The sequence below is a fragment of the Thermobia domestica genome, chromosome 7 (assembly GCF_964235325.1).
Source record: "Thermobia domestica chromosome 7, izTheDome1.hap1.1, whole genome shotgun sequence".
NCBI classification, from domain to species: domain Eukaryota; kingdom Metazoa; phylum Arthropoda; class Insecta; order Zygentoma; family Lepismatidae; genus Thermobia; species Thermobia domestica.
Window position 1 is genome coordinate 184,792,676 of NC_137460.1, and position 144,179 is coordinate 184,936,854.

At 35.4% G+C, this 144,179-nt stretch overlaps 1 protein-coding gene across 1 annotated transcript; it reads right to left on the bottom strand.

Moving 5' to 3' along the window:
- Positions 1 to 11,952: 11,952 nt before the first annotated feature.
- Positions 11,953 to 119,850, bottom strand: LOC145688980 (uncharacterized). Its single transcript, XM_081763135.1, has 7 exons — positions 119,740 to 119,850; positions 93,211 to 93,282; positions 62,693 to 62,752; positions 52,672 to 52,719; positions 30,343 to 30,405; positions 24,052 to 24,126; positions 11,953 to 12,163 (listed from the first exon to the last, which is right to left on the bottom strand). Exons 1-7 carry the CDS (start codon positions 119,831 to 119,833, stop codon positions 12,153 to 12,155), a joined length of 423 nt encoding a protein of 140 aa, XP_081619261.1. The 5' UTR covers positions 119,834 to 119,850; the 3' UTR covers positions 11,953 to 12,152.
- Positions 119,851 to 144,179: the final 24,329 nt, after the last annotated feature.

Genomic DNA, 144,179 nt, shown 5'->3' on the forward strand with positions numbered 1-144,179 from the left:
TTTTGGAACAGTTGAAGTTGTTCATCGATATAATCGAAAATAAACAAAATGATGGTCGCATAATAAAGAAGAAAAATGAATCATGGAAGTTGGTAACTGACGCGTACAATTCAAGTGGTAATGTTTGTGCCCGCAGCACGAAGCAGTTGAAAAGCGTGTGGAAGGAACTGAAGAGGGCTGCTAGGAAGGATAAAGCAAACTTTTTATGTTCCCGTAATGCAACTGGTGGCGGTGAGCATGTGCCATTACCACATCTCTCCAGCATTGTTCTGAAATTGGTACCAACACTGACAGAAAGCATTTCACATGTCCCTGATGATGATGATGATGAGTACCAACGACAGTCCGATCCAGATGACCCATCTAGTGCTTCGAATTCGTCTTCTCAATGTAAATATACTTTTGTTTACATGGAACTATGCAGGGTACTTACAAGAAAGCAGGTAACATATAGGTAATCTTTTAACTGATAACTTACCGGCCCATGTCTGTAAAAAAAAAAAAAAAACCCTGATCTAACCCACCCTAAAATAACGTAAACAGTTCCAAGAATACCGATTAAGTTATGTTGGGTTAAGTTAAGATATAGTAATAGATATGAGCCAGTAGGTCACTAGTTAGAAAATTACCCATTTATTCAATATATCATTGAATTGTTAGAAATAGAAAACACCTTTCAAAAATGTGCCGTTGTTGATTTTTTCATTGCAATTAATCATTGGAAAATGTTCACAACAAATTTTGTAAAATACTTGTACTTCAAAAACAATTGTTTAAGATCGATTCCTGAAATATATACATTTGAATTTTCCCAAGAAAGAATTTAGTTTTGTACAGCAAGTATAATGTTTTTTATTATTATTAGGTTAGGTTAGCTTAGATTAGGTTAGGTTATGTTTTGTATGGAATTGCGATCTTTAAGCTCTATAGAATAGATAACATCTATTAAAAAAATGTACCATTGTTGATGTCTTTGCTTGATTACTGAGATGAATCAGTCATAAACTTCTTTCAAATACGGGAATGAAATAGTGTAAATACAGGATTTCGAAAACAGTTCCTTGAATTGTTTGTAATGAGCTTATATGGAAAAAGTTTGGTGAGCTCATCTGAAACAAATGTATTTTTAAAATATTGAAGGAAATTTCATTTAGGTTTACGACTTCTTCAAAGCGGATGTTTTAAAAGGTTTGCGAAGAAAGGCCTTGTGAGAAATATTTAATTTGAAAAGTTGCATGTTACATATTGCATATCCTAAATAGATGACATAAAAATGTGTTATTTATTTAGGTCTTCGTGAAGAATGTTTTTAAGAAGTTAGACTCGTACGAGCTCACAAAATTTCTTTCGTATACCTAACTTCATTAGGAACGTTTTCATGACCTTCAGCATGGGACTAACATATTTCAATTCTTTACAGACAGACATAGGGATGCTACACCAGATCCTAGTCAAGACATCAGAAGTCAAAGCAATGACGCAGAGTATGGGGATGTAAGCAATGGAATGCTTTTGCAGCAATCGACTACTATGCCAGACCAACCAAGTATTTGCAAGGAGGGAAGAAAACAACCAACAATGAAAAGACAGGATGAAGCAGCTGCCTCACAGGCAATACATACTGCTGTGTCGCGTGCTGATGATCTTCATGCTGAGCGCATGTCATACCTAAAAAAGGAACATGAAACAAAGATGGATCTCATTCAAAGAGAGAGAGAAATGAAGCACATATGGAACTACACAGGGCTGACAACATGAACATTCTAAATATTCAGTATCTAAATGAATGTAAAGCTGCTGGTCTTGACACAAATTTGCTTCAGTTTCAGGTTGAAACTGAACTACAGAACCTGTTAGAAGTTCCAGTGCAGCAATACCAGCAACTGTAAACTTGTGTGTTATTATCCATTAACGCTAGAGTTTGATGTCACTTCTGTGTTTACATTGTAGTGTTATTTGTTTTTTTTATTTCTAACAAGATCTTGAATCACATTTCTTTCAAGTATAAAATGTTTTGTTGTCATTATATACCATCATTTGTTTTGGTTCTGCTAAGACAATTTTCTCTATATCTTGTACCGGTATTATTTATTTCTTTTGGGAATAAACATATATAAAGTTGTTACATATTTGGCATATATCTCCTGACTTCAGGTTAGGTAAAGTTAGGTTTTTTTGCTTTAAACCTACTTACGATACATAACATTTTGGCATTTGTACTTAAGAAAAATGTCGGATTACGTTATCATACTGGAAGACATAAAGTGGAGTTTTACCGCATATTTTATTACTCTTTAACGTTGTACATGGAAAATGATATACCTAAGTACAAATGTATAAGACACTACAGATTCGACAGTTTGTTTGTTATTGTTGGAAGACGTTTTAAAAGAACAGAAGCAAACGTCACACAGGTTAATAGGTGTAGTATAAGTTACGAAAAATGATTCTGAACTAACGCCCTTCGGAAATTGTTACCAGTCTGGTTGTCTTGAATAATGACATCTACCTCTTCATGGAATACAGGATCAATTTCTTCACCTCCATAATTCTTACCATTCAATAAACCAAAGTTATACAGCACAGCACATGCCACAATCACTGTTGCACACTTTCTTGGACCAAAGCGCATCCCACGTTGCAGTATTTGGAAGCGTTTCTTTAGTACTCCATTTGTTCGTTCTACCACGTTTCTTGCTTTCCTGTGAGCACGGTTATATCTTTCTTCTGCAGCGTTTTGAGGATTTGGAATAGGCGTTAACATGCAGCTTGTACAAGCATAACCACCGTCAGCTATTAATAATCCAGGAAGGTTTCTTTCTTCGGCTATGGCTCTCAGGGAACAGTTCCTCCAAACTGTTGAATCATGAATGGAGCCAAGCCAACGTGCAACGATATTTAATATTTTCATATTAGAATCAAAAATTAGCTGTGTATTGATACTATGTACCCCTTTCCTGTTTCTGTACAACTCTGCAGTTGGACCAGAGGGTGACAGAATTGGAATATGCGTGTAATCAATTGCTCCAATTGCACCAGGGAATTGTGAATCCTCATAGAACTTCAGTTTCACTGCAGGCACTTCTGTTCCTGCAGGCATTTTTATGAACTGGGGCCTTCTTCTAGCTATAATTCCAACTACACTGTGAAATATTTTTCCTGTAGTTGTGCGATGCACATTTACCAAATCACCACCAACTCGTTGAAAAGTGCCTGTGCGGAGAATGCGTAATGTAATCAATACCTGTAAATCTGCGGAGCAGTCATGCTTACGTACCGGTTTGTGTAGATCATCTTCAATCAAATGTATTAATGCTCGGAAAGTTTCTTTGGTATAGCCAAAACGATCTCCAAATTCTTCATTACTGTAGACTGCCAAAGGATCTACTCTGCCACGTATTGTATAATTTCTTGTGTGTGGCTGGTTCTCAATAACATTCCCCACGTAATCGATGTGGTCTATTTCGTCCATGTTGATTACAGGAAATTATTCCGTCTGAAAAAACACTCCTACCAGTAGGATAAATTTCCCCCAGTAAAGTGCTGGGTATTTAAACCTTGGGTTTTTTCACTGTAGACCAAATATCTTCATTTTTAAAAACCCAGAGATATTTAACTCTCCAGACGAAACACCCTGGTGTTTTGCTGGGTTTTTTTTTTTTTTTTTTTTTTTTTTTTTTTTTTTTTTTTTTTTTTTTTTTTTTACCAAAACCAAGGGGGCAAAAACCTCGGGTTTTCTTGACACACACAAGCCAAATCTCTCCAACTTTAGAAACCTCCCCACCCTTAGAGACCATTTAATAATTACAAAATGCTATTAAATAAAACAGGATCAACCAGAATATTCGTTTCCGCAATTTTAAAGATAACGCAGAAATTTGAACGCCTCACAGTTATGGAGTAATAAAGTGCAGTTCATGATGTAGTTACATGTAAGGAACTGGGAACTTGGTAACTCATTTTATACCATTTTGTATTATTATATAGGTGACTTTCTAAATTCTTGATATTCTTAATTATTTATTACAATTAAAAGAAGTGGTAAATACTCTTATTAAAGTTATTTTATATGCAAATGTTAAATAATGCCCATTTCTTTCTCCTTGGTCTCTACTAGGGTATGTGATACACAAGGAAACATTCACTTTATTCTCCTTCAAACATATTTGGTTAAACTTTGATTTTAACGACTTATGTTGTAACTGTAACTGAAACCCGAAGTCTGGTGCGGTGGCTCAGTGGTAGAGCGTTCACCTCCATTGCTTGGGGTCCCTGGTTCGATCCCAGCTCGCGCCGTGTGGACTTTGTGGTGGACAAACACCGTGCTCGTGAGTTTTCTCGGGGTTCTCCTGTTTCCTCTCACTTTCTTCATTCCACCATTTCATTCATTTCTCATAATCACCGTCTCCTTTAGCCTAAACGGCATAACCGTGGGACGTAAAACTGAAAGATTTCATTTCATTTATTTGAAACCCGAAGTATCATTTACTGAGCTGTGTTTCTGGTTCCAATTGACAAACTCTACTGTTCAATGTCATTTCACTTTTTGACTTTTTACATACAAAACACTTGGAAAATCTTCAACATTATCAGCGCTAATTTTGCTAAATAGTTTGTTTAAAGCGCTTAATACAACGAAGGATTTCATAGCAACTGCATTACCGGTGAAAAATTATTTTGTAAGCTGAGGCAATAGAAATTATTTCCTTTCAGGGGCGTCATTTAGGGGGTAAGGGAGGGCAATCGCCCCACTGAGTTTGAGATTTATATAGATTTTATAAATAAAATAGCAGTAAATCAGTGAAAAACGGGAAATTTTCCTTATATCAAGGGGTTTTGTCCCCCCTGTTTCCTTTACCCCATGAGTTGAAAACAATACGTCATGGAAAAGAATGACGAAGTGGTTCGAATATACTTTATTAACTCACAGATATTTTGTGCTCTTAATGTTTGAATAAATTAAATCTAAGGAAGTGAAAACACTCACACCTAGCTAGCCAATGTTAGAACTACGTGCAACAGAAACTTATTATGATTATTAGTTTCAGCTTTCCGTACCTTAGTTTACTAACGAGGGAAGGATATGATGTACACTCAGATATAACTGCACCAAATTTGGTGTAGGAATAGGTAATGGAAATAGAAAAGAACGTGTGGAAGCATCCGTTTCACAGAGGTTCAGAGTGAGAAATACTGGCCCTAGAGTTCGAGAGAAGTATGGCCTGTCAATCACATATTGATGGGACGGAGCCGTTGCTCGCTTTTGCTGCCAATGCATAAGAAGTTAAATGAAGTAGAATGAAAACAGAAAAGATAAGCTGAACAGAAAATACGCCAATGTCTGCCCTGAGTTCCACCACGCGAATACCGGAATAATAAATCTATCAACTGCCTTTGCCATTACCAATTGGGTATGCATCACTAGTTAGCTTAATGAAATTATATTAAGAAAATAAAGAAAATATATACAGAAATTAATCATGGGAGTCGCCAGTAGTTTTCCAGGGAAGGGGCTGAAATCGAGTTGCTGTATTTCTGCACACTATAAAATGCTGTTAGTAAAAAAAATATTAAATATTTGAGCCCACCAATATTAACTGATTTGATTTGTACTGGTTTTTGATACCTACGGAATGGCGCTCACCAAAATTGGAGCATTATGTGTTTGTGAGGCGAATTTAATATATATATATATATATATATATATATATATATATATATATATATATATATATATATATATATATATATATATATATATGTCGGGTTCAGGATGTTTAAAATGGCAGCGACTGAGGACGGCCAAGACAAAAGTAATCGTTTGAATGCATAGTATGTCTGAACTACCCTATTTTCCATTGATATCACTTACACTTTCAATTGCCCATTTGGACACAGATCCGCACAGTATTCCACACCTGCGTATTATGTACGATTGATTCACAGTCGTCGATGACCCAAACCTCTACATTCCCGTCTTTATCTCCTACAGCAGTTGATGTAACCCGGTGTCACATGTTCAGCCCTTGCACGCACCTATTCACTTAAACACCAATACTGTTCTCTAAACTGTTTTGTTTAAAATGCTATAGTTACACAGCACGCGTTCAAAGTCTGACATCACAAACTGTACACAAGTCTGCTCTTCCAGATCTGTTTATGCTTCCTTACCACAAATCAATTAGCGCCTTAATAGCCGACTAAGCCTCAACGTTCCATTGCCAAGTTCAGAAATCCCAAGTCACAGGTTCGAATTTTGTCTTCAACATCGATTTATTTCTGTGTATATATTTTCTTTATTTTCTTGATATAATTTAATTAAGCTAACTAGTGATGCATACGCTATGGGTAATTGATAGTTGATAGATTTAGTAGCAAGGGTAGTTGATAGATTTAGTATCCCGGCATTCCCCTGGTGGGATTGAGGATGAACATTTGTTCATTTTCTGTTAAGTTCGTCTTTTCTGTTTTAATTCTACTTTATTTAACTTCTGCATTGGCCGCAACAGCAAGCAAAGGCTCCGTCCCATCAATATATGATTGACAGGCCATATTCTCCAGAACTCTAGGGCCCATTATTTTTGATTCCGAACGCCTGCGAAACGAATACTTCCACACGTTCTTTTCTATTCCCATTACCTACTCCTACACCAAATTTGGTGCAATTATCTCTGAGTGACATCACACCCTTCCCTCGTAAGAGCAGGTGTCGTGTGTGCGTGTGTGTGTGTGTGTGTGTGATTTTTACTCTTTTGAATTAGTAAAATGGCCTATCAATGTATCTGGCTCTCATGGTCCTAACATTACTAGTTTCAGAGTTATTGCAGTTGTACAAAGGCGGGTGTCCACTAGAAAGTTCACACGTTGATTTCATTTCTTGCTTCTGAAAAACTAGATTTTGTGACTACCGCCCTAAGTGAAATAATTTACATTTACTCGGTTTTAATTTGGACAAAGAGTTCAGATTTTTTCTACAAAATTTAATTTATTCTTAATAGAAATATATTTATTACCTTCTTATCAGGGTTGTTTTGTTTAAAACAAAATGTTTAAAACAAATGATTAAAACTTGTTTTAAACAATTGATTTTGTTTAAAACAAATTATCTATACGTTTTGAACATTTTATTTTAAACACGCGTACATTTTAAGAGTTTTTTAAACATATGTTCATTTTTAATTTATTTTATTTTTGTAAAAAAGTAGACAGAGAAAGAAGATTGTCGAAAAGTGCTCCCCATTCAGAAGACTATTTAATTCCCATGTGAATGTTTTGATTTCTGGTGACTACAGCAGGTCAATGTGGTGATCTACAACTTATTTTGTCTCTTTACTCCAATTATATTTTAACGTATATTGCATTTTTAAATGTTTCTCAGTGAACTTGAGAGAAAGTGCGTAGTCGAAGGTTGGACTACTTGTAGAACTGATATTAAAAAATAAATAAAAGAATTATCATGGAAACAAATTTTTGTGTTGTATTCAAAAACCAAACAAAAGGTTACTTGCTAAATTGAGGTTCTGAAGCTAAAATATCGTTGATACAGTACACGTTGGTTCTCAGTCTCCGTACAACCTGGAATCATTTAACATGAGTTTCATGGGAAGAAAAAAGGACATCATTTGGAGCAAATTTATTAAAGTAACTCAAACACCATCAGATAAGAAAACGACCATAGGAGCGCGTAAAACGTGTAAGAAAGAAATGATTGATTTAGTTCAAAGAATGAAGAATCGTTGTGAAAAATGCAATGCTGTGGCATATCTGCAAATCCAACCAAATGGTAAAAGTGTTGATCTGAAAATTGCTTCTGATGATTCTAACGTCAGTGATGTGGTTGAGATTCAACTGGAAACTTCAGGTAAGAATTAATTTTGTATCAAAACAATATCTTTTTCATTATATTATGAAAATTTTATTTCGTCCCTCTTACCCATCTTAGTTCTAAATTTTCTTAATAACTTTACATCTTGGCATAGCTTGTATGAAGGGACCAGGTGAGAACGCGTAATGTATGGCAGTCAACCTCGTAACTAACCATTGAAGCGTGATACTTATTGTAACATCAGTGCCATACTTCAGTGTCTGGGACAATTTGCTCTCAATTTGTTCGTCTGTGTGTGTATATGCAACACGCTACAGGGCGCAATTTTCGGTTTTTAACATTAAATTTTGAGGGTAAAGGCACGAGACGTCGGAATTTGCTATATAAATTTTGACTGCGATCCGACGTAAAATTTCAAAATTAGTGGTTCGGATCCCACTTTAAACAAAAAGCCCTGTCTCATATAGCCTTGCTACTGATACAGGACTGTAATCAAACTAAACAAACTAATTTTATGTGTTTCGAACAAGTTTGGGTTGGAGGATAAATTTGGTTGTGAGTTTTTATAAAATATTTTTAGATATGGGGTGTTCAGAGCACAAGGGATTCAAGCTTGTTATGTGTAAGAATCTCAAACTTGTTATGTTGGACTTAGCTTATCAAAAGATTTTTAAAACAGCCTTAGTGCTCTCAAAATCTGAAATCCAGAGTAGTGATGCGGGAGGTTGCCCTCCTGTCCCATTGACGCCCCTGTCTAGCGGTTGTTATATGAAACTATCCCACGCCCTTTCGCATGGTTTTAGTTACATTTGTTCTGGACTCTTGGCTAGGGATGGCCACGAGCGAGTTCGAGAGAATTTTCATTGAAACTCGACTCGACTCGAAACAGATATCTTTGAGCTCGACTCGAGAACTCGGCTCGAAAAATTTCCTCCAACTACTCTCGAAACTCGGTTCGAATTTGACTCGAGTTTCGAGTCGAGTCGAGCCATAACGAGTCAAATCGAGCCAAATGCTGTGTGTAGTTTCAAGTACTTTTTTCAAGGATCCTACACAGACAATATAATTATTATCAATGATACTTACTACTACTATTACAACTTATTATTATTATTATTATTATTATTATTATTATTATTATTATTATTATTATTATTATTATTATTATTATTATTATTCGTACAACAACACAGTACATAAACATGAAAGAAAGGCGGTTTGTAACTGAATACGAAACACTAGTTAGCTGCTGACCTCGGTAGTCGTGAAGCCTAGGAGGCAAGAGCATCGTTCACGAGGTTCTGGGTTTGAGTTCCGGAGGAGCAAGTGTTCGGGCTCGAGCCAAAAATTGTTAGGCCTAAAAGTTATAGGGCGCCGGCTAAACGTGCTCAAAACTGCTCGGCCCGTGCTCAGGGTTGTCAACGGTTCGAGTAGCTCGGCTCATTCACTGTCGAGCCATTTCAACAACTCACCCAACCTAGCCAGCTCGAGCTAATGGCTCACCTGAACTGAGTCGGTGGCTCATCCAACCGCGCCGGCTCGAGCTGTTCGCTCAGCTGACCCGGTTGACATCACCACCCAGGTCGGCTTCTACTTGGTCTCAAAACTTTGACCATGCAGGTCTCAGCCTTGATGGTAAGAACTTCAGTATATATTTACATTAGTGCTGACGACATTTGGGAGTGTCTGGTTATAAAATCCATTGTCGTCTCGTTAATCGAGGCGAGACGAGGTGCGAGTAGTGTCCCACTCGTGAGCAACAATAAAAATATTCCACATTACTACTTACATTTCTCGTGGCTTTCGCTTTCCAGTCTAATCGGGCAATGAATTCAAAACGACTTAAAACGAGCTGAACGAGCGAACCATTTCTCAAACTCGACTCGACTCGAAACTCGACCTCAAAACAGTGACTCGGCTCGGAACTCGACTCGAGAAAATTACCTTTGACTCGACTCGAATTCGCTTCGAGCTTCGAGTCGAGTCAAGTTTTAGCTCGACTCGTGCCCATCCCTACTCTTGACTGCGAAGATATTACGTTTTGAAATAGAATTGATTTGCTGAGCAAAACTGAACATTATTGAAAATGGATTTGGATCAATTGTGCTCTGAACGCCCCAACTATTACCTTTCTTCAACAAATTATTGACTCAAGAAACAAGCATTTACATAGGCTTGCACAAAATATTCTAAAGTTAGCTAGTATGCTTCAAACATTACTTTACGAAAATTTATTATTTTGAAGTAATTTTATTGGCATCAGTGTTCTGAAATAGTAATCAAATTTTGCAACAAAAATCTCACCCGCTTCCACGAAACGCGAGCTTAGCACCTAAAAGCATAATTAGAAAACTTTCAGAAGCTGTAACTCCGAAATGACTTGCTTTAGGACTAAAATAATCGCAGAACTGTATTTCTGGTAAAATTCTAGACTTAAAACATGTAACATGACTCCCTTTCCATTTGAAATTTCGAATACCAATCAAAGATGTCCACCATAATGTTTGATAGCACCATCTGATGCGTCTGACTACTTCCAAGTTTCATCATTCTGCCTCAACTCATTCTCAATACACAAGGATGATAAGGACTTTTCTTTTGCCATGTATATTGATAAATTGTGTGAAATCTCTATAGTAAGTAAAAATAAATGAAATAAAATAAACCAGGATAAAATAAATGAAAAGATCGGTTGCGAGAACAAAAAAGTCTCAATAAATACGTTATTACACGCAGGGGCGGATCTAGGACCACTTCTGGGGAGGGGCGGTGGGTTGTCATACTGCTACTTAGAGCTACTTTTAAAAGCTTAAAAGCTTCAAACTCTGGGATGGGTTATATATATATATAAGAAAGGTTCCTCTTCTGGGGGCGATCGGGAAGATCGCCCCCCCTGGATCCGCCACTGATTACACGATTTCAAAATCTGTTTAAAATAATGTTTTAACTGTTCAAAATGTTTAAAACACGTTTTTATGTGTGTTTTAAAACATGTTTAAAACATTTTGAACATCTTTTTCATGTTTTAAACACATGTTTTGTTCTTTTGCAAAAAAAAACTATATTTTTTCCAACCCTGCTTCTTATTAGATTTCTCTTTTCGTATACTGAACCTTTATTGTGAAATGAACATACGAGATCACTATATGAAATCATCATTATACATAAAACTACATGAACTGGCTGACATAAAATAAAGGGGTGCTTCCGGTTGACATAGAAAGTTGAAATTTAGCATGATTGTACCTTTTCGGGACTAACCCACAGAAAATCTGCCAAAAGTAAATATTATTAATTTTTAGGGGGTCTAAAGGGGGATGAAGAAATTCTGTATGATATTTAAATAGACCTTTTTTTAAAAATCTATAATCTCATATTTTAGGTACTTGGAATTGGAATATAAACTTGAAATTCGGTATGCTTGTACGTTTTCGTTAGCGTTACCCAAGTAAATCACCAAAAATAAAAATTTCCAACTTTAGAGTGCTTTTATGGGGACTGAAAAATCTTTAGCATGTTATTTATATGAAACATCTTCTACCCCTCAAATTTATTGGGCACTTCCGGAAGAATTAGTGATGACATTTGGCATGATTATAGCCTTCCGGGACTAACCCACAGGAAAATTGCCAAAAGTGAATAGTTTTAGTTTTTAAGGGGTATAAAGAGGGATGAAAAAATCCCCATGTTATTTAAGAGGCGTTATCTTAGGATACAAAATCTTAACTTTTAGATAGTTGAAATGGAAAAATAAACTTGAAATTCGGTAAAATTGTAGGTTTAAGAGTTGCGAGGCCATAGGCCGGGCAAATGCGGGTATCTGCTGGCGAAGCTTCCACCTGGCCAAATTCAGGAAATATTAAGAGCAAATGCAGGAAATTCAGTGTTGATCCAAATGCTGATAAATAGAGAGATGCGAGGCCGTAGGCCGACCAAATGCGGGGGTAGAGCCGAAGACTAGTCAATATATAAAATGGTCGTACAAGGTATTTCACTAAAACTTAACAAATGTTTCCTCAATAACAATAAAGAGATATAACTCATAAAGTTAGGCTTAAACAATAACAAAGAAATTATTTAAGATAAATAAAAAGAGTGTACTTTTTAAGCTATTTATTAGCTGTTGCATTAATTACATATATAATTTTATCAATATACTAATGTTCAAATATAATGCATGTGGACGAAAAGTAACAAATACATTTTCTAAGTCTTTTCTTGATATGTTCGTGCATAACAAACTCATTTGGTTTAATGGTTTCCATTTCTGCAAATATCCCTGGTATGTTCAGCACAATCCGCCATCATGTTCAATATAGTCTTGATGTCATTGTGTAGCTACAAAGAAAATTGTCATTAATGGTATGCAATTATTTTTTCAAAGAGATATTTCGTACAAAATCAATGATAAAAGAAATAATTACAACTACTGTGTGGATTAGATTCGCTGTATGAATATCTATTTTAACACACTGAGTTTATAAAGAGAACAACATTCACATAACTAGTGCAAAAAATGTACTTCCATCCCCACACAAACTAAACAAAAAGTCTGCTTCAATATTTTTCAAAATTTCGATTTTCAAAAAAATAGCTCATTTGCAGACAATCCGCATATTGCCAGCTTACTCAGTGGTCAAGCAAAAGTGAATCTCAGTGGGAAACTTGGTGTAATAAAGGTGTATTCATCATGTCCATATAAGACTAAAATAATATGCGTTAAATACTTTTAGAAATATTTTATCTACTTTGAAACAATTACCAGAATATAGCCAACTCATATGATGCCATCCCACACAATGGAACCTATTGGTAAATTAAGTGTGCAAAGTATCCGTAGTCATTTCCACATAAAACTGCAAACTATGCATACATAAGCCTTTAAAATTTAGGCTTTGAAACAATTAGGGTAAGTATGCCTAATTTCGCAGTAGCACATAACGTGAAGAATTATGAACTTGGAAAAGGTTATGAAAGTAGTTCTCCACATGAGTAATAGATGGCAGGTACTCTTTTCTGAGAAGAAATGTCCTGCTCTGTCACCTGCAGGATCACTCAAAAACTAGATGAAATAGAAAAAGCACTTGAATTTTTCGTGTTCATTGGGATGTGAAGTACAGCTGCTTATTTACCAGGAATTTGTAACATAGATACTAGAGCATAGTATATCATATGTATGTAAATATGTAGAGGACTGTAATGATGTATGCAAAATATCCCCATCCATTGTATAAAGCTCAGTATAGGCTTAAGTTCAATACGGCTGTTTGTAGCCGCGGTACACGAGAAAACAAAGGCAAGGAGGCTTCGTTGTAACCAAGGATGTTATAAATAGAGGATGCCCATATGTATCTTCATCCTATTAAATCGGTGAAGCCAAAAAGCAACCGAGCATCGGCACGTCTGATTGGCTACTCTCGTTTCTGCCATCGTCTGATTGGCTACTTTCGTTTCCGCCATGATTGTTGGCTCAAAACATTGCGATCGTATTGGGCGGAGTGGACAGAGTAGGAATGGCGAAGCTGTGAAGCTATGACTATGCCCTACAAGATTTTGTAGTAAGGGCAGATCCTCTATTTTATAAGAGCCTTGGTTGTAACAGTAACAGGCTCTCTAGTAGGCAACGTTGTCAAACTTAACACATAGCATTGTGAGATATTTTGTTGTGGAAACCTTACTACTGTAAACGCTTGTTGCCATTTAAAATGATTATTATGACATTTTAGAGTTTCGTTGGGGAAAGAAGGGAAGGTGCGCCATAGATAGACAGCTGCTTAGAAGGCTCGCATAGGCCCTATTCCTTGAAAGTCCTAAATCAACAAAATATCCCTGGTATGTTCAGCACAAAGAACATCCGGAATAGAACCCACTCCTAAGCGTGCTCCAACCAGAAGAAATGCAGAAGTGAGAAACATTAATATCTGCCAGTCATGTGGAGAATATTTCAAAGAAGACAAAGGTGTGAAATGGACAAAGTGTCTCCATTGCTTGGATTGGTTCCATGAACTTTGTCAAGGCTTAACGCGCAATGTGTCTTGGTTGAAGAGAGGAATATGATTAGCTTTCTTCTGCTTTGAACATTTGATTCTCTTTCACTTATTTTGCCATATTTACCTATGCCTGGTTTGTTTATAGACTTACTTGAGTACTCAATTCTTTCGGTGTCCTATTGTTTCGTATTGTAGCTATTTCATCAACTTTAATGTTTTCGAATTTGTTTCAGTAGTAGCTTTTGCTTAGTTACGCTAATTTGACCTCTTGCGTTTTGACCATTTGATTTTCTAATACTTACTCTCATGTGGCTTAGACAAATTTTAGCTACGTAAGCCTGTTTTGTTTCTAGCCCTGCCATAGCACTCAATTCTCTCTGTGTTCTATTGCTTAATATTGCAGCTAGGCCCTATTATATCATGTGTAATGTTTTTGAATTGGTTTCAGTAGTAGTTTTATTTTTTAGCTTAGCTAATTTACATGAAGTGATTAACGTTGTGTTTACTTAATAATAATAATAATAATAATAATAATAATAATAATAATAATAATTATTATTATTATTATTATTATTATTATTATTATTATTATTATTATTATTATTATTATTATTATAATCAATAAAATGGAAAATATCGGTGTGTTCACACATATAATTCAGACCCTATCCGTTTGTAACACTCATGTGAAATAGGCATACAGGATAGTGAAATTAGTAACAAACAGGCAGCACTGCGAAATTAAGCATCCCTATTGCGAAATTAGGACATATCACTGCGAAATTGGGACCACTTGTATTTTGTACTTCGACGCAACATTACTAAATCTCTAAAAGTAGCAAGAAAGCAACTACATATGTATCTGGTCAGGTTAATATGTACCTCCAAAACAATCAAATCTGCTGTTATTTGTCAATCATATATTTCGTAATAAATATGCAAATATGAAATTAGTGCGAAATTGGGTATACTGACCCTACCTACTATAGGCAAACCGAATAACGTCATTCCACAGAGCTACAACACAAAGTAAAACCTATTGGAAAATTAAAAAAATGAAATGAAATCTTTGAGTTTTACGTCCCACGGTTATGCCGGTTAGGCTAAAGGAGACAGTGATTATGAAAAATGAATGAAATGATGGAATGAAGAAAGTGGGAGGAAACGGAAGAACCCCGAGAAAACCCACGAGCACGATGTTTGTCCACCACAAAGTCAACACGGCGCGAGCTGGAATCGAACCAGGGACCCCAAGCACCGGAGGTGAACGCTCTACCACTGAGCCACCGCGTTTCATTAAAATGAAACGTCTTTTATGAGAAGTTGTCATGGAGCAGACGAACGAACAGACACCCAAACGTTGGTTGAGTCGGACGGTTGAAACCCGTTAAGCTCGCTAAAATTATTATTATTATTATTATTATTATTATTAGTATTAATAATAATAATAATAATAATAATAACAACAATAATAATAATAACAACAATAACAATAATAATAATAATAGAGCATTCACCTTTGGTGCATGGGGTCCGTGGCTCGATTCCACTTGGCGCCAAGTGACAAATACTGTGTGCATGGGTATGTGTTTTCTTGAGATTTTTCATTTTCCTCCCACTTTCTTCATTTCACCATTTCATTCATCATCATTCTCCCTTAGCGTAGGTGCATAATCGTCCAACGTTAAACTAAATATTGCAATTTCAATAATAATAATAAAGATTAATTCAACTGAAAGGACTGTAATTTATGTTGACAGCAATTATCATAAAATGCAACCATTATAAAAACAATGCTTTGAGTAAAAGGATAATCCTTTCCAAGTGTTAACGAATGCGCACGAGATAAGACATGTCTCGAGAAAGAGAAGAGACGCGCTTTGTGACATCCAAGATAAGACGAGGCAAATGTTTTGGACACGAGATAGCTTGTAAAATGTCTCGTCTTGTCTGGAATGTCTCGAAAACAAAAGTCTAAGTTTTAAAATTATTTTTCAAGATCTATTCTCTCAGAAGTAGTTCTCTGCCTTAAAATTAATAACGGCATTTGTGATTTAAAAAAGATAAACAATGCCTAAAGTTAATAGTTAACTTTTCGAAAAGAAGCTTCATTAAGGGTGAACCTGAAAGATGTCCACAAACTTTGGGAGATGATTCGTGACATCAAAAGGAGACAAATGGTCCACTTGCAGTTTTCGAATTCAGCTTCGTTTTCGAGATACAGGGTTGCCAACTAGTCGTGTTTGAGAAACTCACTGGGAATAAATTCAATTCCAAGAATAAACTACTACTCATATATTTTTCAGGTCAATTGACTTATACCATGTTGTAAGGTTAAATATTTATTTATGAAGTGTGTACAAAATTCGCCAGTCTTTTCTGAGAAAATCGTCGAGAAAAAGTCACCTCCAAGAATAAACTACCCCTCGTAAATTTTTCTAAGAGAAATATCTGATACTGCAATATAGGGTTGTTAATTAAATATTGATTAATGAAAAATAAACAAAATTGTTAAAACCATTTTTGAGAAAATAGCTTTTTTCGATTTCCGGCTGTTGGTAAACCACACTTATTTTAGGTGGTAGGAAAAAATTGGAAAAGCTCCTGTAGGAATACTATGTAAACCCTAAGTTTAAAATTTGGTGTAGATAACTTGAACGGTATGGCCTCTAGGCGAGTGCATAGAAAAGTGTGCCGAACGGACGGACCGGAAGGACGGGTGTCGAAAAGTTACATTTTCGGTATGTAGACGCAATGAAACATGTAAATCTGTTGAAATCTGAATTTGATATGTTATTTTCACAATCACAATATTTTCTTCTTTTTTTTGTCGCTCGAAAAAAAAAGCCTAAGTTTACCACAAAAAGCTAGGGAGTTTACCAAAAAGTATTCAATTACAGGGCCCCGCACTAAACTTTTTCAATTCAATTTCTTAACTGTGTTAGGCCGCAGTTGTTACTGAAGTGTGTATTTGGATAATACGAATAAAATTATCGTATTATTCAAATACATCGAATGTCAGATTATCGAATAAAAAACTTCGATTGAAGAAAATCCACACTACAAAACTAACTCACACTTTGAGCACATTTTCATTAGACATATAATAGACCAATTAATGCAATCATTGTTTATGAAATATGAAAAAAAATCAAATGAGTCATTTTTGAGAAAGTCGTTCAAAAAGAACACGTCAGGAGTAACCTACCTCTTGTGAATTGTTTTGAACAATGAGTTAAGATATACTTTTGGTTATTAATGAAATATTTATTTGCGAAATTTGAACAAAATCGCCTGTCGTTCGAGAAAATTGTCGGGGAAATAACCTTGACCCTCAAAATAAACTATCCGTTGTAATTGTTTTTCATAGAAATGACTTATACTAAAATATAGGGTTATTAATGAAATACTTATTTATGAATTATCAATAAAATTGTCCGAGTAATTTTTGAGAAAATCGTGAGGGAAAAATAACTCCCCGAATAACCCCCCTCTTGAGGATTCTTTCAGGGTAAGCGAGTTATTCCATATTACTAGGTTTTTAATGAAATATTTATTTCTGAGTACGAACAAAATTGCTTGACTCATTTTTGAGAAAACCGTGGAGGAAAAACACCCCGAAGAGCAAACTACCCCTCGCATATTTTTTCAGGACAAACGAGTTTTGCCATATTGTTCGGTTATTAACGAAATATTTATTTTTAAAATATGAATAAACTCTTTTGAGTCGTTTTTGAGAAAATCGCCCAGACAACACTCTACCAAGAATAAACTACCCCTCGCATTTTTTAGGACAAACGAGTTATGCCATATTGATAAGTTATTAATGAAATCTTTATTTATGAAATATGAACGAAAACACTTGAGTCCATTTTGAGAAAATCACTGAGAAAAAACACCCCTTATTATAAACTACCCCTTGTAGATTTTTCTCAGATAAATGCCTTATACCACAAAATATGGTTGCTAATTAAATATTGATTTATAAAAAAGAAAGAAAACAAGATCGTTAGAGCCAGTTACGAGAAAATATCTTTTTTTATTTTCATCGTACAGGAAACTAGCCTTGTTTTGGGAGTAGGAGGGAAATAAAAAAAACAATAGGAAATACTATGAAAATCTTAAACTAAAATTTGGTGCAGTTAAGTTGAATGGTATGGCCTCTAGGTGAGTGCACAGAAAAGTGTAGCGAACGGACGGACGAACAGATGGACAATCGAAAAATACCTTTTTCGGTGTTAGGGGCTATAATACGTGTAAATTCGTTGAAATCTCAAATTTGATTTTTTTAACATCATACTTTCTTCTCTCATTTGTCACTTCAAAGTAAAAGGAACTCAGAACTACAGATAAGAGACATCTACTTTTACACATGAACATTTATTGATTTAAAACTGTTTTAGTTTGTGTGATTTCATTTCCAACTGAAAGGTTTTACAATGATTAACGGGATACCAATGATGAGACGGAAGTTTTCAGGAAGTAAATGCATTCAGAAGTCTAGACTGCATAACACCTACCAGCCTGTTTTTACTTCTGCAATTGTTGACAGCTGTAATTTCGTCCAAACGCTACATCAATTTTTGGTTGACGTCACTGTGTTACTATTTTAGTATTGTTCTCTTCAGACTTGGTTGAAGTTTTGTCTTAACGGTTATACATTGTTTTTCTTATTTCATCGTTACACATAAGAATAAAATGTTGTGGTGACTGGATAGATTCGAACCTACGAACATTGAGTTTTTATTCTTCCAACACTTTACAAATGGATCAAGCTTTATCTTCACGTTAACGCACGGTTACAGGGTTTATTACGATTTAAATTAAATGGCTGGCTGTTAGAGTTTCCTGCTCACATATTTCGATTTAAAAAAATTCATTGCTTCGTAGGTACGTAAAGCAATGTTTAGATACACATTTTAGGAGAGTGCATTTTGGTGTATATAATAATTTCATGCCAGATAAAAGCTGGATAAGTTTTGATAACATATTTCATATGTAGTTCTCAATAATAGGCTTGTTGTTCGGGGTGACGTTCCAAGGTTCAGCATTAACTAGCAGTTTTTGCTATTAATATCCCTTCTAACAATATTGGCAGTAGACAAAAGTTAGCTCGTGTTGAAGCTTTTTGCTCCTAATTTAGTTATTTTACTTTACTATTTAACGAATATATTGAAAATTGTCAGCAGACACGTATGCAGTAATTTATTTCGGGAGGGGTCCGACTTCAATATTGGGATAAATTATAATAAAATTTTAAAAGATAACCCCCAAAATTAGGATAAATTTACAGAAAAGTTGGGATTTCAGAGGGGTTCCGGACCCCGTGGACTTAACCCTAAATGCGTCCTTGTTTGTCAGTAACGTTTCCTCATTTTGAAACCCTCAAAAACTTCGGATAGACTGTATAAAGGAAAACGAGTTATTTTCGATGAAATATCACTTCAAGGAGACACGTCAGTTTTATTGCACATGGTGGTATCCCACGTTCACAAGGGCAAGAATTCCTTTCCTCTGATTCTCTGCCATTGTGCTCTATCGAAAGGTTAGGTTTGTAAAATATTACTCCTACGAACAAGCATGACTGGCAGATAGGAATACTGAACAGAACTCCACAGAAATGCATGCTGAACTTACGTTTATAGCTACCCTTTGGTGATTTGCCCTCAAGGTCAATCGAGTGATAATTCAGTTCCGTCTCTGTTCTTAAGCCATGTTCGTATTACTTCGAACAGTTTTGATAATGAAAAGCATGCCTTTTAATATAACAGACTTCTTTCGCGTAAGAAATCGAAACTCAGTTGGTCAGAGCAACTAGTCTGTACGAATTAGGTTCTTAGTTAGTTAGGAGTCCAGTACGAGTAAGGGTTTTTATTACTATTGTTTTTATCTTTTTTATGTTAGGAAAAATCAAATTGTGACATCGCGATATCAAATTATTTGGTTAGGTAGCTTTGTCTTAGCTAAACTTTAAACATCAGTAACCGTCGAAATTATTTCACTAACCGATCACTTACTGAACATTTCAAACACGTCAAACCAGTGGCATAACATGAAGGTTAATCTCTCCAAAGGGGCGCCAAAACGAGCCTCAAAAAGTAAATTTTATAATGTGTTTTCTACTGACGTTTTTGGTTTATATTCTTGTAAAGTAGTGGCAATTACATAATCTTTTTCCATTTCACTATGGAAGAAGAGAGTTTCATAGTACTAAGAGAGCTGTGTCGAAAAATGGAGAGATGGCATGTAGAATAAAGAGTGCCGGGAATTAGATATTGTTTGTTTGTTTGCTTGAGTTTAGCGTTCCACGGTTATGCCTTAATGGCCAAGGGAGATGTGGATACTAATTATAGTGGAATCCGAACCACTTTTATCGTTCAACAGTAATCCACCGGGAATTGGACCCGGTACCACAGAAGGCAGGTGTGCTAGCCACTAGACCAGGGGGGGGCGGAGTTCGTATTGTTTATAGCGGGCCATATTCTTTGTGCAGTTTTCCTAGGTAATGGATTTCTTTTTGAAAAATGGGTTTAAAACAGGGACGTCATTTAGGGAGGGCAGGGGGGGCATTTGCTCCCCCTGAGTTTGAGGTGTATATAGATTTTATCATTAGAATAGTAGTAAATCAGTGAAAAATGCGAAATTTTACTTATATCAAGAGGTCTTGCCCCCCCAAAGCAAAATCTGAAATGACACTCCTGGTTTAAAATATTAAAAACACTATGATAAAATGTAAAATATAGGCTAGTACTAGGGGGAGGGCGCCAAAAAGTCACTTTGCTCGTGTGAAAATTTGGCCTGCTTTACCCCTGCGTACTTTCTGTATATTTTTTGGCCTTGCAGCTTGTGCGGTCCCCACGCCACAGGGTTGCGGCTGTGCTATTTACGCCTACGCTTCGAACGTAATTCAATAACTGCTTAAGAAATTCTACCATCAGCGTGGAAACAGGAATATATTTTTCTAATAGTCCCATAGAACTTTCCCTCAGAACGCCAGATGCAATTTTTCAGAGTGGGCTCTGGCCAAGTAGAAGAAAGATCTGTTTCCTAAGTAAGTTCCTTTCAGAAAGTTTGCTATTTCTTTAACGGTGATGTAAATAAACATACTCATCGTTATTAGCTCGACATTAAACCATCCTGGACAAATCCTCTAGAACAGCGTTTCCCAACCGGTGTGCCGCGAGAAAATCGAAACAAATTATTAATTCTATACGAACCAAATTGCAAGACATAGGGGAAAATGTATATTTGTATTTCACATTACTATGAACCTCTAGTATAAATCTACAATTTTAAGTTTCATCATACTGTGTTACTTTTCTGTACATTTTAAATGTTGAAAAACGTATTTATCATTGTCATTGTCATTATTTATCATTATTACTTCTTTATTGTTGCAGACTATTTCGTAACTTGAAATTTTAACATATCATTCAATAAATTCAACAAAGCAAACATGCATACAAATTAATTACATTTGTGTTTTAAAACTATAGGAGATTTGTGTATTTGTTCGTTATTTAGTGATCTTCCCTTTTAGTTAGAGGTTAGATACAGTTTTCGAAAGAGAAAGTGGATTTTTAAAAAACCCGAGGCCTATATTTCATTGCTATTGTTTTCTATTTTAAAATTAGAATGAAAAAAATAAGTGATCGAGCTTTCTTCTCTGTAAGAAGATCAGTAATCACATTAAAATACCACGGTATTTTATATTTACAAACAATAATAGTAATTATATATATATATATATATATATATATATATATATATATATATATATATATGGGTGTGCCGCGAGAATTCAAGTTACACCTGTAGTGTGCCGCAAGTTGAAAAAGGTTGGGAAACGCTGCTCTAGAACAATGATCGGCAAAAGTAACTGTGCCTAATTTCATAAGCGACTCAAGGGTGAAACACTTGTTAACGAAAGCAATGCTGGTATACACTGCCTTGTTTCTGACAAAATATAAAGTGTTTTGTAATCTTTAGACACTTTTCCTATTCTTTTTGTCACCCTTGGTTGTGTAGGGCAGCCTCGAACAAATAAAGAAGAGGTAATATTACAGTTAAGGGGTGCTATAAATATATTAGGTATTTCTTTTGTTACCTAACCATAACGGCCTAGGGTCGTCTTCAGTATAATAAAAAATGCTAGTGATATTCCATTCACGAAGGAGGAAAGGATGCTCTAAATATATTTCTTATTCATTTTGTCTGCCCTGCTTCTCAGAAATTATATACTTTCTGTTGGAGGGTTCTGAAAAGAGAGGGGGGAAATAAAACGTCGTACCCCCTCATTCATTTTAAATTTTGTGACGTGGTTGCTCAAATTATTACTAAAGAAAGCACTTTAAACTAAGATGTCTAAAGTAACTACATTATGTAAGGGTGGCATATTCAGGAATAATAATAATAATAATAATAATAATAATAATAATAATAATAATAATAATAATAATAATAATAATAATAATAATAAATATGAATGTCTTTGGAGAGGCGAAATTATGTGACACGAATCATTATAGGTAATGCTTTAAGATGAGTGGTCATAGGGGAGGAAAAAACAGGATTTTTCTCTCTCTGACTCTCTAACGTTAAGATTATGTGCTTAAGGTAAGAAGCATCATCATTCTACAATAGGTTGCTTTTACGTAGAATATCAATTACTTGAGTTCTCCACCTTCGGGCTACTTTCCTTATGTAGTAAATTCAAAGCAATTTCAATTTAAGACAAATATTTATAGGGAAAATTAAACATTTAATAGGGAAATCTGTTATCAAAATATCCAAACACGTAGATAAAAGACTATGTAGTGAGAAACATTGTGAAACTATAAAATTCTCCAAATTAGAATTAACATTTACTGGAAAACATTTGTTATGCATCAGTGAGCACAGGGGAAATAATTACGAAACTGTTTGCAAACAAAAATTAGAGACATTAATGCAAATGTGACGACTTTTTTTTCCGTATCGTTATGAGTTTTACACATATGTTACAATTTGCTTCTTTCCCAAATAAAAAATAAATAAAATAACCTTAATGAAAAAAACGGCAACAGCACTTCCACGGGTTTCGAACCCACTACCTTCGGTATACAGATTCGTTGCTTTAACTAACTGAGCTATTTGCTTTTTTATGTAAACTGAACCTGTTCTACAGTAAAGAAGATTTTTCATTACGATTGGGCTAACAATTCGTCTTTTTCCATAGGTAATTTCCACTATTTGCTCTATCTATACGTTAATACTTAGCATGGATTCATATATTTGTAGTTCGCTGATAATGCATATAATAAGACATATTAGAAATATTTCGTTAAAATTTTCGTTTGTAGATCTAATCCACGCTTCTCTCAATGACATAGATGTCGCTGCTTCGTGTTGAACTGCAGAATTCCCTCGCCTTCTTGAAAATTTCCCACTTTAGCAGAGTTGGTAATTCTCGAGATTTCTGTCGATTTAATGTTTTTTGCTTCTAATTTATTTATTTTAGGCTAATATCTAACACAAATATTAAAAACGGGTTTGTTATTAACCTGTCCTGCTGGGGAAACCTTCCGAAATTTCGAACATATAAAGAAAACGGAGATATTTTCAAACAACTTCAAAATAAAGAGACGCGTCATTTATTTTGCTCATAGTAGTACAAATAACCAACTAACATTATAAACTACTTGTTCTTAAACTTTACCAAAAACTTAACCTAAACCTTAAACTTTCCTCTTTCTTTCTCCAGAAGTTTCGCTCTCGTTTCTTTTATTTATTTTCCTTATCGTAGTCTGTGATTACCTTCTTTTTTAACGGACATCATTTAAGTTTCCAGGAAAAACTAAACTTATCTCTCCGATTTGGATAATTGACCTCTGATGAGTTTTCAAATTCTCATTAGAGTAGCGTTAAGTGGTACAAATGTTTCCTTACTAGCTACCTAATTTAATTTATTATTGTCATATTAGACACCCAAATGGAAAATAGTTTACGAAACGTAATTTGTTATTGTAAAATTCATGTTAGCGACGTCTTCTCTCATTACATTGTATCTATGAAAAGCTGGCCATCTCAACGAATCAAGCAAAAATCTGGTCCGATAATAGTGTGCACGAAGTTTCATTTAAAAGTACATAATACCAACTAAACCATCCTAAGCCAAAGACCTATATCTCAAGCCGCTAAGAGAAATTCCTACAAAACTGATGGTGACTCTGGTTTAGTCCATACTTGATATCTTACCTGAATATTCTTGATCCTTCTTCCTCTTCACATCTGCTGACATCGTTGGCACCATCGTTTTGCTGTATGGTCGGTCTGAAAATTTTAAAATTAAAACAGAAAGTAAGCATTTACACAAAAGAAGCAATATTTATATAATAGCAACCCATATCATGAGATCAGTTTTCTTAAATTTTTCTTCACTCCATCTGCCTCATTGTCTAGATTATCGTAACTATTTTGAATTACAGAGAAAAGAGACTGGTTAATTTTGTGCCCTTTACTATTCCCATTACTACCCTGACTAACTACATTATGTAAACGTACTAAAAGCCACATTGTAGTTTAACAATGATACAATATATAACGACATATAGCTCAGACCGATGGTGTGAATCTGTAATCCAGCTCTCTTGGAGGTAAGATAGAGTGGTGGGAAAGAACGTATACTGAGATGGTTGATCTTGCATGACGGTCTGTGATCTGCCAACTGCAACAGATTCCGTCCTTCATATTCTCGGCGTTGTACCAGAACAAATGTCGTAGTAACTCTACTCAAGTATACGTATATACGATCCTATTGCATATTTCCCGGTATATGCCTATTAATTAATGTAGCGTTACCTTGAATCTTTTAGATACTAAACCCAATCATATAGTTTGTTAGGATTAAGATTTAGATTTCTGGGCTGTCGGCATCTATGGCCATCTACCTCGTCACGTTTGAGGGATGACGTCCTTCGGCGAGCACACTATCCGGGGAAAGGGAAGGAAGGAAGTGGCCTGGGACATGTAAGTTAGGTAACACCCCGGCATTTACATGGTGTGAATGGGGAAAACCAAAGAAAACCTCACTCAGGATGGCTCTCCTGAAAAAGCTTTTTACACTTTTTCGACTGAGTGCCCCCACTGGTCTTATATTTTGTAATCTATACTTTTATCTCCTGAAATAAATACAAATATCTTTGAAACTTACATTTAATATAAAAGTTATAGGAATAGTAAAAGCGTATAAATATCAATCGACAAAATGTTTTTTTTTTTTTTTAATATTTGACAAAATATCTCTTTATAATTGTTTAGTCTTTTCTACTGCATTTGTTCCGTCCCTAATTTTATAAATCTGCTTGGTGTTACAATGCACAAATAAGTGTGATTCACTAGATACAATTTTTGTTGATTGTTCTCAGAACATCAGATCCTACCACCATTATCCGAGGTTTTATATATCAAAGTCCTCTTCGTTTTAATTCAAAAAGGTAGTGCATAAATTTACTTTATTCGAGTAAAATAAAATAATACAAGATGGATGCAGTGTAGACAAATTTGTAGAGGAACTAGAATCCACTACATGCCCTATCGAAGCTGTTACGAAGTATACCTAGGTATAACTAGGAAAGGATATCGAATGATCATTGGGTGTACCTTGAACCTGAGTTTCCCAAAAGCTTACAAGACAAAAAACGTGCAAAGACGAAAATTCTCGAAGATCAAAGTTTCAAAGATATAAGGAGGCAAAGCGAACATTTCAGAAAACTTGTGCACCAAAAATATCAACACTTATGAGAAGTTAAGAAAAAGAAGGGTTAAAGGTAAATTCATAGCTATACCTATGAAGCTGTAACACAAAAAGATGATATTTTAAGGGTGTTGATTTGACTATCTTTAAGACAAACATACAGAAACTATACATATATTAAAAACATAAAATTGAAATCAGAAAAAGGTGAAGATAAAACTAAATGCACAGATAATATCACACAATATTATGCAATCGACAGAACTGGATAGCATTAGATTGAAATATAAACTAAATAACTAACGAATTAGTTCCTTTTAACAACTATTTAGGACAAATGCCTGGATCGGTCACGGGTATCGAGAAATTAAAAGCACCAGAACAACAGTATCTTTGCTTAGAAAGGTCTCTTACCGGTGATTCCAATTATTAAAGTTAAGTAATGGCAAAACAAACTTAATTCCTGATGATTGTGGTTCAAATGTTAAATTTTCAAAATTGCAGTATATCAAATCCAATTAAAATCTAATAACATAACGAATATACAATAATCTCAGTGGGTCAGCGTAGGTCTCAGCTACCTTTCAGAATTTATTTTATAAAATAAAATCATAACGATGTTCTGAGCAAGAGTATGCGCCCATTGGCTAAAAATAGTGATAAATACAGTTGATATGGAGAAAGTGAAGGATCAATACTAATCAGACTAACTGGAACGTCCAGTGTTATATTGAAAGATTATTGTCGTAGAAACACCTCCATATTTACCGATCATATAAGTATCAGTGTACTGGTTATAAAAATTGAAAGTAGGGAAATTCAATAGATTAATATTCTGCAACTTTCACACATCCCAATAAATCTATTAATTCAACAAATCACAAAGAATGGAATTTGTGGGAATTAAGTGAAATTGGGAGGTGGGGATTTCTTATTTTCCAGATGTAAAAGGAAAAATTAATAAAAGGTATATAGTACATATATTTTGATCTACAAGAGTAGCTAATGATAGGTTTCATAACAGAGTAGAATCCATATAATGAAAATGAAATGAAATCTTTGAGTTGTACGTCCCATGGTTATGCCGGTTAGGCTAAAGGAGACGGAATCCCTATAATGACAACAAATAAGTATTTGGATCTGTGTTCGTAGATTCTATATTGTAGAAACGCACCAGCGACGTCGAAGCACGTTCTACTTGAATGTATTAACCCTATTCACATAAAAACAAACATTAAAATGATGCTAGCAGAAAAATAATTCTATAAAATATTTGAGACATACATTTAAGACATGGGTATAGGGCACTAGTGCATTATTGGGAGGATACTTTTGAAATATAAAGAGAATGATGAAAATAAAATCCTATAAAATATTTGTATTAAAGTACAGAGAAAAGATTAATGATGAAACCTAAATTTGTGGACGTGTTTCTGCTGACGTCACAAATGCAGAACTTGCTAATTTCAGAAGTATGGAATTACGTCAATCAGTGTGATTTGTAAATCGATAATGGATGAACCAACCGATGTGAAATAAGCCATGTTCAGTTATGTCTTGGTATTAATGTATAAGGAAGAATTACAACAGTGCTTAACAGTGATGAGGGTTTGAATGAAATTTTTCTTGAATTTTTAATGAAAGTAATGCTACAAAGCAATAAATTGATAAGAGAAGACATATTTCGAGTCAGAAAAAAAGATAAATTATTGGCTGAAATTGAACAAAAAGTTATAGAACTATCACATGAAACAAAGGGTAAAGGTGATGAGATTGAGAAAAATGAAAGACAAAATAGTTACGAGAAAATATGGAAGTAAAACAGTGAGATGCATGTCCATATTAATTCCGTGAGTAAAAATTCGCGAGAGAGAAAACAAGGTTAAAAAACTGGAATTATGAGCATATAAATTTACAATTCACAATTAAAAAGTAATCTCTGACGGAAAAATAGGTTGTTGAACTTAAAGAAGTATCTCAAAAGATAATAAATGAAGTTCCTAATAAAGAGGAAAATGAAAAGATCAGATAATAATATAAAATAAAATTCAAAAGTTAGAGAATGTGGAATAGATTAATGAAATATATGAGTCAGAGAATAAATCACATAAAAGAAGGAATGAAGTTAAAACTGGAAAATAGTACCAATTTTAAATGAAATAGATTAAAAGGAGAGAAATTGCTTCCTTAGAACTATTATTAACACAGAACAATTAACACATTAACGATATGTGACTCTGATTATGTTAAATCAGAGGATATAATAGAAGAAAGAGAGACAAGTAGTTATAGACTATTCATGGTATCTGAGACGAAATGTTGCGATCGTATGAATTATTGTAATTCTTTTAAAATACAGCAAAGATATACATAGAGAACTAACGAAGAAATACATGATTTCATGAAAGAAATACAGAGATGGAATTTAAAAGAATTTTAAGTATGTTATGAACGAAAATAAACTCGAAAGTGAGAAATAAGATCAATTACTCGCACGTGTCAAATGAAAATGAATTTGGTAAACATAACGGTAAAATGCATAAGGTCCGAAATTCAGATGCACATGTACATAATGTATTTCTTAAAGATTGCGATACTACCTAAACATGTACTTAACAAGTAAGGTATTCAATCAAATCGAAAGAACAGTGTTCGACTCAGAGACGATAAGGAACTTTAAATTGTTGTGGCAAATGTGAATTAAGGTGTTGGTCACTTACAGGAGATTATATTATGTTAATTTGCCAGTTTGACTTCGGTACATTTAGTACGCGAAATACATAGATCTAGATTACTTTCACATAAAAGGGCCCGGTGAACGGTGGCAAGAGTTTCGTGTTAATGGTTCACATAAAAGTTGAAAACAATTATAAGATTGGTTCTTAATACGCTACTCATATTATGAGACAAGAAGGACAAAGGGAAGTAAGTTCTTATGTAGTGCGATTCACCCTCTCGACAATATAATGTAATGTAAGTCAGACTAGTGTAATGCAAGAAATAGTGTTAAATCATTTGTAATGATTATTTATTGGGAAGAAACAAAAGTAGAAAAAATATTAGGAGCAATAGGAAAAACTATGGACTCGTTGAAGGCTATCAATTGTGCAAATCTAATCTCAATACTGTTTCAAATTAAACAATGTTGGTTTTATGCTTTGATCACGCTTTAAATGTTTGGTTTTTCTGGCTGTCTCTGATGCATGTTTATATTCTGTAGATTTACTTTTTATAAATAAATTTTAAGTTATTTTTCTTTAATAATGCAAATTATTTAACTTAATTCTTTTTATTTAGTGAGCTCATTCGTGGCTAAGCGGCTAGCGTACGTGCCTTTAGAGTGTAAGACCCGGGTTCGATTTCCGGCAGGAGCTCATGTGGTTCGAATTCCAAGTTAATCAGTAGGTCCCGTCTCATATAGCCTCGCTGCTGAAAGAGACGTTAAAACTCAAAATCAACTCTACTCTTGTGTTTCAGCGGAAACGCTTCTTTATTACTCAAAACATTCTTAAACGGATAATGATTACCTCCTCATATTTCTCAAGTACATAGGTTGTTCAGTCTACAATTGGCGAATTTCAACTTACCTAAAAATTTAGAAGAATCCATGGCGTCAAGTCCGTAAGTGCTCGATGTGTTTCCCTTGGTTCCTAACAATAGCCCGACAGCGTAATTTCCATTGTATAGGCTTCTCTGAAGAACTGGGAGGGGAATCTTGCCCCATTCCCTTTGCACAGTTTTTCAAAGTTCTTCCACAGTTATCACACGCTGTTTTCCCAAAGCCCGCTTCAGCAATCCAAATTCACAATAGTCCAGAGGACTTCCATCTGGAGATTTAACAGGTACCTCATTGAAAGGTGTTACCTGTATACCACTTGCCTCCTCCATCTCCCTGTAGAATGCGAGGGACGATCATGAGGTATGTGATGATGCCTTGTTCATGTGAATGCGCACCATATTGGCGTCATTTCCGTACATTGTTGGAATCTCATGCTCGTAGTTCGGCCGCATGATCTGCTCCTGAAAATACTGCGAACTTATTTTGCAGTTCTTCGTCACCCTACGAATCTTCAGTTAACCTCGGTAACAGTAGCCAGTAACGACCATAAACCCTTTTGGGAAGAACTCTTTACAGACACAGACCCACCTTCTGAAGTTCTTGGCTCCTTTCTCTCGGTACATGATGGCTCTCAATTTGCCGCAGTCGGAAAGGTAAACCCATGCTTCATCGAGCGTTACGACGTACATCCACGTTTGTTTTGCCAGATGCCGTTCGTACAGCGTCCGGGCTTTACACTTTCGTTCCTTTTGGTGCGCATCCGTGAGAAAATGGCCGCGAGCTTTCATGACTTCTTCCAGCTTGAGTTGATGGTGTAACGTCCGGCTCACAGTCCCCAAAGACACGTCAAGACGATTAGCCATAGACCTTTGTGTTGGCGGATTTTCTTGCATTGCCATTTTGCGAAGTTTCCTCTGCATGGTGGAGGTGGCCTTGGTGCATTCCCGCTTCCTAGGCAACTTCGTTGGCCACAGAGCGGAAACCCACACACACTTGGAAACAAATTTAACACGCCACTGACAACAATGCTCCTGTTTTGTGCGTTATTGTTGTCCGCGCGGAAAAACAACTCCGTTCCCAGGAAGCCACTGCACAACACTGCAGGACGTCACGAGCCAGGTCGGGTGAGTCCATTCTGCCCGAGAGGGGAAGGAACGAATTCGGCCAAACGAAGGCTGAACAACCTCTGTACTATTGCATTCTGAAGCCTAAATTATACAGTAAACCTACTTACCTGAGTCGAATATTTCTCTCTTCCAAATTCTGGGTACCGGAATTAACTGCTTCATTGCGTATTCTGAAAACGAAACAAAATATGTTATTCTAAATATATTAACTATCTTCTGTCATACATTTTTGTTTTTTAATTGCAATTGAAGTACTTATTAGATTATTTCACAAATAAGATTAAATATCTACTAACGAATAACGTCACTTGGTCATTTATGTCCTCCGAATGCGACAGTCGTAATAGAACCAAAGATTTGTTTTGTTTATATTACTGTTTTTTCTTCATGACCGGGCCCTTGTTTTATCTTTGCAACAGTGTTCTAACAATCCAGAAAAATTACAATTTTAATAACGAGGTCAAGTAAAATGTTTAACAAAATTAATTAAATTTACAACTAGTTTCTTCCAAACATGTAGGAAATGTAATAATAAATTTCCAGATAAAGAAGATACCGTATACACCGTTTGCACTGACACATAGTAGCCTGTTATTACCAGCCTTTATGGAACGAGCAAAGTATCTGCAAAATTTATCGCATCCGATTTGATAGCATTGTAATTAAATATTCTTGTAGAACGAAATAAATAATTTAGAATAGTAAAATGGAAGATGAACGTATAGCACAAAATAAAAATCAATTATTACTCGGTTTTACTTTTGTATTCTTGACATTGTTGCCATTCATCGTGTTTTCTCGGAGTACTTCACTCACAAGTATTACGGAGATTTGTTCAAAAATAAGTACCCACAATATACTTGCACCAAATGAATAAAATCATTTTTAAACGCAATAATAGGCCTATATGATTGTCAAAATTGCAACACGAAGACATAACACTAATGAACGAAATTCATGGACTTATAAGACACAGTATGGCTACAAGCAATTACAATTTCATCGTAATGGTTGTAACTTATCGTTATAATAACTGATAAAATCATTTTCATGCCCTCCCCCTTTTCCCTTTTACATATAAATTGTTTTCTTCTTTCTTCAGTGCTTGTGTATCTGAAGCTTTCAATTTTACGTAAAATTGTTATTTTAAAAGTCTATAATCTTAAATAATGTATTTAATTACGATTAAATACGTTGTGAACTGGAAATAAAATGTTTTAAACGTTATATTAAATTTTATTGCATTTGAGCATCAGCGCTTTGCCAAGAAACAGAAATCTCGGTTAATAAATAAACGAAAAAGGGTTGTAGCATCAAATTTTCTTTCTTTTGGGAAACAGTAACCGATTTTATAATTTACAATATTCTTTATAATTATCAAGCTGAAATAACTAATAGAGAATTTTAGCAGTATTTTTTCCTCGCTTTATCTTTTTCTTTCTTTTGTCGCACCTGGCACAGGTGGATGGAAGAGTTGCGATTGGATCAAATTACAGCTTGCAGATATCTAGGAGCCGGGAGGATAAGAGGAAGAAGCGTCTCTTTTTCTGGTGTCGGTTTTGGGTGAGGATGTGCGACGAAGTTGTAAAAATTTACAGATTTAAAGTTTTTGAATGACTAGTGCATAGAAAATATAGAAAATTAAAATGACTACATAAATATTCAGACTGTAAGTAAGGTAATAAACGCATTGGGTATCATTTTTCAGCCAACAAAATTAAAGAATATTACTTAAGTTGAATGAATAGGGAGCCATCTTGGGAAATTTAGTGAATACAAATAATGATTGCTTGAATATGTTTATCATCTAGTGCATTTTCTCTCGCTCACGGCTGATTTCTGTATTTTTTTTTTTTAAATAGTTTTTAGTTTGACTCAAAATTTAAGATGATAGAAGGTAGTATTTGCGTGAGGTGTGACAGAGTAGCCATGAGAGGCTAAACAAGTTGTAAGTAATGAACGGTGTACAATGTAGTTTGCTATATTTTATTTTTCCTCCCTTGTGACCCTCAGTTCTTAGGTGAGTTTTGGTTTTACAGTATAAGAATATTATGGGATAAATAATAAGATCTTATTCTACACTCTCTCTCCTCTTTCTTCTTTTCTGTTATCATAATTTACAAATAGTTCAAACATGGCTTCCAACAGTTTTAACAATAGTGAGAATTTTAATATGCATATGTAATCCCATCACCTAACGGAAATTTATTAATATTTAGTTGATGATTTTCTAATGTTTAGTGTATAAGTTGTACACAATTATTTTCTTTCATAACGTATCATATGCATACAACACCCCAGTGGTATTGTGTATATATGACAACCTAGAATACAATATCAATAGTTAGTGGCGTATTGATATTATTACTGTGTGGGACTATTGAGTCGAAGAGGCTATTTCGTGAATTGGTTGGTATTTGTAGTACTGACGAGTACTTGATATTATATATATGCTTTCGTGATTATGATTATTATGAGTATAATAGGGACCCAACGTTTATGTATGTATAAAAGCGCAATGATGAATATACATATAAGAGGTCACCTAGATGGAAATGAGTGAGTGTGTGTGTGTGTGTATGTGTGAATGTGATTGGAGTCTCCCAGACCTTTTCGTCGAGAACTTATTTTCGGGAAAGTTAATTTGTATAATTGGTTTGAACGGAAAGTAATTGTAGTTTGGTGTATAAGTAAAGGCAAATAGTTTAATAATAGCTTGTGAAACTCAGTAAATACATCTGTGTGTTAATTAGAAATGTTATTATATAATATATTTATATTTCTCATAACATGGAAGGATTTAGGGAGGAATAAGTAATACACGCTAATACATTCTATGGATTTTTCTTTCAATTCTCTTTATATTATCTTTCAGTTTTTTTTTATTCGAGTTAAGTACTTTCTTTTCACTTTGTTTAGTGTGAGAGGAAGTTTTCATCTCTTTGGCATTTGTCGTGGTTCGTTCGGAGCAGAGCAATGTTGTCATGTGGGCGGAATATGTGTGTGAGCTCACTGTGGGGAAGTTTAGCGTTATTTCCCACCACTGATTTATTTAGTCCTCTTTTCGCTTATAGCTTTTTATCAGTTTTCTTGAACTGGAGTTTTGATTTCTCTTTCTTCTATAGTCAACCGACTCTGACAGTGGCAGACTTTGTTTGTTATTTAGAAATGTCTAAATTCAAAGGTAAGCAAGCTTTGGGATGTAGATCCTAGTCTTGAAGAACATCTGGCGGATACGGAATAAATATGGCGTAGGTAGGAAGGGGAACTCTCTAGCAGTGGGTCTCCTTCATATCTCTGCTTGGTCACAGACTTCCAGCGAGTGTTAGGATAATATAATCGGTTTGGATTGTGAGGACCGTACGTTTTTGGTCTATGTATAATCATTTCGATTTAAGTCAACAAATGGTTGCACATTTTTTGTATCTTCGATGACCACAGTTTGTTCGGTCTCTTTTAACCTCTGTTTTCTTTTTCTTTGTATCTCTGATCAACGAGGACTCCAATATATCGATTGTTCAAAATTTAATAAGCTAGCGTCTTTAGCAATGGGGAAAGATTGAATTTTAAGCAATATGAGTCTTTTATCTATTATCGGCTTGGAGTCGTTGGATGGTCACTGTTTTGATTTTTCTTTCTTTCCTTTAACAAATTTTTCGTGCCATTTCTTCTTTGTATTTTTATGTCAGTTCATATTTTTCATGATATACGAACTTTTTTTCTTTCTTTGTATTTATGATAGAGGCATCTTTTAACAGATTACATTTTAAGTTTACATATATATTTTAAGTCTACATAGATATATATTTGAATCCAATTAATTTATTTTGCAACAGTTTGCATTTTTCATGAATATTCTCATTTAAAGAGCTTATAACTTATGTTCTAATGATTTTAGTTCTGAAATAAGTTGGTGATCTTAGAGATGTTCTTCGTCTTGCTGAGAAATTATTCTCTACCAGATATACCTGTGATTCGATATTCTCAATGGTTCGATATACTGTATCTCCGCCAGTCGTTGCAAAATAGTATCATCAACATCAGCTAGGCCTAGCTAACCACAAATAAACAGGAATATTAGTCACATGCGTACGCAATTTACAGTATTTTCATTTTGTAAAAGGGTTAAAAGGAGCTTGTTTATTAATTTAAATTTTGGTTGAAGATTTGATGATTTTTTGGTATTATTTCGATTTTAATGATTGATGTTTTCACGACAATACTATTACCCGTATGTATAAACTTTCCGTTATTACGAGTTTATATATTTACTTTAATATCTTTTTAACTAATTTGGTATATTCTTTTCCTAGACCGGGACTGTACGGCAATACCGTACCTGTAGTTGAATGTAATTATCAGAAATTCTGTTTCATAACCTTTTACCGATGGTTAAGACTCCTGTGTATTAAATAAGAAAATATTTTGTAAATTGCTTGTTTTTCCACATCAATTTCAATTTTCTGCGCCGTCTCCCTTAGTTTGCGATGAGTATACTGATGTCATTTTCTGGAACTGCACCCATGTTCCAAATCTTAACCATTATTCGAAACAAACTGATGGAAAAGATACAAAGATGTAAACTGTTAACGTTCATATTTAATGTTTCAATGTAAATTAATATTTTGTATACGATTTCTCTGTATGGGCGAGAGTATCTCTGAGAACTATGGAAATCCATCGTAAATGGTGAAGAATCACTAGCAATCATTATACCCCAAAATATTTCCAACAGTCAAGTGAAAGTTAACTTCTATTAATTCAGTGCGTACACTTACAAAACAGTGTTTCCATAATCAATTATTTGGAGCTGCAATAGTGCAAAATTTCATCCGATTCATATTTTTCCAGAAGTGCGAATACTGAGGTTACCGCAGACGTTCAATATGTCTGAATCAAACTAAATTTTTAAAATCAATTACCACATAATTTGGATTAACAGGAATAATTTACCAAGAAGATACCCAGGTTATAAATTAGCATGATTTCAAATATGTCTAAATTAGAGTAAAACAGTTTACTAAAAGGAATTGCTAATTTATCAGAACTGTGATTTAGTAAAATTTTATTTTTTTATACACACCGTTTTCTGTACAGAGAATTTGCTCAAACACGTATATTGACAACATAATGGAACAGTTTCTTTTAAATATATTGTTCTGAAATAATTCTGCAAGAGTCTGGAAAATCAAAATATACTTAATGCTATAGAAGTTTCCTGAGAACTAAAACTCAAAATATTTGTTTTACGTTCTTTATATTTTTAACGGTGCAATTTTGTGCAGTGATATTAAAAATTTCATGGAAACTTTCTGTGGCAAATAAAGCCAAAAGAAAATATTTTTTAAATCATTGACTGTCTTAAAAATTACCTGAAATTACAAATCTTATGTAATGTATCGGTGAAACCATATTACTGTTTACTTCCGTAGTGGATGGAGGTATTTCCATTTTGAGAACTATTAATTTGTTTATTTCTGTAAAGTTATTTTTATTTTTTATATTTAACTTAGTTAAATAGTGTTGAATTATTAATTATACTAATGTTGAGTTATTAATTATAAATAAAATGCAGCTGGAAAAATGTTTCTTTTATTTCCGATAAACTGTAGATGAATGCATCCTAGCAAATAATATTAGTGTAGTAATGATTTTATTTTACTTATGTGTAAATTTTCAGGTTGATGTAGTGGTGTGGATTGACTATGTTTATTCCTATAGTGAATGATTTAAACCAACATTTTAGCAGCCCTCCCTTTTTATATATTACAGTAGAGTCAATATCCAGCCTAGGCATACACTAGAAACAATATCAATGAAACTTATGAAGTAATATTTAATTATTATTATTATTATTTCATTTAAATATATTCTAGATATATTCAATGCTGCATAGCACAGAAGGAGATAGCTTGATCGTTGAAACAGTTAATAGTTAAAATAGTGAAATAATTTTCTTTATAGAATTGGATTGTGAATGTTTTCTTTCAAGGTTATTCTTTTATGTGAAAATGTTTGATACCTTTTCTTCCTTCTCTTTTCTTGTACTTCTCTTCTCTTTATTTTTTTCCTTTTCTTTCTTTCTTTCTTCTTTTCACGGTCTAACTGCCGCCTTATGTCATCTTTATCCTAGAGACATTTCATCTGGAAGGTTTCTTTTCGGTGAGGTGACAGCCTTATCCAACACAAGGTTAATATATTTACTATGGTTTCTACGAAAACCGTTAGTATAGAAATGACATGAGAGGGTGTTAGATGGTGCCTACGTCGGTACAGCAGCGCCCTCGGTTTCTGCCATAGGAGGTCAGTTACGCAGCACTCAAATAATGAAGCACTTGTACTCGAACATGAAACGTCTGGACAAGCATCACTATGCTTCATCGCAGTCAAACAAGGAATCTCTATAAATGAACGAGTTTATTCGAACTGGAACGCGTGTGCAGCTACGGGAAGATGATTTCTTGTATTGTGAAATTAGTACAGGGCGGCTGCCAACAGTGATGCGTGTGTTAAACCAATGGACAGAAACGAACAGTACACAACGATTATAATCGGCCAGTGGGCCGTGCAATAGACCTCATCAAATGTTGACAGGTGTCCTTGTCTGCACGGCCGTAACAAATCGTACCAACTACAAACAATTCAGGCTATAATGAGCGTGTGAACACCAGCGCTGACGTGCTGAATAGTAGACTATCATCTTTTAGAATGAGTCCTAATTCAACTTATCTTACTTTAATGGCTGAAAACACGTAAGACACTATCGTGGTGAGCACGATTCTCCAGTCCAGAAAATAGTGGCAGATTCGATACTGTGATGCTCCATTTAACAGTGTTTTGTTGCAATGCATTGATAGCAACCTCACCAATTACAACTATTTCAGGAAATTCTAGAGGTCAAGGGCATGCTTTTCTTGACACAGCTCCGTACACCATAATTCAGTAAGACAACGTAGGGCACATGTATCCCTAACGTTCCTGTCTTAAGAGAAAATAATGGGTCCGCTGCTTTTCTAGCCTGTACAATTACCTGAGTTAACACCCATTGAACATGTGTGTGGTATAGTTGGTTGATACTTTATTCGCTCTGGTCCATCAACAGACAGTGTCTCTAAGTTTTGTGAACTTAAAACAAAGCAACGTGACAAGCGATTCATCAGGAGCGCATAAAATTCAACACCTGTTTGATTCGATACTACGACGTAAAGGGGCTCAGATTGTGGCAGATTGAGACTTCACAGGTGATATTGATTTATTAGACTTACAGGTATTGTATGGTATCGTAGGAACCGTAATCATTTTTATGAAGTCAGTCAGAAATCTATAATAAAAATTTCATTCTAATTGCACTGTTTATCTTGATATTACAATTTTCATAAACAGCAGTGCATAACTGAAACCTGATTTCTCCTTACTACAGTATGTCGGAAAAATAACGGAACTTTTTCTTTACAGAGAACCATTAGCTCCATCTATTGAAGCAAATATCGGAAAGCTGGATGTCTGCTCAACAAAACGAGACCACAAACGAGAACCAATTAACAGAGTTGAGTTGAGTTGATTTTGAGTTTAACGTCCCGTTCAGCAGCGAGGCTATATGAGACGTGGACCTACTGATTAACGTGGAATCCGAACCACATGAGCTCCCGCCGGGAATCGAACCCGGGCCTCCCACAACCAATTAACAGAGTGTAAAGTTATGCCAAGAAAGGTGTGTCATCTCCCACAAAAACACTACGGAGCGAAGAACGAATATTAAATTTTGTTTCAAGCTAGGTAAAACATTTACACAAACATTGGAAATGATGAAAGAAGTATATGGTGATGAGTGCTTATCTCGTACACATGTGTTCGAGTGGTATACGCGATTGCGGGACGGTCTTGAGTCCTTGGAAGACGACCCAAAGCCAGAAAGACCGAAAAACAAAAATTACTACTAGTTAGTGGAATAAGTGTGTGAAATGATCGCCCACGATGCGAATTCGAGTATGAGATGGATGGCGGCGGAATTAAGTACGACGAAAGACATAATTCACAAAATTTTGATATAGGATTTAAAGAAACGGAAAGTCTGTGCTCGATTTATTCCGCAATTCTTAACTGACGACCAAAAACTTATGTTGAATAGTGCAATAACCTGATTAAAACAGCCAGACGGAACAGAACATTTCTGGAATCGATTGTAACTGATGAAAGACTCTTTACTTTAAGTACGACCCGCAAACAAAACGCCAAAGCGCTACGTAGAAGACACGTGAGAGGACAATGTTGATTTGTGTTCACGATTCCAAAGGTATTATACTTTAGGAATTAGTTCCACAGGGCCAAACTGTTAATGGTGAATATTACCTGGCAGTTATGAAGCGTTTGTGGAAGCGAATCGTTCGCACAATGCCCGACTATCTAGCGCCAGGTAGTTGGTCTTCATTCACAATGCTATTTCCTATTCCCAAAATTAAAATTGGCCATAAAAGGAAGTTTTTATGACAATGTTACACACGTCCAGTCTGCCGTGACGAAGGTCATTGAAGCGATTCCAAAAGAGGACACTAAAAACTCTATACTACTATTGGTTGAACGTGTCCTGCGGTGTATTGATGCGGAAGGGATGTATTTTGAATAAAAAGAACTACAGTTGATAAGATACCGAATTCGTTTTGTTTAATTTAGAAATATCAGTTATTTTCCGAAATACTATGTATGACATAACGCACTTGCAATTCATTGTCAGAGCGAAGTTTTCGAATGATACGCTTCAAAGCACACTGCGCCTTTTCCTTGAAGCATGTTCTGTTTCAGTTACCAAACTTTCATCTTCATTTTCATTCACTTCGCAATCACTTTCTACCGAGTTATGATTCATTTCACACGACTAGCCTTAGATATAGGTCAAAACTCACCCGGATACGCTACTCGTAATGCGCACAGTGTTGTAAAAAAATTTTCTGTGAAGTTTTTTCAATAAAAAACATCGTTCTTTTTCATGTTTTTTTTTTCAAATGTCTGTTTTTTCTCCTGGCAATTATTATTTATTGCTTTATGTTGGAGATTATTGAAATAATCAACGGAACTTGAGTCGAAGCCCTCGTAACTTATAAATCGTTTGTTTCTTTGTACCTATACGAGCAAAATTGTGTGATTATTCCTAAAGAACCCAGGTCATTTTTGGCGTTTTCCTACATTTCCAGTGAGTGACTTATTGCTCAAAAACCATTTATTCGATTGATATGGTTAAGGCCTTGTTTTTTATAAAATAGATGTGGCTACTTTTTGGTGTAAGTTGCATTAGAGTGTTGCCAACGGGTGGGAATTTGCTGAGGGAAATGTAGGGATGAAAATTTACAAAAAATTCTCTAACGGAATTTCAAAATATTTTGTATCTAGCACCACTGCTGCCATATGGGATCAAGTCACCTAAAAACATTCTTTGGTGTGTTTACAATGTACAGTGAAATCCTGAAGTCGCTGGCTTCCATTCAAAGAGGGAAACAAAAAATTCTCTGTCATCATTTACATGAAATTTTGACATTTTTTACGCCTCAGAAGGAGAAATCAACAGTTATGCCGGGACTACAGCTTCTCTGTTTATTCTATTGAAACTTTTTTTGATGCGTTCTGTAGGGCAAAGAGGAAGCTTTCAGGTAGTGGTACATTTTTCAATGTAGCCAGCAAGAGGGTAATAATAGAGGCAAAAGGGAAATTTTCCGAATTTTTCACCTAAAATCGGGAATTAATTGTTCTGGCTGGAAACATTGCCATCAAACAGACGAAAACTATCTGAAAATAAACCTTAGAATAATATATATTCACCATTTTCTTACCATTTACAGAACATGGTTTATTATAAACCTCAACTGTACTTTCCCTAATTATTCTAGTGAAACTTTTATGGTGCGCTGTGTAGGCTAAGGACGATACTTTTAGACAATGGTACGTTTGTTCGAATGTAGCCAACAAGACGGAAATAATAGAACCAGAAAGGGATTTTTTCTAAAATTTCCCCCTAAAATCTGGAATTAAAATTTTCTGTAGCTGGCAATACTGCTATCAGACACACACAAACTATCTTAAATTAAACATTGATACAAGTATTATAGCGATATATCCTACAAATATTATAGCGATATTGAAGGAACAAAGCTTCTAATTACCAAAAATATATTACGGTAAACAGAAAAGTAGGGGAAAACTAGAAAAATCAAGTGTTAGAACTTAAATACAATTTTTCTGTGCGCCCCCTAATTACCCCATTGTAACGATCTGTACCCGCGTTTGTTCAGTAAGGACAAATGTTCGATTGGCGTAAATTGACTTGCATTCGGACGCATAGGTACGGATTTATAAACAAAAATTTCGAATTTTTTGCCCAAATTTAGGAAAATTTTAATTTCCCTAATTGGCAACACTGCACACAGGCCCGTCCAATTGATGTCAACACTTAGGTATCCATCCGAGGTATCTACTTGACAGGTCTCTCTACAACGAAGGAAGTTACAGGGAAAAAAGAAGTAAAGAAAATTCGAAATTCGAAAATTCTCGTATTTTTGACTGGGGTGAAATTTGAGAAGGGGAATTTGACACCAGAAAAAAAAAAGAAATTAATATGATAAGCTATGGTCCAATCGTATTTGGCAAAAATAATATTCCGATATCTTAATTAGTGTCCACACAGGAGCGGATTAAAAAAGTGACACACCCATGTGTGCACTCTGACCACCTGGGTCCAAAAGGGTTATGAGTGTACATTTGATTACATTTTTTTTTTTTTTTACTACTAACCCGTGTTGTTGTAGTAGTTATGGTTTCGACTTATAATAATATCGTTGTTGTAAACAATAAGTTTATAGGAAAATTTTCTCTCCTTTTTACATCTTAGTTCCAACACTGTTGGTGAGAAATGCAGGGTGTTTCAAAATGAATATCGGGGTTTTAAGTCTTCGTAGTACTTATTACATTTTACGTATAATTATAAACAATACTCAAGTAAAAGAGCACCTCAAACAGTCTTTGCTACAACAGGGTGGCCACTCACCTGGAAAACCGGGAAAAGTCAGGGAAATTTTCAGTTCTAAAAAAGTCAGGGAAAAGTCAGGGAATTTTGATGAAAAGCCGGAAATTTTTACTCGGGGGAAAATTTACGTTCCGCTGTATTCCTAACCATTTAGCCGGTTTATTTATATACAAAATAGCTTTGGTCGCTGGGGGCTTCGCCCCCAGATTTCTCCTTCGTTCTAGGTTTCGTTTATCTAGGTCTGCTGGTTTGGGCTGCACATACTTTCTTCATATTCTTTTGTCATTTAGTGCTGCCCATGAATTGAGCTAGAGCGAAATCGGGACCTGTTTTGTTCGATGGCTGCTCTACTAGTAAGGGCATTGTTTTGCAGTGTAATATACGAGTTTAGGGCAGTAGCTTATATTGTGGGCTATCAAAGCTATCACTGAAGCTCACAATATACGCCACTGTAAAGTGAACTAGACAGTTGCCAGTGCTAATTCTTCGAAATGTGTAATAAAACAACTACAGAAAAGACTGCACTGTTAGTGAAGTTAACATTTAATCAACTAGCCTTATTGTCCGGATCTGCTAGGTCTAGTGATAGCCAAGTCACAGTCCCAGCATACGCCACTGGTTTAGGGGTACAATTTTGTATATACAATTAAATTTAGTGAATTCAACATAAATCTAGGTTTTAGAATTATTTTACATAACTGAAGTGGGGAGTGATTCTAAGTATAGTTGAGTTTTGATGTATTCCAAGAAAGTGAAAATTGTACCTAATGGCAAAAAACATGTTTCGGGAAGCTGCAAAAGTATTTCTTTAAATGTCGCAGCATAAGCTTGTAGTATTTACTGTCTTTCTAACAGTAATAACATATAATAACATGCCTGGAATTAAAAATATAAGTTGTTAATTAATTCCCAGTTTCAAAATAACTTTTGCAAAACAAGCCTCATCTATATATTTAATGCGCGTGTGTCTGTCTGTCTATCTGTACCCAAAATATTCACAGACTAAAAGCTAAAGGGGCTACGGGTACCAAATCTTGACGCATTCGCAATTTGCATTATCTCGATTCCGGCGAACTTCCATGTATTTAGTTTTATCTGCGTTTACTTCTAACCCCCATTTCCCTGCAAGCGTTTAATAAAATCTCTGCATTTCGTTCTATTGTTCCTTTATCTTCCCCTATCAGATTTACATCATAGGCATATGCCATAACCTGGTGAACACCATTTAGTTCTAGGCACTGGTTGCTATCCTTTAATTTCCTTATAGCATACTCCAGGAGAAAGTTGAATAATAATGGCGACAAAGCGTCTCCTTGCTTCAGGCCATTCTCAACGTGAAAGCTTGCGAACAAGTATTTTCCTACGCGGACTTTGCTTTGGGATTCGCTTAAACACATCTTATTAATCTAACTAACTTTCTCGGTATACCAAATTCAGTAACAACGTTGAGCAATGAGAAACAATTGACAGTGTACTTATTTTATTGATGTTATATATATTAATTTCTGGTGTGAATGAATTGTACACTCATATTCATATTATTATTATTTTTCATTTCAGTTTGCGTCTCAATCATGTCTAAAAAACCTACTTTTTCGAACGACTGGCTGTCGAACCCAAATTTCTCATTGTGGTTTTCTGCTGTGAAGGACAACAGGAATGCTGCATTCTGTAAGATTTGCAGAAATACTTTTAGCCTCAGGAACATGGGGAAACGGGCTATTATTAGCCACATGGAAGGCAAAAAACACACTGCAGCTGTGAAGAACTCTCTAGTAACTCGGCCGATAACAACTTTTTGTCAGCAAAAGAATGCAGTCGAATGTAGTGGTCAGAATCCAGGTCGTTCTTGTCCCGCTGAAGAACTGGTTGTAAGTAAAGAGATGCTGGTGGCTTCCGAAGAATCTATCAAAAATAAACATGCTAATGTTATGAAGTCGTTTCTAGTGTCTGAGTCAGTAACTAAAGCTGAAGTTCTCTGGTGTTTGCAGGCAGTAATGGAACACTTGCCATTCCGATCTGCTTCCCGATTGGCAACAAATTTCAAGCTCATGTTCCCTGATAGCGAAATTTGTAGTAAGATGCAATTACAAGTACCAAGTTAGCTTATACTATCGTTCATGGTCTTGGACGACTTTTTAAAGGTGATCTTCCCAAAGAAATAGAAGCTTGCAAGCATTATGTTATTGGGTTTAATGAAAGCCTTAACTAAGTCTCGCAAAAGCAGCAAATGGACCTTAAGATTCGGTTTTGGGACAATGAAAGAAACCAAGTGTCAGCAAGATATTTAAATTCAGTGTTCCTCAGACATTCAACGTCAGCAGACATTCAAGTTAGTTTCAAGAATGGTATCTTAGGTTTGGACCTCAAAAAAATTGTTCAAGTTTCGATGGATGGTCCACATGTTAACTTCAAATTTTTAAGTGACCTGCAGAAAGATCTTGCACGTTCACCTTCAGATCCAATTCTTCTTGATATTGGAAGTTGGGGGCTGCATACTATGAATTGTGCTTTTAAAGCTGCCATGCAAGCAACAGGTTGGAAATTAGAAGAATTCCTAAGGGCGTCTTATAATTTATTCAAAGACGTTCCAGCTCGTCGTACAGATTACATAAGATGCACAGGGTCTTCTGTGTTTCCGAAAAATTTTGCATTAGATGGACAGAAAATTCATACGTTGCTTCCCGGGTGATGGAAATATTACCGAACGTAAAGAAATACGTACAGTGGGCTGTTGATGAGAAGAAAGTACCACAGTGCAAAAGCTTTGATACTGTAAGACATTTCACAAATGATAACCTGCTTGGAGCAAAACTTTGCTTTTTCACCACATTAGCAAAAACTGTTGAGCCTTTCCTGCGTGAATTTCAGGGACCTTTCCTTTACAACTCGCTCCAGGCCATAGTATTGTCTGTTGCAGGTCGTTTTGTGAAAGATAGTGTTTTGGAAGGCCGGCCATTGGTTAATTTCAATAATAGCAAAAACTTAAAGCCAGCCAACTTTGTAAACATTGGGTACACATGAAAGGATGCTATACGAAAAGCCCATACCATATCGGATAGACAGACTCTTGAATTTCGACAAGATTGTCGCGCAGGATGTCAGAAATTCATACTGAAAATAATGGACAGGTCACCTCTAAAATTCAACCTCACAAGAGCAATTTCTTTGCTGAATCCAAGTGTGTTTGTTATGGATGACACTGTAGCTACAAAGAGATTGTCCAATTGCCTAGAAATTGTAGTATCCAAGAATTGGATTTCAGGAACATTAGCTGATGAAATCCAAGGTGAATTCAAAGTTTTTGCTAAAACTCCTCTTGTATTGGAAGCAATGAGGACTTATGACAGGAAAAGTAAGAGATTAGATTACCATTGGATGGAGATGCTGCATTTAGGCGCATGCTCAATACATATGACTGATTTTGTAAAATTTCTCCTCATTTTATCTCATGGAAATGCTAGTCTGAAGAGGGGATTTTCAATCAACAAAGAATGTTTAATTGAAAATCAAAGCGAGTTGAGTCTAATTGCACTCAGGCAGGTACATGATAAAATTTCAGCTGTGGGTGGTATTGATAAGTTTCCAATTACAAAGAGAGTTGTCCATGCTGCCCGCAATGCTCATGGAGTATATGTTGAGTCTCTGAGGAATCAAGAAGAAGAAGAGACGAAACAGAAGAAGAGAAATGTCATTAAGGATAAAGTTATTGAACTCGAGGCGAAGAAAATGAAGTTGTTGAATGATGTCAAGGAGAAACTGTCTGCAATTGATGATGAGATTATTGGTTTGAGGTCTTAAAACATTTAAGTGAATGTGGTCTTAACTTCAGTTTGATTTTAGTGAACTGCAGGTCTGTGATTTGAGGTTTTAAAACATTTCAGTAAAGTAGTGTTCGTTCCAGTAATTTGTGTTTTAGTAGTGAACTGTAAGTGTGTGTACTTTTGTGACTAGTATTAAGCTTAAGGTTGGAAAGCGATAGGGATAGACATTCCTCTTCTCGTTCTGTGCAGCAGTTGGTCACAGTGGAGTGGAAACACACAGCAGAATTGAAAATTAGGCAATAGGGTGTCTATCTGTCACGAAAGTCACGAATGTCACGAAAAAGTCACGAAATCAGAAAACGGTCATGAAAGTTACGAAATTCAGCATTTGGGTCACAATTTTTTTTAACTGTACAAATGTAAGTACAGATTGCAAAATTTCGTTCTATAAAACGTCAAAAGTCACCACTAAAATGTTTATGGTCGGCTTTAGATGCTACCAAATCGCAAGCAAAGTACGTTTCTATCGCATGGATGAAAATTTGACCTAATTTGCACCGAAATTCGCTCTTGAATATGTTAGGAAATTTTATGATTTTGTGAAGAAAAGGTCACGAAAAAGTCACGAAATTTCATTTTGGATTTTTAGTAGACACCCTGGGCAAGTAAGTGATTAAAATTAGACTATTTATTTTCGCTAGTGTTTTTTGTGATTCTTTTTTTAATAATGATCCTCTAGTCCACATTGCATTTCACTTGTAACTTCTGTTTAAGCTTTGAAAAACAATGATATACCAATTTTAGATCTCTCTGGAAATTTTCCGGAAAACACATTCAATTTTGGGGAGTCTTATTTCAACTGTACCATCTCCTGAGGATTTGCTGACGGCCAGATGCAAACATTATGAGTGTTCACATTAGCTCTTAAGTGAAATGTCGATTTATCATTGAAGACGACACGATCCAGAAAATCTTCATTGTTATGCAGCAATATTTCACTTGCGAAATTGACACGTAAATCGTAGTCTGTAGGCTTTAGACCTGTAGCAACTGCAAACGAAGAGGACGTAGTTGCAAGCATCTCCTTAATATTCTTCACACAGACGGTTGCACTGTAACTACAAATTCAGTCTTTATTACAACACAAAAAGCTTTCTGCTCTCTAGTCCCCATCTTTGCTACTTGTTCTTCCTAACGGCAGACAGAAGAAAATGAATGAGCATGCGTGCGTACAAAACTGTTTGAGTTGCTTCATTTCATATAATATTTATAATTGTAAGTTAATTGTAATAGATACTACAAAGTTTCAAAACCCTAATATTAATTTTGAAACATCCTGCACTACTTCAAATTGGGTCATCCTATATTCATGTCTTGTATATACATATCATCAAGGCCGGCCCTAGGCAATTTGTCGCTCCGTGCAATGGCATAATTTGCCGCCTTCCCCTTTCTCCAGAAAGAACAAATCTTAGTCATGGTTTTAAGTAATCCAGCATGAACAACGAAGGGGAGGGTAAATGCAGTCGCACTCAGAAAGCCTTAATTACTTACTAAAAATACAATCCAGTTGTGTCTGTTTTTTTCTTTAAATATTAATCTATTATGTTAGTGAAAGATAAAGCAAACACACCTGCAGAGGAAAGATGGTAATTCTTTTTATAGAATTCAATATCGAGCTTCAATCTCAATGTATCAGTTTGCAATTCCAGTGCAACTAGCTCTTTTATCTTTATTTCTTGATTTTTCTTCTACATCTGTTAACATTTTTTAAAAACTTGTTTCTATCTTCAATGATAAGGAACTTGTTTTTGACAAAAGCCAGACTAGTTGTCATATCAAAACTGTGATAACTAACTAAATGAAACAGATATTCGCTACTATTCGAGAATTGAATTCTTGCATTTGACAACAATCAAGCAATTTGTGACCGGATTTATTTGACCATTTGCTTTAGCATTGTCCATGTGACCTTAAACTAATGCAGCCTAAACATAATTTATGAATGTAGTATTCAAATAAGGCAGCTTAGTAAATGTAACTACCATCATCATGAAGTCTGTTTCCAACAAGAAATATTTAATTTAAATAATATACTTATGACAGAAATGCCAGACCCTCCAAACTTGCCGCTTCATGCAAATGCACATGTTGCATATATGGTAGAGCCGGCTATGCATATCATATATATATCTAGTCGACAAATTATTTATATATGATATTTAGAAAGATACTATTAGGCAAATTAGTCTTAGTTTTTACCTTTACACAAGTTATTTGAATTTTATACTGTTCGTGACATTATTTTCGTACTTATTAAAGGTCTGCTTTCACGGAAAAACAAAATTTGATTTCTACTTTTATTTCTTAGTTGATATTGATGAAAACTGCTGAAACCCGAATTGTTAGTAGGTATGCTATTCGTATAAATTGTAAACTATTTGTAGCGTATCAGTATCTAACGTTTAATTTATGTTGCATTTTACGGTAATTACACCTACATAAAAATATTTCATACTTAATTAAACGTAAGATGCATTACAAATGACTATTTGAAAAAAAAAACTAAATTTAGAAAAAAACGAGAGGCAATGTTTTTTCCTAAAAAACGTACTCGTATATTTCTGAAAAAAATATGTTTTTTTTTATTTACAACACTACATGCGCACCAGGCTTACAAGTATTCACAGTTCTTTGGTTCAGACTAGTGACTGAGAAAGTTGTTCTGGTGGTCAGCTGTGATTTCTAATTACTTGTAAAGTGGACCCACGAGTTGTGAATTCCTCGTTTTGCGAACGAGTTTTGTGAACTTTTTTTCCTTCGGCTTACGAACAATATTTCAGGATACCAACGCACCACATCCTGTGTTGATAATTTCACGTATCTAGGAGCGTTCTGCGCGTTTGTCTTAAATATTATTTGACAGAATTCTGTATTCAAAAATTACTTTGTTGTTTCATTTTGCACCTTTTGTATTTTTCACTTAAACATAATAAAAAATACACACAAGCCGTTTTTCTGTGGCTAGAACGAAGAAACTGTAGTTACTTAATTTTAATGAGAAAAATAATTAAATTTACGAACAGCTTTGCAAAACGGACTAAGTTTGTAACCCATTGCAATACTTTCATGTATCTTTCCTCCTTTCCATGTAAGAATATATGTTTCTGGTGCAAGTATTCACCTTCCTCTAGAACTAAAAGCATAAGAGAAGGTAGAAAGACAGAATACTGTGTTATAGTTGCTGAATCCTATCAGATTTATTACACATCAACTAGTTAGATAGCCAACTAGAATAGATGAAGATCTTTGAAACATAGAAGATATATCAGGTTTGATTGATGGAAATAACTACGATGGCCTGCTTAATAAACTGAAAGTGCATGGTTGTAATTTCTGTATAAGAACTAGTAATCGCATACCAAAAAGAAAATGGGTAAGTATGATAAACATTTTGCTTTCTTTCCCAGATCAGGAATCCATCAAGGTAAAATATTTGCAATAAGTTTACGGTTGTTTCATTCGTTCACATCTATGTGAATCAGTATTGCTTATTATTTCGGGAACTTCTTCCGGCAACAAATCTGAGTTTAAAGCTGATGACTTTGTTTTCATATTGTGAAACTGCGATAGACATCCAAATTTTCCGAGTTCAACACTCAAGCTGGAGGTAGGGGATCTCTTATGCTTCCGGTTCCAAGACAGGGATAAAGGTCGAAACGGAACTTATTTCTGGGACGTTTAAGCCATCAAGAACTTACTTCTCACTGTCTCTTACCGTTTTTGTTCTATGAAAATCGATTTCGAAAGCGAAAGTGGAAGTATATTTCTACAACTTCTAGCTTTGCTAAATATATTAGGGAGGAGATTAAATATATTCTAGAAATGCTTAATCGATTGCACACAATCGCTTTTCCCTATATATATATATATATATATATATATATATATATATATACAGTGAAACTTGTACAAAGCGGAAAGCGACGGGTCCAAATCTTGTTTCCGTTTTGGACAGATTTCCGTTTTATACAAATCTGAAAATAAATAGCTACAAAAATAAGACAGATGGAAATAGTTTTATAGTTTACCTTTATATTTGCTCTGGAACTCCAAAATGCAGTCTTTCATACTCTGCACACACACACGCGCGCAAAATATTCTGTATTTTTGTAGTTTTCAGGACACACAACACTTAATATTCTCACAGCACTAAAACACGTCAAATGATGTGAACACTTCAAGTAAATGCAAGAAAATCTATTGAAACTCAAGATTCAGTTTAGAAAGTTACACAAACTATTTTTAATTGCAGTTTACCAACATCATCCGACCCCCTATGCTTATTCACATTTTTTCCACATTTCTTTCAAGGTAAGTTGTTTTGTTCTTTGTGACAAGACTTTTTTGTAACAGTTCCCTGACAGAATAGAATGGTTCTAGAAGGTCTGAATAATTTGAGTCAACCACAAATTCAATGAGGTCTTCAACATAATGAAGAGCTTCTCTTAAATAACCAATTTTAGGTTCTCTGATTTCTTCAACTTCGGTGACATCGTCGTCTTTTTCTTCTTCAGTTTCAGGTCCATGCAAGAGATCCGCAGCCGATTCAATCGTAGAATACGGTGTAAGTTACTACATCTTGATCACTTGAAATGTAAGCTGTTCCGTCATCCGGTTGTCCATTTTGTTGACACAAGAGTTTAACGGCATCGGCAGCCTCCGTTCTTTCTGGTATGTCAGAACTTTCAGAAGAAGAATTTTCAGTAAACCCAGCTTTCATAAAACATTTAGCTATGGTTTCCTTTCTAATTCTTTTAGCAGAAACAGCAATCCAATTTACAGCATCAAGTACAGACACCGATTTCACTAACTGGCTTGCAGAATTGCTTGATGACATGTTACTTACTAGAGATTCCAGCACCAATCGCCTATAGTGACTTTTAAAGGTGGAAATTACACCTTGGTTCATAGGTTGTGACACACTTGTAGTATTCGCAGGAAACCAAGCTATAGTAACGTTGGACAATTTTATATGGGGATGGCATGGGGCATTGTCCAAGAATAACAGAACGTGACGATTTTCTTTCTTCATCTTCGCATTGAAAGAATTTAACCATTCTTCCATAATGGTACTTGTCATCCAAGCACTGTTGTTGTTTTGCCACACAACTGGCAAACATTTAACATTTAAATTTTTAAAGCAACGAGGTTTTGCAGATTTCCCAATCACAAGACGCTTTTCCATTTCTCCTGTCATGTTCGCGCATAAAAACACAATGAGTCTTTCTTTCGACATTTTTCCCCTGTACATTCCTCCCCATGCAATACCAACGACTTGCTCGGAAGTGCCCGAAAGAATAGACCAGTTTTATCACCATTAAAATATCTTTTGTTTCATAGTTTTGTGTCAGTTTACGCACCTTGGGGGTCCACTCTTCAATCGCTTTAGGATCGATATCTTTTGACTCACCACAAACTTCTCTCCACACAACATTATGCCTAGACCTAAAACTGTTCAACCACCCCGACAATGCTTTAAAATCAACTTTCCCAAATATTTGACAATCCAAAGAGCTTGAGCTTGTAAGGTAGGACCAGAAATTGGCAAGTTTTTCGATCTGGCACTTACAAACCATTCCCATACAAGTTCGTTTATTTTCTCGTTGCCCGTTACTTTTCCTACCCGCTTCGCGTTGCCATTCCCTTCCATCCAGCACTTCAGAATTTTGTCTTTGTTTTTAAAGTGTATTATAAATTTGTTTTTCCGCACTTAAAACGGCACATGATTTCTTTCACCGAAATTTTGTCCTTTTCCTTGGATTCAATGATTTGTACTTTATCATCCAAAGTGAGAGTCACGTATCTTTTAGCCAGTGTGTGTGGCTAAAATAAAAACACTATTAAAACAGCTTGTTTTAACCACAGAAGAAAAAACACGATACTGAACACAAACTCAGAACACTGTAGAAATGTACTTGTCTCTCGCTCCACTCCCCCTCTAGTTCTGTTTTTGATGACAACTTTCTGTCATTATGCTCGAAATGCATTTGCTTGGGGCAAATTTAGTGAACCGTGAACAAGCACCAGCTGTAAATGAAGATTTTCAGATTTTGGAGAACCGCCAACACAAAGACTTGTGGACTCCAGCATTATTTTAAGAGCAGGTGAAGTTCACAGGTGGAGGATTGAAAGCAAATGCAGATAGAAAAAATGTTACATGAACAATAACCTGTCAATCATCTGCTTCAGTGCTTCTGAACAATAAAAGATCGTCATAGGAAAACGAGGTCAAATCTCTAGCGGTATTTTGTGATGCATTATTTAAGGGCAAGAACTAATGGAGGAGGGTTCACTTATTCTATTAAGTGGCATTCCATATTGATCACTTCACCTCCAAATAAGACACGCACAAGAGAGATGAAAGGTAACCTGTTGCAGCCTTCCACTGCGAAAAAGAGATTCCGTTTTATGCAACCTTCAAAGGTTCCCTGGGACTATTTTTGCTTTCCGTTTCCGCGTTAGGGAAGATTCCGTTTTACAGAAACTATTTGTAAAGAAATTCCCATAAGAGCTGCCGGGACTTTGAAAAATGTCCGCTATAGACAGATTTCCGTCTTATTCAAGTTCCGGTTTAAACAAGTTTCACTGTATACATATTACCTTCTTGCTTTATATATATATATATATATATATATATATATATATATATATATATATATTATCTTCTTGCTTTATGGTGTCCAACGTTAAAACCAGAAATGGCTCATTTGTACCATTTCCAGTTTGAACAGATGGTTATGAGAGAAGATGGATCCTATTCTTGAGACTCAATCGATTTCAGAAAACCATTTATCTCTTAAATTTCCCGGACACCTGATAACAGAGGGACGGACATTACCATTGAATGATACTTCCAATAGCATACTCCCATAGCATGGTTTGGGAGTAAAATCTGATTGATGGCCTCATCCTGGATGATTCATTGAATAAATAATAAATCCTTGAATTTAACTTAAACGTCTTGGAAAGAAATAAACGGAGAAAGAGAACGGAATTGTGCCTTTGCGAATACAGCAAGACTGGAAACTGAATTCTTCGTACTACTATATTCTCTAGTAGCAACAACTAACAAAATAGTGACGAAATTTATATCTTTCCTGCTATTCAGACGAGTGACACAACATATAACGCACCAAGCTGTAACATTCACTAAAGATATTTTTCGAACAGAAGTAAAGAGTAAATCATTAATTTTAAAGTGTATTGCGGATCTAAGTGTTAATGCATATGTTCTCGAATAATATGTATTACTACTAAGAAGTCAGTTTGTACCAAGACAAAGTGTACAACAGCAAGATGAAGGAAATAAATAAAACAATTATATTATTTTTGTTTGGATTTAGTAACAACTACGTTGTTTTATGCTAAGCAAGTTCCTTTCTCTGGTATTAGAGTCTAGAATGAATATAATTAGGGTACAAACATTTCGGTAGTTTTCCCAGCAAAATAACTAGTTAAAAATCTTTATTGATTTTATATTTACTATTATGTATATCTTAATGTATGAGATAATACATGTATATAGTATATTATTACATATACTATCGCATGCAGAAATTTTTATTTACAGAATCAACAAACTAAAACATCATATTTACCTTTGAATCTATTGATGTCACGCTTAGCGAGTTCGTCCTGAATCCCATCTGAAAAGAAATAATATTATACAGTATTTCATAATATTGGTATATGTTAAATAACATAGATTATCAATTTCTAAAATAGTTGAATAATCGTTTGATTGTTCCTCTTCTTTCACTTAATAAAAGAGACGTTAGTTCGTTTTCTGGTAGGATGTACACCTAGCCACAAAAGTATCTTCCCCTCTCGGTGCGCTAATTCCATTACTTGGGGTCCAGGTAATTTGCAGTTGTGATAACGCCTAGACAGATGCAACCCAACTTACACGTAATTTTACTCGGCACTGACAGCAGTTGGTAGCACTGAGTCAAATCTGTATGGAAGTAAAATTGTGAGTAGATGACGCACAAAACATTTCTCGATTCTGAGATCAATCTCTCTGGTTCAGAGCGTGTTGTCCAAGGGACATCATATGTTAATCTCAATATTGCTGTGTATGTAATGTATTTTTTCATTATATACTGTATATTCAAAGAAATAAAAACGCTGATCACATATGAATCAGAAAATACTTGAAAGTAGCTGAAAATATCAAATCTAGAACAACTGCTGGAAATAAGTTTGTAAATGATTGTCTCCATTGAGAGACCTTCTCCAATTCTCCTCATTCCAACATCTCTTTTTCTCGAGGAGAGAAGATTTTGCTTGTCACACTGAGTATGTATTGTAATTGAAATTGAAACAGAAACACTTGAAAAAGTTTCAGCCTGGCCGGGATTCAAACCCGGGTCCACCAAATAGAAGTTTAATGCGCTAACCATTCACCTACCGCGCCACTTAAAATTCCACCCAAACACCTAGTTCAAGTCGTTTCATGGAAAAATATAAACAAGATACTCGAATATAACAAAAACAATCAAATATAAGAAAAATATAAATAAAAAATATAAATAAGAAAATATAAGCAACTTGTGTGAGTGTCTTAATGGCTTACTCGAGATTTCCTTTTTTAAATCAAAAACAAGTTATATAGACGTTGTTCAATGAGGAAAATATCACGAAATGTTCTTCAAGTTGAGCCCACGTCATCGGCAGAGCCGTAACTTGTGGGGGGCAACTACCTCCCCGAGCGAATACGACAGAAATTATTTTCACATTCTTTGAACTGTATCAACAAGTGTAGAAAAAGACAGTTCTATGTTTATGTTCAATAACTACTAATTTATTTTCTTATATTCATATGAGAAGTTTCTGGTAAATTGAACCAGTGGAACTAGCCAAGTGATCTCGGGCATTAAGCTTCTGATCATGAGGCGCAATCCACTAGGGGTTCGAATTCCTCTGAAGAGCAAGGTGGAAATTTTAATTGTCCTCAGTATTGCTGTGTTCGTGTTCCTGTAGTGTTTGGAATACGTCGAAAGGACATGAGGTGCCAGAGTCAGCTAAATACTCCGGTTGGGGCGATTTGTTTTAAAAAATAGTGAAAGCAGGAAAGTGCCATTGCAGCTACTTGGGTTCAAATTCCGTCCTGGTAATTAGTATTTTTCTGAATGGAAAGATAATGTTTATGCAATTGGTATTGTAATATGTTATTTTTTATCATTATTATTATTATTATTATTATTATTATTATTATTATTATTATTATTATTATTATTATTATTATTATTATTATTATTACCACAATGGAAAGAAAAAGTAACATAGTCGAAGGTATTCATAGGAACAGAAAAGATATAGAGTATGTCAGATGTTTCTTAGGTTTGCACATGAAAGCAATAATATTATTACGTTTATGGATTTACAGATAGAATTATTATTTTATGACAACAAGAAATGGAATATAAAGGTTTGTTAGCTGATAACAGTAATGCATTTTGTTTCGCCCTTCTTCTAAGTAGAAAGGTGAGGTGACATCTTAAATAGGGTCATTCTCGTGAATAGCGATCCCAGTTGGAAGTTTGACCACTATTTGCAATTTGTGCACAGCTACGAACAATTCCTTGGAACTCATTTTTGGCCCATACTAAGCAGTAAGGACGTGATTAGCCCTTATGTATTCATCAATTTTTGTCAAACACGTAACTTGGCAGACAGTTACGAAGGTTGATACGGATGACGGAATTTTGTGTTGATGGCAATTCACCTGTAAAGGAAGTTGTCTCAACTCTTAGATCCAGAGAAATTGAATATTTTTCATATTAGTATACATCAGAAGTATCAGTTTTGTAGATTATAAAAATTTCCTGAATTGCCACAGCTGGAATAGCCTCCTGTCCCCAACATTACGAAACTAACACTTAAGCCACTACTCTAAGACATCACTCTTCTGGGAGAAGGAAAATGGAGCTGCAATGAATTCAGTAATTACACACTTTTACGATTCCAGTGTAACTTTCTGATTTTAGTCGTGAAAAAATAATAAAGTATTATGCAGAAAGAATATTCCACAGAAGTCAACTTGAAATTGATAACTCATATGTACGGAGGCGCTGCAGTATGCTCGCGCCACGGGCTTGATTTTTCACGGCACGGTATTGGAAAGACACTTATATTAAATGGAATCTGGTGTTTCAGGGCACTGGATTATTATTTTTTAAGTTAATTAATTTAACGACCCTTCCTCAGCACCTTGTTTCCTATTTTGACGCGTTTTACTCACTTTTACAGTTTTTCCACTAACTCTTTAAGAAGAGGAACAAAAACACAGAAACATGCAGGACAGTAAAAATCACAAACCTATTCGCGCGTTCTTCCCTTGCCTGAAGTAAAACAATAAAATATGGTGAACAAGCAATTTTTGGTCTTCCATTTTCTATGTGATGTCAAATCCAGAGTTGGAGTGTGTCAGTGGGTCAAATTGATCGAGTTTTCTGAGAGGCTGAGTGAGTGGATATGTGACCCACTGCGACCTATCATCCATCGTGACCCACTGCGACGCACCACCCACCGTGACCGTCACTCTTAACAATTTACTTTATTCTCTTTTTTGCAGTTAGCCACACGATATATTTGTAACAGGATTGAGGTTTGGTCCAAAATACACAAAGAATATCATAAAAGTCAAGAAACTGAAAATTACCTAATTCTGGCGTATTTCGTTTTATTCCGCATTACGAAAATCTCGTACCTCTAGTTATAGTAGTGCATGATTGAATATGCATATATGATATATAAAGGCCCATAAATATGAAAATTACCGGTATGAGCCACTAAAATTGGTACAGCATTATGCCGCGGAGAAGTTTGCATTTGAATCAATTTTACAAGAATCCCGAAGGGGCAATTTGCGAATGTCCCTTATAAGAATTACTCTCATTTTTAGAAACATCCCATAACGCTAAACATGACATATACAAATTTCTATAATGAGAAAAAATCCAGAGGAGCGACACTTATAAATGTCAAATTATGCATATATGAGGAACATTCAAATGAAACTTGGTCAGTGCATCTAACTTTGCCTTACACGTAAGGTGGCTCCACGTACCTGCGGGTATGGTGGCGCCATCGATTGGTAGAGAGACTGACGCGTGCGCATCGTTTGACGTTGGATAGAGCCAATATTTTTTTTACGCCGCAGAGAACGTGGTCGCACAAGTTATCATCCACTACCGAACATGCAGGCGAGCAAGCAGGAACAGCGAGGAGCGATTCGATTTTTGGCGGCGGAGGGAGTTGGAGACCGTGAAACGTATCGGCGGATGAAGGCTGTGTACGGTGAGTACAGTCTGAGTCGTGCAAGTGTTGAATCGCGCAAAAGATTCCTTGAGGGGCGCGAGTCACTGGAAGACGATGCTCGTCCTGGACTGGCTCATCGTGCCATCACACCGGAAATGATTGCAGAAGTGAATGCTTTAGTCTTGGACAACCGCAGAATCACCGTGGACGTGATCCATCGGTTACTGGGTATTAGCTTGGGCACCGCCCACACCGTAATACATCAACACTTGAACTTTCGAAAAATTTGTGCGCAGTGGGTTTCCCACCAACTGACCGCCGAACAACGCAATACGCGAAGCTGTCTTTGAGTCAACTGCAACGTTCTCATGAGGAAGAATACGGCTTTCTGTCGCGTATTGTCACAGGGGACGAAAAATGGTGTCACCATTTTGAACCGGAAAGCAAGCGTCAGAGCAAGCAGTGGAAACATGCGACTTCACCACCTCCAAAGAAATCAAAGACCGTGCATACCAATTCTGGTAAGGTCATGATGTCCTACTTTTTTGACCACAAGGGCCCAATGCTTGTCGAGTTCCTGGAACGGGGTACCACCATCAATGCCCAGCGTTATCAAGCCACTTTTCAGAACCTTAGACGAACCATCAAGTCGAAACTAACATGCATGTTGTTAAATGGCGTTATCCTCCTGCATGATAACGCCCGCCCACACACGGCCAATACGGTGAAGACGACATTGCAGCAGTTTCAGTGGGAAACGCTGGAAAATCCACCATACAGTCCCGACCTTTTACCGTGTGATTGTCATGTGCTTGGACCTCTAAAACAAGCTATTCGCGGACATCAATTCTCAACGGACGACGAAGTGTGTGACTGGGTCCAGACGTGGATCCAACAGCAGCCTACTAGCTTCTTCAAGGATGGAATCGACCGGCTAGTGTCGCAATGGGATAAATGTGAAAGCAGTTTTGGCGACTATTTTTGAGTATGTGTACTATGTATCACTACATGTGTGAATATGTGTACTGTGTATAACTACATTTTTGAGTTAATACAATCGTTACTGTTACTTTACACTAATGACCGGGTTTCATTTGAATGCCCCTTATAGATAAGCAAGGCAATAACTGAGAACAACTAGAAAGGAATTCTTCATATTGAAATGCTTTGTAGAGAAATGTTGGAAAGAAATTGCTTACGGCAAAAAGCTTATATTAGACAATATCCCAGGTTTGCCATCTTGACTATTGCCATTGTATACGAGGGATGTTTCCAAAATTCCGGGATCGTTTTTATTTACTACTTTCGACCTATATTACATTGCAGTTTTTCAATAAAATGTATATTTAATCGTATATGCATAGCGTAAAACTAGCTTCTTAGAACCTTCTTCAAAGAAAATTTTTGGTGTGTAAATTTTGGAAACGCACACGCCTAAAATTTCTTGAAGTCGGGAAAGAGATGACAATCACTAGGTATCAGGTCAGGCGAGTAGGCAACGCAAATCACTTGCAACATTTATCGTTTTCCACTGTCTTGTTGAGCTAAAGGCCTCGAACGCAGCATTTCAGGGCGATTTCTGATAAATATTTCCCGTTAAAACATGTCCGTAATTCCGAAACAGTCGAATCATATTGATTACTAGAAATACGTGTTAGGACATGTCTAGTATAAATAATTCTTATTAGTAGTCCAGCAATCTGTTGTTATTTAGAAATTCCCAGAACTTTGAGAGCATTCCTTATACGAACCTGTGTCCACAGACTAGAATATACAGACTGCAAACTCAGCGAAAAACTGGAAACTTGGTGACAGTAGCGTCTTTAACACACGACGACGAAACTAACCAGTCCATCTGACGTCACCTACGTAGAAATTTCGAAAGTAACCACAGGCTAGGTTATATTTTTTCTTATTATTTTTCTTCCTTTTTTTTTACAATCGTAATATTAGAAAGTAGTATTTAGATTATTTTAAGGATAAACGGTTTAATGTCAGCAAGTGCGCCGATCCTGGGGGGCCAAGGGGGTCCGAGCCCCTGAAAGCTCATGTGGGCCCCCTCACATTGTTTTTATGAATATACGATATTTGGTATAATTTGAATGCAATTTGTCTTAAAATCCTCATATATCCCTTCTAAATCTGGATGCCCCCCTCCCAGTTTACAGAGGAATCGGCACCCTTGAATGTCAGTGCTATATCTGATAACTGGAGGTCATAACTAATTACCGTCACGTGATTTAATACACGTGATACAGGATGAAATCAGTTATTTCTTCTATTTAGCATACAAATGTATCAGTTGTGTTCAGTGATTGGTTCAAAGTGAACTCTTTTAAAAGGAAGAAAATTCTATTAATATAAAAAAAAAGCTGGAAAGGAACGTCCAGTCCAGAGACAGTACAAGAAAAGTGAACATTAGCTTATCCCATTTTTCTGCACTACATCTAACACTGAGATGCGAATCAGACGAAAACAATCCACCGGCCAGTGGCGGATAATGTTAGTGTTGCAGCGTTGCGCAACGACCAAAGTATTTCAAGAAAAAATATTATTAGCAATAGTAGTAAAGAACAGAAAAATACTTTCTAATACTCCCATATATACTTTAAATAATATATTTTTTTTACTTCTGTAACTGTCCGTTTCGTTAATCCATTTTAAAAAGCGATAAATAATCCGTCACAGAGTCTCTAATTTTTATTGTGTTGCAGCGAGCATACAACGACCAGATTCCTTCAGCGCGGGAATTGGAGCGAATGTTAAGTCTCCTTTCCCGTATCTCAGAAGTTAAAGGGTCTGGTCGTTGCAGTGCTTCTGCAACACGGCGCGGTTTTCATTGAATGACAAGGTTTTTCACGCCAAATAAGCTTCCTGAATTTTATTTCACTAGCAATTAACAAATAGAATTTGTTATTATGCATTCATATTTTTAAATTACAGTACTTATACTGAAGCAAATCAATATATTGACAAAAAAAGATAGCAGAATTACAAAATAAGAAAGAAAATATGTAGTAGAGCAGAAATCAAACAAAAGTAGATCCGCATTTACAAGTTAATTCTTAGCTTATATAGATAATGAAGGTTTCTTCTACAGTAATTTGTGAACCAAATATTAATAAGTCAATATACAGAATCCCCCTCTGTGGATAGTATTTTAGTATATACATATTTCTTTTATAAAATAAGTATATTTTATACTCTCGATAAAACTGTATAGTGGGAAACGCCACATTGAATTTGGGACTAGTTAGCAATGCTCAGAGGCGTAGTCATGGGAGGGCCACCGGGTTCGGACCTCCCAAAAATTTCGAAACTTGACTAATATTTGTAGACTTTCTTAACGAACTATACTTGTTTAATAGAGAAATGATTGATGTACACTAAATATTTTATTTTACGCCTCATCATGTACTCTTTCTTTTCTTATAGAAATAATCGTTCTATCATTTTTTCTAAAAATATAGGTGACAGTAATTAAGAATTACTTATCTTTTCGGGTACAGTATAAGACAGGTTCGTTATTACGTAGACGTATTGGACCTTCCTCAAATACATTGGACCCCTCCCAGCTAACATGTTGTTCCTATATCTGGCGGTTTTCAAGGTTGTTTTCCAGAACGTATGACATTTATAAACATTGTTTCGCCTCATGTGGAAGTATATTGTGTTCATCGTGCATTGCGTAACAACCAAGACGGATGATTTGGAATGTAGTTTTTTTTCTTTTACGCACATGTGTGTGTTGATATATGAATAGGGTTGCCAAGTCTGTAAAATAAAAATACCGGCACTTCCTCAAAATTCTCTATGGTATAGGTCTCAGCGTGAAGTATCTCTGTTTGGATTTATCCATGGAAAGGAAATGTACTATCGTGAACAAAAGTGCATTAACACATATTGCGTATGTCCTTAGAACATTCACTAATACACTTAATAGATACATTGTGCTATAAATGAGAAACAAAAATTGATCAATCACATTGATCAATTTATTGTATTTACCAGTAACTACTATTTCTTTAAAATTATCGAAACAGATGAACGAAAGTATAATAATCTTTACGTAACAATTTTGAATTTGGAAAATGATATTCACTCTTTAAACATATAGTCTCTACTTCAACTATAGGAAATTGCTTTAAGAAGTCCTTTTCCACTCTTAATAAATGTATAAAATTCCTTGAAAGAAAATTTACATTTCCACAATCTATTTAAATTTTCCTAGATAAATTGTGAATAAAGCGTGTTCAATGTACATTTTGTTTATAACATTAATCTCTGCTACGAACTCTCTTTAGTCTACACTGAAGAGGAATTCGGATCGCTGTCAGGGACTGAGTTTGCTATAATGAATTGTTCACAATAATATAGAAAAAATATTTAGTGAATCTACAAAGCTTCTGAAATTAATATTAACTGTACCTATGGCGTCAGTAAAAGAAGAAAAGTTTTTTTTTCACATCAAAAAGAATTGACACTTTCAAGAAATTGAATGTTCCAAGAAAGGTTATCACCATTGGTTATGCTTTCCAACGAAAAAGACCTGACAATAAGAATACTAGAGTTCAACCAGCATGTATTAGGCAGATTTGTTCCAATCAAAGAGAGAAGAATGAACTTACTAATTAAATAAGGTGATTAATCAGATTAAATGTTCTGCACTTTTTAATTTTTAAAAAACATAATTTTATTTAATTTAACATGTCACATAGGATTTCCATCTAAAGTTATGCTGATCAGCCAATGAGTCCACTTTATATCTTCTGTCTCCGATCGTTCGTACTGCAACACCCGAAATCACAATCCACCGGCCGCCACTGCCGCCGGCTACTATGACAAACCATAAGTTCACATTCCAAGACCAATGGCAGTGTCATCCACGAACAACGACACTTGTCCGGCTAGCCGAGAGCGTTGATTGGTTCTTTCGCTGTGCAGACGATCCAAACTGATTTCAATAGCGCATATAGGAAGTTGCTCGTTTGTATGTATTCTAGTCTGTGCCTCTATCTGTGTAGATACATCTGTAGAGTATTAAGGGTCTTCACTACAGCGAAATTAAACTACCGCTAATTTTAGTTTTTCTGTAATATCTTCAAAACAAATACAAATATTCGAAAAACAGAAACGTAGTAAACTAGACAATACTATTTTACTTGTGATACCATTATCACAACTCATCTATTTTCTTACGATTTGCAACTGTAGCTAGTTTTAGTATTTTTTGCGGGTTCTGTAAATAGCGGCATACCAAAAGCACATAAGAGAATTGTGGTGAAGGTATCACATGCAAAATCGTATTGTCTAGTTCACTACGTTTCTGCTTTTCGAATATTTGTATTTGTTTTGAAAATATTAGAGAAAAACTCTAAAATTAGCGGTAGTTTAATTTCGCTGTAGTGAAGACCCTTAATATGTTAGACAATGATTTTAATTCGAAACATTGAGTTTGACAAAATGTATTTTATTCTTCTCTCTAAAATATAGCTTTCAAAAAATAAAATAGATTGCAGGAACCGAAATGCTGCACATTACATCGATTTGTGTAATAGGAAAGTTAAAGGAAATACAGCTGAAATTCTATATGAACAACAAAAGAACTGATATCATTGGCTGTAACGAATGAAATGTAGAGGGGGAAGGAGGAAAACTAAATGAAAATAACAGATGATAAATACCATTATTTCATCCATAGTTGACATATTTTGAAAGTAAAACAGTTGATAATATTTAATTTTTATTAGAATACCTAATTCTAGGAAACTCTACACAAAATTTCGTAGTGATTTCAAATACATCTAGTCAGAAACAATCTTTCTGTTTAAGATTAATTAAGTCGTCAACATTAACACTCGTGATATATCAATGAAACTACCTTCAACTAACTTCATTTTTATAATTGTTCAAATGTAAATTGACCACGACTGCTACTATTCGTATTGAATATTAGCTAACACGATTATATGAAACGGAACAATCTGAAGAGCTTAAATACATCTACTATTTACATTAAATTTCTGCTTATTAGGGTCTCGTCAAACCAATCAGTTCCAGTGCCCCGGTGAAAATTAGATTCACTTTAAAATTTTATTTTGAGAGTGCTTTTATATGAAATAAGTAAACACAATAGTTGAAGAAATAAATAAGTAAATGTTTAAATTTCAAGTTCTTTTTGAAGACATACACAAATACATTTTGAGAGTTCATTGTTCATTTAGGTAGTTTGCCTTCTGCTCCTACTTAGATTTCAACTCCAAAATAAGCATTACCTAAACATTCTGAAATTATGGCAGCATGAGCGGTTGGTAATATTCTTATTAATCAACGGAAACGTAAAAAACAAGAACTCACTGGTTGCATCCTCTCCTGTGAGCGCCGCATGCGAAATCAAAGGTGCGATTCTATAGAAATCTGAAAAGAATAGAGGAAAATTAATTTATCAATACATATTTACAATGAAAAGCCAAAATATAAAAACGTTTCTGTTACGTCTTAAATTGAACTTATTTAAAACCCAACTGTATATGTTCGGTACTATTCTTTTACACAAAAATATTAACATAACAGAGAAAAATGGTAAAGAATATCCTAGACTTCAAGAAGTTTGTTTCCAGATGAACAGCAAAATTAATTTCAGATCAAATAAAATGGAGCATTTGTTGTGAAATTTACTCTTTACTATTTATAAATATATATGATTTTATCGTTTTGCTTATTTCGAGTACTGAAAGTACTAATCGACCATAGAAATTATGTATGTTCTAACAGCTATGAACTACTGAAAAACTGTCACCAGGTGCCACTGCACTAACCGGTACATCAAGGAATCTCAGAAAACTGCAGTAAAATACGAAAGGCACCAAATGTAAAACAAACCAACAAAAATATACAGTACAGTGACAAATGCTGGGGTTTCCGGGTTTTAACTCTTCCCTTGAACAAGACCATATACAAAAGAAAGCGCTTGCCATATTAAAATATATACAGAAAAATCCTGAAATGCTATGAACTTCAGAAGCTGACACCACAATGATGAAATTCTGTGTACTTTATTTGAGCAATGTACCGCTGCAACGTTGCGTACAAGGTAGATGAAAAAGATCAGACGATTACCATTGACAGATCTCGTATCTGGCGTAATGCGGGCAAGCATGAAGTTAAGCTAGGGCCACCTACTATTTTTAGTAGAAGGGCCATCTACTAAAAATAGCTATGTTAGTGAAGCCAACCAAACGTTGAAAGTTGGTGATCATACCTGTTAAAACGATAATCAAAGTATTGACGTAATAAAGTGTTGAATGGGAGGTGTAGGAGGCTAGTTCCCAATTTCTACTTTGTACCTCTGCTAGTAAAGTTAATCAAATGCTGGAAATTGTTGATGATACCTGATCTAACGATGATCAAGCGATCGACATAATAAAGTGTTGAATTAGAATTATAGGAGCTAGCCCCCTTTTCCTACCCTTTTTATCTGTTTTGGTAAAGCCAATCAAACGTCAGGAATTGTTGATCATACTTGATCAAATGATAGTCAAATGACTATTTTAAATTTAGCATGAGGGAGGCTAACTTCACAATAGTACAAGACGCTTTCTCCCGCACAGCCCATTTAGCACTTTACGATGAACAATGACAAAGAGGGAGATAGTTTGAGCCTGAATACACATGAAAGTCCACCGTTAGGGTATATGATCTGTGCAAAAGTGATGTAATTTGAGCAATATCTCTCTCTGATAATGGGATATCTCAGGTATAGTCTTCTGGGTAATAAATGGTCCCTGCAAATAAGCTAATTCAATATCCTTCAAATCAGAAGGTTCAGTTTATTTGTACTACCTAGCTTTATGATTGATCTATAGCAATAAATCTATGTGAATGATAGTGAAAGGAATTATAATCACGTTTATTAATAAGCCAGTAGAAATGTATTTGTTTGTTTTCAATATATTCTTAAAAAACGAAATATAGTAACGAACAAAATAATAGTGCTTGTGATTGTTAATTTTCATTATCTCCTATTTGTTTGTAACACATGAAACAGACAACGAACTAGATGAATCCCTGTTAAGAGAACAAGCAAATGAAGATGCTGAGAAGTGAACAACTACGATTTCAGCTTATCGCAGACAATTAGATATTTGTTTTCTGAAGAATGCTAGTGTGCAAAACTAAAGCCAAGCTAATTTGAAATATATGAACGAGTAATTTAAACTGATTAAACAACTCATACCCCAGATGATTAGCACCTAGTACTATTCAGAGGTGTCATTTGGGAATGGTAGGGTGGCAAGTGCCCTCTCCCTGAGTTTTAGAAACACATGCGTTTTAATAAATTGCGTATTAATATATTAAAAAGCACCTAAAAGTCTCATGGTCATGGACAATACCCGCCTTCTAGCTAAAACTGAAATGCTGCTACTGTGTATGATGCTCACTAATAGTGAATATTAACTTCACCTTCTGTTTCATTATATTCAACAGAAGGTGAACTCCTAAGGTGTACGTATGATACTTTGTAAAATCATTAAAGGGTTTCACGCATACACACATTAGCGTTTGTTCCAATTTTACTAATTTTCACGTAATAACGTTATTAGACAATCGTATAGTAACTTCTTTAGTTCTCAACGCCACCTTGATCAGATTTTTGTCGTAATGTGTAATGTTAGTATGTCTTTCCGTTACCAAAAGCTATTATTGTTTTCTAGATACTATAACTTTCTAAAGGACTACACTAAAAACAATACCCTGGTGTATACATTTACGTCAAGTTGGCGACCACACTAATATTAACAAATTTTTTGTGCTCAATTTGTGCTAATTTATGCTGCAGTTATCAGAATTTGTGCTACAATAGTTACGGAACTAAGTGGAAAAGAAAGTTGGTCGCCAATTTGATGTCAAGTTAGCGACCACATTGTGAAAAACAAATCCTACCATAGATATATTAACAAATTATTTTATGCTCAATTTGTGCTGATTTATCCTGCAGTTATTAACATTTTTTGCTCCAATAATTACAGATTGAAGAAAAAACAAAACAGGTTGGTCGCCAAACTGACGTCCAGTTAGCTACCACATCGCGGAAAAACAATCCCAAATGCACTATACCAACAATCATATTGTGTTCTCAATTTGCGCTAATATATCTGCAGATCTTAGAATATGTTCCGCAATAGTTACACAATTAAATAGGAAAAACGTTGGTCACCAAATTGACGTCAAATTAGCGACCACATTGTGAAAAACAATTCCTACCATAGATATATTAACAAATTATTTTGTGCTCAATTTGTGCTGATTTGTGCTGCAGTTATTAGAACTTTTTGCTGCAATAATTAGAGAATGGAGAACAAACAAAACCGGTTAGTCACCAAGATGACGTCCAGCTAGAAAGTGAAATATTAAAATTTCAGCGACCACCCTTTCTGCACTTGATGCTTGCGATGGAAGTGACTCCCGATGCTTGTATTTGTGGAGCACAAAGCAAAACTTGTGCTCGCACAGTTAACTAGATACAAGGCATTAATAAAAAGTACAGGGACATACTAAAATTTCAGCGACCACCCTTTCTACACTTCAAAAAGAAAATTAACACTTGCGATGGAAGTGTCTCCCGATGCTTGTATTTTTGCACCACAAAGCAGAATTTGTGCTCTCACAGTTAATTAGATACAAAGAATTAACAAAAAGTAGAGGGAGATATTAAAATTTCAGCGACCACCCTTTCTACACTTGAAAGAAGAAATTAATGCTTGAGATGGAAGTGTCTCCCGATGCTTGTATTTGTTCAGCACAAAGCAGAATTTGTGATCGCACAGTTAATTAGATACAAGACATTAATAAAAGTAGAGGGAAATATTAAATTTTGAGCGACCACACCTTTCTACACTTGAGAGAGGATATTGATGCTTGAGATGGAAGTGTCTCCTGATGCTTGTATTTGTGCAGCACAAAGCAGAATATGTGCTCGCACAGTTAATTAGATACAATGCATTAGTGAAAAGTAGAGGGAAATATTAAAATTTCAGCGACCACCCTTTCTACACTTGAAAGTGGAAATTAATGCTTGCGATGGAAGTGTGTCTCGATGCTTGTATTTGTACAGTACTAAGCACAATTTCTGTTGGCACGGTTAATTAGATACAATGGATTAGTGAAAAGTAGAGGGAAATATTAAAATTTCAGCTACCACTCTTTCTACATTTGATAAAGGAAATTAATGCTTGCGATGGAAGTGCCACTCGATGCTTGTATTTGTGCAGCACAAAGCAGAATTTGTGCAACCACAGTTAACCAGATATAAGGCATTAATACAAAAAAGAGGGAAATATTGAAATATCAGCGACATTCCTTTCTACACTTGATAAGGAAATTAATGCTTGCGATGGAAGTGCCTCTCGATGCTTGTATTTTTGCAGCAAAAAGCAGAATTTGTGTAAACACAGTTAATTTGATACAAGGCATTAATAAAAAGTATAGAGAAATATTAAAATTTCAGCTACGACCCATTCTATACTTGATAAGGAAATTAATGCTTGCGATGGAAGTGTCTCCCGATGCTTGTATTTGTCCAGCACAAAGCAGAATTTGTGCTCGCACAGTTTATTAGATACAAGGCATTAATAAAAAGTAGAGGGAATTATTAAAATTTCAGCGACCACCCTTTCTACTCTTGAAAGAGGAAATTAATGCTTGCGATAGAATTGTCTCTCGATACTTGTATTTGTGCAGCACAAAGAAGAATTTGTGCTCACAAAATTAACCAGATATAAAACATTAAAAAAAGTAGAGGAAATAGCGAAATTTCGTTGCTAGAAGTAGCGTCAACGAGCTAGATGATCGTTGGTAAAAGTAGCAGTCCCTGGCAACTCTTAGATGAGAACAAGAAAACGGATAATTATTTATAATTTGATTTATAGTTGGTTCATAGGTTTCGCGAAGCAACAGTTTACATATCACTTATGTGGGCCATGATTCTCTATATTTGATATTTATCGTTGTATATATATTATGTATGAACTTGATAAATATCAAATATAGAAGAGAATCACAGCCCATATAAATATGTAAACAGTTGATTCGCAAAACCTATTAACAAACTATAAATCAAATTATATATATGTATATACATGTATACATATACATATATGTATTTCTATCTATCTATATCTCTTATAAAAAAATTCAGTCCTGAGTGACTAACTGATTTTCGTACAGCTCAAACCGCTTAAGTTAGAAATATGACATTTGGACAGCGCATAAGATTTGTGACGTAGTCTACCACTACGGAAGGATTTTTGAAAATTCGAGGAGGGGGTGAAAAGGAGGTGAGAAGTATTTTCATAATATGGCCTTATTTCTGAATCCCCTAAGCTTGGAAACTTGAAGTTTTGTATTTGGTCTTCTCATTTAAAACAATTTGACACGTATTTCAAAGTTGTTGGAAATTCGACGGGAAAGGGAAGGAAAAGGGGTGAAAAGGAAAAAGAGGTAGGTTTGCAATTATTATAATAAAATGTTGAAATATCTGGAGATTTGAAGTTTAGAAACCGTTTGAAACATGGAGTTTGGAATTTGAGCTCCTCATTGGAAATAATTAGATACGTATTTCATTGTTCTTGAAAATTCGACGAGGAAGGGGGAAAAGGTTTTCCATAAGATTGCCATATCTCCGAATTCCTTAAGCTTAGAAACACGGAATTTGGACTTACCATTTAAAATAATTAAAAACCTACTTCACGTATTTTTTTTTTTTTTTTTTTGGAAATTCGAAGGTGAAGGAGAGGAAAAGAAATGAAAAGGAAAAAGGAGTGGGTTTGCAATTATTATTATTATTATTATTTTTATTATTATTATTATTATTATTATTATTATTATTATTATTATTATTATTATTATTATTATTATTATTATTATTATTATTATTATTATTATTATTATTATAAGATGTTGATATGTCTGAATATTTGAAGGTTAGAAACATGGAATTTTGAATTTGTACTTCCCATTTGAAATAATTAGAAACGTCTTGCAGAGGTTTTGCAAATCGTCGGGGAACGGGGCGAAAATGGGGTGAGAAGTATGGCCATATCTCCGAATCCCTTAAGCTTAGATAAACGGAATTTGGAATTTTGATTTCTCATTTAAAATAATTAGACACTTATATAAACGATTTGGGAAATTCGGAGCGGAAGTGCGGAAAAGGGGCGAAAAGGAAAAAGTAGTAAGTTTGCAATTATTATAAAACGATGGTATGCCAGAACATTTGGAGGTTAGAAACATGTGCTTTCGAATTTAGACTTCTCGAATTAGACAAGTCTTGGAGCGTTAAAGGAAATTCGACGATTCAACGGTTAGGGGGAAATAAGTTTAGAAACTTGAAAACTTCAACAATCATATAAAATAGCAAGGTAAACAAAGGAATTAACTACTACCGCACTTTTCTGGTAACCTGGTGAAATCACGCATAGAACTATCCACGTCTCCCCTCTCAGTGTAAGTGCAATAAACGGAAAAATAGACACGTGTCTCAGAGTTTTCCCGAGAGTCTCGAAAATTCCGTGTATTAAGGTGGAAGGGGATCAATTGTTGGTCTGATGCAGCAAAGCGGGATAGTTAGATAGATATACAATTCAAATTGCTGAGTGACTGACTGATCCTGTCACAGATCAAACTGCTCAAGTTAGAAAGTTGAAGTTTGGACAGTACATAGGATTTATGACTTAGGGTACCACTAAGGAAGGATTTTTGGAAATCCGACAGAGAAGGGGGTGAAAAGAGGGTGGGAATTATTTTAATAAGATGGTCGTATCTCGGAATTCCTTAAGCTTAGAAACTTGAAGTTTTGCATTTGGACTTCTCATTTAAAATAATTAGAAACGTATTTCAGGGTTTTTGGAAATTCGAGGGGGAATGGGGAGGAAAAAGGGGTGAAAAGAAAAAAGGGTGAGTTTGGAATTATCATAATAAGATGATGATATGTTGGAACATTTAAAGGTTAAAAACATGAAGTTTGGATAATTCATTTAAAATAATGAGACACGTCTTGCAGGGTTTTTGGAAATTCGACGGGAAAGATGGGGCGGAAGAAGGTGGGAAATAATTTAATAAGATGTTCATATCTCCGAATCCCTTAAGTTTAGAAGCTTGAAGTTTTGTATTTGGACTTCTGATTTAAAATAATTAGATATGTGTTTCAGGGTTTTTGGAAATGCGCCGGACTAGGAGGAAAAAGGGGTGAAAAGAGAAAATCTTAAAAGTTACCTGAGGTCAAGACTAAAAATCTCACTTCATCAAAATCTTGCAAACGAATTTCTGGTTTGTAAACCAATTTTAAGTGTAATGTACAATCGTGTGACCACATGATTAAACGTACCAATTACGTATTTATTTAAAACCAGAAAGATACAAGTTAAACCAACTCAATGAACTATAGTTTATATTTAAGTACCGTTGAATATTTTCCATTGATTAAATTTTTATAGTTCTCAAATTTAAGGGGCTGCCAAATTTTTAAGGAGTACACTATGATACCTACGCTTAATAAACAAGAATGATCTCCGATACCTGTTCATACCATCGCATCATATTCAAAAGCTTCATCTTAGACAATAATATGTGACAAAAGTTGACCACGTGCTTAAATGTACCACTTACGTATTTACTTTGGGAATTTTTCACCCTTAGAAGAGAACAAGGTGGACCACTTCAATTTACCATAGCTTTTATTAAGATACCAGAGAAAATTTCCATTGTTGAAGTTTTCACAATTCCTCCATTTAAAGGGTGTGCTAATATACATCTACCAAAATTTTAAAGGCGTGCACCTAAGTGCACCTATGTCCTATACACAAGAATAAGTCCTTATATACGTTTATATTACATATCTTGTACGAAAGCTATATCGTAAACAATAATTTAGGTCAAATACCTTCCGAATTTTAATTTTTGGCATTTTTTTTACCCCTAGAAGGGTACGAGCGGAACCAACTAAACTTTGTAGGGTACATACTATAATCTTATACTATTATACCACCTTTTTTGTTTTAACAATTCCCTAATTTTAAAGGGTGGGCCAATGTACCCCTGTCCAAATTTTTAAGAGTACACCTAAGTAGCTATGACTAATACACAAAAATAAGCTCTTATAGACGTTTCTATTAAGATATTTTGAACGAAAGCCACATCCTAGGCAATAATTTAGGTCAAATACCTCCCAAACTCTAATTTTTGGCAATTTCTTACCACTAGAAGGGTACAAGCTGGACCACGTAAAATTTGTAGAATACATACTGTAATCTTGTACTATTATACACAATTTTTTATTTTAACAATTCTGATTTTTCAAAGTTATTCAATGTAACCCTACCGAAATTAAGGTGAGGTACACCTATACACCTATGTCTTATAAACAAGAATAAACCCTTATACAAGTTCACATAATCCTATCTTGTTTGAAAGCCATAACTTCAATAGTTTAGGTCAAATACCTTCCAAATTTAAATATTTGGCAATTTTTACCTCTATAATGTTACAAGCTGGACCACTTAAATTTTGTAGGATACATTCAATAATCTGATACTATTATATCCATTTTTTGTTTTAACAATATCCAAAATTTAAAAGTGTTTCTATTTATCCGTGCCAAATTTATGGTGAAGTACACCTACGGACCCATGTCCTGAAACTAGAATAAACCCTAATACAAGTTCGTCACCTACGGAACAATCCTAGTGGCCATGATGTTTTTACTAATATTTCAAATTACTACTCAGCTCTCAGATTACCTTCAAACCAAGACTCTTGATTATGTCCAAGCTTGGAGGTTCATTTCTGTTCCACAGGATTGTTTAAATAAAGCGAGGAATACATTTAATAAAATTAATCTGGTAGCAAAGATTTTTGTAAGAGTAGTGTCAAAAAAGATTAGTGATAGAGTAGAAAAGTGTCCTTGACTTGAAGATCTTAGTATTGAAACTGAGCTCCCGAAAAGAAGAGTACTTAAGGTAAAGAAAATGAGTGGTGCATTGGCATCTCATGAAATCATACGGAATACAGAAAAAGAAATGTTAAGATTGTTTGTTTTCAATGTTGTGCTTGACGAAATGAATCAAAGTATGACCAACCGGTTTTCGAAACTCAAAAATCTTTATCAAGACTTGGCGTGTTTTTATCTAAGGCGTTTTCTCTTATTTAAAAGACGAACTACCCTCAAATACTATGAACAAAATCTGTGAATTAATTCCCAGCATAGATAAACGGAAACTTATCTAAGAACTAAAATTATTTTTAGAGGTTAGGTCCAAGATATCGCAAGAAGATGTTCAGAGGGAGTTTGATAGTGAAGAATTAAATAGTGAGTATGAACAAAAAAACAAAGTGGGACAATATTAAACCAGCAATCCAGGAAATCAAATTAAAGAAATCTTGCAAGTTTTGCCTCACATGTGCGTTCAAAATTATATATGAATATCGCATGTATTCCTAATGTTGTACATAGCTCTTTAAATTGTACAAATTCCCCCTTACAATCCCTCTTACACAAGTAAGTTCTGAACGAGTGTTTTCCAAACTCAAGACTATTAAATCTAGACTAAGGGCGAATCTTGATCAAGACAACCTTGAATCATTTCTGTTAATATAGTCTGAAAGGAATATACCAAGTAAAGTGAATAATGATGCCATAATTAACAAACTCTGTCATGATAGTGCAGAATTGAAAAGATTCCTGATGTAAAGTAAGAATTTCCTTGTTTCTTGTCGGGTAAACAGATCAAGTCAATAAAATTTGAATGCCATGTATATGTATAATATGGCATTGCATCAGTAGTAATAAAGCTGTCTGAAACCAAAACGAACTATTGTAACTCCATTTTTGAGCTGTCAACAACCACGTGTAAAACTTTAAAAAACGCGCATATCAGATGTCACAAAAAAGGTATATTTCCAAATTTTTACATCACCTTTTCATGAGATTTCATCTACTACTGTTTCCAAAAAAATGCTAATTTATCACAAATCATGAAAACTACATAGTTTACTCTTGGTTGCTGATAGCTTGAAAATGCATTTAGTTCACTGATTTCAGGCAGCTCAATTGAGGGCCCCAGAATACAAGGTATCTAAGTTGTTATGACTTTTCCAATAAGGTTTACTTCTTGTTAAGAAAGGGACTCTCCACAGTACAATACGCAAACTAGATGGTGAACCACATCGCAGTCCAATCGAGGGTCTACCGATAAGTGGATTGCGTCGTGTCTCACTTCCCTTATTATCCACTGGGGAGAGTCCATTTTCTGGGTATAAACCCTAACCTAAATCCATTTCCTATTTCAAAAGTCAGTTAAACCCCTTGACCTCCAAGGTCCTCACTTTATGTCTTCTGTATGTGTCTTTGAGTGTAACGGAGTAAAAGTGTGGTTTTGAAACTTACATGAAATGGTCTGCGAGGATATTTTTGTATTGGAACCTTACATACTACTGTTTATCAGCCAGTTAATCTACATAGAAAACGCATATGTAATAAATGTCTCTACGTTAGAGGCAGTGCGCCCTCCTAATTATTTAAGGTCAGCTTCTCAGTCCACTCTGCATCATTCTACATCTCGTAAAAGGCTATGACTCAAAAATGCTCTCCAACTGCAAACTTCTCTACTCACCAATGTACCTATGTCTTATGAAAGATTATAAACCATTGTATTAATTCATATAACCATATAATATAATAAAACAGAGGTCAAAATAGGTCAAATACCTCTCATATATTAATTTTTGGCAATTTTTAACCTCTATAAGAAAATAAGATGAACAAAATATATACTTGTGTTCTGTAAAACAATTACCAATTTTTATTGTATGGCAACTCCTAAATTAAAGGGGTGGGTCAATGTACCCCTACCAAAATTTGAGAAGAGTGCATTAAAGAACCACTGTCCAATTGACCAGAATAGACCACTGTACTCATCCATGTTACCATATAATGCAATAAAGACTCATTTTAGGCAATAAACCACCAAAATCCAACCAGATGGTTAAAGGTACCAATTAGGTACATTTTTGGCAATTCTTTAGCTTAGAAGAGAACAACATCAACCAACCACAAAAATTTACAATATATATATATATATATATATATATATATATATGTGTGTGTGTATGTGTGTGTGTGTGTGTGTGTGTGTGTGTTCCTTAGAACGATTTCCAAATTTTATTTTTGGACAATTTCCAAATTTAAGGGGTGGACCAATGTACCCCTGGCAAAATTTAAGAGATGCATCACAGTATCTGTCTTATGAAGAAAAATGGTCTCATATATCATAGTATATATATCTGTTCCGTAGAACAATTTCCAAATTTTATTTTTTTGACAAATTCCAAATTTAAGGGGTGGGTCAAGGTACTACTTCCGAAATTTGAGATTTGGGGACCCAAGTCTTATGAAGAAAAATGGAAGTTATATGGAAGAAACAATATCACCATGTCTGAGGGCAATCAACAATGCAGATTCTATTCCTAGAAGCAGTTATATCTGTGATCCTTCGTTATCAAGTGACATGCTGTGTTCCGGAAATACCTGCTTGGTATGGAAAATGAATGGTTCCCTGTTGATAATAGAAACAACTTGCCCAGAAAGAGCTTTCATGCGATATTTCAACAATAACAGCACAACTGAATGTCAAGGGCAATCAATTTGACCTCACTAATATAATTAGGTTTATCCCACCACGTAATAATTTAAGACTAGGACACTATGTAGCTCTTTGTAAACGCCCGGACGGAAGATGGCAAGTATTTGACGACCAGAGTAAAACAGTAAGACCACTTTCTTGCAAAAACGTAACTCCATACCTGGTAATATATTGTCGTAAATAAATACACAAATTAGAAGATAGAAGTAGCATATTCTAGCAATGGGACATTTTAGAAGAAACTTCTCTAAAGTCATAATGACAACTATTATAAATATTGTAACAGTATATACACAGTAAAAAATCAACGTGATAATTCAAAACAATTTTTTTTTATACTTCAGCTATATCAAAGTTTATTACATGCGTGGTGCTACTTAAACTCTATCGCTACAATAAAGATGTATCTATATGATACACAAAATTTTGATGTCAAGGATGGTACCTTGGCTAGATCTTTGTTTTGATATAAGGTTTTGTGATCATAAACGAATGATACAGTTATCACAATTAATATATCAATGACTTGTGATTATCGTGTGAGCTTAAATGTTACTACGAACACAGGGTGGAGGTCTAAATATTAAAAAAAGAGCTTGGACTTCTTCCTATTTCCAGGTTTTTAAATCATTATCTTATTTCTTCAACACCAACGCTGTATTATTGGTACACCGCTTAACACTAGTTTGGAGCAAACCGCTACACTGAGCTTGTGTTAACAGCAGCGCCCAATACTTTGTGTAAAAATAACATGCCAAAGTGTTTGTCATGCTGAAACTACAGACATTGGTTAAACTTGATTTGTATCAACACCACCATTTTTTGCGTAGAAACCAGTTAAAAATAACCATTAATCTTAATCCTCCATTCCAAACTATAGATGTAAACAGAATTTGTCGAATCAATTGAATTCTTGATTACTGACATAATCGAGACATGGGTTCCCACTTACCTCAAAAATTATCTCTACTAATATTACTTGCTAGTAGTAGTATTAATAGTTTCAGACTAACGTAAGATCAGAAACAATGTAAAATTAGCGATGACAAATGCTAAATATTGTACAGAATTCATTACAGTATCTAATAAAATACAAAATATATATTTTCTAGATTTGTAAAAGAGAAATATTAAATGTCAAGTAGCATTATAGGTTAAGTATTATTCTAAGCATTAAGAATGTATAACAAATTTTTAAGTAATATATTAATGCTTTAGTTAATAATGATATTGATAAAGTTAACAACATACATTCTTAATGCATAGAACAATACTTAAACTTTAATGTTGCGTGAGATTGAATGTTTCCTTCTACAAAGTTTAAATATATATTTTGCTACCTTATTAGGTACTATAATGAATTTCTTACAATATTTGGCAATGGATTGACATAACTTTGTCAATTTTACGTTTTGTTTCTCAGCTTAGGTAACTAAAAACTGTAAATACAACTACTAGCAAATAGTATTAGTAGAAAAATTGTTGGGAAAATGTGAATCAATGTTTCGATTATGTTAATAATCAAGAATCGAAAAGCCAAATAAAGTTATTCTTTCGTCATTAATAATTTTTGGTAATTTAAATGTTAACATTTAAATTACCAAATAATATTAATGACAAAATAATAACTTTATTTGGTTATTTCGATTATTGATTATTGACATAATCGAGACATTGGTTCACAATTTCCCAACAATTATCTCTACTAATACTATTTGCTAGTTGTAGTATTTACCTTTAAAGTTACCTAAGCTGAGAAACAAAACCTAAAATTGACAAAGTAATGTCAAACCATTGCCAAACATTGTAAGGAATTCATTATAGTACCTAATAAGGTAGCAAAATATTTGGTCTACTAATTAATTCGTGCGAGTGGACAAGAGATGGCGCAACGAACGGAGCGTCCCACAGTTCCGTGTTAGGGATGGTACCGAGACCGAGACTAGTCTCGGTCTCGTCTCGGTCTCGTCTCGAATTATCGAGACGAGACCGAGACCGAGACGGCCTTTTATATACCGAGACGAGACCGAGACCGAGACGGCCTTTTATCTACCGAGACGAGACCGAGACCGAGACGGAGCTCTATAAATCGAGACGAGACCGAGACGAGACTTAGGTCAGTCTCGAAAGTCTCGGTCTCGTCTCGAATATTGATATTGACAACTATTAAGATTGACCTTTACTCAAAATTTCTTTCGTTGCTGTATTAGGTAATATGGGAACAGTTGACTAATGTTCAGTGGCGTATTTAGGGGATGGCTATCGGACTGAAGCCCCTCCCGAAATAGATTTGTGATCATTTTTTCGTATTGCACGTACAACACAAATATTTCTTACTCGTTCTCAAGCCTCTCCCGAAACAAAATCCACTGCTGATGTGTATAATCATCTCTGTCTCTCTCCCTCTCTCAACACACATACACACACACACACACACACACACGCACACACACACACACACACACATATATATATATATATATATATATATATATATATATATATGGGTCGTTTGCAAATAGATTGGCCTTTTGAAGTCTTTCAATAGTAGGTTAAAAAATTGTTTTTAAAAATGAGTTCTTTTCGAGAGACATATTATTTATAAGTATATCAATCTGGTAATCGGTATTTTTTACATAGTTCGTAATGATTTAATATATTTTGAGATGAAAGATGAATAGAAATGTCATTCTCCTGGGTGTCCCTATGTACAATTATTACTAATAACTCTTGTATATTTTCTTTTGATGTCAATTCTATTTCATAAATTTCACATACAATATTTGAAATATATGGCACTTTTTCAATTCAAAAAGAGAAAGCAAAAAAACTATTTTCATAATAGTTTCTATAACATCAAACTCTGTCCTTAAAATTTCTGTCATTCTCCTGGGTGATTTCTCTTCTCTTTCAAGATCACATTTGATTACATGTACAAAATCGTAAGAGTTCATTTTTATACAGATAGTACCTTCTATATCTGTGATATTGGCAACACTGTTCAACCTGCGTGTTGCGTCAGCCAGTTTCTGAGTAAGTGTACTGCGAAGTAGGTGTGTGATTCTTTGCAGCATTTCCAGTCATTCTTCTGGTAAGTCACTTTAGTTTGTTTTTTACAATATATAAATTAATTAGCTTTCTTGAGAGAGACAAAACATATATGTTTAAAATGAGTACATCATTTCATGTAACAGGTAAATACGATGTAAGATTTTAACGAAATGTTACCGAAATGCCATTCTCCTGTCATAATTACGCAGTCATTCTTCTGGCATTTTCGTGCCAGGAGAATGACCGACTAACCAGGAGAATGGCAACTGCTACGTGATCAGGAGTCAGAGCACTCAGACGTTACTTATAAGGAATCTGAAGTGGACTTCCTTGTCACTTGCAGATGGCGAGAAAGAAGCAAAGTAATGAAGAGCGTCTTCGGAAAAAAAGGGAAGCTGAACGTCGAAGATATGAGAGACTGAAGCAAAAAGCTGCGGAGTGTCCTTCCTTCGCTGCAGAATTGAAAGAAAAGTCCAGAATGAAATACCAAAGAAGACGGAAGAAAGGACAGGTTAAACTCATCAAAGAAATGTCAGAAAGGGAAAAGCGAATGAAGAGAAAACAGTGGCGTCAAAACACAGCAAGAATGAGACAAAGGCGGAGAGTAGCAATTAATACGACTATTTCTTGTGATATTATCCCACCAGACAGCGCTTCGGAACGGAAGGATGTTCCACATTCCCCAGAAATTGTAGCAGAAATTATAAAGACAACAGAACAGGAGAAAAAGAAAGTGAGAAGAGAAAAAAATCGCGAGTTGAGAGTAAAAGATGAAGTGATTAAATGTCTGAAGAGAAAGTTGGATAAATACAAGAAACGGCTGCAAAGATTGAAAACTAAATCTTCTAGGGAAATTAGCTCAAACAAAGAATCATTTTTAACTCCAAGAAAGAAAGTAGGAAAGCTCATAGCTTCAAGAAATAAAAGTGAAATAAGAAAAGGACTTCTCTTTGGTGAAGTTATTAATCAACAGTTAACACAATCAGTTGAGACAATGAAGGGTGGGGGTTCGGAGAGAAAAAAACGAATGTTACACTTAATAACCAGAGGAAAAATATTAAAAAAGTATCGGATGTTGTCCGCAGCTAGATTTCTGAAGAGAGGGCGCGTAAAAATGTTAGAGGCAGAAAATACCAGAGTGCGCAAGACAGCTACTCTGAAGCTTCAACAGGATATCATCTCGTTTTACGAGCAAGACAATGTCAGTAGAATATTCCCAGGAAAAAAGGATTATGTCAGTTCTAAGTGTGGAAAGCATCAACGAAGAGTATTGGAAGATAACATGACCACCTTATATACAAAGTATTTGAGAGATAACCCGGGAAGGAAATATATTAGCTATAGCACGTTCACCCGGCACCGACCAAAATGGGTGACGAAAATGACTATAGGTGAAAGAGAGATGTGCAAATGTGTGAAGCATTCAAATATGGAAATGTTAATCAAAGCTCTCTATGCATATGGCTGTTTAGATGTGTCAAAACCAGACTCGGTGTTAGAAACAATTTGCTGTGACTCGCAAGAGGAACAATGTTTATTAAGAGAATGTGAAAGATGCAACAAGAAAACAATCATTTTCAAGGAATTTGATGATCATGAAGCCGAATATTCAAAATGGATCACAAAAACTGAAAATTATACAGATAGCAATGGATCGGTCAAATCGGTGAAAAAAGTTGTTAAAGAAAAAATAAATACGACAGTTTCAAAAATAGCAAATGAGTTAATAGAAACAGTAGATGAATTTTCGAAGCATGTGGCTCGAGTAAGACACCAACAAAATAGTTTGAGATTGCAAAAAGAGACCATAACTCAAAGACAAGCAATAATTCACATGGATTTTAGTGAGAATTATGCGTGTAAATATTCAGAAGAAATACAGTCATTTAACTTTGGAGGATCAAGACAACAAGTGGCAATGCACACGGTGGTCGTTTATACCCGCGACAAAAATGAGTCTAACATTAATATACGAAGTTTTTGTACTCTGTCCAGTAACCTTCTACATGGAGTACCTGCGATTTGGGCCCATCTTCAACCAGTGATGAAAAAACTGCCTCCGACTATAGATATAATCCATTTCTGGAGTGACAGCCCTGTTACTCAATATAGGAATAACTTGATGTTTAGTGTTTTGTGCAGTGATTTTTTTGAAATGTACCCAAACATATCTAAAGCCACCTGGAACTATCATGAAGCTGGTCATGGTAAAGGCGCACCAGATGGCATTGGAGGCACGTGCAAACGAGTGGCAGACAACCTAGTAGCACAGGGTAAGGATATTGCAAACTCAGCAGCTTTAGTCAAGTGTTTAAAAGAGAGCATGCAAAGTGTAATCATTGAAGAGATATCATCGGATGATATTAAACAAATGCAGCGTAAATTATCCAGGAGAAAGGTAAAAAAATTTAAAGGAACCATGTCTGTACATCAAGTGGTCACTGAAAAGGACACAAGTAACAGACGATTACTCAGAATGAGAATGCTGTCTTGTTTTGATTGTACAGGCTATTGTTATCACTATGAATTAGGCCAGTACTCTAATTCTCAAATTCCAACCAAAGATAAACTCAGAGTTGAAGACATTTATAGTAGTGATGATGATGCATCTTGTGCGAACGTTGCTACTTCGGGACGCATTAAAGAGGGAACATTTATTCGCGTTAATATAACGGGTAGGAAAAGGTCATTTCAGTACATTGCACTGTGTAGAAGTAATGTGAAGGATGGTGAAGTGAATATTGAGTATCTTATTCAATGTGATAAAGACACGAGACTATGGAAGAGGAACCTCAATGGTATTACTTACAGTTGTAATGTTCATGCAGTTACTGAAGTTCTTCCACAACCAGAAATTATTGTAAAAGGACAGCGTGAGTTCTATAAATTTTAAGTATAGAATAGTAAAAAGTACTCTGTGTTAAGTTCTTTTAAATTTAATAATACATTTACTTCTTTAGTATTGTAAAAGCTAATGATCGGTCTCTTACATTTATTATTGAATACCGACAAAAGTCACACTCTTTTAGATAAGATCTTGTTTTATAGAAGTTATGTGAAAAATATATCAATTGCATTAAATTTATACTTTCCAACAAACAAAGCTTGTATGATGAAACGGTATGTTTATTTTCAGACTTCTTGTCTTATAGCCGTCGAGTTTCAAATTAGAATTTGTGCCATAGGCTATATTCTTTAAGCTAGCATGTTGCTGTTCCTAGTTTCGCACATAGAAATGTGAATTTAAATTAGATTGAACGACTGTGATGTTACTGTTATATATCATTTTCTAAAACATGCAATATATTATATACGTTTGTATGCATCTTGTAATTAAAACTAGGTATTATGTCATACATATCGCTTTATTATTTTATGTTCCCCATATTTTTATATAATAATATAATTTTAAACTTTTTTCACGCTCTGACTCCTTAGTTTTTAACTATAGTTAAAGATTATCCTTGTATTAACGCTTAAGGTTATGTGAGTCTCTGGCTGCCAGTTATAAACATAAAATTTAAAAAATTATGTCATTCTCCTGGCTTCGCTGTCATTCTCCTGATGCATGGATTTTCCTTTTTGCTGTAAAAATTGTGAAATTCTTAATAAATGAGTTGGCCTCGACCATGAACGGTTTATATTTTTAGTGCGTATGATGAGTGCTAATTATGAGAATGATATTTTAATTATTTAAGTTTCGCCGTTTTTAGTCTCCAAAAAGCCAATTTATTTGCAAATGACCCATATATATATATATATATATATATATATATATATATATATATATATATATATATATACTAACGGATCCAGGGTATGATTGAGGGAGGGACTAAACCATAGTTTAACATTTTATCCAGTGTAAAGAAAGAAGTAGGATTGAAGCCCATTTTATACAGTGTATAGCTGAGCGTCAAGGGGAGGTATAATCCCTTTAAGACTCCCCTTGGATCCTCGCCTGTATATCATATCTAATATAAGTAAAAGAAAGAGTTTGTTTGTCTATGTGTCTGCGTACCTGTCTTTCTGATTGCCTGTGTGCGGCCTGGAGACCAGACGAGAGTCCAAGAGTTACGAAATTTGGGTGACAAGTATCATGTCCCAGGCCTCAGACCAAGAAGAAGCGATTTTTTTTTTTTAATTTTGAATCAGGAGGGGCGTTTACCGGGACATGTAAAAGTAGTAGAAAATGACCGATAGTAGTGTCGAGTACATAGTTTTCGCAGTCGCTGAGATCAATGATGATACTTCCATTAGCGATGACTTTCAAAGTCAGCTACCAGTGCATGCGGGCCGTGGTTCACTTGCGGGGGAGAGGAGTACCGAGACGTAAAAATAATACAAAATGACCGATATTAGTGTCAAATAGTTCTCGCGTTTTCTAAGATCAGTGGTGAAACTCCGATCGCATTAACCTCCAAATTCACCCCATTCAGCTGCGGGTCGGAGTTCACAGGAGGAATACCGAGACATGTAAAAGTAATCCAAAATGGCCGATATTAGTGTCAAATGTATAGTTTTTGCGGTCGCTGAGATCAATGGTGTCACTTCCATTAGCAATGACTTTCAAATTCAGCTACCAGTGCATGCGGGCCGGGGTTCACCTGGTGGGGAGGGGGTACCGAGACATGTAAAAATAAAACAAAATGACCCATATTAGTGTCAAATACATAGTTTTCGCGGGTGCTGAGATAGTGATACTGAGATAGTGATCTAACCCGGGCCTCTCACGCCATAGGCTAACTGCTTAGCCACGAAAGAGTTCCACATATTTCTAATTTAGATATTAAATTAAACCACAAAAGCACATATATTATTCAGTGTAACAAAGGACAATACATATCACTAACATCAACATTTTGGAGATCTCTAATAACTGAAATGGCAGGAACATTATAACATTAGTGTTCAGTAGTTTTAATTACAACAAGTCGCAGTTACATTATTTTAAGCAGTGTTGCGAACTTAAATAAATTGTTAAATATTATTATAAATATAGTGCAAATAACGTAGCTAAAGTGCAAAATATTTTAAAATTACTCGTAATTTGTTTTATGGTGCAAGAATGTTTTCAAAACACGATGTTTTTCATAGTCTTTGGGCTACTTATAATGTTAATGTCAAACTTTTCGTTCCAGCAATACATGTAAAAGCAAATTGTAACTTAAATTAAACGTAACTGAAAGCTTTTCAGTAGCACTAGTTGTCTTTCCTAAGCCTTAGGTCTGGTGTATTTTTTTAGATTAAAACACTGCTTTATTAAAATTTTAATTACACCCTAACTGCATTTCATTTGTTATAGTTTGACCACCGACCATCTCAAACTCGATCCATAATATATAGCTATATGCAATTATTCAAAGACTTACACATTATGTTGATTTTTGGTTTGTCTTGTTTAGTTTAACGTCGTACGATTATGCTAGGGCGGCTAAAGGAGACGTGGAGTTACTGATCATAGTGGAATCCGAAAAACTTCGGTCGTTGAACATTATCGCCACCGGGAATCGAACTCGGGAGCATGCGAACCAAAATCAAGCGTACTAGCCATTACAGCAAATGGGGGTTATTACATTGTGTTGATTTAAATAATTGAGTCAGTGTTGCCAGTTCCGAAGGTCAAAAAGTAGCGTGTCCGTGCTCCAGAAGTAGAGGATATGAAATATTTGTAGCCCAAATATAGAAATGAATTATTTGGCAACTAATGACTGGTACTAATGAAATAATGTTTAAAATAGACCGGAAAATGTGATGGGCATATTGCAAGACGAAATTATGATCGATAGACGAAAACAATTTTAGATTGGGTACCACGTGACAAAAACAGCCTAGGAAATGTCCGCATACAAGAAATTGTGACAAAATCAGGAACCACTGGGGAGTAACCTGGAAAAGAATTACCCAAGATAGATAGTTGTAGAGAAAAATTGGGAAGACTTCATCCAGCAGTGGATTGATAATGCTTGATTATGATGATGGTGATGATTTTATATCGAGACCTCAGAGGTAAACTAAACCAAGTCATAATTTCGTAATTTTACAGGAGAAGCGAAAAACCGGTTCCTTAACTAAGACCTATAATACTGTTTTTTCAAACTATAAGTAGTTACAAAGTAGTAAGATGGCTTTAGAGTTACATTATTATACCACTAGAAAGAACATAGTCTATTAAAAAAAAGTATTCTAACTCAATTTGACCAAAAAGTGACTTAACATAGTCTACCACTAAGGTTCAGATATATATATATATATATATATATATATATATATATACGTATATTGTATAAATTTACTAGGTAAGGTAGGGTAAAATTGGATCCAAAACTTAACGAAAGTCATACAGCGAAAAAAAAAATATTTTTGACTATTCAACCCTTCATGTTGGAGCAAAACTACGAAAATTAATCTAAAAGAAAACTAGAAAGTTAAGAATCACTTGTTTGGGCGAGAGAGAGAGAAAATAGATACAGATAGCTCGAATTACCTATATACTTAGATAATATGTATGTCCATGTTTCGAAATTAATTTTCAATCAATATAAAATTTCAATGTAAGAACGCAGATTAGTTTTCTTGAATAAAGATCATATGCATCGCTAAAAGCTCAAGAATAAGCTTAATCTATGTTAGGGCACTGTATATATGCTTATGTAATGCATTACGACCTTACGAACTTGTATAAGAAACAGAATGTACTTAAATTTAGACGCGAACTATGCGAAACATCTGACTTTGAATCTAACTTGTTTCATGATGCAACCCGAGGCCATACATAGCAAAGATGAATGCCGTAGCTCCCACCACAAAGTTCAGGAATTTCGTGTTATAAGGTGTCAATTAAACACGTAGATGTGAAACGGTAATAAAGCATTTGATCAATTTTAAACAAACTATATTGTAGTAAAAATTTACTCTATTTGTTCAGATAACGAACGTTATATTATGTTTTTAAAATGACAGTCAAAACTGAATGTATTGGATAATAAATGAGAAATTGTAAAATTTCAATTTCGGTACGATTAAATACATTCATGCTGCTATGTGTTGCGTTATCCGTTAGAATGTATTAAACAATTCTTATTCTAAGAAAGGAAATAAACTACTGTATAGTACTGAAATTAATTTAATGGAGTTTAATTGTATAGGCAGTACTGAGGCCATATGAGAAAGTCTTTTGCTGAAAGTGAAATATGGGTTACTATTAGAATTTTATCCCAGATATAATATACCCACTGATGATTGAAACTGGAACACACGCATGGAAGGTATCAGCGCTAGCAAATTACCTCTGAAGAAGTACACCATATTATAATTCTAAGTCAAGAATAAGGCCAAAAATAAGAAGCAGAAACGACAGACTTTACAATAATAATACTTTTACAATTTTAATTTCACCTTTTTATTTCGAGACTTTCGAGACGAGACCGAGACGAGACCGAGATTTGACCCTCGAGACCGAGACCGAGATCGAGACAAGCATTTGTTGACCGAGACGAGACCGAGACCGAGACAGAGATTTTTGACTCGAGACGAGACCGAGACCGAGACAGCTATTTTTAAACCGAGACGAGACCGAGACTGTACGAAGTCTCGTCTCGTCTCGTCTCGATACCATCCCTATTCCGTGTATCCACACATGTGTTGCAAACCCCTGTCATCGCGTATCGTTCGTAGTATAGGGCAGTGGATTAAAGCGTCAACAACGCCAGTTTGTAGTTAAGTGAACATGGCGCAATTTGTGCCTGATAAAGTGTTTTTGCGGGGTGTCCTGCTGCATTACTTTAACATGCAGAAAAGTGCGACTGAAAGTCATCGTATTTTGGTGGAAGTGTATGGTGACCATGCTCTAGCTGAGCGAACGTGTCAGAAGTGGTTTGCACGGTTTAAAAGTGGTGATTTCGGCTTGGCAGACCAAGAGCGAGCTGGACAGCCAAAAAAAATTCAAGACGAAGAATTGACAGCATTGCTCGAGGAGGATTCGTGTCAAACGCAGGAACAACTTGCAGCAGCATTAGGCGTTGATCAAACAACAGTCTCCAAACGCTTGAAAGCCATGGGAATGATTCAAAAGATGTCACATTGGGTTCCACATGAATTGAAAGACAGAGACGTTGAAAGACGAAAAACCATTTGCGAATTGCTGCTTCAACGACAGAGCAGAAAGGGGTTTCTGCATCGAATTATTACGGGTGATGAGAAGTGGATCCATTACGAGAACCCTAAACGAAAAACGACCTGGGTGAAACCAGGTGAACCAGGTCCATCACAACCGAAACGAGATATTCACTGTGCAAAGGTTATGCTGTGCATATGGTGGGATATGAAAGGTGTGGTTTACTATGAGCTGCTGCAACCGGGTGAAACTATGAATGGAGAACGTTATCGACGACAATTAATGCGTTTGAAGCAATCTCTGGCCAGAACACGACCAGAATGGGAGAACAGACATGATAAACTTATTGTTCAACATGATAACGCTCGCCCACATGTCGCAAAACCGGTCAAAACCTATTTAGAAAATGTCGGATGGGAAGTTTTACCCCACCCGCCGTATTCACCAGACGTTGCTCCTTCGGACTACTACTTGTTCGATTGCATGAACAACGATTTGATTGGACAGCGGTTTACTTCTTCAGAAGATATCGAAACATGGGTCTCTGACTGGATCGCTTCCAAGGATGAGGACTTCTTTCGCCACGGAATCCGTACATTGCCTGACAGATGGGCGAAAGTGGTGGCTAGCGATGGACAATATTTTTCTTAAGGTATTTATGTATTTTGTGTTTGTACTACAGCTTCAATGTGTGCGTACCAACCGCACGAATTAATTCCTAGACCAAATATATATTTAGACTTTGTAGAAGGAAATATTCAATCTCACGTAACATTAAAGGCTAAGTATTGTTCTATGCATTAAGAATGTATAACAAATATTTTAAGTAATATATTAATGTTTTAGTTAATGTTGATATTGATAAAGTTGTTAACATTTAAATTACCAAAAAATATTAATTACAAAAGAATAATTTCAGTTGGTTATTTCCATTCTTGATTATTGACATAATCAAGATATTGAATTACATTTTCCCAACAATTATGTATACTAACACTACTTGCTAGTTGTAGTATTTATAGTTTTTAGAGTAACGTAAGTTACGTAACAAAACGTAGAACTTGTGAAGTAATGTCAATGAAATACCAAATACTGTAAAGAATTTATTATTGTCCCTAATAAGATAGCAATATGTTATATATTTTGGCTTTGTAAGACAGAAAACGTTCAATGTCACGTAACAATGTAGGTAAGGTGTTATTCTAAGCATTAAGAATGTATAAAATATTATAAATCATATTTTGATATTTTATTTAATACTTATATTTATAAAACTATTGATATTTACACTGTAACAAAAATTAGTAATTTTAATAGAGTTACATTAATTAGTATGTTACGTAAAACGGACTTACTTTGCAATTGATGTAAGGAATTTCAAAGAAAATCGCATGTAGCTTAGAAGCATAATGATTTAGATCATTGTGTTTTAAACGTATAAAAGTTTGATGTATAAGGAAAATATTCTTTGAAGAGCATTAGAAAACATTCAGCGCATAGTTAATGAAATATAAACTATGGTGGAAAGTAACACCATAGGTGAGGATACTTTGCACCACATACAAAAGAAATATGTTTAACATACGAAAAAATGTTTTCCCTCCAATATTTATACATTACACTTCTTACACAAAACTGCATGCAGTCCACATATATTGACATTAGAATGACGGTGCCGGTATCTGTACTTAGTATGAATTATCAATACTGCTAAAGAAAATAATATTTTTTCTGGTACCGGCACAGAAACTACATTCTGATAGCTCACCACATGTCCCACAAAAATTCTAATTGAGGAATAGAAAAATCCCCGTTAAGTGATTTGCCTTGGTTGCTCCATACATCAAAGAATATCGTCTCAACTATACTCCAGTTCATCGACTATAGATGGCCACTTCGAATATCATCTACCCTTTGCATTACTTGAACAAGTTCTCCATCTTGTGTAACTGCAAGAATTGCTCCAGAGAAAAGTTAATTCTCATATCTGAAAATGACATATTCACCCACTTCCGTTGCACAGTATCCCATTCCTGTGGTGGTTCATGTCTACTGTATTTAGTTTACGATTCACATCCCTGTCACTTTTGCCAGTGGGAAGACATGGCCAATGACCTTTATTTATATGAGTGAGGAATCACAAGGAATATCGCATCATCATTACCGGATTCTGAATCGGTACAGATACTCCTGGGTGTACCAGCATTGGCATTGGCCATTAGCAAGATCTGTGAATGCAATGTTCTTTCCAGAAGGCAAATTCATTTCGTTTTTTTCTCTTGGTCGAGGCATTTCCCCCCTGATATTATCTTCTTCCGTTCCAATTCTTTAAAAATATCCTCTACTACTGATACCATACTTTCATTGCATTGCATGCTTGCTTTAATTGCTCCTTCCGTTCAAACTCTTCAAGATTTTATAAAAAATTCTTGGTCATATTTCGCATTTCTTGACGTCTGATTTCAAGTTTGTTTCCTTATGTGGTACAGTTGCTAGCATTAATGCTTTGAGTATTGCAGGGAGCAGGAACCGGTAATAATGATTTCCTTTCTAAACGGTTACTTTGGACCGGTGCAAAGTAACCGCGATTTGAGACTGAAACCGTCTTTTCCCCGATTTCTTTTTCAATGGCTTTAAAAAGTTTCACACTTCAATATCAACTATTCCTTTAAAGGCCCATTATACAAAGTAGTAATCTAGGAAACCGACGCCTTGAACAGAGATTCTTCTAGGTGACGTGTTTCGAATTTTTCTGAGCTTGACAGCAACAACCTTCTACAATTTTTTTTTTTAAAAAAACGATCCGAGTAACTAGAAACAATGTTAACCGCCAACATTATGGCAAAAATACAGCTAGATGTTCCATTAAACAGTGACACTTGAAGTTTTATCTTTAAAGTTCACGGTTTTACCAATAAGAGACTTTGAAACCAATAAGGGCTGGTAGCTGAAATTTCGCTATTCAACCTCTACCTCTTATTAATGCTTTATATTTAGTTAACTATGCAAGCAGAAATTCTGCTTTATGCTGCACAAGCCCAACAATCGAAGGACAAATCCATCCCAACTATCAGTTTGGTCACAATATCGAAAAACGGTGATCCCTGAAATTTTACTTTTGCGCCTCTACTTTTCATTAATGTTATATACAGGGTGTCTATAAAGTCTGAATCAGGATCATTTGTTCCAAAACGGTTCGGTAGATGAAAAACGCAGTGAACACGTATCCCATTATATTTAAGGGCCAGTCGCGAGTCCGAAAACGAATCCTGTGCAAAATGGCAGTGAGTCAAAATGTCAACACAGTTTCCATTGAAATGTCTGTAGATGGTTTTGGTTTTCGGTTTAGCGTGCCACGATTATACCAAGTCGGATAAAGGAGATGTAGACCTACAGCTTATAGAGCAATCCGAACCACTTTTTTCGTTTTAAAACAACCCACCGCGAATCGAACCAGAAACCACGACCACCAAAGCAAGCGAGGTAGCCTGTAGCCCAAGCGGGGGTCCGAAATGTCTGTCGACACACCTAGTAATTTTAAGCAGTGAATCAGATGGCAAAAGTGAAAAACACGCGCCGGATCGTTTAAAACGTAAAACGAACCGAGGTAAACAATTCTGCTATAAGGTCCCCAGGTAGGGTTCCAGATAGGGTCCAATTCAAAAGTTTCAAATCACAAGCGAGATCACGTAGTATTAATGCTTTATACCTAATTATCTGTGCCAGAACTTCTGGTTTCTGCTGCACAAATACAAGTATCCAAAGGTAGATACATCGCAAAAATCACTTTGGACATTAAAGTCGAAAAAGAGTGGTCGCTGGAATTTTACTCTTTTTCTTTACTTCTATTAACACTTCATATCTAATTAACTGTGTGAGCACAAATTCTGCTTTCTGCTGCACAAATACAAACATCGAAAAACACTTCCATCGCAAGCATTAAATTCCTCTTTCAAGCGCAGAAAGGGTGGTCGTTGAAATTTTAATATTTTCCTCTATTTTTTATTAATGCCTTATATCTGGTTAACTGTGGTTGCACAAATTCTGCTTTGTGCTGCACAAATACAAGCATCGAGAGACACATCCATCGCAACCATTAGTTTCCTTATCAAGTGTAGAAAGGGATGTCTCTGAAATTTTAATATTTCCCTCTACTTTCTATTAATGGCTTATATCTGGTTAACAGTGCAAGCACAAATTCTGCTTTGTGCGCCACAAATACCAGCCAAGAGAGACACTTCCATCGCAAGCATTAATTTCTTCTTTCAAGTGTAGAAACGGCGGTCGCTGAAATTTTAATATTTCCCTCTACTTTCTATTAATGCCTTGTATTTATGTAACTGTACGAGCACGAATTCTGCACTGTGCTGCACAAATACAAGCATCGGAAGACACTTTCATCGCAACCAATAATTTCCTTATCAAGTGTGGAAAGGGTAATGTCTGAAATTTTAATATTTCCCTCTAGTTTTTATTAATTCCTTATATCTGGTTAACTGTGCAAGCAAAAATTATGCTTTGTACGGCACAAATACAAGAAACAAGAGACAATTCCATCGCAAGCATTAATTTCCTCTTTCAGTGTAGAAAGGCTGGTCGCTGAAATTTTAATATTTCCATCTACCTTTTATTAATTAATTGTATCTAACTAACTGTGCCAGGACAAATTATACTATGTGTTGCATAAATACAAGCATCGAGAGGCAATTCTATCGCAAGCATTAATTTCCTCATCAAGTGTAGAAAGGGATGTCGCTGAAATTTTGACATTTGTCTATATTTTTATTAATGCCTTGTATCTAATTAACTGTGCGAATACAAATTCTGCTTTGTGCTGCACAAATAGAAGCATGCGGAGACCCTTCCATCGCAAGCATTAATTTCCTCTTTTTCAAGTGTACAAAAGGTTTTCGCTGTAATTTTAATATTTCATTCTACTTTTTTTTAATAACTTGTATCTAGTGAACTGTACGAGCACAAATACTGGTTTGTGGTTTACAAATACAACCATCGCGAGACACTTAAATCGCAAGCATTAATTTCCTTATCAAGTGTAGAAAGGAATGTCACTGAAATTTTAATATTTTTCTGTACTTTTTGCTAATACCTTGTATCAAATTAACTGTTCTTTCACTAACTCTCCTTTGTGCTGCACAAATACAAGCATCGAGAGGAACTTCCATCACAGGCACTAATTTCCTTATCAAGTGTAGAAACAGATGTGGGTGAAATTTTAATATTTGTCTACACTTTTAATTAATACCTTGTATCAAATTAACTGTGCTTGCACAAATTCTGCTACGCCCTGCACAAATTCAAACATCAAGCGGCAAGCATTAATTATCATCCATCGTAAGCATTAATTTCTTCTTTTAAGTGTAGAAAGGGATGTCGCTGAAATTACAACATTTCTTTATACTTTTTATTAATGCCTTGTATCTGGTAAACTGTGCTTGCACGAATTCTGGTTTGTGCGGCACAAATACATGCAACGAGAGACAATTTCAAAGCAAGCATTAATATGCTCTTTCAAGTGTAGAAGTGGTGGTCGCTGAAATTTAAATATTTCCCTCTACTTTTTGTTAATGCCATATATCTGGTTAACTGTGCTTGCACAAATTCTGCTTTGTGCGGCACAAATACAAGCAACAAGAGACAGTTCCGTCGGAAGCATTAATTTCCTCTTACAAGTGAGGTAAGGCTTGTCGCTGAAATTTTAAAACTTCCCTCTAATTTCTAATATTGCCTTGTATCTAATTAACTGTGCAAGCACAAATTCTGCTTGCACAAATACCAGTATGGAGAGGCACATACATCGCAACAATTAATTTCCTTATCAAGTGTAGAAAGGGATGTCGCTGAAATTATAAGATTTCTCTATACATTTTATTAATGTCTTGTATTTGGTTAACTGTGCAAGCACAAATTCTGCTTTGTGCCGCACAAATGTAAGCAGCGAGAGACAATTTCATAGCAAGCATTAATTTCTTTTTTCAGGTGTAGAAATGGTGGTCGCTAAAATTTTAATATTTCCTTCTACTTTTTATTAATGCCTTGTATCTGGTTAACTGTGCGAGCACAAATTCTGCTTTGTGCTACACAAGCATCCAGAGACACTTCCATCGCAAGCATTAATTTCCTCCTTCTAGTGTAGAAAGGGTGGTCGCTGAAATTTTAATATTTCCCTCCAATTTTGATTAATGCCTTGTATCTGATTAACTGTGCTTGCACAAATTCTGCTTTGTGCTGCACAAATGCAAGCATCCAGAGACACTTCCATCGCAAGCATTAATTTCCTCTTTCAAGTGTATAAAGAGTGGTCGCTGAAATTTTAATATTTCTCTCTACTTTTTATTAATGCCTTGTATCTAAATTACTGTTCGAGCACAAATTCTTCTTTGTGCTGCACAAATACAAGCATCAAGAGGCACTTCCATCGCAAGCATTAATTTCCTTTATCAAATGTAGAAAGGGTGGTCGCTGAAATTTTAATATTTCCCTCTACTTTTTATTACTGCCTTGTATCTAGTTAACTTTGCGAGCACAAATTCTGCTTTGTGCGGCATTAGTACAAGCATCGAGAGCCAATTCCATATCAATCATTAATTTCCTGTTTCAAGTGTAGAAAGGGTGGTCGTTGAAATTTTAATATTTGAGTCTACTTCTTATTAATACCTTGTGTCTGGGTAACTGTACAAGCACAAATTTTGCTTTGTGCGGCAAAAATACAAGCAACGAAAGTCAATTCCGTCGCAAGCATTAATTTCCTCTTTCAAGTGTAGTAAGGGTGGTCGTTGAAATTTTAATTTTTCCCTCCAATTTTTATTAATGCCTTGTATCTGGTTAACTGTACAAGCACAAATTCTGCTTTGTGCGGCAAAAATAGAAGCATCAAGAGACACTTCCATCGCAAGCATTAACTTCCTCATTCAAGTGTAGAAAGGATGGTCGCTGAAATTTTAATATTTCACTTCCTAACTGGACGTCATCTTGGTGACCAACCGGTTTTGTTTGTTCTTCAATGTGTAGTTATTGCAGCAACAAGTTCTAATGACTGCAGCGTGAATCAGCACAAATTAAGTATAAAATCCTTTGTTAATATCTGTATTGTAGGGGTTGGTTTTCACAATGTGGTCGCTAATTTGACGTCAATTTGGCGACCAACGTTTTTCCTATTTAATTGTGTAACTATTGCGGAACATATTTTAAGATCTGCAGATATATTAGCACAAATTGAGAACATAATATGATTGTTGGTATAGTGGGTTTGGGATTGTTTTTGCGCGATGTGGTAGCTAACTGGACGTCAGTTTGGCGACCAACCTCTTTTGTTTTTTCTTCATTCTGTAATTATTGCAGCAAGAAGTGTTAATAACTGCAGGATAAATCAGCACAAATTGAGCACAAAATAATTTGTTAATATCTCTATGATAAGAATTGTTTTTTTCAATGTGGTCGCTAACTTGACATCAAATTGGCGACCAACTTTCTTTTCCGCTTAGTTCCGTAACTATTGTAGCACAAATTCTGATAACTGCAGCATAAATTAGCACAAAAAATTTGTTAATATTAGTGTGGTGGCTACAAGCGTGATCGCCAGCTTGACGTAAGTGGTGTATACATAAGACAAATAAGCCAAGAAAGAGCATGTTGATACTTTCAATATAGTATTGTGTTCTTTTATCTTACTTTTACCTAATATTGTATTTTTAGAAACAAATCGCTATTTCTTTTTAACTATTATTGATTATTATTGTCGAGAAATCTAATTCACTCGCTTTGTGAAAAAAACAAAATTTTCAAAAACAATAATGTATCTAAATGATCTACCACGTAGTCCATGTTCAGTATTTTCTTCCTTGTGTGTGATAGTTATATGTAAATAATAAGAAAATAATGCTAATTTCGCTAAGCACAGGATGTATAATACTCAACTTTATTATCGAAACTTATAAAAATAATTGTATTAAGTAAATACATTCATCAGCGCTAAATCATCATATTCAACTTACATGAAATTCTAGGGAAAATTCCGTCATGTTTTCTCCGTGGGTTTTCCTCTTCAGCTTTTCCTCTCAAATAATCTGGAATGAAATGAAATATTCATTAAATCTTCCTTATGGGCTTGATAGTCTGGAAAAATATTCAGAAATATGGCGAATGTATAATATTTCTCTTTACAATGATCTTACATACAACTAAGATCGTTGTAACGCAAGTTAATGTATCAAATTCCGTAATCATCTTCAAAATTTTGCAAGCAGGAATGTGCGCAAAGGGTGAATTCTGAGGGTCTAAACCTTCCCCGAAATCCCCATTTTCCTGTAAATTTAGATAATTTTAGGGGTGATTTTATGAATTTTAACATAATTTATCCTCATATTGAATTTGAACCCCTCCTGAAATAAATTCCTGTATACGTATCTGTTCGCAAGTATGTGTTTTGTCTTAATTAGAAGGTGCTGCAACATTTTACGATATAGTGTTTTATATGAGCCTGAATAATGCATAATTAAGTTGAATTTAAAAAAGATATATAGATTGTAAGCACATTCACGTCGACAAAGTTGGAATATAAAAGGAAAATAATGTAGATGGATGCTTTATTATAGCGTACTTTACATTAATTAATAACTACAATATAAGTGATTGCAATTTTTTTCTTTCTACTTGTAAATTTTTTGTACTTGGAAGCGCCCTTACAGAAAAGTACAAACATTAACGTATATTTCCTTATGTTGGTTTCAATACGATGAAAACTTTTGTAATTATATGTAGTCCTCATCAGAACTTCTAACGGAGAGGGCACATTGGGTCAATGGTAGAGATGATGCATGCGGTCATTGACTCAATCCCAGACCATGAGAGGACGATGACAATATCGAATTGGTGGATATTCCCGGGGTTCCCCGTTCCCATTTCAACAAGATTCCTTCTCAAAGGATCCATTCTCTGTTTAGATTCTATTTTTACATTTTGACTTACTCGTTTCATAGTTACTTACGTTACTCTTACTAATTTCTTGGCTATCTTCCCTTGTTACACTAACTTAACGAGTTTCTCTGTTTGTTGTTAAACATTCAAGATCAGCAAACATAAGATGATCAGTTGCATTTTTATAGTATTTTAAAATTATTTGTTTTATCAAGCATTCGTGGCAAGTCGTGTTCCTGCCTGATCTAAACCACAATAGTATTTACAGATTAGTATTTCCTTTACGTTTTTTGATATTCTTGTTAATGATAGTTACATAATTCTCTTGTGTACTGCATTTAGAAAAAGGTGCAACGGCGTAGTTGGGAGGCGCCTACATACTGACAACAAATGGTTCAATTCCTGGTAGAGGTGGAAAATTATATTTGTTCTATGCTCTAGGCTTAAGGGTTCACCCATACCCTGTTAGGTGGATACCTGCAAAAATCAGCGGTATAAGTCCAAGCGTGTTTCCGGAAATTGACATCACCACCTCCTCATCATCTCCTCTATGTGTTGAAGGCTAGAAAGTGCAGAGTTAACATCTTCCCACCCCTTGGGACTGTTGTTTTCTGTTTCACATATGATGCGCTCCTTTACTTATTCTATCAAAAAAGAGTTCCGGATCTATAATTTGCAGCATCTGGTTGGGTGCTCTCCTTATGAATTGGACATATCACTCCCCTTATCTATCACGCTTGCATTTGTTATTCTTTTCATAAGTGTCTAGGAAACTCATAAATGTCTTCTTTTATTATTGTTCCTACAATCATAATCTATCTGTGTCATTTTCGGCTGATGACTATTCATATATATCTTTCTCATAATGGTGAGATAGCATTTTCCATATTATTTTAACTGTCATACTATTTTCTGTACCTTATTTTTTACTTCATTTCTTCTTTTCTAGTTATTCCTCATAAAAGTGTGACTGTTCAACTTGTTACATTGGCCTATTAAAATACATTTTTATTTCTTTAGTATCGTCCTTTGCTTACGCCCTTGATTGCTTGAAGTGATATCCTTGTTTTATTTCGATTGCTTAAATTATACGCATGTACGCATCTTTGAATGCGTTTCTATCATTTCCTCCTTTTTCACGCTATACATACTAAAATTATGCTGTATTTCTTTCTTGTTTTATATGTAAAGCTTTCCTCTTCTTTCTATTTGTAATACCTTTAAGGTGTACTGTTATTTCCTTTTATATCATGAGAGATGTCAAGGATGAAATGTTCCATTCCTTTTACCCCTCTCTTTTATTTCTTCAAAAGGTTCTTTCTTTTAGTTTCTTTTCTATTCCGTCCCAGGGATTTTTGTATTTATTGTTCTCTGGCAATTTCACTACCGATTTTCGATTTTCTTTAATCTTTCTTTTAACAACTCTAACTTTCCATCTTGTTTTGCCTGATTGTTTTGTTATTTTCATTTTTCTCTTGCGAAATCACAAGAAGAAAAAGACAAGTACTTTCTTCAATTAAAAGATCACAACTAAAACTAATAAAAATGTACATACGGGTTTTTGACATTACTAAGTACATGTTTGTTGAGGAGGCAGATGTTTTCTATTATATTCTGGTTGCTAATTGACATAACATAGTCTGTATTTATTGTTTTCTAGTGTACTGTGTATATTCCCCATACTTATTTACTGATATTTTCTTCCCTTTGAGTATTAAACTGTCCAAAATTCCTATAACACGGGCCTGTGATGAAAAAAAAAAGTACAAGGGAAATGATAATGTAGTTTTTCGTGCTGATCTAAAACAAAATAATGAAAAGTATCTATCACGACACGTTTCCTTGAAATATTTAATTTTACTTGGATTTCTATGAACATTTACCGTAAAACTTGCCTTTCGGCGTTGAATGTTTTCACTCCCTGCCTGACCATCATTCTACCGTAGCAAAACCTTCATAATACCACCTCCCCGTCACCATCACTCCCATCCCGTCGCAATCTCTCGCTACCAATAGTGTCTCGCGAATCCTGATCTTGGTTCGCATATCTCGTAGGAACGCTCGCGAAGCCAGCAGCAGTCACCTTTCTATTTGTTTGGGCTTTATCTGGAGTGATTGAACGTGTTATCTTTCGGAAGACTGAATTTGTTCTGGAGTCATCGGAAAAGCCATCATGAGGGACTCAGTTTATCTCTCTTTAACTCAGAGCATCGTGTACGTACCGTGTTCGTAGTAAGATAAAAGACGTCGGAAGGTGTAAGCCCGTATCAATGTTTCATTCGTGTACAGTGTCGTGCGTGCTTTGATGCAGTGACAAGTGGAAACTTCATCACAGACACAATCGTAACGGTTACTTTTCTTAGTGCGTTTCGTGAAACATGGCTTCGGGGGAGTTCGAGAGGTGAAAATTTGCCAGATGACTTGTTACACATGCGGCGAATATAGTGTTATTAAAAATCGCATGAGAAGCATTACAACCTATGTAAGATAACTGTATCTTGCGTATTTTGACGTTAACTTGCAGACCAGGACAAATCGTGGGTTTCTCATAAAGTTTGTGTGCGGTGTATCAACAATCTAGCTTGTGGCTCAAAGGAAAGAAGACTGCTTTACGATTTGGAATTCCAATGATAGGGAGGGAACCACAAAACCACTCTTATGATTGTATTTTTGTTCCTGCCATGTCCGTGGGTATAACCGCAAAAATTAAAAGCTAATCTCAACCTGAGAACATTCCATCGGTCATACGCCCCGTTCCTCATGGACCTGATGTGACAGTGCCTTTTGCCCCACACTGAATTGCCAGTCATCTCTTCAGAGTTTCCAGACTCGGAACATTAAGAAATTCAATTCTCCGATACCGCATATAAGCCCTCTGGAGGCGATTCACCTCAGCCCTTCTCTCAGGTTGAACTTAATGATCTGACTATAGATCTTATCCTCTTGAAAGAGGCAGTTCAATAGCTGTGCTCCAGATTGAAAAAAAAAAGCTTATTGTCGAAAGAAACTCGTTTGCTTGGTACAGGTATCAAGAAAAGGAATTCGTTAAGTACTTTCATTGATTGCTGACAAATCAATTTGCCTCATCAAGAATCGATTATTTTACATAGATTTAAATAGATAAAAACACTGTTGCCAGATAATATATGCAATATTGTTCGAGTGAATTCCTTTTAAAATAGGATTTTGGCAAAAATATCGTTTTTAAAAAACTCCTAACGTGTTGGACAAAAATTTTCGAAATCAGCACACCAAATCACATACAACTCAGCGAAAACTTCTCTTGCATTTTCAAAAACGTCAATTTCGCAGGATTGTGTGATTATATGGTAGGGAATTTGTCAAATGTTTTATTGAACAAACTATAATTTATGAATGGCTTTACTTCATGTCACACAATAGCTAATCTTGCGAGTTTGTTGAATTTAACATCATGCAATAATGCGACGAATGATAACAGTAGAATATTAGACTTAGTTCTTAGTAACATTAGAATGGTAATTGAAAGAGATAGTTTTCCTTTGGTTATTGAGGATATTCACCATCCTTGTCTGAATCTTGTGTTTCCTTAAATACTGAACGTAGAGTACAAGAAGAATTTAAAAAAGAATATTGCAATTATAAAAGAGCGATTTCCTTTTACTTTATAGACTGATACGAGACTACGATTGGGGACATCTATATAAGTTCAATGATGTAGATAAAGCTGTGGATTATTTATATATATCTCTGTATATTTTTTCTGCCAATGTATTCCAAAATGCAAATATGTATCAAAGTCAAAATATCCGGCATGGTTTACTAAAGATATAGGAATAAAGGATAAATGTGCGAGAAAGCGTAAATATTCTAAATATCATGTTAAGAGGTTTAGAGAGTTGCGATCGGACATTAAGAGACGTACTCAAATAGCGTTTCGCGTCTATCATAATAATTTAGAAAACGAAATAAAACAAGATATCAAGCAATTTTGGAATCATGTTAAAACTTTGAAAACTTCTCGTAACTTACAAACATTTTGTGCTTTAGAAGTTCTCTCATATTCAAATGAGGAAGCTCTTACTCAATGATTTTGCTCGCTATTTCTCCTCAGTTCTTTTGACATCTAATTTTAAATATAATGATGAGGAAATTAATTTTTCCGAAACAAATAAAGATTTGAACTTTGATATTCTGAATATTGGGTCAATAACTAGTGCAAAAGTTCTAAGTACTAATAAGAAAAAGTTGAAGCCTAAAAGATCGGCTGGTCCAAATTGCATTTCCCCATATATTATTAAGGGTTGTGCTGAAGTAGTAACTCCATAATTAACGTTTATTTTTAATCTGGCTTTAAGAACATGTGACTTCCCAAGTAGATGAAAGGTACCTGCTGTTACTCCTATTTTAAAATCAGAAAATTCATAATAATTTCGAATTACAGATCGGTTTCTATTATTAACTCTTTTAATACCACTATTCCCAAATGGGAACAATTTATTTTTATCAATTTTTGTCTGTGAATTATTTGTTGTGCATTTATTTCGTTTTTTACAATAAGGACCTACTACCAGTCCATATGTTACTACTAAAGTCCTCTTGAGCTCCTTTGTGGCTAAACGGTTAGCGTACGCGCCTTTGGCGTGGGAGACCCGGGTTCCATTCCTGGCGGAAGCTCATGTGGTTCGGATTCCACGTTAATCGGTAGGACCACGTATCGTTTAGCCTCGCTGCTGAAAGGGACAATAAACTAAAATCAACAATACTAAAATCCTCAAAATATATTAAATGAGGTCAGAATCAATAAGTTTAGAAGGAATTAAGAAATTCTGAAACAAAAACAATTTTGGATTAAATTGGTTAATTCATTAAATCAGCAACATCAAATTTATTGTTTTGTAAAATGTATTTAGATGAGTTAGATGAAAATATACGTGTGAATATGATATATATGGATATTGCAAAAGCATTTGATAGAGTAGATCACGAGATTCTTATTAAAAAAAGATGTACAATTTTGTTGTTTCAAATAAGTTTACTGAAGTTCTTCTGCTCCTACTTAAACAAAAGATGTTTATTTGTATCTTTCAATAATAGAGTATCTCAAGAATTCGTTCCTACTTCAGGAATCCCACAAGGATATAATCTTGATACGTTGTTATTTTTAATTATGATTAACGATATACCAGACGCAGTCAAGGGTTCTGAGTGTCTTCTTTTTGCCGATGATTTAAAATTGTATAGAACAATTAACAACGAAAATGACCAAATAATAGTACAGTCAGACATTAATAACATATTTGCCTAGTGTGCTAGAAATTCATTTACTGTAAATATAAACAAATCTAAAGTTATGTCTTACACAAGGAAGAAAAATTTTACAGTAAATTACTCAACTGATAATTATCAACTCGACGAAGTTAATTCAATTAAAGATCTTAGAATTTATTTTGGTACAAAATTATGTTTTACAACTCACTATAAGGAGTTAGTAAATAAAGCAAACAAATTGCTAGGATTTGTAATAAGAAATACTAAGTATTTTAAGAAACCAGAAGTTGCTATAATTCTCTATTACAGTTTAATTAGGAGTAAATAGGACTATGAAGCTATTATATAGAATTCATATTATAAAGAACATACACTTGATATACAAACAATTTTTAAGGTTTCTGTATTGCATGATTAATAATATATATTGCCCATATTATTTATCCAATACTAAAAGATACTAAAGTAAACTATAAGAATACTTTAGACTAACTTCACTTACAGTTCACCGATCAGTATTGTCACTGATATTTCTGAAAAAAAAAAAAAACTATTGAACAATATAATAGATTGTCCTTCTGTACTCTCTCAAGTTTCTTTATACGTGCCAGGCTTTAGGCCTAAATATGATGTCTTCTTTTATGTTTCACTTTCAAGAACTACTCAACACAAAAATTCATCGATTATTAGAACTTCAAAACTATGTAATTTTGTGTTGAAATATTGTGATATATTTTTTGATATTGAACCACATTTTCATGCAAAAATTAAGCAATTATGTATGGATTTGGAGCTCTCTGGGTTAATGTTTTGAAATGGATTTTGGATTTTGTTTCTAATGTGTATACTCGAAAGGATAATAAATCTAATTAAAACACTATTGGTATGTCCTTTTATATGCGATAGTATTGAGAATATTTTTTGACACTGTAAAATAATGAATTGAAATTTATATTTGTAATGCATTTATAATATATGTACAAGTTGCAGGAAAGTGTTTATACTTTTTTTTGTATTTTTACTCTATTTGTATTTTGCATTTTTATCTTTTCTCGTTTTGTCTTTGCAGCTTGCTTATTTTACTTTCTTGCCTATTTTATTTAAGAATAATGGTATTGTATTAAAAATATTATGTTAATAAGGCAATCGTAGGATTGTAATCCTGCATGCCTTTTACAAATAAATAAATAAATTTATATTTTCTGTCTCCCTTTTCTGTGGTTAAGTGATCAATTCTGATATTTTTCTGAACGAAACTTTCATACTAAACATCATTATTCTCTCGTTCATGTCACGTTTATACAGTACACCTTTACTGATTTGTTTTCTGTCTATATATTATGTTTCACTGAAATGTTTGCTGGGTTTCAGCATACCATGTCATTTTGGTTACCTATTCCAACTGTGCAAGAATATTTTATTTCCTTTGTTGCTCCCATTTGTATTCGTGTGCAATTACAGCTGACGAGTGAGAAACAACCTTACAAATTGTACCTACTTTCACAATGTTGTTTCTCAGCTGCAACTGAGAAGCTATGCTCAAGAGTAACGTCTCTGTGCTGAATCACTTGATGGAATGTTTATTTTAGACTTAATTAAATTTCTTAAGAACAATACCCCTATTGACCCTCTTAGGGAATATTTATAGCGAAATTTTCCTATTTTATTCTTCCCTTTTCAATGTTTCTGTCTCGAATCATCCTTCATATGACAACGTGTTTATACGGAGTTCATCAATCTATTTTCCTCACTCAGAGGCAAATCAGGGTTGGGATCAAAAACAAAGTATATAACATTTAGATATAGTAAATAATGACTGCTTCCAAATGAAATCTTAAGGGCTTAGATACCATAGAGAAAATCTTAAATACATCACTAACTTTACGTACTAAGAGTTTTAGATCCCTTGTGTGTCTACTCTCCTGTAATATATTTGCGTGCATATCATATTATAGGTCATAGAATTTAAAAAAAAAAAGTTTTTTTTATTTCACTTTTAAGGCTTTGGTAAAATATTCACATATTCGGATCCACGGAAGAAGAACGGCTTGGGAAGGGCTATAGGACGAGAGAGTAAAAATGTGGGGGAGATAGATAGGAAAAAAAGACATGCATCAACAAAGTTTAAGATAGGGACATGGATCGTACATACCATGTCACAAGAAAGGAAATTAGGAAGTATTAAAAAGGAAATGAAACAAAATAATCTAGATGTGGTATATGGGAAGGTAATGGGATATTGAACAGCAGATATATAGAATGTTTTACTCCAGTGATGAAAAGGGAGGTCATAATGGTGTAGGAATGAATAATTGAGAAGTTTGATGTAATAAGGGCGTAAGCGAGATTACGACCTTTTTGCATCAAACGCATAAGTGTGGCTTTTACCATGGTTGTTTTATCTAATGTCAAAATTTCAACTCAATATCTAGATTCTAGAGGTCAGGTCAACTCTTTGAAACAAGATATATCAGCCAGAGTAACGTGAATACATCGCTTATCAGCTGCTAACACTGTTTCTATCCCGCCAAAAACTACTCATTTCCCTCTAAATACCACAATGCAGTTGTGTACCGTACTAATTCCGAATATGTGTGACTTAAGTAGTGAATCTGGAGATGAAAGACAGAAAAGGAAGAACAGAAGAAACAGTGGTAAAGCATATAACAGATCTGTTGCAAGTCATTGATGGCAGTGCAGTTTTAAGAGACTTGAAGAATCATTTCATAGACTATTTTCTACCCAAAACTTAAGAGCAAAATTATATTGAAATTTCAATCATGTGTAAGGCTTCAGTGGTCTACCAACGATACAGATATAGCATCAAGTAGTTAAATGCCATTGTATACGCCATTCCGACATATCAACAAATCGTTAGCTGAAAATATAGTGCTATTGTTGACACCAGTAACGAAACCAAGGGTAAGAGCTTCCACGTTATCTGATATTAGAAGACTCTGTTGGTTTGTGCCAGACTCGATAAAGCATGGTATGAACAGGTTTAGTCCCAGAATGTTCCGAAAAACAAGGAAGAAAATTCGGAAAGTGATGGTATTACACACGCCAATGAGAGTGACGAATAAAACAGAGCATTGACAAGCATTTCAAGTGGTTTGATTGTTATATATTTTCATAACATCTTACTCTTGTTTGTAAGAGTTATGAAAAAAGCATAAAGTTTTCAGTTGCATTTATATAAAATAATTTAACACCAAAGTAAATAATTTCCTAGCTGAATTAAGCCAATTTGAAAAAACATCAAAATTTTGAATTTAAATTTAAACAATTAAACTGCATTCTCAATCTCATTTTCATGGAAACGAATCCTGACTCAATATGCCGATTTAGAAGAGAGAGTTATTTAGCCCCGCTCTTTATTTAAGTTTACTCTTTATTCTCATTCCAGTCTTGACTTTGAACTATATATTCCATACATACTAACTCTTTTCCAAGTCCTTACTAAAGCAATATCCGCTTGTGAAAGATTTGCTACCTTTCAAGAATAAGGAACTATTCTGTTTATTATATATATACTAAAATTATAATATAGCAGGTTTAATTAGGACACAAGACTGAAGTAGAGTGTTCGATTTCTCTATTATTGATTTTTATTGTTGTTTTCAGATAATGGAATACAAAATATTCAACATTTTGGTTAAGATGGATAACATAATACCGTTTTAATGAAGAAAACATATTTATATAGAAAAATTTTGTAAATGGTTAATGATTACATTACTATTCATACAAAGTACAAATTTTATTATTTAATTTTATAAAACATTTTTTTTATGTATTCTCTCATACTGAAATAAATCATCGAATATTTTAAATTGGTTGTTTGTATGGAGAATGAACGAAAGAAAAATATCTCTTTTCTGTTTCAAAAACATCATTGTACTAACATATGCAGCACCTCTTTGATATTACAGACTGATTGCAATTAAACTATAATTATATGAAGCATGATCACAAGGAAAATGGCACACAAGTAAAATTACAATTCTCCTATAACAACATTGTATTCCATAACTCTAATTAACATTCAACCTGTCCCCTTAAATATGTTGGTGTAACGAGCGATAATATTCTCATTTTTGTATCCCGCAATTACATGTTTTCTTTAATTCAGAATTAGAAGAAAACAGCGGCAGATATGGAGCATCGCTCTTTCTGGTCATCATATTGACTTACTCAATTCAGCAACTAAACCACATACAATGAAATTAATGACATATGAAATATATACAAATGTGCATGCAAAAACTACACAAAATCCTACAAGACAGCACTTCAGAGTTATTTATTACACATATCAATCGTTATGGGGAGAACTACAGAAACGAAAATTCAAAACAAGCATAGTGCCAAAAAATCAACTTGATACAACAAATCGGTCTCTTGTGAATGCTTAAGGGCAGCAAGCTGATGCCTCGAGTGCATCTACAAATGAGGTAACTATTATTGTTCAATGCTACAAGCCAAATCCATTATATCTCAATTCAAGATTTCAAGGATAACTTGAGCTTAAGGATTTATCTAATTTCTTAACTTCTCACGTTCATGAATTTTTAGCTATTTCAAGTTAATAACGCTACTAAAGGAAAGAAGACATGAAAAACGGAAGTTATCCGATGCTACCACCATCGTTCAAGAAGACTCTGATAGATCTTCACTTAATTAAACTACATCAGGGGAGAGACGATCAAAGAATGTTTGAGATGTGTGACGCCGTACAAAATTTTAACCTAACATTTTTATATCCATCACCTTCAACACGTACATAAAATATTAAACACAGTCACTCAAGATTACATCGATATGATTTTTATGATGGTATCGTTGAAGTCGCTATGTTGGTTCCAGAAATTTCGACTTTCTGATTGTCTAAAAATTTAAGAAAATTTTGGGTTACCTGAGATCTAGTAACTTAAGCACTGTTGATTAGCTCCAGGACTAAACCAAATTTCTCTCCCGTTTGGATTTGATCTTCGGTCGGCTCCCGCCGTTAGTAACAGCTCTTGTTCCGTGATGTCATTTGAATTATGACCGGAACGAACGTTATTTCGTGACGACTGTCCACAATAGATTACCACAATTTAGTGCAGAGGATCATTTATCACCAAAACATAGTATAGGTTACTCATAAATAGATACTTTCCACAGGTTAAGTTTACCAAACAAAACGATTTAGCCACATAATTTCTAAGTTACAACCACTCTGCTTCGTCACGGTAGTTTAAGTGGACATGTTGCTGCCTTTTTATGTGTGCACTTAACATGCTTAAATGCACATCACGCATAATATATCACATCCTAATTATAACAAATGTAAACATCATTAACCGTTTACAATATCTTCCATCAATTCCATCCAACTCAATTCCATCGTCACCTCGAAACAAAAAAGTAGTGTAATACTTGCAATAGTGCAAATAAATGAAAACCGAAAAGCAAATTATAATTAATAATAGTTTAATCGCGACTCCAGCAAGAATCACATAACAAAGACTGCAAGAAAACCACAGGATAGAATGTAACAGTAAGTACTATTACTCGTGATACAAACACTATTCAAACAAAAATAATTAAATTTTAAAAATAAATTAATGCAAGTTTACGTTTCGTGTAGCAGGATAACTCGCACTCATATGCATAAGCATGGGGCCATGTTATGCAACTAGCATATCATGCATGCTGAAAAGACAGTACGACTATGAACGTGTAATTTAGGTTAAGATCTCAGTATAATTCAATTTTATAGTCGCCATTACGTACTGGTTATTCACCGGTTTTACTCTCCACTGACAATATGGTCTTCAGATATAGAATATACGGACCAATGAAGATAACGTATATTGTACCTAGACAATTGTAATGCAAAATATGTGTTACGTACTTTTACCGAATTAATATATATGAAAGCCTAACAAGTTGTATTAATATTTACCTAGTTTATTCGAGATTTTAGAATCACAAAATTAGCATCGGTCATATTTATCCCTATGTATATAGCATAGATAAAAATACAAATATTATAACAATACAACAATAACATTGTGGAGCACTAAATAAGAGGGTTTATCAATAATAAATTCACACGGAACTCAATAATAATAAAATGAACGTAAAATAACACTACCTAAAACATAAATTCAAACCACATTCAAATTAAACCTAAAATGTACGTTACCGATAGAATCAATATATTAATTATATTAATAAATTAATATATCAATATATTAATTAATATATCAATATATTAATATATTAGTAATTCTTTTCGTTTCTCAGCAGAGCAATCAAAGATTATTACAGATGTTAAATTTTGTTTTGACACTTCTCTCCCCTTAAGATTTATCAAATAATTCAAGCTGTTACACATTTTTGTCACAAAGTAAGGCCCTGTATAAGTAGGCACATATTTATGGGTAATTTTCTTGAATGCGTCCGACAGAAAGTGAGTTCGAACCATCATCAGAGTGCCGTCCTTCATTTCTACAGGACGATTCGACCTGTTATGTTCTTTTCTTTTCCTCTTAGTTAGCCATCAAAGCTCCACTTCAATATGTCGCTTCGAGTCCTCCACATCTTGAATGTCCAACGGCCATGGAAATTGTTCCCTAAATCTATATGCTGCTAAAAATATATATAAAGAGTTCCGCAAGTGTACATCCAATGGTACTCTTATAGGAATAATTTAACAGATCCTGGGCGAATTTCATTACGTTTTTCCATTTTGTATGATTCTGCTTACACATCAACTGAATTATGCGACTCAATTCTCGATGGGACCGCTCCACTATCCCATTTCCCTTAGAGTTATATGGAGTCACAAGGATGTGATGGATCCGATGCTCTATAAAATGCTTTTGCCAGTTCTGAGACAAGAACTGTGAGTCTTGATGGGACACTATAAAATTTGTGTATGGACATATATAAAATATTCCTTTTCTAAGACTCGAATGATTTTCGTCGTAGTGGCTGTACATAAAGGTAACTAGCAAATGAACCGAATATAGACATCTACAATTTACAATATGTAATAATAACCATAACTACAAGGGAGTTTTCCGACCAAATCAACGCATATGTTTTCATGGGGTTTCTCGGTCCTGATGTGAAGGTCTTCACGTGCAATAACTTGGTTAGAAAATTTTGCCTGAGCATAGAGTTTACAGCTTTTGACATATATTTTAAAAGTTTACTTTTGATTTTTCCTAAAGAATAATTCTTGATCCAGTTTGACCCATTTAGTTACCCCCAAATGTCCTGTTATATGAATTTGTTTTATTACACGCTCAACCAGAGCTGTGCGAATTACTAGGAGCCAATTATTTAATTTAGGATTCCGGATATACAGTGAATTATCGCTAACTCTAATTCGATGATTGAATGTCTTGGTATTTAACTTATTTCTCAATTCACAACAATAGTTATTTCACAATTCACAACAATAGTTAACTTCAAAACATGTGTTAGCATCATAATTTACAAAATTTATTTGGTAATTATTTGGTCCAGCATAGCATTCGAGAGTATTCCGACTCAAAATATCCCCTATTTTATTATCGAACCGAAGATCGAATCGTTGTAGCTTCAATAAGATTTTAGTTGTTCTCATATCTAACTTTTGCAAAGAAAACTCATAGATCACTGCAGTATTGTCGCAATGAACCTTAACTTACCCAAAATATCGTAAGAAAAATGTTCGCACAGAAAAAAGGACTGCCAGAAGTTCTAGTTGGAACATAGAATAAGATACTTCATATAATTTTAATTTACGACTGGCATATTCGATGACTAATAGCTCTCCGGTCTCATCATACTGCGCAACATAACCGGCTAAATTTTCCAACGACGCGTCCGAGAACAAGTGGAAAGGTTTGAAAAAATCAGGTTGACTGCGTACTCGAGGTTCACTCAGCAACATCCTCAACCTTTGAAACCGTTCTAATAGTTCAGTTCTTCTCTGAGAGAATGCCCAAAAAGGATCGTAGCTTCTTAGTTTTAGGGAGCGGAAAACACTTAATTGCTTCATTTTGTTTTGGATTCGGTTTCTGTTCTGTTCCATTCACTACATATCATAGAAACAGGATTTCTCTTTCCACAAACTAACATTTGAAATTTAAGGCCAAATTCCCAAATTCTAAAGGTTTAAACAATTCTTCCAAATGGTTAAAATGTTCTACTAAATTTGAACTATAATATAACAAATCGTCGAGATATACAACCACAAAATGCCGAGTATTTAGTCCAAAACAAGAATTCATAATGTTCTGAAAGATACTGGGGCTCGACTTGAGTCCCAGGGATAAAACACATAATACATACTGTCGTCCTAAATAAGTGCAGTTATTGTATTGGAAGGACTCAGCATGGAGCCTGACACCACAGTAACCGATTGTCGCGTCCATCCTCAATTTCAATCTCAAAACTTTCCCCAAAATCTGTATTACATTTATGTGGTATATCACGTTCATCACATTTAATTGTTGTTGAGATGCACTAGTAGTATTTTGGAACAAGATAAATCTAAAATTACTTTCTCGGACTTCTTATTAATCAGAATTAACTTACGGTTTTTGCTATCCAGAATTACTTGAAATTTTGCTAGAAAGGTAATACCAGTAACAATCCTGCTTTCATATCTTTAACAATAAAGATTGGGACATCAAATAAATTATATTGAATATTTTGAGTTAACTCTAGTAAACCCTTAACTGGAAAGTTATATTTTACAGTAAAAGCGTTTAAATATATTCTCGCTACAGATTTCAATTTCGCTAATCGCAATAAATTTTGTAGCCTCCTCCAAACGTTGTAGTTTAACAAATTCAATTCTGCTCCCGTGTCCAGAATTCATTTTATCTTTATCCTCCCTACTTCACAATTAACAGAAGGTGAAGGAAATATCTCGTAGTCTTGGCGATTAGTATCCTCCTCTTCATCCTTTAAAACAAAATGAGTTAATAACTGAACAGGAGTTATTTCTGACTCTTCTCGAATCCTGGAAATTGAATAATCTGTTACATAAATTTTGTTACAATTTTGGAGTGGGAAGAGAAGTTTCGTTGAGCAGGCATCGTCTCGCCTTAAGAATGACTACTTAACATGTTTTCCGAGACCCGATAATTGTTACTCGAAACGGAAGGATTACTATTATTTATCTCCTCGTCACAAAGGGATAAGGCGGCTATAAAGAGGAACTGACAGATGTCATGACTGGTATATGAGAAGAAAAAGGAGAACTCACTAAAGGTACGGAAGGACCTTGCCCAAATCGTGATTTTATATTATGCATTTCCGGTATGATGTACGAAAATAGTACGTTTCCATACATCATTGGTAAGGTTTGAATTTCCAAAATAGGTTGATTTCTTTTGATTTCGTTTCCTCCCCAACTTCTTTTAAATTTCCGATTTCCCTTCCGGTTCCGACGTTTTACATTTCCGGTACCGTTTCTAAATTGTTGATTATTTGAAGGATTTTGTTTTGCAGGACCTTCGCCATTTATCGGATCAGTCTGTACCGCATTTTCTATTCTAGTTCTTTTCCTCTGAGTAACAAAAGTTTGTCTCACATTTGGTTGTTTCTTAATTTGAAACTTTGGACCGCTGTTACTATCGACTTGCCTATTGGGACTACGTTCTAATTCAGCTATCTTAAGAATCACGTCTTGCACATTGCTAACTGATCCTAATTTTAATATTTTTGATTCCTCGTGGGTAATCATTCTAAAATTAGATCCTTTAATTCCTGATCTGATAGCACCGTCGCTGTTGAGCTTTAAATTTCCACAATATAACGAACGAAATCTAGTAGAGAAGAATATTTAGTGCGATCGTATCTCAACGAATAGAGACGATGCTTCTGTGCTCTCTCCATCCGTTCAGATATATACTGCAACTTAAAGAACCTAACAAAAACCTGAAAGATTTTTATTTGGTTCGCCACACTTCGATACCAAATTGTGGCAAATTCCTCCAAACATCTCGCTATTATATACATTCGTCTTCCTCTGTCAAAACATACATAGTCATTGGCTGAATTAGAACATCTAAGAAAATTTGAGCGGTTCCTTGCGTCATTTCCCCTTCTAACTTAGGAAAATTATGCAATTTCTTTAAATAAGAACCGGCGCACCCTTCATGTGACCTGGTATTTCCCCAGTGAATTGTTTCTGCTGGTAAGTTCGAAGGAATTTCACAATTCACAAAATTTACATTATTATCCACGTTCATTTCTACACCTTTTCTGGAACATTGATCTTCAGTTGGTTTTCGGACCGAAGGTCCATTTCGTTTAATTTTATTCCTATGACATTTATGTTTATCATTTCGATTACCATTCTTTTCTTCCTCCGACTAAGATGATAAAAATCTTTTACGCACAGATGTACTATCGATCCGCAATCCCTCCAAATTATACGGTTGAGTTTCGATACTTTCGTCCACCGAAACAACAATTTCAAATCTATTGTTTTTTATCTATTGTATTTTATCATGACTACTTTCATTATTCACCAAAAATTCCCTTTTTCTATATAACTTCTCGCGAATAAGATTTTAGCATTTTTCCTGAGATTCCGAAATTTGTTTTTGGACGGATTTCTTTACGTTTTCCATATTCTGCCTACACTGATCTCGGCCATGTCTATAAGCATCTATCACATCTCTTTCGAGTACTTTTACCATATTGACAGTGGTCTCATTTAGTTCGCGCCACTTTCGGCTGTCTTCAGCTTGCTGCTCTTTCACAATCTTTACCTCCTTTTGACAATGAATACTAACCCTACTCATTTCTACCTTTAAATTGGTCATTTCTTTCGTAACAGCCTTTTACATTGATATTTTCGTTAGTTTCTTCTAGTCCTGATTTTATATTATGTACATCTATCCTAACCCGGTTAATATCAGCAACTACATCATTTAATTCTCTAGAAACATTATTTCCAAACTCATTTATACTTTCAATACATTGAGTTTATGTAATATCAATTTCTAATCGAACCTATCCTAAAACATTAGTTAAATGGAGAAAAGAGTCTTTAAGTGATGACATATCGTTCGACATTTTTAGCATAACAATACAACTAATTTCTAAACTTCTCATGTTCATGATTTTTTTAGCTATTTCAAGTTAATAACGCTATTAAAGGAAAGAAGACATGGAAAACGGAAGTTATTCGATTTTACCACCATCGTTCTAGAAGGCTCTGATAGATCTTCACTTAATTAAACTACATCAGTGGATAGAATCGATACGTTACAACTAAACAGCAGCAGTTTAGTAATTAACTTTTAATTTTACAGAAAAGTTTTGATGCTAGTGGTTTGATTTAAAAGGGGCGTATAACATCAGTTGCTTTCTACACGAATGCATCTAAATAGAAAGCTAAGTACAACGATAAAAACGTATATTTATCTTCATTAGTATGTGATTTAAAACAACGGAAATAAAATACTGCATATTTTATTGTTTTATGTAAGAAAAGCGCTACTTAAATTTACATCGTTTACCTCAAAATGCATATTTCAGACTTACGCCCTTATCGCATCAAACTCTTCAGTTCTTCGTAAGTGCTTAACACTGGCGCAAATCCCGGGAGGACGAGGGAGACATGTTCCCCCAATCTTGGATCTGGGGGGACTGTTCCCCCAATAATCTGACTTAGAAAGTGCTTTTTATGATAAGTGTGAAGATTTGTGTCCGACTGCCACAAAGAAATGTAAGATTAAATTGATTTCTTTCTACTTTTTTAAAAAGAATCGTATTCTGCAGTATTTCAAACTGAACTTCGTGCTATAGTGCGTTTAGTAGCCTCATCAATATGTATTAATTCCACTTCCGCTACTTGGGCACAAATTGCAATAAATGCCAGAGGAAGATATGACCCTCTCCTCATACTGGAAAGTTCTCAGCTGTAGGTACGGGCACAAATTCCGGGGAAATGGGGAGACATGTCCCCCCTCAACATTGCAACTGGAAGCTCTCCCAAAAATCCTATTTGAAAAGTGCTTTTTGCAGATAAGTGTGATGATTTGTGTCCGACTGCCACAAAGGAAAGTGAGATGAAATTGGTCTCCCTTGGCTTTTCCATTTTTAATGAAAATGAAGGCGTGCGACTGTGCTTGACATAACCTGATGTGAAATCTTATCTCCTCGTCAACCCTAGGCCCTAGCACACCAAGAGTGTATAAACTATCCAATGTCAGTAGAACCCATCTTTTCAGTAAATGCGCATTTCATTTATTTGTAGTATCAGCCTAGGCATCTACTCATGATCGTAAGCTAACTAACTCTATAGCATATGGAACCCTGAAGTTCAATGCCGCGTCCTTAGCCAACTGGATCCAGTTTCTACTTTGTATTCTTATTTTTGCAAGATCCATCTTAATATTGTCTTCCCATCTGCGCCTAGGTCTTCCTAATGGTCATTTTCCGATTGGTCTTACCGCAAACACTTTGAAAGCGTTTCTGCTTTCTTCCATCCTGGCTATATGTCCTGCCCACCTAAGCCTCCTAGACTTGATGACCCTAACAATGTTTGGTAAGCCGTATAATTTATGTAGTTTCGCGTTATGAAGTTTCCGCCATTCCCCATTCCCGTTCCTCTTGGGTCCGAATATTGGTCTCAGGATCTTGTTCTCAAATACTTTCAGTTTATGTCCTTCCTTCAGAATAAGCGACCATGTTTCGAAACTATACAGAACAACAGGCATGATTATCGTTTTATATATCTTAAGCTTCAAATTCGTCGACAGAATTCGTGACGACAAGAGATTTTCAACTGAATAATAACACGAATTCCCTGTTTTTAGTCGACATTTAATTTCTTCGTGAATATGATGTTCGTCTGTTAATATTGACCTTAAATATTTGAAGTATCCACTTTATCAAAAGTATTATATAATATTTTAGCGCATTCATAATTTGCCGTATTACGGTCCCGACACACTTAAATGTATTTAGTTTTCTCTGCATTTACTTCTAAACCCATGTCCCTGCAAGCGTTTAATAAGACCTCCGCATTTCTTTCTAGTGTTCTCCAATTATCCCCTATTAAATTTACATCATCAGCGTATGCATAACCTGGTGAACACCGTTCAACTCTAGGCCCTGGTTGCTATCTTTGATTTTCCTTATAGCGTATTCCAGGACAAAGTTGAATAATAATGGCGACAACGCATCTTCTTGTTTCAGGCCATTCCCAACGTGAAAGCTCATGGCCAAAAATTTTCCTACCCGGACTTTACTTTGGGATTCATTTAAACATGCCTTAATGAATCTAATTAGCTTTTTCGTTATTCCAAATTCTGTAAGAACGTTGTACAATGCTTCTCTCCTAACCGAGTCGTAAGCTTTTCCAAAATCAATAAATAGTTGATGTACCGGGCTACTGTATTTCTACTTCTTTTCGAGTAGTTGGCGAATGGTAAATATTTGGTTGATAGTTGATCGATTTCGTCTAAATCCGCACTGATAATCGCCAATAATGTCATCTGCGTATGGGGTCAATCTTGCTAATATATTTGAAAGGATTTTTATAGGATGTTGACAGAAGAGAGATGCCTCAGTAATTATTATAGTCAGTTTTGTCGCCTCTCTTCTGGATTGGAACAATGATTGATTCTTTCCACTCTTGTGGCAATTCTTCCTTGTTTTAGATGAGGAGAATGAGTTTGTGTATGTTGTTCCACAATATTTCACCTCCAGCTAAAATTAACTCAGCCGGAATTTCGTTTACACCCGGAGATTTGTGTTTCTTTAATTTCTTTATAGTGATTTCTACTTCTATCCGGTTGTGTTCTGGAATGTACGGTTCTACGGTGTGTATCTCCTTTCCTCCACGCACATTAGTTTTTGGCTGCGTGTTAAGGAAATCGTAAAAAAAAAAAATCTTTCCATCTATTTAAAATGCTATCTGTATCAGTGAGAACTGTTCCATCAGCTTTCTTTAATATAAGCACGAGATTGATAGCCTTTCTTAAATTCGTTGATCCCTTTATACATGTCCCGAATGTTTTCATTTTTACTATTATTTTCAAGTTCCTTAATTTTAGCTTTCAAAAAATCGCGTTTCTTTGTTCTAAAAGTTTTGGAAGTTTCCCGCCTGCTGTCTATGAAATTTTGTGTAGTTATTTCATTCGGATTTTGTAGCCAACGTAATTTTGCCGGTTTTCTCTTCTCTGCTGGTTCGAACCATGGTTTGTTCCTACGTATTTCCGCGTGTTCCAATTTTTCTTTTGAGAGAGAATGCTTCGTAAGCAACAACAACAACAAAAAATTAATTGCTGGAATATGTTCATCCATAATCTTAAGGTTACATCTGTTAACTAAAGAGTACCGGTAGTAGTGGTAGTGGAATGAAAAACACTAACAAATATATTTCGGGGGGAGCTTGAGCCCCCTAAATAAACCACTGAAGACAATGCTGCTCCCCTGACCCTTCACAGCATTGTTTTTCAACTTGATAAATATTTTGAACATCGACGGTGGCGGATACAAGGGGGATATAGGGGCTATAGCCCCCTTGACGCTGAGGTATACACTGGATAAAATGGGCTTTAATCCTGCTTTACACTGGATAAAACGGCAAAATATGGTTTAGTCCCTCCCTTGATCATATCCTGGATTCGCCCCTATATATATATATATATATATATATATATATATATATATATATATATATATATATATATAAAATATGGGAACGGTCTTACCCGTCCCCCCCCCCCCCCCAATGTTGAAGACAAATTTGCGCCGATGGTGCTTAAAACAGAAGGTAGTGAAACTGGAATTTATTGATGATAGAGTTATGATGTTAAGGCTGAAACGGAAAAAAGGAGGATCTTGTACTGATAAAGACATACGCACGGACGATTTCGCACACAACTGAAAAAGTAGAGGATGATTATAAGAAAATATCAGAAATTATAGACAAGCAGAAGATAGGTGCGTGTGTACTTGCAATGAGGGATTTCAATGCAGTTGTGAGAGAAAAACAAAAAGGGGTCATAGGTAAATGTAGTTTATGAGAAAAAAATGAAAGGAGAGAGGGGTTGGTCAGTTTCTGTACACAGAATTCACTATAGTCCACGTCAGCCGAACTGGCGTATGGAGTCAGCCAATAACGCCGTAGCGCGATATTGCCAAACCTCTTGGGAGAAAGGCAGCTTCCAGAGGACACATATTGCATATATCAAATGTACACGTCTCATTAACAAGATCCAGTATGTTGTAACAATGCAAAACTGTGGCACTAATAGGATTATTAATGTAGGTATCTTATTAATGATATTATTTTCTTTTACAATTGTGGTATGGATACTATATTTCGTTTGGTTCGAATATTCAGTTTTTTTATTCAAATGATAAGCAAGATATTAGTTGGCTAGGTACGTCGTTTAAACCCCATTTACATCTATCTGAAGCTCAAACTTAGGACCTCGCAAACCGAAGGACAATGCCGTACCATTTTATTTTATTTATTATTTTTTTTTTTACTTTTTTTTATTTTTTTTATTTTTTTACATTCTGAGACAAAGAAAGTCTCGCAATAAGAAAACAATTACATGTTATCCGCCAATTAATAAAATATAAATATGGAATGCACGGTGGTCCATTGATGAGGCACTCGCCTCTAATGATAAGCATCTTCGATTAAAACCCTTACAAGTCTCTGATGGAAAAGTGTTTGTAGGTTTATCGGGATTTTTCCATTTCCTACCATTATCTTAATATAATTAATTCTTCCATCTTCATTAATTTTTACTTATTATTTCTCTACATTGACCTGCAGAGCATAACCGCGGTACGTTGAATTAATAATGTATTTTTTAATTTAACGTCCCACGATTATTCACCCAGACTAAGGAAGACAAAGATGTAATTAAAAATAATGTAATGATGAAAGTGAGGGAAACGGGGAAACATCGAGAAAATCCATACAAACGGTATTTATCCTCCACGAAGCACACTTCGGGAGCTAGGATCGAACCAGGGACCGCTTACAACCAAAGGTAAGAGCTCTGTCATTGAGCCACAGTTGCCCGAAATATATAAAAGCAAACCTTAATGATACTCCATAGGGGAGAGAGTTTTTATAATATAACGAATAAATATGTTCTACGCCATGTGGTACGTGTTTATAAAATCTTTTACATCCAGTTACCCGAAATTCGTCTGTGGAATCGTGTTTTGAAATAAGTTACTAATTCCTTTGATATAAATTATGTCGGGAAGCGTGTAAATGTTAACGAATAGGTCAAAATTTCTCTACTCCCGAACCAAACCTTTATATTATGTTTTCTCCACAAGTGACGTAAAGGCCATGCTCTAAGTAGTTGAACGGGAGTATGCTGTGTAAAGGAATAGCACTTGGAGCACTGCGTAAAAGAATAGCAACACATTTTAAAAGCCGACATCTTCCTATCTCGAATATCTACACTGCGTAGCTGATGGATGTTGTATTGTGCGGTGCCGTTGGTCAGACACAGCCCCTCGTGCACCGTAGCTCCAGGGAGTCAGATTAGTACTTCTCTATATTTGCCAGCTAATTTTCTCACCATTTCAATATGCATTTATTAATTATCAACGCCGTAATCATACTGGAACATCACTTCCCGTGAGATCAGCGAAGCCAAACAGTGCCCGATCTGATCAGAGAAAAGATGGGTGTGACCATTCGTACTCACCAAAAGGTGTTGGATTTTCCGTACTTACAAGACTATGTAGGCGTAGTGATTAGAGCAAGAGTCTTGGTCTTGCAGTTTGTGCAAGAGTCTTGCCTGCGCGACCAAGACCAAGATCATACCTGGAAGACCAAGACTCCTGCGCTAGAGTCTTATACAAGTACCGGCTCAGTGGTAGATCATTCACCTGTAGTGCATCGGGTCACTGGTTCGATCACAGCTTGCGCCATATGAGGTTTTTGCTGGACAAATACTGAGTGTGTGAGTCTTCTCGGGGTTTTCCTGTTTCTTCCTATTTTCTTCATTCCACCATTTCATTCATTTCTCATCATCACCGTCTCCCTTAGCCTCGGTGCATAAAACCCTGGAAGTTAAGCTAGACATTTCATTTCATTTCAAAACATATTAAAGGTGTTCTTCTTCCAAAACTAAACATAAATGTAGTATTGAACTTCGGTAATTCCGTACATCATAGGTGCCGACTACATGGATATGGTCTTGGCACCGAGGCTCAAGCATTCATTGAAAATGTTTAATGTGGCCGATAAAATTAATACTTTTAATGTGGCCCATAATACTGTACCACTACACTTCACTGCATGTTAGATTTGATAATAGTGTATTTTAAATCTGTGCATATTTGTATATGTTGCTATTTCAAACAAAATACTTTTTTGCTGAGTTGGCAACACTGCTTCATGTATGGCAACACTGTTTGTGGTTTTCAATACAGCATTTTGTTCTCATTATATTGTGCACCTTTTGTTTTGATTGACTTAACAGTTTTCTAGATATTTATTTAAAACGTATACCGGTATATTTCCATGTTACAAGTTTCTGGATATTCAAATGTTGAAGCCCCGTAGGTCCTATGCTTTTGGTCCATAGCACCTTAAATTTTGCTCATTTTCATTTCTCATGATGCTCTATGAAATATGCTATGTGGCAATCAGATTTGAGCAACTTGTGGCAACTTCCCTTGTTAGCTCACGTATTGAACTCCACCTTCCCCGTTAGTATATATATTTTAAGGTGTCATGATTTAAAAAAAAAAAATGCGATGTTAACCATGTTCAAAAACTTATTTTAAACGGTTCAGATGTTTTTTTTCTGTGATAATGGTATATACAACGTCAATATGAATGTCGGGGAAAGTTAAAGAAATTTTTCCCCTTCCCCTTTAAAAGCGGAATTTTTGCAAACGATGAAATATCCATTACATTACTTTTAGTTAATACTTTACGTATCAAATTTCACACCTCCAACTTAAGTGAATCCTTAAATTTGGTATTTGCCGGGTAAAAAATAGGAAATTTGAATATACTAGAAACTCTCCCCATTTCCAATTTAGGAGCAGGATTTTAAAAAGTCTGAAACAAGTACTCCATGCTGAATTTCACATCTTGAACTTAAGCAAATTCTTACAGGCATTTTTTTAAATAAATAGTGGAACATTCAAGTATTATAGAAATTGCATCCTTTTCTCCCTTAGGAACGGAATTGCTCGAAACGCTCCAACACACGTATTCTATTATTTAAGAGAGCAATTTAAATGCAAAATTTCACACACTTCCAACCTCAGCAGTTCCTTCCATTTGACTTTTTCTGATTAAATAGTGGAAAATTTTAGTATTATAGATTTTCTCCGTTTTCTCTCTTTGAGTGTGAAATTTTAAAAAGACGCTGAAACACATGTTGAGTTATTCTTAGTGGGAAACTTATTAGGGGTTGCTGGCACTATATGTTGACTGTTCTGCAACCCGATATTTTTTTAACAGTAAAGATTTTAAAAAAAATATATATTAAAGTAGTGTTTCAGTAAAAAAAACACCTTTGCTCTTAAGCGCAAGACTATTGATGCATCTCTTCAAAAATCATTTTTAAAAATCTGAAAGAAACATATAAGTTTACATTTCCAGTTGCATCGAGCTACTTCGGCAACCGCTAAATAGTTAGCTTCTGTAATTGTCCGAAATTCCTCCACTTAGCAGCAATTAAAACAATTGGTAGAGTGGATGGCTCGCAGCAGCTTGGAAGAAGAGGATATTGATTCACAAAACACAAACTCGCAAAGAACAAATACGTGTCCAGTGGTGGTAGCATTTCTTCGAGGCATAATTTTCGGGGTGATATGCCCTCTTGGAGTTAGACAATTGTCCTTCCTAGAGCTAAGATAAACTCAATTGCTATCCAGTCCAGCCTCTTCACATTTTGATCCTGTCCCCGGTCCCAGACAAAATTTTCTGGAATGAAGCTTGGGTGGCAGAACTAGAAATTGAATTTTAGCAGCGGCGTAATTTCAGAGCCAGCAATGGACTCGGGCTCGTTATGGTTTAATGATCCGCAGACTACGTCCTTTTCTGATTGAGAGATGATAGATTATAGTTTAGGCCGGTTTTATAGTATAGTTCTAAGCATTGATACCCGCAGCAGAGAGCAAGAAGGGACAATTTCCTCTCAATGGATTTTCGAAAGGGCTTCGGTTCTTCCAAATACATATTCAAATATTTTATATTCGCTTACTCACTCTCTACAGCATTTAATGTATTTACTGTAGTTAATAAAGTTATGCAATATGCGGCAATAATAATTGTATTATATGAAGAACATTATTTGTATCAAGGTGTGTGTATTCGCAGCTTCGCTTGTGTATTGGTGTTTTCCCTTTCCCCTTGCGGTTGGAGAAAATCCTGTGGGTGTTTCTGGTCCTAAATATTCATCACGGGTAAAACAGGGGAATTAGACCTATCAAAATATGAAATAATTTCGTATATTAATTTTGTCCTAAGGTCAGTACAGTTTTCAAGAATGCACAGTGTCTCAAAAACTATCCAATATCTACTCTCTCTCAAGCAAGATGTTTTCCTTCCTTTGGTATCGTCATGAAATCATAAGATTCCAACATGTAAAACCAGGAAGTATGTCTAATGAAAAACTGGATATAAATATAGCTAATGATGTATAAAACTGTAATATACTTAATATTTATGATATTCTTTCCCATTTCACCCAGTTAAGTAATTTGAAATTAATCTCTTTTTCATTACATTATAAGTAACTTTTCTGAAATGAAATCTTTCAGTTTTACGTCCCATGGTTATATCACGTAGGCTAAAGGAGACGAAATGGTGTAATGAAGAAATGGGAGGAAACGGGGAAATCCAAAGAAAACCCACGCACACGGTGTTCGCGAGCTGGGAGTAGACTTTTTGATTTTCATATTTTTCTAATTGTTTTTTCATACTTTTCCTCTAGTAGTGATTACCTTATTTTTCAGGGGAATTACTTTGAACGCCTGTGCAATGTAAAATAAATCATACAAAAAATTCTAAAATATTAACGGGCTGAGTGCCCACAAACAGAAAAGAGAACAGGTTCTATCTTGTTTCAGTTTAACGTTCCACGATTATGCTCTTTAGTCTGAGGGAGACGGTGTTTAAGGCAAGTGAATGATGATGTTAGAATTGGTAGGATGAAAATGTGGGACGAAATTGGAGTATCTGATAAAATCCATGGACACGATGTTGTCCACCACAAACTATCTTGCCCGAGGATCAAACCAGGGACCCCGTACACTAGAGATGAGCACTCTACCACTAAGCCACCGTGGCCCCCACACATATTAAACACATTAAGAGATATGTTCGTTAAATTACTTACCTTTGTAAAGGTTGAATCCATCAGCGGCAGCAGCAAAGAAAGCATGATGTGTAACTAAAACGAATAGGATCGTTGCTTTGGTAGTCGGACGCATGTTGATTGGAGGCAATCGCTACTTGCACCTACCATTTATTTTTCGTTTTGGAACGTCTGCGCATTTCCATTTCTATGAAGTGGGCGGCAAATCACCAATCGAAATCACGTCTGTCAAGTGGGTTTATTCAGACATAAGCGCAGAAGCAAATATATGAAAAATTTTCAAATACGATCGACTTACAATTGAGCACTGCCTTCAATTCAAATATTTAATAATCTTTAAAGGCTTAATTTAAAATGCTGAAAAATAAATTAAAGTACCTATTCGGTAAGAATTGCTACCTCTAAGTACAGTACAAATGTACAACTATTATTTAGCAATAATAATAATAATAATAATAATAATAATAATAATAATAATAATAATAATAATAATAATAATACAATGTAACAGTTACCAGTGTTGCATCATAGAGTCAAACCCTTCTCGTACTAGGTTAGTTTCTATTTATTCTTTTTCTACACAACGTTTCGAAAAGCTAGTATAATGACACAGTAAAGGAATAGGGTTACCATAGAGGCAAACTGTTGAGTGTGTCTTTTCTCGAAAATGTGAAGTGAAAGTGACGTATCGTCTCCAAAAGTGTATTTGTCTCTACTGGAAGAGTTTTGTCTCGTATTTGTATCCTGTAGAATTGAAAAATCGAGTCGATCCAATATTACAGTAGATAACAAAGTAGGTAGCAGCAAGAATGTATTGAATCGACTCGTAATTGCAAATTTTATGATTTTTCATTTCTTATCTATTATGTTTACATTTTTCTCTGACTGCCTTGTTCATCACCAAAATATCATGCTTCTTTATCTTAACAAAGTTTGGTAAATTTGGCCTATTAGTGTGGTAGGTTTTACTTCAAGTGAATGAAATGAAAAAGACTTAAATAAGAATTAAAATAAAATGTTGTCAGGAAACAAGACTGTATTCTTTCCATACAAGTGTGGTCTTAGTCCTGACAGCAGGAACTTCAATCAGACTGTTGCTAGTTCAGTCAGACTTCTTAATTAACTGATTGCTCTAATTGATTGATTTCTACAATAAAACCTTCATATTATTAATTTCTTGCATCGGAATTTAAAAAATAACAGTTCACTTCATTCTGTACTTCCAAAGAAGAGTAAAAGAATTTGCTTCAAAACAGACATTTATTGGAAATCTTATTGAAGTGTGAATTAATTAATTTGTGTGAATTGCCACTTTACAACACAGTGTATAGCGCTGAGGCCCGGGTTTGACTCCCGGCAGGAGCTCATGTGGTACAGATCGCACGTTAAGTTGTACCTCCATATTTTATACAACTTCAATGCTAAAAAGAACGTTAAAGTTATATTAAATCAAAGCGAACTTTAATTCACAGGCTTCCTGCAACTACATAGTCAAGGTTAATTCTCCATAATCTAATAGCTACAGCACTCATCTTTGCTATGCATGGTGCCACATTGGATTCAAGTGGATTAGATTCAAATTCCGACATTTCGAATACTTCCAATCTCACTTTAAATAGATTTCCTTTCTTACACTTATATATAAAATTATGGAATTATGAAGAATAGAGAAAATATTAAACCTCCCACTACTGTACCTACAGAGAATCGATTGGCTTAAACATGTTTTACGTTTGGCATTAATTCGGCTTCCATTGCTATGTAGGTTAAATAGAAACTTTTTTTCTCTTAACCTGCGAAACATTTGTGAAAACTTATGCTGTATTTCAGTTCATTTAAAAACATGTTGAAAGAAAGATTGTATTGTAATTCTACATTACCTTAATAGAGCAAATAAATTACCTCAAGTTAGAAAAAAATAATGAACTTTATGTTTATTTTTACTTTAGTTCTAAAATTATCGGCATCATAATTAAGCAAACACTAATATTCTGGTTAATTGGTTTAAAGTTCAACTCTCTTTTTGACTTGACCACCAAAGCTATAGGAGTCACTCCCACCGGCGCGGCGATCAAAGTTGGGTCTCTCGCTCAAAGGTGCGTACGCTAATCCTATGCCCATATAGGAGTCCACGTGCTAAGACGTCCAAGAGGGAAATCATACTATGTAATATTCTACTTCAAGTGCACAGTCATCTGTAATTTAATGAAAATGTAAGGAATATATCGAAAGCAATCTCTCTACAATACATCATCTGCGTATGAATGTTTAAAAAGCCTGTAAGGATAAATAGCCTTCTTTATTTTGTGTCTCTTGCATCAAAAGTAGTAATTTTAAATGTTGTATTATATATATATATATATATAATTTAACACGTGAACCAAAGTACAACAGCATATGATAGATAACTCGTTTTTGCAATCAGTTAAAATGTTTACTTCTTGCGAAACTGCAACATGCAACTCGACTCTCGATGAATCTGGATTTATTCTCCCATTTTACCTTTGCTCAAATTAGCACACTGGTTAAATTATCCTGTGTGAAATGAATATCTGAGGAGACTTGGTAGTACGAGATGAACACCAAAAGTACATGTCGTTTGGTTCTAAATCCACATTTTTTGTCATTTGAGGGAAGCAACTGTGGCGTCGGATACCTCCATCCTTTATCTCTAAGCAGCTGAGTCACAGTGCTTGAACGAGTAAGACATTTTCCTGATACTGACCGGAAACGTGGAATTTTCGGTTGAAGAGCAAGAGGTATTTGTGAAATTCCTCACCGCAGCTGCACGTTGTGCAGCCAATATTTAAGACGAATTGAAGGGTGGATATGTGATGATAGTGCTCTTGCAAAAACCACTGTTAGGAAGTGGGTGCGTGAGTTCAAAACAGAGTGAACGCAGGGGCGGATCCAGGACCGACTTCGGGGGGGGGGCGGTGGGTTGCCATACTGCTACTTTTTTAAGGGCTCCAACCTTTGGGAGGTGTTTTATTTATATATATAAAATAAGAAAATTTCCCCCTTCTGGGGGGGCAATCGCCCCGATCGCCCCCCACTGGATCCGCCGCTGGGTGAACGAATGTGGAAAATGAGTAGAGACTGGACGCTCGAAAACAGCATCGACTGATGCTAATATTGCTTGTGTTGAAAATTTCATCATGGAAAATAGACACGTCACCATGCAGATTTCTGATGTACTGGGGCTAACAATGGGAAACAGAAGAACGAATAATAACAGAAGAGCTAGGCCTAAACAAAATTTCTTCTCGCTGGGTTCCACGAATGCTTAACGATGATCAAACAGAGGCAAGGATTCGATTAAGTGTTGCAAATTTGACACGCTTCAGAAGAGAGAGACGCAATTCCTTAGAAAAAATTGTGACAATGGATGAATCACAGATTCCATTATTAAACGCAGAAACAGAAAGGCAGTCTATGCGGCGGAAACGCACAGATCTATCCTTTCCCCCAAAAAAATGTGTCAGGTTACATCCAATGAGAAAGTTTTGTACGCTATCTTCTGAAATGTCCAGGGAGTCATATTGTCCCACACTGTTCCGAAAGGTCATACAATTTCAGTCGAGTATTTTTGTACACTTCTGGATACAGAATTTTTGCCAAAATTGACTGACAAACGGCCGCAAATGGCAATTTCATTCTCCATATAGAAACGCACCGCCACACCATGCTAATGTTGTTACCTCATTCTTGGCTGACCGCAGTATTGAACTTCTGATACATCACCCAACTCACCATATTTAGCCCCGAGTGAGTTCTGGTTGTTCTCAAACGTCAAGGATTCTCCTCGTGAACGCCATTTTGACAATAGATTATCCTTAGAAAGTGCTATTTTCCAGTATCTAAAGGATATCTCCAAAGATGACTATGTCAGCTATACAAAATGGACGGAGTGATGGCAACTGTATATTACTAAAGAGCGAGAGTTTGTTGAGAGATAGACACAAATTAGTTCCCTATATTTCCTTGTTCTTGGAAATTAGACCGAACGGCACGTACTTTCTGTGTGCACTCCTTATAGGCTGCCAGAACATTGTGCTGATCACATCAGCTAATCTCAGTACCGAGGTCATGCAAGGTTCACCCATGTTGGTTTATGTTCTTCATCGTTTGTTTGTTATGAACTACAACTTCTAAATTAAAGATGGATACTAGGGATATTGTAGAATAAGCACCACGAATGCTTTTTCTTATTACACAGAAAAAAAGTATGTTTAACAAATGAATTATCACTAATTTAACTCTTTTTTTTTCATATTTAATTTGGCAGAAGTTAGTTAACTTTCGAAGTTCTGCAACCATGAAAATAAATTTGTAACTATAATGGAAATTTGACATCGAATTTGAAAACGTTACAAAACAGGATTGCTAGAAAACAGAGAACTGCAATAGTTTAGGCATATATAATTTGAAAGTTGTCATCAAAATTTGGGGAAAGTAAGAAAATGATCCTAAGAGCTCCTGGCTAGAAGAGGACTCCTGGCTACTAGCCTGAGACTGTGACTTAGGTAAGTATAATCGTATGTGACGAGTGTTACATTATTGTAGTTAACAGAGATAGGATTCATAACACAGAATACCTTAATTTTAGTACATAAATCGGGTTTCCAAGTATAGTCTGCATAGAAAAAAAGAGAAAGAGAGAAAACCTTATTAGCAATTTTATTTTTAGTAAAGATTTTCTTTAAAAAAAGAAGAAGAAATATAAACAAACAGTTTTTTTTACACATTTTTACGAGGTGCGTTCAAGTTCTATGGTCTTCTATTATTTTATTTCACAAATTACTTCAAACTTATATCTCTCCTTCTAGACGTACACATTTTAGACAATATCGACGCTATGAGTTCATGACCGCTTCTTTAAGGGGGGTATTTTGACCACAGGAAAATCAACGTCCACGGAAATGGTCTTTCGTTGTCCGAAAGTCAAAATCACTACAAGTGAGGTCTGTGAGTAAAAAACATGAGACTTCTCATTATTGTTCAAGAAAATCCTGAATTAGGATTGCCGGATGAGCAGGAGGATTGTCTTGATGGAAAAGCACATGAGTAACCTTCAAATCGTTTTGCTTGCCAGATTGAAATAAGGTTAGTCTTCGAAATGCGTTCGCATGATACAGTCGTCACTGTAATAAACTCTGGAACACAGTGAGTGAGAATTACACATTCACTGTCCCGAAACAGAGCCATCAGTACATTTGTGCACTGGTGGTAACCTGAAATTTCTTTGACGGCGGGAAGTGTACTTTCATTGTAACAACTTCCGTCTCGTCTCAGGATTGAAAAGAGGTACCAATGTGTCATCCAGTGTGACAATTGATGAAATGAAAGCATCATTCATGACGTCATCATGTGTTAATATTGATTGACACATTACTGCCCGCTCAGCCCTATGTTAATAGTCAACATTCAAGGAACCAATCTTGAAAAAACTTTTCGCATTTTCAAGTCTTCATGCAGAATGGTCTCATTGAAATGCTAAGTCTACAGACGATATCAAGCCTACGCACACCTAACCGGTAGCCCTGCATAACAACTTCCTAAACTTGTGCTGTCATGTTGTTGGTCCGGGTTGTCGTGGCCCAGGCAGCTTGGGTTCGTTATTGCACGACATTCGACCTTCTTTCAGCTTCTATATCCACAAAGGTATGTTTTCTATATCTATTACACCTTCATCAAATGGTTTACTGAGTTGTCGATGAATATTGGCAGGTGCTACACCACGCAGATGGAAGAAACTGTTTTTTTAAACATGCTTTTGGTGTTTAATATTTGATCTAGATGGGAAGAAATGGAGATGGGTAATTGACTAAGAGGTCCATACGAGGTACTCGAATTTCTTGCGAGTTTTCGTATTTCGTATTCTATACCAAAAAAAAAAAAAAACACAGAAAAATGGACACAAAATATTTCCTTCAGTACCGTGGGAGCATTCGCCAGTAAATAACATGAAATATATTTTACCGAAAATTCAATTTTAACAATTTTAACAGGAAAATGAACAAAAATCTGGGATTTTAGGCAAAGGAAAGAAGATTTCTAAGTGGCTAGGAAATATTTGCGGGGGGGGGGGTTTGTATCAAAAATATAAAATGTTTTTCGAAAATTCAACTTTAACTCGGACACTTAACAAAAACCTGTGATTTTGGCCAGTGCAAACAAGTTATCGACTCAGAGGAAACGGGGTGTCACTCGACTCGTATCTACACGTAATCAGTAATGTGAAAGAATTTTCCCAAAAATTCAATTTTAACCACGAAAATTAACAGAAATCCGTGATTTGGGAATTCACACCAGTTGAAAAAGACGATAAATGAGTCTCATTCCACTCCTCACACATTACAAAAGACATTTTTTCAATAATTTCAATGTCTACCCGGAAATTATAACGAAAGAAAAATCTGGGATTTTGAGCAATTCATACAAACGTGTTTGAAGGAGAAGCTATGCTTATGCGTTGAGTACATTAATTTTCAGAAAAACAATTTACGATAAGATGTCAGAGTTTTAATTATTTCAGTAATTCATCTTTTGTAGTAATACCAAACAGCGTGTATCGAAACTTGTAACGTAGACATAATTACAGTAACTATAAGCATATTATATTTGAATGGATCATTATTGAATGATTTCAGGAAGTAGTACATGACAAGGCCGCATCGAAATGGATGGTCCACCGGGTCCGGACCCATCCCAAATTTTGTAACTCGCCATATTTGTACATTTTCTTAACAAAACTATACTTCTTTAGCAGAAAAAATATTGAAGTACCGGTAGCTTAAAGATTTGATCTTGCACTTCATCTGGGTACTTTCTTTTCTCATAAAAATAATATATTTGTATGTACCATTTTTCTGAGAATATGGGTAAAAACAGTTACTTATCGTCCTTTGGGATGTAAAATAACACCGGCTTAATTTTACATAGACATAGCGTCCTACAGTATTGAATCCTGCCCCCAAACTTTGGACCGCTCCAAACAAAAATTTCGGGGTGTTCGTCTGGTCCATGATCTATATTTGTTTCCAAATTAAGTTGTTAATACTGCTATACCAAACTTTAAAATAATTACTCAACTAAATACTACACTAAAATGTCCTTTATGCTACTACAGAAGTTGTGGTTTGATAAGAGTTGTGCACTATCCACTGGTCTACGTCTCAACTACGCCAGTTTTCAGTTTTTTAAGATCGTTATTTTCTTAGCTTATTATATATATATACTTCATTTCTTGTGGCTTTTAGAGTATCTGAAGATTTTAGGTTATCAGGTTAATTTCAACTTCGTTAGAGAGTCCATAGGAAAAAGAAGGGTATAGTTATCTTCTAGAAAAATTGGTGGGAAACACCAGTCAGGATGGCCGATTGCAGCGTTAACTTGTTGGTCCAAATTTTGTTTCAGCAAGCAAGTCAAACACAAGGTGATTAAAAAGTCGTGATCATCAAAACAAAAACAAGTAAATTTTGCTGTGTTAAAGCATAAAATACAATACATGACATACAGTACATCTTAATAATATTTAATACCAGTGTTCGAAATGGAAAAAGAGCAGAGGCGGTATGTTTTATTACGATTTTGACTCAACATACCGGCTATTTAAATATTGTCTTGATCACTGAAATACCAGAGTCGGTATGCCCTCATTACTGAAAAACCAGAGGTGGTATGGCATACCACCGCATACCGTCTCACTTCGACCACTGTTTAATACAATACATAGTACATAGAGATGCAAAATCAAGCGTAGAAATTGGCTGCATGTTCAGTAATGCATATTGGAGCAGTTTTTACCATGTTTCAAACTACTTTGTTTAGCACCTTTGCATTGACATTAACCTCCTTCGTGATGTTTCTCTTTAGGTCCTCCGGTTGGTTCATCTGGTTGGTTTAGTGTTTACCATCCCTTTCAGTAATAAGGCTATATGAGATGTGATCTTAGAGCTTCGAACTACATGAGAAATTTCGGTCAGTTTTACATCCAACGGTTATGCCGGGCAGGCTAAATGAGGCAGTGATGATAAGAAGAAATGGAATGGTGAAAAGAAAAAAGTTGCATAAAATGGGAGAACCAAGGGAAAACCCACGCATACGCTGTTTATCCATTACAAAGCCCACTTGGCGCGAGGTATGATCAAACCAGGGATCCTACGCACCAGAAGTGAACGATCTTCTACTACTTAACTGGGCCACCGTCGCTCCCGAACCACATGAGTACCAGCCGAAAATGAACCCTGCTTTTTCGCGCCGACGTGGAGCATGCTAGCAATATGGCCATTAGCAAGCTCCTAGGTCCTCCAGTATACGCAGTTTTTTAGACCTATTCATTAACGTACCCCCAAGAATTCTGCGGGTAAAAAATCTAATGAATACGATGGCCATAAGACTTTTGAAATGATGTGTTTATCAAAAATAAAATACGAGCAATGTATATGGTTTTATTGGAAGTGTGATGTGACATCGTCTTGCAAAACTAACAATAACGTTCATCCTATGCATTTTGTGTTTTCCTCACATCTGGGTTTTTATTCTACCTCCTGTTTGTCCACTATATGTTAAAGCTACATTCACATGGGATTGAACAAATACCTCGGGTGTCTAACAATTTCTGATCTTTCACAAAGATCAGGAAAGATTAAACACATCAGGTATTTATTTAATCCCATACGATTAAATTAAAGAGAGAAGTAAGCATTATTTATTTATTTTATTTACTAGGTATTTATTTACAAATGTATCAGATACAGATCAATGTCCATTTTACACTGAAACAATGTAACAACGTATTTAGCGCAACATGCACTAGAAGAACAGCATACTAGAACTTCTGTTTGAAAATGCTTCCTTTGTATGCAGATCCACTCTTGGATAAAATGTTATTAAGAGAAATAATGGAAATAAATTTACATGCTAGCACATTGAACACAGAGGAAGGCTTGGAATTAAGTGAAATGTATAATGTTTTATTACGATAGTAATAAAAGATAATAATAATAATAATAATAATAATAATAATAATAATAATAATAATAATAATAATAATAATAATAATAATAATAATAATAATAATAATAATAAAAGAAAATTGATAATTATAAATTTGAACGAAACCGTGAATTATAACAAAATTTGAAATGCTCAATTGTAACAATTAAATTACATTACCGTACAATAATTATACATTTATTCCTCAAATTAGTAAAACTTTGACAATAAACACAGTCAGTGCGGTTGAAACGTAAGATAAAATAAATAAAACTGAAGTCTGTCCGGGATGGAACTTATTTAATTACGTTTCGAACTATTGACTTTTTATTCTCATCCATTTTTACCTCACATGCATTGTTTTGTAGACAGCAACTAAATCCGTTGACATAACGTAATAACAACATACCGTTCACCAGGGGTAAAAGTGGATCTGAAAAAGTAGGAGACACATGACGCCACGCCGTCCTCCATGCTGTCTTTGTCCATTGTCATTTTTGGGAAGTGGAGGGATGCTATAGGTGAGGTAACGGCGTACCCCCGCATTCCTCCTCACTTTTACCCCTCCCATTCACTCAAGATTTGAAATCCCTGTAACTTGTAATAGTGCGGCAGTTTAGCTAGGATATTTCAACATATTGTGCACTTTTTGATAAAAGCACCAAATTTGGCATAGAGCTATACAGATGTAAGATGAACAAATTTGGATGTGGAGCCATCGGCAAAGTGACCCCTGGCGGCCGTGGTGGCCATTTTCCAAAATGGCCGCCATTGGACATCCGAAAGACAACAGAAGTTAGATAAAGTTTGTTGCTGAAGGTTTTAATAGATGCTTTGAAGAAAAGTATGCCAGATAATTTGTAAGTTATATATATTTAGTTCATAATTTTTACATTTCAAAGCATTACCCGTTGCAAGCACACAGTGGTGTGCATTTCAGACTGGCCTTCTTGCACTTGTACTTTTTCATGCAGTCTTGCATTTGCAAGAAACGAGCTCCCAGCAAATCTTGGATGCTTCGTGTAGCGTTGTCCATAGAGGCTCATACATGCCGCTGGTCTTGATCCAACCCCAGTCGGTTGGTGATGGCAGTGCTGGTGCAGGATCCATGGCCTGACCCCAGATATGTCCGTCCTGATATACTGCTCTTCGGACGTGCTGCTCCAGGGCTGCTCTTGTCGGTGGGATGACCTGGACGTTGTTTTTCTTTGCAAACAGTTTGCCACGTGCCTTGTCAATGTCCGTTTCTGTGCTTGTTCTGTCATAAAGCAGTATGATGAACCTTTCAATTATATGCATCTGGTGCAGTGGAGAGAAGAGTGAGCGTCTGCGTGGGCTCAGGTAGCACTGTCCATACTGCCCGTGCTGACCTCTTTCCACGTCCGGCGAAGCTGGAGACCGTATCGCAGCCCGTCAAAGCATGAAACATCGGTAGTATCTGAGCTCTTTCAGGACCCCGAGCAATTTCATGGGCTGTCAAACAGCGTAACGTCTTCCCCGAGCCAAATGATACCCACACTTCAGTTTCCTCATTCAAAGTGCGTACCAGAGCCACCGCCAGGACAACAATATCAGTGTCTACTGTGCAGATAAGGATCTTCTTGTGACCATTGTGAGCAGTGTGGGCGGCATGCAACATAATACGGGTATCGGCCTCCTCGTGGTTGCAAGGTGCCAGGGCTGAAGTATCCAAAAGCGCTCGCTTTCTCAAGACATCATCTCCTTTAGTGATGAGCTGCTCCTTATCTTCAAGCTGGAATGAATCGTACAGGATGTCAGAGAGGAAGATAAACAGCTCTGTCTTGTTTTCTTAGACTCTGAGGACGCTGGCCCAGTTCCCGGGTATAGTTGAATTACCCACCACTCGTTTTCTCACCCCTTTTCCCCGCTTGGCTCTTGCTGCATCATTCAACGATTTTCTTATGTAGCGGTCCCACACCAGGTTCAGTCGCGTGGCTTGATGAAATTTTGAGAGTATGTGAGGCACAAAAACTTGTAGGGCATATTCTTTGAAGGTTTTTGCCGTAGAAGGTTTCAGCAACTGGATGATGACTACTCCATCTAGGACAATGCAGCTTATTGGAGGAAACTCAGACCTAGGCTGACTGAAGTCTTCTAGACAACTGAGAAGATCACTCTTTACACCAAACCCGATGCCTCCGCCGTCCGATAGTGTAGAAGGGAAAGCTTGGTTTTCATGTCTGAAGAATTCGTCTAGATTTCCATCCCGGTTCTGGCATCCGATATACAGACGAGAGAAGAGGTTCACGTTGTTTCTGAGGGATTTCATTTGCTGCTTGCCCGTTGCTTGAGTTTTGTTGTAGGCTGACCAAATATTTTGATATTGTTTCTTTTGATAGGATCATGTATAGGTTTCGTTCTCTATACCAGGCGTTTTCTGACAAATTTTTCAAACTGCACCTGTCCCACTTTATATGCACGACGGAGGTCGTCTACAGCTCCACATGGCGCGATCTCCTTGGTCTCAAGTACCAACAGACCTTGAATATCCTCTTCAAATGTATTCCCAATGTATTCCCACATAATTGAATTTGAGGAGTTGGTTGATAGACAGTTCCGCTTGTGTAGTGCTTTCTCTAAGGTCTTTGATACTTTATCCTTTTAAGATCATAGTGACTAGGGCAAGCAACACGGATGACACGGAATCCTGTTGACATTCTGGAGGAAATTCGTTGAAAACTATCATCTCCGAAGATGTGGCGTCGCACAATTTGGGCAGTGCGCGCCAGATGGACAGCATCAGGATCTGTATCCAGTTCACAAGCCTTTGCCAAGGCATAGCCGAGGTCTTCATTAAATGCAAGTAGGACATCGCGCCCCTGATTCTGTGCACAAATGTTAGGAAAGTAAGCAAGCAGTCTCTGTTTAAGACGGGTCGTGTGCACTCTGCCTTCATACTTGATTCCCAACATTTGTTCCATCCTCGAAACATATAACTGGGTCAGGTCTGCAAGTTTGAAAACCGAAAATCTCGCCTTCCACCAAACCTACTTCAATTAACACGCCCAGGTGTGCAAAGGCAAGCCCTTCTACCTAGGTATTGCTTGTTCATCATTTGAACTTTTACGAGACATTTCCTTAATTTTCCGAACGCGGCTGTACAAATTCACGAGACAATTGCGGTGGTACTTCGCATCCTGTGCAATCATGTCCCCAGCGTTGAATTTCGTCTGTAGGTCCATATCGTCCAGAATCATTGCACACGAACTGACACGCGAGTACATTTGGAATGTCACAGCTTCATGAAGAGGGGCACGACCAGCAGTTTCACCGCAAAAGAAACATTTCACATCTCGTTGTTTAGGATCAGTACGTGATTGTCGTGACAGACTACAGTATCATTTGTGGTCAGCAGCTTTCTGTACTTCGTCATCTTCGCCTATTTTCAGCTGCCTCTTTTCTGCTCTCTATAACTTCGTTTTGTTATACCTCAGCATGCAGGTTTTATGGTATCGTGCATTGTTTGCAAACAATGCTGCTTCAACGCCACTTCCTTCATCTAGTCAGCTAAAAAGAAATGATTTGGGGAGAAGCTCAAGGTCATTGAACCTTTTCAGATATCCTGCGACAAAGCTGTAGCTGCTCCCCTTGTCTTTACGTGTATTCCTGGATGGACATGTTAGCGACTCTCATAATGAAGCATAATGACCAGTCTGTCTCTGTTCTTGCTGTTCGGCAGGAGGTAGACTGTACTGTTTCTGCTTCTTCACCACGAGGCTTCACGAGTTTGAAGACCTTCGACATTGTTCTCGAAACAGAGAAGGAAGAATGAGTAAACATGAAAATTAGTATCAAAAAGTAGCATCTTTCGACATTTCAAAGCTAGCTCAAATTAGTGATTGTTTATATTAGTTCGGCAGTTTAGCTGGATATTTCAACATATTACGCACTTTCTGATAAAAGCACCAAAATTTACAACCCAGTAATATCGTATCTCAAGTGACACTCCGGGAAAGTTTTTTTTTATATTTTTTCCAAAATTGTGGTTGTATCTGTAGTTATGCAATGGAGATGAAAGGGTTAAGTATTACTGTTGTAGATGTTGCGCCTATATATATATATATATATATATATATATATATATTACAAGACGGTATATTATCAAAACATACAATAAACATTCACTAAAACATTCAGGAACAAACTTTATCTAATTTCTGTCGTCTTTCGGGAGTCCACTCGCGGCCATTTTGGAAAATGGCTACCACGGCCGCCAGGGGCCAGTTGGCCGATGGCTCCACATCCAAATTTGTTCATATTATATCTGTCTACCTCTGTGCCAAATTTGGTGCTTTTATCAAAAAGTGCACAATAGGTTAACTAATCCGCAGTACTATAAGAGTTGCATTTCTCAAATAGCGACAAAAATTGTGTAGGATTTCAAAACATAACTTTAACGTTAGCGATTAAAATTTTCAAAAATGAAATGAAATCTTTGAGTTTTACGTCCCACGGTTATGCCATGTAGGCTAAAGGAAACGGTGAAGATGAGAAATGAATAAAATGTGAAATGAAGAAAGTGGAAGGAAACTACAGAGCCCCAAAAAAACCCACTCACACGGTGTTGGTCTACCTCAAAGTTCGCTTGGGAGTGAACGAGGATCGAACCAGGAAACCCACGCACCAGATGTGAACGCTCTACCAAGGAGCCACCGCGGCCCTTAAAATTTTCAAGTTGATACCAAAGGGACTCTATGATGAGAATTGCAGGCTCTGTGGGCACTTAATTTTCAGAGAATTGGGAAATGCGTTTAAAACTACTGAACTTTTATTCTTCTTAATTTTAACTTCATTTTATGCAGTGTTCGAAGTGGGGAAAAAGCAGAGGTGGTATGTTTTATTAGAATTTTCATTCGACATACCGCCTATCTAAATGTTGAAATACAGTGAAGGTATGTTGCCTAAAAGATTGCATTTCTATTTGCGTAATGAATCAAAACCATGAGAGAACTAGTCCGTAGTTACGGGAAAAGAAGCGTGGAGAGGCTTTGCCCCCGTTCCCAACTCTCTGAGAAAAATAAACATCCCCTTATGTTATAATATAGAGAATTATACACGAAAATGCTTAAAAACCAAGTTTGTATATGAACAATTTCTGGCGGGACAACTCCTGGAACCCCACTCGACTGAGGGTAATCGAGACGCCCTGAAGGTTCGCCCCCCTTCCTCCATAGCAGACAATCCCTAAATCCGCTCATGCTCAAATCTTCAGATTTGAATGCACTCAAAGTTCCCTTCACACTTGTACATATAGAACAACCAAATCCACCATTATTGTATGTCAGCCACGTATGTTCTTTAAATTTGGCCTCACATTGTGCTTTAGTAAGACAATAAGGAAATGAAGCTAAATTCATGTCATAAGGATTAACTTTCTGATAAATGAATTTATTGGGAAAGAATGTAAGAGAGGTTTTTTTTTTTTTTTTTTTAGTTTTACTAAAATCTTCTCCATATTGAAAATATTTAACAATAACTAACTAACAATATCAAATCAAAAAGCAATCGCCACAATGATTTAAATATAAGTATACACTCATGCACACAGATAATGACAGCAGACTAATTTACAGTGTTATCCATTAGAAAGACGCAAAACAGTTTTTTTTTTCTTTCTTTTTGACTGGATAAACTTCTAGACTAGCGCAATTTTCAGAAAAGTTAACACCCGTAGGCATTTGATAGTCAAAGTGGACAGATGGTCTTTTCTAAAAGATTTCGGCTTGCTAAATTCATTTTTACCGGTTTCCAAGCTTGATCTGTCTTCTGTTTTGCGCTATGGCGCCATTTTCCAAAATGGCTGCCATGATAATTAAAAATTAAAAATTCATGAAAATTAATGACCTTTACGTCAAACTATATGTTTTTGACGCTGGAAAATTCAAATCTGCCGTCCATTTTTGCATAGGAGTGACTGGGTTTTATGTTCAGCCATATTCCAACATGGCTGCCATGATCATTCGAAATTTGAAATTAATGAATATTAATCATCTTTATATTAAACCATATGTTTTTGAGGCTGAAAAATTCAAATTTGCGGTCCATTTTTGCATACGAGTGATTTGTTTTGTTATTCAGCCATATTCCAATATGGCTGCCGTCAATATTCAAAATTCAGAAAACCAACTAAAAGGCTGAAAAATTAAAAAATATATTCTATGTTTATAATAATACAAACATGTTTTGTAGTTCAGCCATTTTACATTATAGACTGGTTCGGTATTTGAGATTTCAGCTTCTGTATGTGCTGTTTGCAAATTGTAGTCCAAGTTAGCATTTAAAGGATTAGGATTAGGGCGTGCTAAATTCATTTTCAGTGGTTACCGAGCTTTAATTTCATATCTTTCCAGATATAAGCACACTGAATACTGAAGGCAGCATATTGTGTGTTTGCATGGACCTCTTCACAAATATAATGATACATAAAATTAAACTCTAATTAATGAGGTGGCTAGGACATTTCTTTGACTTCACCAGAATGCTCTTTGAAACAATTGAGGAAAATGAGGTTGGAATGACATGTACTGTTGTCTTGAAATCAGGCATTTGTGTGACACAATAGAGAGATACATTTACACAGGATCTGGCAACTACAAACAATTAATTAATTTTTAGGAAGGAAAAACATCGATTTTAATAAGTGAATGCACACCACAACATGTTAAAAATGTTTCTGCAGAAGTCCTGGCTCATGCTGCACTTGCAGGCAGCAGTACATTTCAATTTTTCCTTTTTGCAATTGCAGTTAGCCGTTCTGCATTGTGTTGTACAACTACAGGTTATAAATATAATGCAAGACTCTGAAACCAATGGCAGGGATGTTAAAATAGGAATAAAGCTGTCATTCTTGATTTCCCATCCAGCAGTCTCAGGTGGGTCCAACACAAGGTACTGCTCATTCGCTTGATACCACACTCATGCTTAATAGTGTACTCTTTTGATGTGAAAGCAAGGGCCATTTTCCATTGGTGGCAGATATTCCACAGGACGTCCTTGTGCAAAGAGTATTGATCTTGCATCGTTCACTGATTCAGTTGTGTCAATCTTATAAAGTTTATGAATCGTTCTGCATCAGCGCCTATTTGGCAGTCAGCTCTCCTCGGTCCAAGTTTGATAGAAAATATGGATTTCCTAAGTAATTATTCAACATTTTTTTTTTCGGAATGTCCTGCGAGAAAAGGTGTGGTATCAGAACCTGTTAAAGAATGGAAAGCTGGTGATTACATTATCATCAAGTTGAGATGCAATATCATGAATTAAAATATACTTCTTTTTTTTCGATGTTCCTGCATTCATCCAGATCTTTGGATATGACATCTTTGTGAAATGAGTCAACAGAAGAACAAATACATCTGTATCTCGAGCAGTTACATTAGAGGAAGTATGACTATACAGTGCAAAATCGCTTCCTCGCGTCGGGCTTGTGTCAGCTTCCGCGTGTCGGGCTTCATCCTCTTTTGTATTGCTTTACCTGTTCTTCATCAGTGAAGCCATCTGATACAAGAATGATTTTGTTTGGAGCAGCCTGTAGAATGAGCTGTTCAGACAGAAAATTCGCCAAGTCAGTTTTATTTTCTTTCATAGCCATAAAGTTATCCCAGTTTTTTGGAAGAGGGACACTTCTGTCTTGTATATCTCTCCTCACTGGTGTTACATTCTTAGCTCTTCTCTTCCTGGTACCTTCTATAACTGACATGCCAAAGTGCCTATCAAACACAACGTCTATGGGGCAGAATGCACTTCCAATTTGAAGTATAAAGGTAATAAACACATCAGCAAAGTCACCAAAGGTTTTTGCTTTACAGGGCTTTCCCAATGCCAGTGGCGGATCCAGAGGGGCGACCGCCCCCTTCGGAAGAAGAAACTTTCTTATTTTATATATATAAATAAAACCCATCCCAGAGTTTCGAGCTCTTAAAACTAGCTCTAAATAGCAGTATTACACCCCCCCCCCCAGAAGTCCGTCTTGGATCCACACCTGCCCAATACGAATATGTAAGCTTGCCATCAATTAATGTAAGTTGCTGCTGTAAGTCTGCTGGATCAAGGCTTGTAGGACAAGGTGTTTCACCAATCACAGTATCTATCAGAAGTGACTTCTGTCCTGTCCATAGATAACCATTAATTTCTGCAAGTGCAGGAGGTGCTGGAATCAGCTCATGTTTCAGCATGTTCTTAAGGTTGGCATTTCTTTCAGCATTTATGGCAGTGATGAGGTATCGTTAGAACATCCTATCTGCTTGGATTACTTTATGATCACTTGTCTGACCTTTCTTCCTTTCTATTTTAAAGAGAGAAGCAAAGGTCAGGTACATTTTCCTTGGTAAACTACCTCTGAAAGGAACCTTAGGGAGGCAAAAGCCTCTCCTCAACAAATTTAACAAACTGTTCCTGACCCTTCTGTTGTGCAAGAACAAAGTTGTCTTCAATCTGTTTTGTGAGGATGTCCTTTGTTGCAATATTTTGCAGATGTTCAGGTGGATTTTCAGCAAATAGTTTGATTGAATAGGAGAGTTTCACCAGATTTTCTTCATCTTTAAGGTCCAGTTTCTGCCTGCCTTTGTTGTAGTCATTGTGAGTGAAGGAATCTTCTCGTCCAGTTCTATAGATACACTTTGTCTCACTATCCAAGTGACTTCACAGGTTGTATGAAAGACTCCATCGGCTGAGAACTGATGATACCTTGGTGATCCCAGCAATTCTACCACTTTTCTTGTCTGTGCAATTCATTCATTCCTGGCTGTGGTCTTTGTCACTTGTTTGAATTTCTGTTTTGCTATTTTCACAACAAAATTACCATTCTCAAATTCAGCCCTGACCTCTTCTGGAGACTGATGCATTTCACATAGATACACAGTTCCTCACTTTGCATACCGTGTATGATTGTACCTCATGAAAAAGGCAACATTTGTTGAAATGCCTGCAGATGAAGTTGAAAGTTGCTTTCTCTCTGTACGCGGGTAAACAGGAGAATCTGCACCATCTGCCAAGTTTACCAGAACTGGCATGAAAATGACGCGTGGAACGTACTGATAATTTATATAAAGTAATATTCCAACTAAAAGTTTCTGCAAACTACTTCTCTATTTTAAGGTTTTTTGTTTGTTTGCTTGCTTGTTTAAAAAGGAATAAAAGTATGCTCATGATTTCATGTGGGCCACACATTTTCGCTAACTGTCATAGTCAACGTAAGTCATGTAAACAGACTAATGTAGCACAGAAAATTTTCAAGTTTCTGAAGATATACCAATTGCCAACTTTGACTATCAAATGTTTACAGGCATTAACTTTTGTGAAAATTGAGCAGTAGCCTCATGAATATATGGTTTTATATAAAGGTCATAATAATGTTGATGGGCTTTCTGAAATTTTAATAATGATGGCATCTATACTGTAAAATGGCAGAATGTTGAAACTGGTAACTTTTATGCAGAAATGGACGGCAGATTTGCATTTTTCAACCTCAAAAACACAAGGTTTAACATAAAGATGGTGAATTTTCATTGATTTTAAATTTGAAATAATTATGGCAGCCATATTGGAATATGGCTGAACATGAAACCCAGTCACCTCTATGCAAAAATGGACGGCAGATTTGAACTGTTTAGCCACAAAAACATATAATGTGACATAAAGATAATGAATTATTATGAATTTTAAATTTTTGATAATTGTGGCGGCCATATTGAAAAATGGCAACATAGCGCAAAACCGAGGACAGATCAAGCCTGGCAACCAGTGAAAATCAATTCAGCATACCCAAATCCTTTAGAAAGCACCATCTGCCTGCTTTGGCTACGATTTGCCTACGGCACTTTAAAAAGCATGAAATCTGTAATTTGGAAACAGTCTATTCATATTTTTTCTCGTAAATACCTGAGTCTGTTACATATTTCTTTATCATTGTAGGCAGAAAAGAAGTCCCGACCGGGGCCGACTCTACCATACGTGCTACACGTGCATTTGCACGGGGCGTCAAGTTGTTAGGGGCGGCAAAATCTGTCATAAGTATTATTTAAAATAAGTATTTCTTGGTGGAAACAGGCTTCATGATGATGGTAATTAAATTTACTTAACTGACCATCTATTTGAATACTACACTCATATATCATGTTTAAGTAGCATTAGTTTAAGGTCCATGAACAATGCTAAAGCAACAAGAATTTGATTGATATTGAATTTTATAAAAGGGATTACCTACCATCTTTCTTCTGCAGGTGTGTTTACTATATCTTTCACTAACATAATAGATTATTATTTAAAGAAAAAACAGCCACACCGAGATTTATTTGTAGTGTTTAGGCCTTTCTGAATGTGAATGCTCTTTCCATCCCTTTCTTGTTCATGATAGGGTAGCATACTTAAAATCGTGGTTTTTAAAATTTGTTCTTTCTGGAGAAAAGGGGTCGCAAGTGATGCAATTGCACGGACGGCAAATTGATTAGTTCCGACTCTGGTCCCGACGTGCAATCTCAGTTCAAACAAGTCGCCTCAATACGCTATTTTTTGTTTGGATTGGGTCTATAATGCATTCCTTTTTGTCCTGTGACCCTTATCGGCAAGCAACACAACCAACACAAGTTCTTATATAGGAGAAAGGGGCGAACTTCTTTGTAGGCACCTCATTTCTAAAACAAAAGATAGGAAAAATAGAAATTTTGGTGTTGGTAACTTACAAATTATTTCTAAATAAGAAATTAAATCTTTAACGTGCAAAGCTATTCGTCAATTACTGTGTATAAAAAGGATTTATGAAAGGTATATTAGCAACCACTTTCCAGTGACGGTATGTCTTGAGCACTGAGAAATCAGAGACGGTATGTCTTCACTGAAAAATCAGAGACGGTATGGCATACCACCGCATACCGTCTCACTTCGACCACTGATTTTATGCATATTTTACCCCTTGGTGCCAGGATTTTGAATCACCCCGTGCTTTTCTACATAAATGACCCTTTAATTCAATATAAAAAAAAGTTAGAAGAGCTGCTTTCGCACTACACTACATATTTAAACATGTTTCACTATAAATTACACATTAGATATTAGTTAATTTGAATACAAGAACTTTAAAAAAGTTCTTTTCTTGCTATAAACAAATTGCAATTTACCTACTATGAAATTTCTTTCCTCAGTAGACACTTAAAAAAGAAATTAAACATGTAGCTAGGGCACAAATATTTGTGACCTAAAAGTGTTAGTAAAAAAAAATAATCATTTCATGTAATAACCGCAAATAGCAAACGTAATAATAGGATATAGTAATAGCATATATATTAACCAACTTCCACAAAAGCGCTACCAGCAGAAAATAATAATAATAAAGTATTTAAAAGCATAATTCATCACTGTTATTTATTAAAATTTTCGAAGCCTCTGCCAACTCAAACAAATTAATACTTCATAAAATTACTATCCAAAAATATTATGGCTACAAAATATTACAGACTACAAAAATATTATGGATAATAGCAATGAATTGTTTTATGTTTTAAGTGTTTTATTATTATTTCAACGCTTTTGTTGAAGTAGGTAAATATTGTTTTTTTTTAATGGTTGTTATTTATTTTCTGTGTTTTAGTGCATTTTTAAAATCAGTTGTTTTTAAGTTTAATTTTTACACTTTTTCTTTATCCAGTAGTTTAGTTAAATATCTGAACTAAAAATATCAGCACATCAACTTCCATAACCGGTCTCGCGCTACGGAATTATACGAGCGAATACACACGACATTATTATTCTATCAGCTCTTGAGGAGTTAAATGGTTTAAAGACTGTTATTAGATTCTGATAACATTTACATAAAACCTACCAAAAACATACTCTTTGATACTAAAACTGAAGAGTCGAAAGTGATACACGAATGTTAACAGTATGCGTGAACATGCACACAATGAAACTGTTTAATTACACCATCAGTCGTTAAGGAGTTTTATGGTCTAGCTTCGAAGATTATAATCACACCTTAAGGAAATTTACACGAAACCACCGTGAAAGCATACTCTTTTAAACGAAAAATAAATCAGCAAAATTTATGCACCTCTGCCGAAGTTATGCGTGACCATACACACAATATAGTATGAGCACTGTCTTTCGCTGAGAAGTTTTAGGTCTAGCTTCGGAGAAAGAATGTTCTTTCAAACAAAAATCAATTATCAAAAAAAATCTTATGTCGAAGTTATGCATGAATATAGATATATTAAAAGTATATACAGAGTGAGTTGGAGTTACCTTTCTATTGAAAATTCTTTGTCACTTTTCAAATACCTAATTTTGGTGAAACAAAAACGCTCTTTGTTCCTTACAATTGTAGAATTTGTTACATGATATCTCATTTATGTCATTGCAAGTATCAGTGGCAGAGCATGGCAGTGGTGGATCCAGGATATGATCAAGAGAGGGGCAGGGCGGATCCAGGACCGACTTCTGGGGGGCGGTGGGTTGTCATACTGCTACTTTTAAGGGCTCCAAACTTTGAGATGGGTTTTATTTATATATATAAAATAAGAAAGTTTCCTCTTCTAGGGGGGCAATAACCCCCTGGATCCACCCCTGGAGAGGGCTAAACTATAGTTTGCTCCTTTATCCAGTGTAACGCAGGTTTGAAGCCCATTTTATCCAGTGTATACCTCAGCGTCAAGGGGCGAAATGTGAAAGGACCTCTTCCTCGACAAATCTAAAGACGCAAGAAATTGCCATTCGAAGCTAATGGACACAGGTTCTGTAGCAAATATTATGAGATTCGTCGCCCCTCAACATCCAGAATGGAGAAAAATACGCATGTGGTTCAGTGGAAGTCCTCAGAAATCACAAAAACAGGCATCTCGTTCAATCGGTTTAATTCACAACTTGAACTGCTCCGAAGGAATATTTGAATTTTCGTCCATGGAAACTACATTACTGCCAGGAATTATCGCCGGAAGACTGCGATCATTGGTTGAAGTATGAGGAAATGATGCTTGCTTGGTATGAAGATTAGCCCGATTTTTTCGGTATTATCCTGTGGTCAAATGAAGCCGTGTTTTATGTTGGGTGGTTTGTTAACCGACACAATTATCATTGTTGGGTAAGAGAGGATCCGAGGGATTGTTGAAAAGCGCCAAAATACTCGAAGATCACAGTGTAGTTCGGCTTGACATCTACTAAAGTTGTGGGTCCATAAGTTATTCGAAGCAGAATGAATGCAGAACGGTAGCCTATCTGCTATGCTTGAAGATTATGTTCATGATATTGTATCCACGTGCACTGGCGCAAATCCCGGGGGGATGAGGGGGATATGTCCCATCCAATCTTGGAACTGGGGGGACTGTCCCCCCAATAATCCGATTTGAAATGTGTTTTTGAGGATAAATGTGATGATTTGTGTCCGATTGTCTCAAAGGAAAGTGAAATGAAATTGGAATACCCCCAGAATAAGCCTCAAATCTGCCCTCTCCCAATGTTGAAGACAACTCTGTTCCACTGATCCACCACAGCATTGTTTTAAACTTCATAAATATTTTGAACATCGCTTACAAAATATTATGAAAACGGCCTTACCAGTCCCCCCCCCCCCCCCAATGTTGAAGACAGATTTGCGCCGCTGTCCATGTGGGACAATTAGAACGACCTAATCTTTACGCAAGAAGGGGCCCCGCCTCATTTCTCACGTCTTGTCTGTGCTTGGCTAGTGATGGACAGTGGGAATATTCCCGGTGGGAAGGAATTTTAAAAATGGTAATATCCCCGGGTTTTTCCCTGGCATATAAATTCCGGGGAAGGAATTTATTTCCATTTCTTTACTTTATTTTCTAAATTGTAAGAAGCATATGACTAATTACTGTATTTTAATATATTATGATTTACTTCTAGCTTTTAAATAATTTGGAGGTTAAAAAAATTAGAATTCTTTTACTGCACTTTATATAACTAATAATATGATTTTTAAAGTTCCATTTCCATTTGCACTAAAAAGTAGCAAAATACTAATTTGCAAATGATGAAAAGGAACCATTTTGTAAAGTAATGTAGAACTATGTAGAAAGAGCTATGAAGTATTATTAATAAACCCTGAATCACCGTTAGTTCTAGACATCAGTCTGTCTCCTGTCTCTGACTCGAATTTCTAAAGAGGTACTCGGACTTCTCTTACATGTGAACTAACGCAAATTTCGAGAAATGGACAGGAAAAAAGGTCGTGTGTGGTAATGTTACGTGCAAAATTATAAAGATAAAGTATCTTGCAAATATTGTGAACATACGCATTTATGCGCAAATGTTGATAAAACGGTGGGACATGTGTCTTCTGGCAGTTACCGAACCTAATTTGTTTATAACATTTAAAAATTTAATGTTTATAATATTAGTCAGTAGTAGAGTCAAGTTTAAAAAAATGCAATTACATATAGGCCTAAATTTAAACTGTTTAGCGGTTTAAATTATGTGGACTTACTATAGCATTTTTGACACACATTTACTTTCATAGAACGTGTTGTAAATAATTATCCATTTATGCGTACTCTCTAAATATAATAAAATATTAATAAAATAACATAATATCGTTCAGAATATACATTTTAAAGATTCCTCTGGGGATAACAGTAATAATATACTGTGATATAAAAACGAATTTAACTTTGAAATCATAATATAGTAATAGAATGCAATTTTCTTTGTGATTGCACATAAATTCCCGGAAAATTCCAATTTTTGGGAAACTTCCTGGGAAAATTCCCAGGGAATATTCCCGAAAAATATCTTCCCGGGAATTTACCCATCACTATGCTTGGCTGGACTCTGGACACCCATTTTCCAGGACGCAGGTCGGAACGTTGTGGCGCCTCCAATGGCCAGCAAGTAATCATAACCTAACGCCCTACGACTTCTTCCGGAATTGGGGAAAAGACGAAGTTTATCGTACAAAACCAAAATCTCTTTACGAATTGAAAGAGCGAATTTCCCAAGTTCTTGCAATTGTACCGGTAAAGTATGTGCAGAAGTCCGCCGCAAACACCCCCAACCGTTTACGAAAACTGGTGGTGCTTACGTAGAATTTTAGCACTGCATAACCATTCTATCATTGTAAGGAGCAAAATGATTTTTGTTTCAAGAAAATTGGTTAAACTAAAACAAAAAGTTATAAAGAATTTTCAATAAGGAGTTAATTGCCGCCCATTCCTATACATAAAGGGGTCGAATTGGGAACCCGTCAACCGATTTCAAAAATATCCAGTTCCGGATTCAATGAGAATCGGGTACCTGGTTCCAGAACTGAGAATCGATTACTCGGATTCATTATTAAACGGGTATTTAAGGATCTGATTCTGGTCATTCTTACAGAGTATGTGGGTGTGTGGTATGTCTTATTTATTGTGCGTGTGTGTATGTGTCGTGAATCCTTTAGTAACTAATTGACATTTTAAAATATTTTTTATTATTTTCAGTGAGTGTCAATCTTCAGC

Excerpts from the sequence above, each read along its gene's own strand:
- LOC145688980 (XM_081763135.1), bottom strand. The coding sequence starts at position 119,833 with ATGCGTCCGACTACCAAAGCAACGATCCTATTCGTTTTAGTTACACAT. Across the intron at positions 30,406-52,671 it reads TGACATCAATAGATTCAAAG|AATACGCAATGAAGCAGTTA; the intron begins GTAAATATGATG and ends TTTCGTTTTCAG. Across the intron at positions 24,127-30,342 it reads GAGAGAAATATTCGACTCAG|ACCGACCATACAGCAAAACG; the intron begins GTAAGTAGGTTT and ends TAAAATTTTCAG.